This window comes from Thunnus albacares, chromosome 15 (genome assembly GCF_914725855.1).
Source record: "Thunnus albacares chromosome 15, fThuAlb1.1, whole genome shotgun sequence".
Classification (NCBI taxonomy): Eukaryota; Metazoa; Chordata; class Actinopteri; order Scombriformes; family Scombridae; genus Thunnus; species Thunnus albacares.
This window is the reverse complement of record NC_058120.1, coordinates 26,555,976-26,681,596: the sequence shown is the minus strand read 5'-3', so window position 1 is coordinate 26,681,596 and position 125,621 is coordinate 26,555,976. Positions and strand designations below refer to the sequence as shown.

General features: G+C 38.9%; 4 protein-coding genes, 2 long non-coding RNA genes and 1 pseudogene across 10 annotated transcripts in view; all 7 read right to left on the bottom strand.

Annotated features, from left to right (window-relative positions):
* Positions 1 to 7,559: 7,559 nt before the first annotated feature.
* sgpp1b (sphingosine-1-phosphate phosphatase 1b) lies at positions 7,560 to 37,823 on the bottom strand. The gene is made up of 3 exons (XM_044374416.1): positions 36,523 to 37,823; positions 22,305 to 22,394; positions 7,560 to 11,251 (listed from the first exon to the last, which is right to left on the bottom strand). The coding sequence occupies exons 1-3, from the start codon at positions 37,381 to 37,383 to the stop codon at positions 10,700 to 10,702; spliced, it is 1,503 nt and encodes a 500-aa protein (XP_044230351.1). The 5' UTR covers positions 37,384 to 37,823; the 3' UTR covers positions 7,560 to 10,699.
* Positions 37,824 to 39,386: 1,563 nt separating this feature from the next.
* LOC122997988 lies at positions 39,387 to 54,058 on the bottom strand. The gene is made up of 5 exons (XR_006407293.1): positions 51,889 to 54,058; positions 46,852 to 47,313; positions 44,987 to 45,083; positions 43,400 to 43,518; positions 39,387 to 40,601 (listed from the first exon to the last, which is right to left on the bottom strand). It is a non-coding gene; the product is annotated as an uncharacterized LOC122997988 (long non-coding RNA).
* On the bottom strand, positions 48,873 to 49,232 carry LOC122997990. Its single transcript, XR_006407295.1, has 2 exons — positions 49,192 to 49,232; positions 48,873 to 49,132 (listed from the first exon to the last, which is right to left on the bottom strand). It is a non-coding gene; the product is annotated as an uncharacterized LOC122997990 (long non-coding RNA).
* A 2,175-nt stretch (positions 54,059 to 56,233) lies between the features above and the next one.
* syt16 (synaptotagmin XVI) lies at positions 56,234 to 97,722 on the bottom strand. Of its 5 annotated transcripts, XM_044374412.1 has the most exons (9): positions 91,346 to 91,432; positions 87,682 to 87,754; positions 87,397 to 87,531; positions 77,331 to 77,504; positions 68,204 to 68,428; positions 63,365 to 63,606; positions 58,013 to 58,474; positions 57,706 to 57,895; positions 56,234 to 57,242 (listed from the first exon to the last, which is right to left on the bottom strand). In XM_044374412.1, the coding sequence occupies exons 3-9, from the start codon at positions 87,434 to 87,436 to the stop codon at positions 56,929 to 56,931; spliced, it is 1,647 nt and encodes a 548-aa protein (XP_044230347.1). In that variant the 5' UTR covers positions 87,437 to 87,531; positions 87,682 to 87,754; positions 91,346 to 91,432; the 3' UTR covers positions 56,234 to 56,928. The 5 variants fall into 5 exon arrangements, with proteins under 5 accessions (XP_044230347.1, XP_044230346.1, XP_044230348.1 ...); XM_044374411.1 differs by having other exon boundaries at positions 87,397 to 87,754; XM_044374413.1 differs by lacking the exons at positions 87,397 to 87,531; positions 87,682 to 87,754; positions 91,346 to 91,432 and adding an exon at positions 97,346 to 97,722.
* A 1,334-nt stretch (positions 97,723 to 99,056) lies between these two features.
* On the bottom strand, positions 99,057 to 107,248 carry snapc1b (small nuclear RNA activating complex, polypeptide 1b). The gene is made up of 10 exons (XM_044376033.1): positions 106,970 to 107,248; positions 105,480 to 105,636; positions 105,198 to 105,338; positions 104,106 to 104,210; positions 103,837 to 103,992; positions 103,681 to 103,734; positions 103,471 to 103,533; positions 101,782 to 101,920; positions 100,162 to 100,233; positions 99,057 to 99,384 (listed from the first exon to the last, which is right to left on the bottom strand). The coding sequence occupies exons 1-10, from the start codon at positions 107,098 to 107,100 to the stop codon at positions 99,350 to 99,352; spliced, it is 1,053 nt and encodes a 350-aa protein (XP_044231968.1). The 5' UTR covers positions 107,101 to 107,248; the 3' UTR covers positions 99,057 to 99,349.
* A 1,913-nt stretch (positions 107,249 to 109,161) lies between these two features.
* On the bottom strand, positions 109,162 to 110,390 carry LOC122998244 (annotated as a pseudogene).
* A 6,518-nt stretch (positions 110,391 to 116,908) lies between these two features.
* LOC122998243 overlaps positions 116,909 to 125,621 on the bottom strand; it is a 171,533-nt gene continuing 162,820 nt past the window's right edge. The window contains exons 41-43 of the mRNA XM_044375019.1: positions 120,356 to 120,415; positions 118,861 to 118,947; positions 116,909 to 118,010 (exon numbers count right to left, since the gene is read on the bottom strand). Of these exons, the coding sequence (XP_044230954.1) occupies positions 117,911 to 118,010; positions 118,861 to 118,947; positions 120,356 to 120,415 (247 nt within the window). The 3' untranslated portion in view covers positions 116,909 to 117,910. The remainder of the gene's footprint in view (positions 118,011 to 118,860; positions 118,948 to 120,355; positions 120,416 to 125,621) is intronic.

Sequence of the window (125,621 nt, the reverse complement as noted above, 5' to 3'; positions counted from 1 at the left end):
GTGAAGCAATTTACATGTATTAATCGCTTTTTATTGCCAGTGAGTGAACGGATCGTAACGTAACTTAAAAAAATGAGACCTTCCCCGACTCTCTCAGCTGCCTTTTGCAACCTGTGGACTGATTTCTCTCCGGTGCCAACAGGATGCAACACTAGCTAACGTTAGCTTAGAAATGGCGTCCGCAAACATCAACAAACGAGTGGCAACCAGCACAACACAGTCAAGTAAGCTAACATTACTGCAAAGCATGTGGAATATATTGTGATATTGTGGTTTTAGCTGGTTAATTTAATTTAATTTATGAAATTTACATTTAGAACCTTTATAAACAAATAAAAAGAATCTCAAAATCAATTCTATATTCCAGTGGTAACCAGTGGAGGGAGGCCAGTACGGGGGTGATGTGGTCTCTCTGTGTTCGGTGCCAGTGAGGAGACTCACCGCTGCAGACGAGACAGGGAGGACTGTCTGACTCCCACATAAAGGGAGTTGCAGTAATCCAGACGTGAAGTGATAAAAGAGTGTGAAACTGTTTCTCCAGATCGCCAAAAGAAAGAAAAAGATTTTATTTTTGCCTTATGTGAAAAAAGCTACTGCTGATGACTCAAATGTTAAAGCAGGGTCAAAGACGACACATAGATTTCTTACATGTGTGTTGAGATTTGAGGACAGAGACCCCAGAGAGTTGGTAATATAACAGGGGACATTTTCAGGACTTCTGTTTTGCTTCTTTCATTTAACATCCTCAAGACAACTTAAAAGAGACTGAAGATTTTGAGCATAGTTTCAGTGGGAAATACAGTTGTGTGTCGTCCGTATAGCAGTGATACAGGATGTTGAATTGTAATAGTTATTACCCTAAATGGTGAAACTTTCCCCCCTATTTAGCATTTAGAAGTTACATAACTTTAATGCTTAAAACAGGGGAAAGTTTTACTGCCAAAAATTTTAGGCATTTTAGATGTTTAGATTCTTATCCATCGTAGCATCAGGGAGGCGTCTGCTAGTCCCAAATGTATTCTGCAGCATGACAACGAGCCCAAACATCCAGCCAGAGTCAGAAAAAACTATCTTCAGCAACAAGAAGAACAAGGAGTCCAACATCTTGGAGTCAGTCTGGGATTAAAATGAAGAGACAGAAGCAACAGAAGAAGAACTGTGGCAACGTCTCCGAGATGCAGGAACAACCGACCTGCCGAGAACCTGAAACACTGAGGAGAACTGCTGCTGTTTTAAAGGCAAAGCTGCTCACAGAAAATATTGATTTACTTTAGATTTCTGCTGTTTAATCAACTTTGTATCAAGTTAACTGATAAATAAAAACTATTCATGGCATCATGTCTTTACTTTTACTGCTTAAAAGTTTTGCACAGTACTGTAAGCGTATAAGAACACAACTGAGGATAGATTTATGGAAGAGTATTGATGTCAGATAAGTACATCAAACTTTTTTTTCCCAATGTTGTGTCTACATGCAATACGGTGACAATTCAAATATAGCTGTTTGGTATATAAACATACATACATAGTGAATCTACAATATACAAAATATTCAAATAAAATGTAATTGCACATAATTATAAATATTCCGACCTGGTGCCGGTGTTTACTGAGCAAGTGATTGATAAATGAAATATTCATGAATTCTCTCCACACAGTGTAAACAATCATAGAACACAGTCATATATCTAGTAAATGGTTTATAACACACTATAATGTAGCTGTAAGCAGACATATGTGTTTATTAATGTATTTGTCAACAACTGTAACGCCTCCTGTGGACATACTGCTGTATGGTAGTAAAACACAGTTGTAATAATATAAAAGAAGTCATAATTGTTGCCAAATATTCAACATTAATACAATGGTTCACACACTTTTTTGGACCCTTCATAAGATTTTTTTTGGTCATGTGTCACAAACCGGCTCAGAGTCAGTGACAAATAAGGGAATCACACATGAATAAAGCTTCTAAAAATGAGATTTATTGTCAACTTAATGTTAGATATAATAATGTCAGTCATGAAGGAAGCGTATGGATGAGTGAAGTATGCGATGTGTGCAAGCAAAACAAAACAAAACCAAAGTCTAACCCATCTGGCTGGTGGAGGCCCGAAAGGAAGAGGGAGAAAGAGGTTAATAAAGAAGACATTTAAATAGTCTGCAGGTCTAAACTACCCAGGTGCAGGTAATTCCCTGATGTCCTCTCCAACCCGCCTGCTGGCTCCTGAGCAACGAAAGCAAAGCAACCTCTTAAGCAAAAGGCAGAGAGACGGACATCACACATGTAACCCCTCCTGACAAAACATGCAAGCCACAAAGTGTGTTGTGTGTCTGTATTCTTCTACGTGTATTTGTTAAATGCTCAAAAGGAGAAGTTCATCTAAACAAACCTCACATAATTCATATCACAACGAAATGAGTCCCTGTAAGCCTTTAAGAACCAGTGGAGGATTTAGTGGCATCTAGTGGTGAAGTTGTAGACTGCAGCCAACTGAATACCCCTCCCCTCACCAGAACTGCCAAACACTGGCTGTTTGATTTGTCTGCTCTGGGCTACTGTAGAATCATGGTGGTCCATCCCTCTGTAGATATAAAGGTGATTATACACTAATTAAAACATACTTTCTGCCAAGTCCTTTCTGCTAGATTTCACTAAATTCTACAGACTGCACCTTTAAAAAAAAAAAGGCAGTTCATTATTTAATTTTGTCATAATTTTATTTCAGTAAATTTCACACAAACAATCAGACAAAATACAGCCTCATTTTGAATCATAGATCAAATCCAACAATAAAATCTGCAGATATAAAAAAATACTGTGAAACTGCATAAATGGTCCTCTGACGTTTCACACCTGTCAGATCAGGACACGACGGAACAACTGAAACTGGTTTAAAAGTTGAAAAAAAAAAAGGGAAACATGAAGGATTTTTATCTCAAAATGAGAAATCTGACACGTCTGCTGAAAAGCAGCTGAACTGATTTTCCTGAAATAGATTTGTGGCATTTTGGAATAAAATCCTTCAGTTTGACAAAACAAATGAATCAATGGTGGATTTTTCTTTTCTTTTCTTTTTTTTTTTGGACAAAGACACAAAACTCAGTGACTCATTTACACATTTTTTTTCTCATGCAGACAGTCAGTGAATGCAGGTTAAGATCAAATACTTTTGAATTCAGTTCACATTCACATAGAAACGACTCAATGACTCACTCGTTGCTAATTTAAGAGGCAGTAATTAAAGAGCAACAGTGTGAGGAACCGAAAAAAATCTGCTCAACAGGCAGGTTTGAATTTATAAAATGTAATTATCAACCAGGAGAAAAACATTTATGCAGAAACAAAGTGCAAAAGGCAACATGACAGGAAAGAAAAAAATAAAAACAAATGTCAGGACCACAGTTTTCACACAAAAGATGAAATCTTCACCTTCCTGAACGACAATAAAGGCACTAAAGGGAGCAGAGTTCAGCTAACAGAGCTACAGCTACACAGTTCAAACACTTTAATATTTGGTCATTGTAAGAAAGAATTTATTTAAAAAGTCATTTCTCTGAGATCCAGTATTACAAGAAGAAAGAAAATGCCTCACAAGACACAAACACGTCCATGTTTTTTTCCATTTAGCACAAAGCCGGTTCCTCAGCAGCCAAACTGTGACTTTTCCAACAAAACATCATTTAAGTATCTTACTAATAAAACTAATAAACTCCCTGATGGTTCATAGATCATGAGCATGAGAAAGGACGTAGTGGTGTTACGAACATGTAGGTAATACAAGCGCTTTAACAAACGTGGTGTTTTCTAAGCGCTGAGTGGTTTAACAGATGTTGGGTTTATAACAACAGAGTTTTGGGATTCTACAAAACAGATCAAATTTAGAATTACAACAAATGAAATTTTTGATTTTTACAAATTTGGGGATTCTACAAAACAACAAAATTCTACCAAATAACAACCCACCAAATGAAAGAAAACTGGGATTGTAGCATAAAATGTTTTGATTTTGACACATTTTATATATCAACCAAATAACTAAATGAAATTTAGGTTTATCACACATTTTGGAATTATATCAAATGACAAAATTTTTGTTTTTTTAAACTAATTTTACTGGTTCTAACAAATAATTTAAACTTGGGATTGTATAACAATCTTTTGAATTCTACTAAATAACATTTTGGAATCTAACAAACAACATTTTAACACAACATCTTTAACAATTTTTTTTGATTCTGTCCAATGACAAAATTTGGGATTATTACATGAAATGCAGGTGTATCACAATTTTTGGAATTATAAAATACCAAATGACAAATTGTAATGGGATTGTAATAAACAATCTTAGTAAATTAAGATTATGACAACATTTGGAGATTCTAAAACTTCATTGGTATAAACATTGGTATAAAAACTTTTTAAAAAAAGGATGCTGTACAAAATTTTTGAATTACAACAAATTTTGGGATATGGGAGCTCTATAACTATCAGGGAGTGTATCTTAAATTTATGTCACAGGTTTTTCCGTGTTACTGTTGCCAAATTTAATTAATTATGACTATTGTAATAAACTATTTAATTGCTGCTGTGCACATCTGCATTATACATTATAAACTTAATTGTGACTTTTAACTGAACAAACACACACAATGCTTTGAGCCGGCTTCAACCAAACAGACACAGGTTACCACAGTTTTGCTCAGTTCAGTCTAAAACACAAACACACACTGGTGAACTTGAACGTGAGTAGTGGTGGTGATCTTGTGGAAACAGTCCTCTTCACAATAGAAACATAATCATCATCATCATCATCACCGTCAGGAAGTTTGGTTTAATCTCATTTATCAATCTCATTTCCCAAATCTCTCCTCCATCTGCGGAGGAAACATCCTCCTGCCGGGATATAAATACCAGAGCCGGCACATGTTTAACCGCTTACAGCTTCTCCCTGAATAGATCACTGCAGTCCTCACTTCATCTGATCAGTTTAGATGAAGGTAAAAAAAAAGTGTTTTGTGCCGGAGACTGGACAGCAAGGTCAAATATCACAAGACATGAAAAGGTTTTGGATGTGAGGAAGTGGAACTGGAAGTACTTCCTAAAAATCTAGTGATATTTTAGACTGTTTACACAAACATGAACCAACCACAGGATTTACAGAAGTTGTGTTTTTGTTGATCAAACAAACAAACAAAAAAAAAAACAAGCGAAAAGGGACAAACTTCCCTTTTCGCCGGTGCAGAGAGGAAACCACATTCAGACAAAAAAACTCCAAAAACAAACACTTCAACATACAGAAATATGTTCGTGCACGAGGCAAGGCCACAGGATGTGAAAACGAGCCGGGCGTCCTCCTTCCAACTGACCAATCGCAGCCTGACAAACGCCCAGGTGACGCTGATCGATCAGCCAATAAAACTCGAGTTCAAGTCGTTTTTTTTTCTTTACGATTTAAAACACCGAAACAACTGAATTATTAATGAGTTGATTGACAGAAAACAGATTGTAGAGAGTAACTACACAGTGATGTCACAGCGTCCTTGGACGCCGCCGCCGCAGCAGCAGGTGACAGAAACAAGATTATCAGGAGGGTTCAGTTACGTTTTTAAATGAGGATTTGCTGCCATTTTCTCTTTTACATCAATGCAAATTGAGATTCTTTGGACAGTTTAAGTTGTTATTGCGGTTTTTTTTCATCTCACCACCACAATCATCTTTTTTCTCCTTTAGTGCAGTTTTCTTGTCTCGTGTTATTTGTGCAAATTAAGAAACTAATAAAAAGTAGTTGGTCGGACAAAACTGTAATCAACAGATTACTCAAGAATAAAAACACTGCTAGTTGCAGTTCTAAATTAAATATAGAAAACAAGCTATGTGGCATGAATCATTTCATCCTCTTGCGACATTGGCAGGACTTAATTACGTTATTCATTAATCTGCTGATTATTTTATTTGATTAATTCGATTAGTTATTCAGTTCCCACAACTTGAGATGTTTTCAAATGTCTTGTTTTATCCGACCAACAGTTCAGAAATTCAGTTTACTGTCTCGTATGTCAAAGAAAAGCAGCAAATCTTCACATTTGAGGAGCTGAAACCTGTGAATGTTTAATATTTTGACATTGACTGATCGATTAATTGACTAATCGTTACAGCTCTAGTGGGAATCCTTCAAATCCTTTAGCCACGTTTAGCATTTTACCGACTCAATCAACTTTTCTTTGCAGTTTTTCAAAACTTTGCACCAACTAACCTGCAAAAAAACATTTATGTGACTGCAGGTAAATTACACATTAATCTCCGCTCTGGTCTTCAATTAGACTTTAACTGTTCTTCTGGAAGAAAAATACAAAATCTGACCTCAACTTCACCTTCCTGCCCGGCTCGGGGGAGGGAGGAGGAGGAGGAGGAGGAGGGGGTGCAGTGCATTCTGGGAACAGTGCATTCATATTAGGACAGTACCGTACACAACAACAACAAAAACAACATCATACAAGTCACCTTGTAACACACAGCTTCCTGCTTGAACCTGCCTGCAAATTAAGACTAAAGAAAAGTTTTTGTTTTCTTGGGACTTGATGAAACGTCGCCAGCAGGGGGCAGCAGCAGCAGCAGCAGCACCTGGACGTGCCCACGAGCAAGGCACTTCACCCACAACTGCCGCAGTGCATAATAAAGCAGGGAACATCTGTCTGTGTGTGTGAATGAAAACATCAGGTCCAGATGTTCAGTCATTATTGCCTTTGAGGAAAGTGATTTAACACTCTCGGAGCAGCTGGACAGCGAAATGCTCGACACCAAAACGAAATGAAAACATCCCTCTGATAATATTCTGCTGAAATTCAACTTATTTTTACTTATACATATTTATATATTTTTTATATTTAAAAAAAAAAAAAAGAAAGAGACAAGCTAGAAATCTTAACAAAAGGTTCACTTACGAGCTTTTTCCAGGGCTTTCAACAACAGTTAGACCAATATATTTATTAGTCTTGAGATGATTAGTTGATTGACAGAAAATTAAATTGGCAACTATATTATTAATCAATTCATAATTTCCGTCTTTTTTAAGCAAAAATATCAAACATTTTCTGGTTTCCAGTTTCTCAAATATGAGGATTTGCTGGTTTTTCTTTGTCGTACATGATATTAAATTGAATATATTTCTGTTTTGGCTAAAACAAGCGAGTTGAAGAGGTTAACCGATTAACTGAGAAAATAACTGGCTATCGTGTTAGTTGCAGCCCGAGCTGATATACAGTATATGTCACTAGTAGCTTATAGGATACATCGGTATTTCAGTACGTGTCGCTTTATAAACAAGAAGGAACCGAAGAGCAGAAATGCCGAAAATGTTTGAAACTGTTAATAAACAATGACGCCGTTACATAGTTCGTCCACTAGAGAGCGCTGACAGGTGTTTCGCTCATCTTGGTCACAATTCTTTAAAAAGAAAATGTTTTTTAAGGGATTCTTATGAAGAGTGTTTGTACGCTTTATATTAATGTAAAAAAATATTAATATCAGCTAATATATTTTTATTGGATTTTTTAAAAAAAACTCTCCAGTATCAGTCAGTCTGTACTTTCAAATGCGTCTCATGATTTTCATCTATGCAGTTTGCTTACGTAACATCCTGCAAAAAGCTAAACGAGCCTTTTTTTTCCACCAAACCTGTTCTGTTCTGAACTCACTTTCACACTCAAATTTCTCTTTGACTCAACTCTCTTAAAAAGGAAAATTCAGGTACTTTCCAGCCTTCAACAGCTGATCCAGATGAGTTTGATCACTGACAAAAGTTTGAAATGATTCCTGTAAAATTTCAGTGTATTTGTAAAGCTTCAGGAGGCGGAACGGCCTCGGTTACGAGAGGAAGAAATAAGTATTTTTTTTTGAGCTTTTGTCTGTTACTAACGTGTCACTGAGCACGGCTCCGGCAGTGAAGACTGATGAACTCATGAGTGGAAATCCTGCTCAGGTTTTAAGATAAAAAACCCTCAAAACGACTGACAGGAAACATCATACGTGCTGGAAAAAACACATCACTGTGACGATGACGATGATGGTTTTCCTCGTGTTCCTTTACGGTTACAGCTGGAGCAGTGAACTAAATGCAACGTTTGATGCCCATTTTTTTTGTTTAAAGTGACGTTTTCATGACTCTCTGATGGTCTTTGAACCTTAAAGAAATCCTACAATTTGCAGAAACTGTTTGCTTTTTTTAAAAAATCAAACAGCAGCTGCGTTATCATCTAAGAAAACCAGAGAACTCTTGGTCACTTCTGAAGAAATATATATAAAGCAGGCACAGGAGAAAAAAAAACTATCAATAAAAGTCTGATTGGTCCTTACAGGTATTGATCAGTGAGTTTACACTGGAGGAGGGTTTATGTATCATACTGTGACTCGGCGGTAGCGTGGGAGGACGACAGCAGGAGTCGAAGTCCACACGGACGCTGACGGGGGCCCAACTATGAATGAAAGCAGACGTTTCCTGAGGTCAAACTGTGGTTTAAACACCTGATAAAAATGTTTGTTTTATAGGACTCGTTAATCTTGACAAATTACACCCAGACCTGTTCTGTAACAGAACAGAAACTCTTACATAAATAAAACGAGCTCTAAATATAGATTCGGTTTATAAAAACAGATAATAATAATGTTGCAGTACTTTACTAGAGTGAACTGAGTTCATACTGGCAGATGAATAACAGACACTTGTGTTTGATTATAATCCATTGATAACTTGGTGAATTAATGAATCAATATTGAATTTAAATTATGCACCTTAAACTCAAGTTAAAATATAAAATAAAATAAAAAAATCAGGAATTATGATGATTAATGATTATATTTCAAGTCATTTTTAGATTTTTAGGTGCTACAATAAAACTTAAGCTTTCTGGCAAATTGAATGATTTTTGATTGTTTTTCTCTGAGTCATCAGTTATAAAGAATTAATAAAGTTATAACAGCTTTTTAAAAATGTATCAATTTCGTAATTGATTGTAATTAAACACACTAAAAGTCTATAATTATTCCTGTTGATTTGTCATCAATACTGTTTCAGCTTTTTGCAAGCTTTTATAAATGACATAAAACTCATTAATGAAATTTATCTTTTGCTCAAACGTCTGGTTATTATTGATTTAAGCAGCTGGAGCTACAATATCTGACTGTTCTGCATTTACTTAACAAGAAAAAAAACTTCTGCGCTGCCTGTTTAAGAAAGCTACAAAATGATATAATTTGAAAAATATTTGTTTATCTTTTTGTTTTTTGCCTGAGTCTGCGTCATCTTCCTCCCTCCCGTCGTCTCGACCGTCAGCGATCCACGCGTCTTCCCTCCTGAGAGCAGCGTTATCTGCGCCACTTCCTCCCCTCCTGGCACGAGGAGATAAAAAAGCCCCTCTGCACAGGAAGTGGACGCATGCCATCGAGAGCATCTCCATGTTCGCAAACAGGAAGTCAGATTTACAGTGTTGCAAAAAAAAAAAAAAAAAAAAAGCTGAGCCAAGCCAACAGATTCCTGTCATCCTGACACTCTTTTATATATAAAAAAAAATATTAAAAACCTCTCTGTACACTTCCCAAACAAAGTGACGCTTCCTTCCTTCCTTCTGGATCATATGTGCCGGGTCATTGTTGCTTTTCCTCCCATCGGCTCACAGGGAGAACGATCAATCTCAGAGCGGAGAGAACAGACGATACATTTGTTGGAATAAAGAGAGACAGAGCGGGGAGAGAGCCCTTGAGGAAAATACTGTACATGTGCGATCAAACACCTCGAGAAAAGGATCTGATTTCTGTCTATTTCAGTTACGCAGGTAACTTTAAACACAGGGGTGTCCGCTGCACAGGGAGGGGAGGGGGGGGTCAAAGGCTGAAGTCCACTAGGACAGGAATAAGGTATATTATAAGGATCTTATTGCCTTGAGAGGAAGATAAAATATTAAAAAGCTTCCAGATAAAGAACCACACAAAATTTAAACAACTGACGCATCAGTTTTAAAGAGTTTTTTTTCAAGTACAAAACCTCCTCTGAGTGCAAACGCTGAAATGTTGCCTTTAGATGCTGCAGAAATGTCCAAATCTGTACTTGTGTGGTTCTTTGCCTGAACTCTTAATAATAATAATCATAATAATAATAATAATAACACTAATAATATTGAAAATACTAAGACACAGGTAATCTATCAGTAGCGATCAGTGGCGTTTCTAATCTTTCAGAGGCCACTTTTTAAAAGTTTTTTTTTTTTTTTGCAATTAAGCTGGTAGACGAGGAGGAGGAGGAGGAGGAGGAGGAGGAGTGGATGTTCAGCTGTCGCAGTGTCTTCTGGGAGATCAGGAGGAGCAGGTTCGTTTGATTTTTAAATAAATCTAAAGAACAGAACAGAGAGATATCACCTCTGCCGCGGGTAGAAGTGATCAGCCGAGGCCGTCGGGAGACGCTCGGCTGCTCCTGGTTTCTCTCTTCCTGAACGCCGAAGCGAGCCGACAGATGACGAAACTGAAAAACATCCAGATCTGCGTTTAGGCTTTAATTCACCTTTTTGTCAGTCCCGACCCAGCGACCTCTGGCTAGGAAAAGGGGTTCTGGACTGAAAAGGAAAACTGATCTGATAACAGCGTTAGGTGAAAACTCGGGAGGGTCACTTCACTGGTTTTCTAGCTGGCGACTGAACAGGCAGCCAATCAGGAGAGCTGCATGTAGCTGAAGAGCAGAGGGACCAGGAAGAGGACGTTGAAGCCCACCGTCCCGTACACGATGTAGCGGTAGGGCAGCTCCACCTCCATGTGCTGCCTGGCCTTCCTCACGTCCCCGCCGGGCAACCTGACCAGCCGGCACACCAGCGGGATGGTGACGGCCTTCATCAGCGCCCGCGTGGCCACCAGCACCAGCACGCCCAGGAGGAAACGCAGCATGGCCGCGCCCATCAGGCCGGCGCTGAGGGCGGGCATGGAGAGCGGGAGCTGGTCCGGCGAGGGGTCGGGCATCACGCCCAGGTAGTGGTTGACGTGGGAGGCCAGGGCGACGCCGGCGCCCGTCCCCAGGATCTGAGCGGTGTCGCCCCGCGAGGTGCTCCAGGTGTCCAGGGTGAAGGAGAAGAGGCCCAGGCCCAGGTGGAGGGAGATGATGATGAGCGGGGCGTAGCGGCACGTCAGGTTGAAGCCGTCGATCAGGTCCAAGGCCGGCAGGAAGAAGAGCAGGATCAGGACGCTGTACAGGACGCCGGCCATGACGTCCTGGAGGACAAACAGACACACACAAGGTTACAGGATTCAACTGACACGATCATCCGGACTGAAACACACACAGACGAGCGTCTATATTTAGTGTTTAGTGTCACACTTTCTCAAAGGAAGACAAACATCGCTGGCGTCCTGACAGTGACGGTTCAGGTGTTTTCATTTCTCACAATCATTCTTCCTGACAGACTGTTATTACCACAGAAAACACCAAACTCTGACACTAAAACCACGGCTCATAATACGATCATCAGGCTTTGTGAGTTTGCTTTATGATGGTCCTGAAAGATGATATTTTTGTTGTCTTGTATGTACAAAATAATAACTTCTATCCGGAGTTTGTTTTTTCTTTTCTTTTGTCTTTCATTTTTTCTCACACTCAAGTGGTTTTATCTGTTTTTTAAAACCTAATGATTTTATGATTTGTCTGTTTTATTTTGCTGCCTTTGTGAAGCACGTTGTAATGTGGATTCTGAAATGTGCTTTGTAAATTAAGATTATTATTATAATCTGAGATCTTGTGTGCAAAAGATAACTTGGATGATCTTGTGTGAGCGAGATACTGACTGAGCATGAACTGTGTCTGTGTTGTATCGACTGACTGCAACTAACATTTATCTTCATTATCAATTCATCTTATAACAAAACATGTCAATTTCTTTAAGTAGAAGAAATGTTTCTGGTTTTGTTTGAGCAACAGTTCAAAACCTGAAAATGTTGAGTTTACAATGATGTAAACAAAGAGCAGGAACTAGTGAATGATTACTTTTCTGCTGATCGACTATTAGATTAGTGCTTTCGGTATATTCGGTATATGTAACTAACTGATGTCACCTGGCTGTATGCTGAATTTACCCTGGAAGGACAATAAATAAGACTGATTGATTGATTGATTGATTGATATCCTGCGTAAACGTGGACGCTGACAGACACAACGAATCAGCTGATTCTGTCATTTAATTTCATTCAGTCAAGTTCAAAGACAATTAAACTTTATTTAAACATATCAATGAGACACAAGTTCTTCATGTTTGTTTGTTATTTCCTGCTGATGGATAAAAGGAAGCTGAAACAGGAAATCAGCGAGTTCAACACGGCGGTGGACAAAGGTCATCACGGCCGTTTATTTATTGACCCCAGTAACAAACTGACAGTCGGCTTCCTGCGTTCATTTCTACTGTGAACTTTTCAGATTCGTTCCTTAACCTGCTGAGTTCTTACTTCCGAACTGATGAGTCAGAGATGTTCTGCACTTTTTGCATCTTGTCAGCGTCTTTGTTATTTTTAGCAACAAGTTTTTTGCAAGAAGCAAATGTTTCTGTGCTTTTATTACTCACATTAATATTATTGTGCAATTATCAAACCAAATCTCCACTAGAAAGAACTCATTTGAGGCCACAACTAACCATTATCTTCTTTATCTATTAACCTGCTGATTATTTTCTTGATTAAATTAATCGTTTTGTCTGTAAAAATCGTGGCGTCTTCACGTCTTTTTTTTTTTTATACAATCAAAAGTCAAAAATCTGAAGATATTCAGTTTACTGTCATGTGTGACAAAGAAAAGCTTAAAATCCTCAAATTTGAGAAGCTGCGACCAGTAAATATTTAGCATTTATGCTTAAAAAAATGACTAAAGTGATGAGACGATTATCAATTAATTTTCTGTCAACCAACAACTTGCAGCTCAAGTATTTATGATTTAAAACTGATAAAAATCAAAAGGCACAAGGATAAAATTTTCTATATTTTCATATTGGGAACGGATCTACTAGCAAGTATTGTGTGCGTATCAAAGCCTGATATATCTTCTTCTTCTGTGCCGTAGACCTGCCGATGTTGTTAATGTTCCTTCATTACGAAGATTACTGCACATGCTCAGTAGCGTCTGTCTTACACAGAACTTCTCTCCGGAGACTGAAAACGTGATGCTGTTATTAGTTTTTGGAGCCGTCTCTAAACAAACTAACATGAGCGAACTCTCCACTGCAGCGGTGTGACTCAGTGATGTGTTTTTAATAGTTTTTGGACAATACAGAGGAATAAGATATAAGATATCAGGCTTTAATACACACACAATACTTGTTAGAAGATTGTTGGTTTGGATCCAAACATGAGATTTGTTTACAATAAGAACTGGGACTACTTTCTACTGAATATAGTTGTGCACTGCAAAGCCTCTCTGTAGGGGAAGTTGTTATCATGTGTGTGTGTGTGTGAACACAGTTGGGTGGGGACAATAAAAGCCTGTAAATCGACCTTCAATAGTTCCTCTTCATGCTGAGTTTGGGAGCGTGAAGTGTTTACTTTGTTTGACAGCGGGTGTCTAATCACTGTTTACTTTCCCTGGAAATCAATGACTGTTCCTGTAAGATTACACCCGACTCAGTCCACCAGTCCAACGCTGGGACCAGTCAGCTCTGCCTGACAGGTTAGTCCACTTGGACGTCCTTATCAGCAGGAAACCCGAGGTCCTGTTACAGTTTAAACATCTATTTGGCTGCTTAAATACATGTTGTGGTGTGAATGAGCGTTGGTTGGATCGTTGGTTGTGCACGTCCTCAGAAATTAATACTGCACGTCCGCAAGATTTGGACAATACGCAGATGAACAGTAGGGGCAGTTTAGGGGCGGTGTGGGGATGTGATGGGGTCAGAGGTCAAAGCAGCGACAGCGATGGCGGAAAGTTTGGAAGACAAGTTAACAGACCAAGTCAGCAATTACTCACATCTGTCTGATGTGTCATTAAAGTAGTAACAAAGTGTTTATTCTTTACATCAGGCTTCTTCTTCTTTGCATTTTTTTTGGCGTATTTTACATCATGCAAATCCAGAAGTTCTATTCATATCCTTAGTTTGCTGGTGCGCCCTCTAGTGGATTCCTCCAGTAACACACAAATATGTAGGCGAGTATGTTGAACAAGCAGCCGGTCGTCTATGCTGACGCGTGGTTAAAAAGCGTAAAGGCGACTCAGCAGCAGCTCTCACAAGGTCATTGATTGATCACCTTACTGCTGGCGTCGTCTTAATGACACACACGGAGGATGAAACCTTTAAGCTGTCTGTAATTTTCTCCTCGACTGACACGAGTGGAGGGAGCTCTGAAACAACCAGCCGCCTGATCTAAAAATGTCCAGAGAAGAAGACGAGGAGGCGGCACAGCGCCCTGAAGACACCAGACGAGACATTTAGCGCCTCGTGATTACAATGAAGTGAAGAATTTATCCACTTCAGGAAGCTTCAACAGCACCACAAACTACAGCCTCCAAAATGACTCTCCAAGAAAGAAAACCTGCCAGCTGAGCGGACGTCAGGCTGGGTGGCCGACTGTAAGTGGAAGCAGAACCACTAATGACCCCGTATGTGACCCGATGTGACTCCTGCCTGCTGTTCGTCTGGAATCCTTAATGACTTAATGGATCCAGCTATCGCGTCCATCAGGCCAGTGTACGAGGTCCATTTGTGCAGCAGTCGTGGACATTTGGAAAGCAAGTGAACGAAGTTGTTTTCTCTCTCAGTGCTGCTGAGCGTCATTAACTGAGGCAGTAAACCCTCGAGGGCCAAACCACAAACTACTGTAGCTGGACGGTAGCTCTCAGATGTAGTCAAGTCTGGAGCTGCAAAAATTAGTTGATTAATCGATTCGTCAAATGAAGCTATTTTGATAACTGATTTATAATTTCAGTCATTTTTCAAGAGAAAATGCCAAATTGTTCTTTTGATTCCAGATTCTCAAATATGATGATCTGCTGTTCGTCATATTTGACAGTAAACTGTATATCTGATGGTTTTGGACTGTTAGTCAGACAAAACAAGCAAATTGAAGACAATTAATCAAGAAAATAACCGTCAAGTCAAATCAATTCTAATTGATTCAGTTGTAATGGTGAGAGGAGGTTGTTCGGTTGTTTGGCTGCACTTTGAAGCTACTTGAAACCCTTCCGATCCTATTCTTCATATATATATTATCAATCTAGCTATAATTTTATCATGCTGATTTTCCATATTGTCATTTTGCTTTCTGGTCTACATCTATTGCATCTGACCATCCTGGAAGAAGGATCCTCTTCCATTCTTTTTTCTTGTTGAGTTTTTCCTTATCCTAAGAGAGGGTATTGAGGTATATAAATAAAATTAGACCTGATTGGATTATCAGGGCGGCAGCTAACAAAATGTCATAAAACAGCAAAAAATCTGAAGTTCCCAGAGCCAAAGTTGATGTCCTCAAATTGCTTATTTTGTCCAAAACATGAAGATTTTCAGTTTTTTTTTATCATAGAAAAAAACCAAACAAACAAATAAAAACCTGAATCCACACATTTGAGAAAAATCAACTAACTGTTTCAGCTTTATTATCTATTTATGTCTCAACCAGACGGCCTTAAAATCTTTTTAACATACAACACCCTCTGTGTAGAACTGTATGGAGGTAACGCAGCGTCGTGTTTACAGTTTTAGTTAGTCGATTAGTCGTTTGACAGAAAATGAATCAGCAGAACTATTTTGAAGGGCTGTCCAGCTGTCAGATGTGAGGATTTAATGATTTTCTGTCATACATGATGGTAAACGCAATATCTTTGGGTTTTGTACTGTTGGTTGGACAAATAAACTCTGGGAAAGTATAAGGGTAATTTTCACTATTTTCTGATATTTTACAAACAAAATGATTAATTGATTAATCAAGAAAATAATCGTCAGATTAATCGACAAGGAAAATAGCTACCTGTATTGAAGCGCTATTCAACAAACCGCCACAGGAGAACCAGCGTTTAGAACATAGCTACTTCCCATTTGGACAAATTATTTAACTATGTAAGAAGCAAAAACACCGAAATCTGAGTGAAAGTGTTCAGTTAGCCGTCTGATAAAAGGTTTGCAGATGTCAACAACGTCGTAAGAAGCACAACAGCTTTTTGTCTCCGAGCTCTTTCCTGCAGAACAAAAGAGGAGGAAGTAGTTTCATTGGGCGTGATGATTTCCAGAACACATTAAGTGCCCGGCGGGCCCGGTAGAGCAGACCGCTAATGGCTCACCATGTGTTCAGCTCCACTCCCTGAAAACACAACATGGTCCCATATGGCTGGAACCTCAGAACACACATCAGACTCTGTTATCAGGTGGAAACGAGCTCCGTGCATGCAGACAAACACACACACACACACACACAGACTGTTCCATCTTTATAACCTCGGCGCTGAGGTTGCGACGTAAATGTTGTGTTTCTGAGGTCATCGTTTTAGTTCATGTGGTGGTGAAATAAAACACGAAGCTGCAGCGTGTTTGTGTGTGTGTGTGGTGATTTATGCTCTTAAAGCCCAACACATGAAACACTCCTCCATCCCTCTAGACTTCCATTTAAATTCTTGCCAAGATCCTAAATTTTCCAAAGATACCAAATATGTCTGAGTTGCGGGGATTTGTGTCGAACAACGTGCAGGACATCAGGATTTTTCCCAGTTGATGTAATGATGCTGCCACAATAAATAGCATGTATGGTCTGAAATATTGCCCTTGTATAAGTATGGAATAGTTTGACTGAAGCATTGGAAGAAGCAGATACACATGTGTAGTGTGGAAAAATATTATGTGTAACTTTGAGCTCAGTGGGAAATTTGAGGGAATGCTGGAGTTTAAAAGATGACCAAGACAGATAAACTGACAAGCACTGGTTACCAGTTGCGAGTAAATTGAAAACACAGGCAATGGTTGTCACGTTATTGGTCTGCAATTAAAAAGGTTTCTATGGTTACAGACATTATTTACATCCACTGTGAGTGCCAAGAAAAACGAACGTGAGGAAGAGCAGAGAGTTTTTCAGCTGTGGATGACATGCGGGTGAAACAGGAAGAGGAAGAGGAAAAGGATTCGAGGAGCACAACGTGTAACAGGAAGAAAAAGTACATTGTGGAAAGGAAACATGTGGATAAATGGTTTCTTCTGTTAGTAAACAAGACAAACAATGCACTCAAGCGTGTTATATATTTTACCGATGGGTCGAGTATGATATCCTCCAGACCAGAAGTTGAGGTGCACTTCACCAATTTAACAAGTGAAAGTCAATGTATCAGTTGAATAAAGTCACTGGAGTTATCTTAGTCTAGGCTTGGAGACAACTTTTTTTTTTTTTTGGGCAGAAAGCCTGTGTTACAAACTGAAAATATTTACTTTTGCCAGAAATCGTTATGTGGTATTTGCAACCTTCAAAACATTCAGCAGTATCAGGAAGGGCACCTGCTGTGTAAAGTGAGTAAACGGGGTTTTCCCTGCCTATCTAACTCAAAGGCGGGCCGTCTATGTATTACTGGCTGCCGCCTTTGTCGGAAATTCCAGCGTGTGATGTTGACGAAATGAAAAAGCGTAGCGCAGCACTCGGACAGCCTACAGCGCACACACTCAAGTTACCTTGTAGTTCATCTTCCAAACAGGCAGCAGTTGTAATCATCTTTTGATTTAATGACTAAATAATTACTTTTGCAAGATGAACATGAGGTATTTTGTGAACTTTCTACGCTGTCACTCAGACACGTTAGTGGAGCAGAGCAGAGATCAGCTGACCAACACACACTGCAGCACAAACGACTTAAACCGACTCTGGAGGTGAAGAAAATAACTCGGTGCTCGGTCTGTTTCACCTCAGAAACCCTGCTCAGCGTGTTGGACAGCGATGTCTTTACCCGGAGTTAACGGTGCAGCAGCAGAGAGGCTGCTCTCTACTGCTGGAGACTTGACGTTAATAACAACACAGCGGAGCACCCCGCCTCCCCCTCAGTTTGTTATTTCTATACAGGTTATTTCTATAATTGATTCATTAGTTAATGCAGTTAGCTTTTTAAAACATTTATCTTACCTGCCAGCTATGTTTATATTGTATTTCAGTGGACTAAGGACCCCAGCGAATGGTTTGGCACATAATATACTGAAAATAGAGCCCCGTCTTCTATCAGTTACAGTTCAATAAAATAACTGATTTGTTGCTCTTGAGGTAACACAGAAACATGGAGGCTATCTTAGCTACAGTTTCAAGTGTTTTTCTTCTGAGAATATACTTCTTATCATTATTACATATTAAAAATACCAGGAAGCTCTTGCTGTTCTTATCTTGAGAAAACAGCGTCTGGTTAAATGTCAGCACAAATCAGACGTGCCTCAAGCTGCTCAGCTCCAAACGGATGACTCAGGCCTGCCTCCTATAATTTGCACACTGTGAATTGTAAATGTGATTAACTGCTGAATTAATCATCTTAAAAACTCTTTCTAGGTCAGAGTTAGTATAAAATGTCTTGTTTTTTTTTTTTTTTGAGGAGAGAACAGGGATATATATTTTTTTTAGAGAGCTCTGGTGAGATGCAGAGTGATGTGGGCCGGCAGATGTTAATGTGGTTACTGAGGTGGAAGTCTTAAACACGACACAACCTGTGGGCAGCCGCAGAAAGCCCTTCAAGAAAGTCTATGATGTGGAATTAACTTCTAAAGTTTGTCTGGGAGGACAGCCAGCGTGCTGCAACGCCCGCTGGTCTGACACCCACTTACTCACACCATCGTCCACCGATCCCTCTGATACAGCCATGAGACGGTTGCCCTGGCGACAGACAACCCAGCCCCAACAGTGCACTGAGGCTGACATCATTTACCAGTGAGTGAAAATACCCTATATGAGCTTAATGTGACCAACTCATGCACAGAAGAACCCACACAAACATCTGTGATCACTGTCTGAAATATTTGCCAGAAGATATTTTCTCTTAAAATAACCGATGGGCAAAAATATCTAATTTGTCTCATTCCAGGATATTGAACCAGGGTCCACGTCCCTCTAGAGGTCTGAGGAGCTACTGCAGAGAGTCTGGAGCAATTAGTATTAGTAGAATTTGTAGCTTTTATTCCAAAAGTTTCATCACATTTTCATGACACAATTACCGTGGCCAAAAATATCACAATGTTAATCAAACTTCTCGGAATTACTCCTATTAGGGTTTGGTTTTTGGGTAAGTCATGCCGAGCAGTTGAGCCATGTCGGCTTCTTGCCAGGCAAGATTAAAGAAGTTGTTTATCTTGATGACATGTTGGAGGTGTCCTGGTTTGCTTGCTGTGGCTGTTTCTGTGTATACTATTCCTCCCTGCAGTACTTACAACTGATCTGCTGACCAAATATCTCTAAATAGCTCCATATCTTGTTGTGTAGACCTGTTTTATTGAAGAATAGCACCGCTAACGAAACTCTGCTAATTTGGTGATAAACACATTTCATTTCCTATAACTTCTGTACAATAAAACCATTAGTTTGTCAGTTGGAAGCATTTAATATGAAGCAGCAATAGCAGGAAATATTGGGTTTACATCAGAAGTAACTTAACACAGCTCTGATATGACTGAAAGAAATCAGGAAGCAGTAAAATAAGAAGATAAGCTACAAAAGCATTGAAAGATGAACACAAACTTAAAAAAAAACATCACTTTCTCTCTGGTCTCCAGCGCAGACACACAAGTTCAGTCTGGCATTACAATTAGTACTGTTTGATTAGGGATTTTTATGCTTTTTTGCACTGAAGTATTTTGTTTAATCAAAATCTACTTCTATAAAACGTTTAGCCTTTTCTTACTTCTCTGGAGTGACAATGGAGTGGACTCGAGGAGCACAAAGTGTACAAGGAATCAAAAGTACATTGTAGGACGGAAACATGTGGCTAAATGGTTGTTTCTTCTAGTAAACTGACAACAATGCACTCAAGTGTATTACATATTTTACTGATGGGTCGAGTATGAGATCTTTTGTTTTTATTTGCTTTTACATGTTTCGAAATAAAGTTTATCAAATGAAATCAAAGTGTTCACTGCTGCTGGAAATCTATACATGGCATTTGCAGTCTACAAAACATACAGCAGTATCAGAAAGCACATCAGTACTAAGGACGCACTGATCCAACTTTTTCAGTCCTGATACCAATACCTGGGCTTTGGATATCAACTGAGTATTGATCTGATACCAGTATTTAATTAATAAGCTGTATGTCTCACTGTGTGGAAGAGACTGGGATCATTCTTTTATGTGTAGACAAAAACCAGGTTTGATTTAAACATTGCTTTCCTAATTTTATAAAACAAGATGTAACAAATAAATACTTTTACTGAATTGTTACTGATTAAAATAATGGCATCCGATACCAGATCGGCCAATTGTCACCATTACCTGATCCAGCTATTTGAGTCAGTATCGGACCAATATTTGATATCCGCATCGGTACATCTCTAACCAATACCTCTATGGAGTGAAAACCACACCCGCCCAGTGGTGTTAGATTATGTTTTTCATGACTGTACCTGTATTGTACAGCAGTGATCTCATCTAGCCAAAGCCCTGCTGTCAGCAAAACAATCTGCTAACGTGAGAGCAGCAGAGAACAGGAGCAGGTTTTTGCAGGCACGAATAAATACAGCTACACTATGGATGCTTAGATGCTACCTACATCTGCACGGTGTAGACGGATACAGGCCCGAGCACGTTTCAGACTAGCCGTGTAGTTCAGGAAGAGGCTCTGTTCAAACAGAGCTGGAGAAGTGAAACCTAACTGAATGCTAAAAACATGACTGCTGAGACACTGTGACCCTTGGAAAACAGCAAAACATCTCGCAAGACTAGTTCCTTTAGACTTTAATTAAAAAACAAATTAGTTCCTTCATCATCTTTGTGTGTTTAACAAGACATTATTGATGTTTCAGCGTGAGTGAACTTCAGATTAAAATGCCTGGAGTGAAACATTTTCTCAGATAACAAAATCATGTCAGGGAGCTGCTGATGTAGCCTTGGCACACTGCACAGAAACATGGCAGTGTGAAGAGGTTCATCGATAATAACAAAAAACACCTGATGGCTGTAGATAAGTACCAGACGCCTGACAGATACTGGTAAACTTTAGAAGCAGTACGTTGGTTGGTTTTCTCTTCATCTCTGCCCTCTGAAGCGGGAAAACTATTGTTTGGAGGTTTAAGTTCAGATTCCACCTCCTGCTTAAGTTAATGAGTGGAGAAGTTTCCTGTTTCACACCCTGTCTGCTGACTGTACCACACAAATAACACTTGAGTTTAGGATATTTAAGGTCAACTCGACAATGTAAGGACACTTCTAGTTGGATAAACCTCATCTGTTTTGCCTTCAACGCAGACTGCAACTGAACTGCAGGAAAAATAACTGTTGCAATCAGCTCCTGTAAGGGGTTTGCTCAGGGTTTCCTTATCCTCCTTACCTAAATCCTTATTTAGGAGAAGCAGCAAAGAGAACTTTTGGTGATTTTTTCACTATTTGTGCTCAAAGAATGACTGAAACCATTATTCAATTATCAACAGTTGACGATTATTTTTTTGTAGACTGACTACTCAATTAGTCGTTTCAGCTTTCTCGCACACACACACACGCACACTAAGCCATATTACTTGATTAAATTCATTAGCGCTGCTAATGGTGATGAACACGTTTCATTTACTGTAGATTCTTCACAATAAAAATCCCCCCTTGTGTAGTCATTTAAAAGCTTTTAATGCGAAGCAGTAAAGCAGGAAATGTTGGGTTTGCATCAGCGGTAACTTAACACGACTGATACAGCTGCGCCTCAGCAGGCTTTCTGAAAGGTGGCCAATCAGAACAGAGCGGCCTCATCGGGGTGGGGGCCTTAAAGAGACAGGAGCTGAACTGAGGGGCTGCATAAAGGGCCAGTATAATAAGGAGTTTTTAACTGTAAATCATGCAAAGCTGCTCCAATGGAGTCCCAGAATAAAAAAATATAGACCTGGAAATGAGCATAATAGGTCCTCTTTAATAAATATGATAAGTTGTTACTGTGTGATGTATTTCTGAGGTTACACAGGTGATTTGTGTCGCTGACACCAGAAACTGATGCCGTCCCCTTTCTGCAGTTGAAATAACTGCTGTTCGGATACTGTTTCCTTCAGTTCAGCTATCATGTTCAAACAGAGATGATGACACCACACTGGCGCTGCAGGTGACAGGGCTGGCATACTCTCTCTCTCTGTGTGTGTGTGTGTGTGTGTTGACTTACCAGGACCGAGTGCATGCCCATGTAGATTCGGCTAACACAGACCAGCAGGCACCAGCAGAGAGCCAGGCTGAAGCCCAGTGTGACCGGGTACTGTTGAGGTGAACGGAGACATTTTTAAACACAAGATCACACACATCAAGTGTTTAACAGCATTATAACAAATGTACGTATCATCACTGCAACTCTGTTTCATTAATGAATACTAAAACCGTGCAATATGGATTAATCTATCCATTCATGTTTATCAGTTACTGATTTTAATGTTAGTTATACAACTAAAACTAAATACACAATTGTTAAGAGCCCCATGGGATGTTTTCAACTTTTGTATTTAAGAAGCTGTAACCAGTAAATATTTGATGTTTAAAATTTTAACTAACAATTACTCAAAAATTATCAAAATTATCATTAATTTTCTGTAGGGCTGCAACTAACGATTATTTTCACAATCAATTTATCTGAAAATTATTTTCTTGATTAATCGTTCTGTCTGCAAAATTTTAGCAAATATAAAAAAAAATGGCCTTTATAATTTCCCACAGCCCAAGTTGACGTGTTTAAATGTTTGACCAACAGTGCAAAACCCAAAGATATTCAGTTTACATATAACATATGGTGAAGAAAAGCATCAAATTCTCACATTTCAGAAACTGGAATCAGGGAATATTTGGTATTTTTGCTTTCAAAGTACTTCAATTATCAAGATACTTGCCCATTAACACAGCTCTAATTTTCTGTTAATCATCTAATTGACTGACGAGCTTTTAGCTTCAGCAATTCTTAAAAGAAACCTGATTTTGATGTTGCTCTCAGCAGCACCCTCTAATTTCCCAATTTCATCCGGGTTTTGAAACTCAACTGTGTTGACAGAAACTTATTTCCCAAAAGAATCCAAATGAAAGGTATCCTGTGGGGTTTTTGACCACTAGTAGCTCTACAGAGCAATGTTTTTATGAAAGGGGCCCCGTTTTGTTTGTTCTTGTGCATGTACATCAAGACTTGTTACATATTCCTGCCAATGGTTTCATGCAATTCCACCAGTCTGTGGCTGTAACACGCAGAGGAATGCAGAAATATGCCAGAAAAGGCAGTAAAGAAGAAGACAGCTAGTAATCATGGATGTAAACATGTACTAAAGGTTTCAAATCAAATGTAAATGTTTTATTACGATGGAAATGCATTCAGCATGTTTTGATGAGTAACACTGAATGTAAATAGAAACTTTGAACAAGAAAGCACAGACGACCTTTAAAGGTACAGTACAAAGTGTTTTAAAACATCAAGGCTGCATTCATTTAAATGCATAAAGTCTACTGGGCTTTGTGTGTCTCCCATTGGCTTTCGATCTGCACTAAGCGACCATGTTTCATTTACATAACAGTATTTGTTAATGAGTCTCTGCATCAAAGCAAACATATCAAATTCCTGCATGTTTAGTGTTCTGACCTGGAGATCTAAATGATTAAAATGAATGTGTGCGCTGAAGTTAACCTTTAACTACGCTTTGTTCAGTGTGCAGTCGGTAAGCAGCCTTGATAAAATGTTGCTGTTATGTCATGGATATGATAATCTGCTAATGTGTACCGGACACATAGCACCTCATAAATATTTCAGCAATTCTGCTGTTCCTTATCAGATGTACTTGGACTGTAGCGAAGAGACGCAGGAGGAACAGGCCGGGTTCACGCTGCAGCTTAATGTTTCCAAAGTCAGATTCTTTTCCCTTCATGTGACTCAGATTATTAGTTTTCTAATCGGTGTAAAATGCAAAAAGCTGCAATGAGTTACAGTTCTGCAGTTTTGATCTGGGTCACATGAATATGAGCCTGAAAGACGTGTAACTGAATGTTCACCTTAGTCAACAAAGAACAGTAGATCTTCTATCATTAAGCTGTCAGCAGCTCGATGTCAACATGATAAACAAAGAGATGCAACAAAGGCAAGAAAATCAAAAGGGAGGAAACACAAAAAGCAAAAAACAAACAAACAGAGGCAACACACAGACCACTTAAAGGCCTGACTCAACTTAGAGACTCTGGTTCGACTACGCTGAGAAAATGCAGCATCTTGACGCTGGTTTCACATTAAATGTGCAAACATGTGCGCAGTTTGCATGAGGTAGAGCATATAGGATGTCGTTATGCTGATCCTCTCCCTCTGAAGACCCGGTAGGATCAAAGAGTAGAAGAATGTAACTTTCACAATTAAGAGATGCATAAAATTTACATTTATATCTGCAGTAAATATCACAGTGCTGCCACCCAAATGTTGATGCATCAATGCATCAGTCAAAAAGCCTCCGTGTTGAGTCAAATCACTGTATGCAATAACACAGAAAATAAAAGAACAATAACACAGAACAATAAAAGGCAGAGTAACGCAGGGTGGCAGCGTGACAAGATATAAACTTTTACAATCTTGTCTCAAAATGACCCAGAACAGAGCGACTCTGTTTCTTGCTGATGTTCTCAGCTCTGGTGTTAAATATTAGCAAAGTCGACTAAACTACTTTTGACCCAGAAGCTTGTAACAACCTCCTCTTCTGCTGACGGCGCCGTCTGCAGCGGGGCAGGAGAGACGCTCCGTGGTGCGTTAGGATTTTATTACTGAACTAATACCAGCATGAACACTTTTTTATTTCCCTGACTGTGTGGAAATCTGACATTTTCACATCCCAGATGATGAACAACAGCATTAAAACATGACTCTTACAGGTTGGAACTGAACACTGCCTGAGACAGAATGTGGCTGGTTTGAGTTAAACACCTTCCCCACAAAGGCACAGATTTTAGGACATTGCGTACTAATGTTAGTATGAACTATCCAGATATGAGCAGCAGGTCTGTGGTGTGAAAGCAGCCAGAAAGATGAGTAGAAAGAAAGAAGATGAGTGACAGCGGAGGAGACGGGAGAAGAGTGAGCTGCTGAGGTTTGCACACTTGCTAAAAGCCCTTTGTTCTCTTCATCGTGGCTCCTGTGTGTTGAGATGGCTCAGATTTCCTCTCACAGACCAGAATTACATTACAACCATCAGTGCACCTCCAGCCTTCGGTGGGAGGAAATTACGCATCAGAGCGGTTTAACGGCGCCGGATGGATTCTAATTAAACAGAAATAAGAAACTCTTTCATGGAGCGGCCTCATGTCACTGTGATTTTTAGTTAATTACTTCTGTGGCGACGGTTAAGATACGTGTTGTCTTGTTTACCATAAACAGATTTCACAGTTTAACTACTTATCTCAACACTGAAATATTATTACATATTACATATATTAGTTGATCGACAGAAAACTGATCACCAGCTATTTTATTATGAAAATATCTGACAGATCTGACAGGTAAAAATGTAACTTATCGTTCATTCTGACATGATAACTGTCAACTTTAATATCTTAGTGTGAGAATTTTGTCACAGCATGAGCAGAAACACTGAATTATTGTCCAAAGTACATCATTTGCTGTATAGTAATCGCACAATGATCACCAGCACAGAATGACACAGCACCTCCAAAATAAAATGAGAACAAGAGGATTTGTTCTCATTGTTTTATTATAGTAAAAAACAAACAAACACTACAACGTCTATAAAAATCAAAATTGAATCCCCCAATTTAAGTGAAGCTTAGGCTCACTCCATCATGAAGTAATAACTCTCACAGTACACATGAGGTTTCAGTAAATGAACACAAACGCATCATAAAAGCTGTTTTTGTGCATCGTGCCGACAGTAGCTGCTGGACTGCAGCCTCTCAGGGTGAATATAGTCCTGGAACGCAGAGAGATAACCTTTGTTACAAACATCTGCTTATCTGCCACGCTAGGTGTTGTTGAAGTAGACTAACTAACCACCGCTTAAGTCTACCAGCATTTATATCCTTTTATTGGTGCTTGTTGTAGCTGCGTCTATGTATTTTAAAGCGGTGTCTTCTGTTAACTGCTCTCGAATAGCGGTGTGGTTCTAGGAATGGTACACCGCTGGTTTGTCCACCGCTTTGATCCGTGCTGAAATATCACAACAGCGGTCGGAGGATTGCTATGAATGTTTAGACGGACATTTATGGTTCACAGGATCATAAATAATAGCACCTTAATAACTAACGTTGGTGCCACCATGAGGATTACATCTGTGGTTCTGACATAAATGTCTCAACAGCTGTTGGATGGATTACTGTGAAATTCGGTTCACACAGAATTCGTCCCGCTAGGGATGAACTGTAATAATCATCATCAGTACCAAATACCTGCAAAACTAACGACATTCCTATCGTCCCTAAGCTGTACTGACATTGTAAACATTACACCTGCTAATCAACAGCTAGTTAATACTGTCATTAGGTGCATGTTAGCATGCTGACATTAGCGTTCAGTTTAAAGCACCGCTGTGCCAAAGCACAGCCTGACAGAGCTGCTAGCATGGCTGTGTCTGCAGTCGTTCCTCCTGATTGCTGTTTAAACCGACAAAATAAGCTGATTTAAAGCAGCAGTTGGTATATGAGAGTTGCAGACACTCAAAATAATTGAGCGTTTAGTCAGCAGGTAGAAGCTGCAACAGTTGATCACAAGCTGTTGCATCAAATATGTGCGCGTCTGGTTTCAGGAGACTCTCTTACAGGTGTCTCTCTAACCACTAAGTATCACTTAAAAGGTGTCAATTATAAACTCAACAATGAGGTCAGTGCAGAGGGAGGTGCCGGTTGGGGAAACAGGCGTCTTTATGTGTGTGGATTAGCTGTGCAGCCAGGTCAGGCGCTGCAGCTCAACATGCAGAGGTCAGCGCTGTGTTTGGGAAAGACTAGCTGAGAATGGGGAGGGGGAGAGGAAAGAGGAGGAGGGACTGAGGAAACCGTTCTGTAGAGATGTTGTCCAAACACAGGGCATGTGTCACTCAGTCCCACACGGCCGTGTTTGCGAGCTGGCGTTGGCCTCGCGTCTCTGACCGCAGTGGTGCTGCAGCGGTCGCCTTATGCAAAGTTTTATGGACGTGGTGTTTTTTTTTGTGTGGCTTGTGGTTCTCTGCACACTGCTTATTGACTGTTAACCTCTGTACCAGCTTAGCTCTGCACTCCCTTCATGTTATATGCTGTACATACCGTACATACACACACACACAAACCACACAGATCCCAGGGTGCGCTGTGTTTGACTTGCAACGCTGCCAAGATGTAAACTTGTCCAGTTTAAGGCGAAGAACAAACCAAACTGTGAATATTTTTCTTCTGTTGGAAGTTTATAATACCACAGCAAAGATCTAATTACTTCACAATCGCTGTGACGGCATGTTTCATTTGGAAACTGCAGCTTCACACATTTTCAGCTGCAAACCCCAACAAAAGAAATCAGTTTTCAGTTCTTTTTTTTAATGTGAACTTCAATACTGATAAATCCTGTAATGGTGACATTTGAAAACTGCACAAATCACATGAAGGCTGCAGCTAACAATAACTCTTATTATATTAAATAATCTGGCGACTCGTTTCTCACATGTTTGGTCCATAAAACAAAGCAAAAAAGTTTCCCAGAGCCCAAGATGCATCTTCAAATGCTGTTTTGTCCGAACAACGGTTTAAAACCCAAAGATACTCAATGTGAAGTTCTATAATATTAGATTTTTGCTTGAAAAATGGCAATTAAATGATCAAAATAGCTATAATCATATAGACAAAAAGAAAGGAACAATACAGACATATTTTTCTGGAGTTTTTGTCTCTCTGAGGTTTGAATTTGTCTCTGTGTGCTGAGCAGCAGCCTGTTACAACAGTTGGACATAAGTCTGATTGTAAATTTCAGTGTAAAGTCCAACACTTACTACTCTGTAACACGTTACTTTCATGCTAAACACGCCATTTTATTCAGTGCAGCGTTTAGGTAACATGTGAGAAAATATGATACAACATCGATATGTTACCTCATGTTGAACTTTGACCTCATTCACTAAGGTGAGGATGGCTGTGACACATAAAAATGGTCATAAATAATAAAAAACATTAACAAAAGTCTCCAGAGAACGAGGAAACATTAAAAAAAAAAAAAAAAGGCCATGTGGTGCCAAATACGGCAAATCTCATCGCCAATATACTCAGCAAAAAGTCTCACTCGGGCCTCTTTGTCCTTTAACTCTTAATAAAAACTCATAAAACTTCCTTCTTTTGAATGCAACAGAGGAGATTTCTGCCTGATATTCATCAACGATTTGAATGAAAACACACAATGCAACACTCACGACGGGGATTGAAGTTGGGGAAACGCTACGCTGTTAAACTCATTCATGGCTCAGGAAAGAGCTGGAGGTGTTCCCACCTTACAGCTCCTGCTCAGGGGAGGAAGTCTCACACAAAACCAGTCTTCAGTCTATTTTCTTTTTCCACCTCTCGTCCTCTCCTCTTATCTTCCTCCTCCCCCTCGCCTCTGAGCACTTCTCTTCTCTCTCTCATCTCATTTCTGCATCTCTTTCCATCTCATCTCTAACTGTGTCTTATCTACTTCTCATCTATCTAGTCTAATCTTGTCCCTACTTCCTCCCTCCCTCCCCTTCTTGAACTGCTCTTTTCTGTCCCCCCTCCCTTACTTCACTCTTACGAGTATCTTCCATAGCGAGACATCTGGCACCAGTTACCGTCTGAGCTGGAGGAGGGCGGTGGGATGGGAGGAGGTCCGTCGTCTGACTTCATCCCATCCCGACATTCCTGCTTTGCTCAGACAAGTCGGCCCTCGTTCGACAGGAAAACCTCACAGCGAGGCTACGGCGAGCAGCGAGGGATCCAGGAGAAAAAAAAAAGCATTAATAATTAACAACTAAAGAAATTAGGTTAAATGCTTTATGCTCCCTTGAAACAAAGATCTGCTGCTTCAACCAGTGTTTCAAAAGGCTTTCTGCCAAAGCACATGAACCGATATAGAGTAAAGCTCTGAATGAATCACCAGTCAGACAAAGGGATGGAGAAAATTACACAGAAAAGACTCAGATAAGACTGTAATGATGCAACGTGACGACCAAAACTGGTGTGCAGGGAGAAAAAAAAAAAAAAAAAAAAAAAGAGGCTTGTTCTGTGTGATTTGGAAGAATCTGTCTAATATATCTAATCAATAACTTTCACGTGTGTCCAGTGCAGCAGAACAACAGTGACTTAAAGTTGGAAGCTACAACAGGGAACATTTTGTTCATTTAGAAAGTTAAAGAGGCTATAAATCAATATTATAATAATACATGAAATGACTGTGAATAAGTGTGTACAGTAATGTGGCTCTTATTGATGAACTCGCAGAGAATTATCAGTGACTCTGCAGATTTACGGAGCTTTATAGCAGAGCTGTAGTCAACCAAAGAAAATCTATGATTATGTATGACTCAAATCGGGGGGGGGGGGGGGGGGGGGGGGGTGTTACGGGACAGAGTGCACAGTGAACTCACATTTCTCCGTTTTGCCGTTAGGCTAACCTATTGTTGCTAACTTTGGGCTAATGAGCTAACCCCATTCACTTTTCCAGCACTTGGGGAAACAACAGACCTGACTTTTTAGCATTTGTTAACTGTTACACTTTAGTCTGTACTGTACATTTACTGCCAGACTGAAAACTTACTGCTAACCTTTTCCTCTGCTCCGCTCACATTCACCAACACTTTCCTGCCGCTCTTTCCCGCTCGCTACGCAAACATACTAAGCACTGCCCTATTCCTCAACGGAGTTACGCTACCGATGTTTAGCGTTGTTTTTGGCATAAAAAAATCTTTTGGTCTGGCGGGGGTTCGTTGATATCATTACACGAGAAACGCTGATTCAGTAGATATTCAGTCTGTTCAGTTAACACTCAGTAAACGTTGAGTTCAGTTAAACCCAGCAGTCTGCATTAGGTTGGGCGAGTTCAAAGCTGTGAAAACAACGGGGGTGTTTTGAATACACCCCCGTTGTTTTTACAGGTGATTTGTTAGTCTGTCCCTCCCGCCGCAGGAAACAATGGATTAATCCTGGAAAGTTATTGATGTAGCACTTTTCTCCTTATGAAAGTAACACGGAGATTATTCGACCGATGAGAATTTAGTCGGACGAGAGCATATCGACCAACTAATCGACCAGGAGACTACAGCCCTACTTTATAGCGAGTTTCAGCTCATTGTTTATATGTCCGGCTGCAACTTTACTGTTCTGGTTCACTCTCAGTGCTACGCTACCTGCTCAGCACCAAATGGCAAACAGACACAGTTAGCTGTAGACTAGCTGGTGAACATAGTGGAGCGTTTAGCAGCTAAAGAGCCAGATATTTCCCTCAGGAGTTGGCAAAAACAGAGCTAAGAGGGAATTAACGCAGGTTTAACATGATGACATGATGTAATTCAGAACTCGAGCCTTCAAAAAAGTGCAACATGCTGGCCACATCAAGTCGTTTGATGCCTGTAACACACACAGTAGATGAACCGTAAAGATATGAAGAAATAACTGAGATAAGGCTCCCACCATCGACAAGATTCTGCTAATGTGTGTTGCCCTTCAGTTCTTGCACTATAATCCTCCTACTTTCTCCTGTTAAACACGTTTCACTCGTTAAGTGAAAGTGTAGTAAAAGTTTAAGTAATCAAGTTAAGTAATTTAAAGCTCAGTCTGGCAAAGTTAAAGGATGACATCTGAAACTAAAATAAATATGACAACATAATGTTCAGAAAGAGAGACAAAGGTCAATGTTTTATCTGGGAGTCCCACACTAGCAGTCGCTATTTTAAGACCTTGAAAAAAAAGAAAATGTTTAAAGTGTTAATCTGGCCATGAAGAGACTCAAAAAACCCAGCAATGGGTTTACGCTCTCCATGTGTCATCAGGCTGAAGTAGAGAAAGACATTTTTTGCACAGAAAGGAGAAAGGAGAAAGGAGAGAGAAACACTGAATTAGTCTTATCTTGGAGTCACACACTCGTAGGTCGGGGGGTCGGCTCTCTTATCTCCTGCTCTGGCAGACAGATAAGGGGGGGGGGGGCTGTAACATGTTGTAAATCAATCCCACCTCTGCTCTCGCCTGCCGTGATTCAAGCGGCACGATACCGGGATCCCACGCATTTTCTATTTCATGTCCTTTTTTTCTCCCCCACCCACGTGGTGTCACACACACTGAGGAACTTTTTTTTTTTTTGGGAGGGCTGGAAATGATGGGATTGCAGAATCACAGCTACAGCGGCGTTTATGGTCTCTGCTTAACAACAAGTGGTAATCAGTGCAGCACTTGTAACTACAGATAAATGCTGCTGCGCTGCAATCAGAGACAAACACTTAGTGTAGTGGAAGCACTCTGCATATTTTTAAGCATACTGGATTTTTCACCAGTGTGGATGTGCAAAATACAGTTAGAATATAAAGCTGCAATCATTATCTGAGCAAAAATGATCCAACTAATTATTTTGGATCATTCTTTAAGGAAAGAAATACTGGTTCCAGCTTCTTAAATGTGCAACAGAGGATAATAGCACGGCAGGGAGTATAAATCTTCTCTCAAAATCACCTAACTGCAATTGGATCAGGGATGAAATGGAAAAGGAGGGCAGAGCTGCGCGATGCATGCCTGTTTCTTCGCTCCGGTGCTGAACGCCAGCAAGTGCAGCGAAACTACTCCTGAACCTGGATCTCGCCGCTCCGGCTAACGGTGCTTTCAGGGGCCAAGCAGGAAAGGCTGCTCCGCAAGATTTTAATCACTTAAATATGACCAGAATGTTTTTTCTTTATGTGACCGTGTGGGAATCTGAGGCCTGATGTGTTACATTTCTGATGTTTAAAAGCGATGATGATGATGGTCTACAGGCTCCTGCGATGAAAACTGAACTTCTTCGTTTGTTTCATTAGCAGGTGTGAAGGCCGGTGGAGCAGGCAGCATGTTGATATATGTGTTTATTGCTTTTTGTCATGTACAATATTTTAATGCTTCCTTTCATGTGACATACAGCTATGTTTTTGGGGGATATTATTTAATATATCTTACATATTACTGTCTCTACTGACTGATGTACTTGTGTTCATCGTCTACTGCTCGGCTTGTTAATCATTTTGCGACGTGAACTTCCTGAAGCTTGTAAATCACGTCTCTCTGGCGGTGAGAAACAGACAATGGAGGTGGACTACACAGACTTTCTCTTGGCTTTTACAGACCGGACACAATGGAGTGTTGTTCCTCCTGAGTGAAAGGGAGGAGACAAAGAAAAGAGCAACAGAGAAGGGCTTGTCAAAACAAAATTCCTGCATGTATGTTATTCTAATGATACGGGACACTTCAGTCGGTTTCATGAACTATAACAAAGCTGGAAACAGAAGCTATAATATGACCCGCCATGAAGAGACGCTTCAATGACCAAAGCTGAGAACAGGAAGAACGTTTTTAGCCACATATGTTAGCCACATATGTTAGCATACTAAACTACTATTAGGGATGTCAACGGTTAACCGTTAATCCGTTAACCAGTGAGAATATTTTTGACTGGTGACGCGTGTCGGTCTATAGTTTCATTTGCATACATACACAGTCTGCTAACAGGTTCGCTAGCTAGCAGTCTGAGGTAAAACATGAAGCGCGCTAAACGAAGCTCAGAGTGGAACCGTTGTGATGCTAGTCTTCAGTTTAGTAGTAACAGTATGCTGTACCACATTTAGAACGAGCATCAGGCTGCCATGTCCGAGGATTGGCTCGCAGTCGCAGCCAGAGATAATGTCACTGTTAGCCGGGGCGAGAAAGCGTGACGCGCGCCGGTCTGAGGCCGAATGATTGAGACTGATATGCGACCAATAAGAGCTAGTTCAGTACCACGAGCCCGAGTACGTTACGCCATGGAGAGCTACTGTGACTAAACGCATTGAAAACACTTGTAAATCTGAGCCTGACATGATTATTTTCAGTATCAAATACGACACTTTTCTTGGTCAATAAATAACTGTTTAGTCTATAAAATGCCCAAAACCCAAATTGTTGTTTTGTCTGACCAAAAGTCCAAAACCCAAAGATCTAGAGATACAACAATTAGTCCACTGACAGAAAATTAATGGCCAACTTTCAGTCAGTTCATAAGAAAAAAATAGGAAAGTTCTGATTCCAGCTTCTTCAATGTGAATATTTTCTGGTTTCTTTAGTTCTCTATGATAATAACCTGGATATCTTTGGTTTGTGGACAAAACAATGTATTTGAGGACGTCACTTTGGACTTTGGGAAACGGGCGATCAACATTTTTCACATTTTATAGACCAAACAACCAATCAACTAAAGGACCAGTGTGTAAGATTTCAGGGGATCTATTGGCAGAAACTGAATATAATATTCATAAGTATGTTTAATTAGTGTAAAATCACCTGAAAATAAGAACGGTTGTGTTTTCCCTAGTATGTACCTTAGAATGAGCCTGTAATAGCTACATAGGGAGCAGGTCTTCTTCCACGTAGCCCACCATGTTTCTATGGTAGCCCAGAACAGACAAACTAAACACTGGCTCTAGAGGGGACCTTTCAGTTTCACGGCCACCGTAGGTTCTCCTACATGCTTGAAAAGGGAGGAGCGAGGCGAGGGGTATTCATCTGGTTGCAATCTGCAACCTCACTGCCAGATGCCACTAAATCCTACAGACTGGTCCTTTAATCAAGAAAATAAATCGTCAGATCAATTGATAATGAAAATAATCTTTAGTTGCAGCCTCACAAAGTTCAGTTTACTATCATAGAAGACCACGAAAACCTGCCAATATTTACATTTGAGAAGCTACCAGACGAAAATTGGCTTTTTTTCTCTCTTTTTACAACAAATTGATGATCAAAATTGTTGCTGAATTGTACAATGAATTTTTTTTCCATCTAATCATTTTATTTTCTAGCGTATTGTGAGCATTACAGCTTCACAGTGGAACCAGTTGTGTTGAATCCAGCTTGATTTCGCTCTACTACAAGCAGTAAAGAGGTCAAAAATGAGCTCGTACAGCTGTGCAGCTGCTCCGGCTGCTGTCATTGTATCCACTGAGCCAACCGCTCATTAATTGTTAATGACGCCGCTTCAGACAACTGACTTCAGAGGGCAAAGTCTCAGTGATCCTGTATGGAGAGCTGGGACATGTTTGTTATTGTAGTGGCGGCGGTTAGACAGTCTGTTCTGTAAACTAAAAGGATCGCAGGTTAAGACCTAAAAAACAGCCGTAGTCTCAATGTCACAGTGTCCTCGAGCAAGGCAGCGAATGCCAGCTGAGCGGAGGTAACAGTGTGGGAAAAATGAACAGCGAGTCTGGAAAAATTCCTCAATCAGCAGGCAGATAATAAAGCCTGTGCAGGTTTATGTGTAACAGGAACCTGCAGTATATAAATGATTTATAGGTTGCAATTTCCGCTAATTGATTATCAAAACAGCTGCACATTATTCTTCTGATGACCCACTAATTGATTAACTGTCTTATTGTTTTGGCTCTAATTTTCTGTTAGTGTCTATTTTTCAACTGTAAAAAGTCTCACCACTTATAGATGTTGGTCTCAATTCCTTCATAAATAAAATTTATGAGATTGTATCAATTTATCTGTTGATTTTTGCATCAAAGCAAAAAAAAAAAAACAAGCATCAAATCGTCAAATTTGAGAAGCTGAAACCAGCTAATTTATGCTATTTTTGCTTTAAAAGTTACTAAAACAGTTATTTGATTATCAAAATAGTTGTGTGATTAATTTTCTATCAATCAAGTAATCGACTAATTGTTGCAGCTCAAATGTTTATGTTAAGAACTAAAGCTCAACGAGTAATTGGAAATAAAATAATCATTTTAGTCATTTTTTAAGTAAAATATGCCAAAAAGTCTTTGGTTTTGGTTGGTCGGACTAAATAAACGGACATTTTTCACTATTAACTGACATTTAACAGAGAAAACAACAGAACAAAATAACTGGCAGATTAATTGAAAATAATTGTTCGTTGCAGCCTTGTTGAGAATCAGATATTTATATTAGCTTCAAGGCTCCAGTATCACATATTTGAGTTTTCGACGGTGTGCAGTCACAGCCGGCAGCAGGTGTAGGCTACACGTTGCCCTCCAGGATGCTGTAACGGTGCATAAAAATCATGTGGAGTGAAGACAAGAGTTGTTTGTTTTGATTTTACCCGCTCGCTAGCATTTCTCAGGAAACAGGAAATCTCCCGAGTGAGATTTCACACAACTGCTTACTGTTTACTATTCTGCAGTTAACCTTGACAATTTCACTGCTGCCATGGAGCTAGGAAACAGGCAAATACAGGCAAATGTTATGACACACCACGAGGGGAAGCTTCTCAGTTTGCTTCGTGGAAATCGGGCGGTAGAAGCTCCTGCTTACTTCTTCTTCTCTCCTGCAATTCAGTTTTATAAACACTTTGACAGCTTGTTGGTACGTTAAGATGGATTTACTGTTTGTCCCACCGGCTGTAGGTAATGAGAGAAGATGAGGGAGAAGAAGACGGCTTCAAATTTATGGTATTTTTGCTTTAAAAATGACTAAAACGACTATACAATTATCAAAATAGTTGCTTATTAATTTTCTGTCAATCAACTAATCGACTAATTGTTGCAGCTCAGATGTTTATGTTAAGAATTAGAGCATCAACAAGTAGTCAATTAACTAGTTAGTCGATCAACAAAAAAATCATTTTTAGTCATTTTTTTAAAGCAAATATGCCAAAAGATTTGCTGGTTTCAGCAGCTCAGATGTGATGATTTTGACATTCATTATAATAAATTGATTATCTTTGGTTTTGGATTGTTGGTCGGACATAATAAGGCATTTAAAAACTTTACTGTGGGAAACTATAACTGGCATTTTTCACTTTTAAATGTTTAAATGTTTAGTGTTTTATAATTTTATGGTTTAATTATTATATGCCTCATTTATTTATCATTATTATTTATTTATTTTAATCTATTTAATTGTATTAACATGTTACTGTTTTCTTGTAATCTATTAATTTTATGTAGTATTTCATAATTTTATTTTTTGACTATGTTTTTGCTTGTATTATCTTAACCACCCATCTTTTATTGTTCTTATTCAATTAACTTTAATTAGTTTGGTGTGCATTGGTCTCTAAATCTAAAGGTGGTTAATTGGTTGTTTCATAGACAAAACGATTAATCGATTAATCGACTAAGTGATCAGGAGGAAGTAGCTCCTGCTTACTTCTTCTGTCCTGCATTTCAGGTTGTTTTTTTTTTAACACTTTGACAGCTTGTTGGTGTGTTAGGATGGCTTTACTTTACCTCCCACCGGCCGTAGGTCATGAAGAACAGGGAGAAGGGGATGGCAGTGCCCGACATGGCGTGTGTGGACGGCATGCTGTACTCCGAGTTGTAAAACACCTCCACTTTGACTACCGGCGGGGAAGCGGGCCGGGACCACCCGATCACATCCTTGGTGCACTGCCCCAGGTACATGACCCAGACCCAGACCATGACCAGCCGCCTGCCCACGAAGGCGTCCACGTTCCACATGAGGAAGGGGAAGAAGGTGATGTAGAACAACTCGTTGCCCAGCTCGGTTCCGAAAGTGAACATGTAGTACAAGAGCCGGTTGTCGATCAGGAACTCCTGCCCGGTTTCACCCGTGAGAGAGTTTTTCCGGAGGGGTTTCACTGTGCTGCTCTTCTCCCTTTCCCCATCTTCGGTTGCCCCTGAAAGGTTCGCACCGGCCCCGCTGCGACCGTCCTGACCCGCGGCGAGGCTCCGACCGTTACTACCCACACCAACGGTTTCTCCCCCGGCTGACGCTGCGGTTACAACCGCTCCATTCTGGGGAGGGTTTTCACTTTCCTCCCGGTGCTTTTTCGTCACATCAGCATCGGTTATCCTCTTTCTAACCCCCATTACTGCTGTTTGTACTTTCTCCCCTTCCCCAGCTCCTCTAATGGCCGTGTCTTCACTCTCATTTCCCCCGGCGCGGTGGTGATGGCAAGCCCCGTTGTTGTGCGAGTGAGTCCGGTCCTCTTCCTTGCTGCTACCGCTGGTGGCACAAACGGTTCTCGAAAATGTCCCGCTTACCCCACAAATGCGCTGAAAGCGGGCGACAAGGTGGGGGTCTTGAAGATAGTAGTACAGCTCTGTGAAACGGTTAGTTTGCTCCATGTTTAACCGGTTTAAACACCAACCACGCAGCCGAAAGAAGGAGCGCGGACTCCGCTACTTTTCCTGCAAAACAGTGGATAATGAACGCTAGCTCTCCGGCTAACGTTAGCTACCAAGCCCGTGCATCCTGGCAGAGTGAACCCCGAACCGTTTTTAAACTATAACAAATTATGACGGTAAGTTGTATTTATCCAAAAAAGTGGAATTACTGTTTACAGTCAGACGAGCTGGGGAGGGCTGTTGTTCGGCCGGGTCCGGGTGCGTTCAGGGTCCGGCTGTAACTGACAGATCGGCGGAGCGGTCAGGGGAGCGCGCCTTCCCCGGTGCCTTCTGGGGCTGTCGGAAATTTCACAATTATACGACTAATCCCCAATTTTGGTCAGGTTCACACGAGGACATTGTATTTAAATTTCCTTCCCGTTTCAGTTTATTTTCTTTAGTGGTTACAAGTACCAATACAGCAATGTAAAAATAAGTATTAAAGTAAAGTAGTGGTTTGGCCTCTGACTGATATATTATTATATGTGACATCATGTGATTATTAATACTGAAGCATCAGTGTTAGAGCAGCATGTTACTGTTGTAGCTGTTGGAGGTGGAGCTAGTTTCAACTACTTTATATACAGTTAGCTAGTTTAGTCCAGTGGTTCCCAACCTTTCAGTTTTTGGACCTTTTCTCTAATCTTTGATTTTTGCTGAAATATTGGATCATTTGAACATTTATTGAAATGACAGCATGTGAGAAGTTTAAAATCACTATTTGGTGGAGCTGTTAACAACTCATAGACATGTGAAATGTGACCCCGACTACACACTGCTTTTTGTAAGACGTCAAAAGCCAAAAAGGTTGGAAACCACTGGTTTCATCTTAAGCAATGTGTTGTATATTAAAAGCTTATTATATTATCCATTGTGTCAAATCATCTTCTGAAAAGTAACTAAAGCTGTTAAATAAATGTAGTGGAGTATAAAGTACAATATTTCCCTCTGAAATATAGTGGAGTGGAAGTATAAAGTGGCATCAAATGGAAATACTCAAGTAAAGTACAAGTATCTCAAAATTGTACTTACTTACTTACTTACGTACTTTCCAGCACTGCCAGTTTATAATATTGTTCCCAGAAGGGACGGTTGTTCGGTGGGGGCACTTGATTGACCTATGAATGCATTTACGACTTGAGTCTGTAAATTTAGAGTTTGGTAGTAGTACTTGAACGTAACACAAGTTCCGGCGCGCACGCAAAACGTACTCAGGATGTCATAGTGTGACGTGACCGCGCTTAGTTTGTCGCCTATTATTATGTGGCAGATAGATAGATGGATAGATAGATAGATAGATAGATAGAGTTGTTCTAGGTTTTGTCAGAAGTGTAAATGCATCTTATTATGACCACAAGTACTGCTACATAAAGATGCATAAAAACCCATAAAAACATTGTCACCTTACTTACATACTTTATTTGATAATCAATCACCTGAAAAAAAGTTGAATTGCCCTTTGTCAAAATAGTTAAATATTGAATATGCATTTTCATCAAAATATAATTTTTTTTGTCATAAAATATTGAACTTCTCTGTAATAGTTGCCTTCAGTTTTTTTTTTTTTTTTTAGTGATTGTTATCAAGATGCACATTTTCAAACCCAGTAAAACTCCTGAACAGAGACTGAACACTCAAAACACAGAAAGAGACAAGCTTCCACTTAAACAAGGATGAATTAAATCACTGTTGCCAAATTAGTGTTGTAGAGCACACATTGTGCCATGTTAAATAATGAAATATCTTCTGACTATTTAGTAAAACTCAATTCCCTGTGAAAACTTGCTGCTGTTTTGAGCAGGACTGATAGTAGGACAACAAATTATTTGGTAGCAGGAAAGAATCCACTGTGACCTCTAAAAGCTGAAGAGAATGAAAAAAAAGATGGCATTTTCCACTTTTGGAAACAAAAAAGTATGACTCCATTCATCATACTGAAAGGGGGAAACAACACAGACAAATAATTTATCTTTTCCATTCACCTTCATTTTCATTGTAAGATTTCAATACATCAGCCAAAATGCTTCAAAGTAAATTCTTTCACCAGCAGAGGGCAGCAACGTGTTGCAAAAATAAAAGAATAACTACAGCACATTGAATGAATACAGGACATCAAATGCAGAGAGGGAAAGAAACAGTCTTCCCACAGGCAGTAAACGCATCTCGGAAAGAGATAGCATGATAATTCACACAGTCCAGGGAATGTTACACAGAATATTTCATAAATCACACCGTAGCATAAAAGATAACAGAAGCATATCAGCGCATATTCTCCACGCAAGCCAAGGTGCATCAAAAGTAGCCTGCAGTCTGTAATCCCTGAATACGCTCATGCTTCACATGAGCAACAATAACAATAAAAATCAATAACACAACAATAACTGCCTGCTCGGGGTCTCTTACATTTGCACGTATAGTAAAACGGCAGTGATGCTGCGATAGAGTTTACTCGTGACCTTTGACATCAGTGTCAGAGACCCTATTGATCCTGAGGCAGGAAAAGAATCAAGGTCTATCAGCTTCTTAAATCCACCCCTGCCTCTTAGCAAGCTGGCGAGAGGTGGCGACATCTTGTCGACGTACAAAACAGAACCCATGACACATTTCCCTCAAAGGTTTTTTGGTGGAAAACCGAGGGTAAACAGCTGCAGCTTTCCTCCCTGGTGATTTTGAACAAACCACATGGCTGTAGCGTGAACTGACATTGCAGTCCCCAGCTTTTAACGGAGGCAAGGTCTGGAGAGTCAGCCGTTGTCATCCAGGTTGTACAGAAGGACCTGGTGATTGGGGGCGAGGCCCGGGCAGGTGCCCAGGCTGTACAGGCAGCCAGCAGATGGGTAACAGGGCACCAGACGGTAATGCTGCAGCTCCTCCAGGCCGAATGCTGGAGAGCAGCAGTCCGTCACCAGCACCTTCACCCTCTTCCTGTCTGAGTACATCAGCCTCTGCTGCCCCCTCTCTCCTATGACCCCCTCCTCTTCTTCCTCCTCGTCTTCTACCTCGTCTTCTTCCTCTTCCTCCTCCTCAGCCTCCAGCTCCTCCTCCTCATGGTGGATCTTCCTCAGCAAGTTGTTGATGAGGACGGAGCGCCTCAGGTAAGCCTCGGGGTCCTCCAGGAACCTCAGCTTCTCCAGGGACAGCTTCAGGATGCAGCTCCGGTCCTCCTGCAGTATCAGGTGCTGCAGAATAAAAACACAAAGGCAGAGGATTAGTTTGTGCTTTTTTCCGTTTTTAGACATGCAGTGGACACTTTTAACATAAGCAATATATAAAGACAATAACAGAATAATCTTATGTAAAATATTTTACATATTTTTTAAAATATTGTGATTCACATAAATTTCTCATGTGGACATAAAAAATCAACAAAGTGGTGAAATTGCTTTGTTAAATGACTCTGGACACAAATGAGCCAGATTTTGCAAAAATGTTTTTAAAAAACAACAACAGCTTTTTAGGATGTAAAGAATGTGTTTCTCCATCAAGAAACAGGTTTTACAATTATATTTTTATGTTTTTAAACGTTCTACACAATCTGTAGGCACACTCATATCCTTAATGACCATCTGTTGTGGAAATGTTGTCATAGCCACATAACCAAGAATCATTTTTGTCATCTGTTAAATTATTTCCACAGGGGAAAGACTAAAAGTCTCAGGTGTGGCAACAACCAGAGACGCCTTAAACTCCAATAATGCAGATTCATTCTCAACTGAATGAACCTGTCAAAGTTCATTCAGCTGTTCATTCATTCTCTGCCTGCTTTTGCCATTTTCTTTAACTCTCTTATCATTACAGATTGTGCCACTCCCACCTGTCCGGCATTAACCCCAGCAAGTTCCCGCCTTCCCAGTCACCTGACTCCCCCACGCCCATGTGCTCACCTGATTCCCCGTTATTCCCTCATTGGCTCCCATGCATTTATACTAGTCCATTTCCACTTACCCTCTGTCAGATTGTATAATGTACCATGCCAGCATTGCTTTCTAGCCTTTGTTCCTATTTTTGCATCCTGCCTGTTTTTGGACTTTGCCTTTTGCCTGCTCTCTTTGCATTGTCACCTGGTTCTACTGCCCCCCGCCTTTCCACCCTACCTGCTTTGCCCGCTCTACCTTTTGAATAAAGGTGAATTGCTTGAACTTTTACATGGTGTCTCTGAGTTTTGCATTTTGAGTCCAGTGTGTACCTGAGCCATGACAGTACCTTCTGTATTATGAAAACATTTATAATTTTCAACACCACTATTTCAGTTTTAAAGGTTCAGGATGTTACCATTGTTATAAAATTAACACTTTTGACACAGTTGAAGTCTTGCTGAAGTCTTTTCCTGCTTGACTTAACTTCTTTGTTAGCACAGAGGTAACAGCGTGGCTAATGTTTGCCACCTAACTGTCTACATTAGTAACTGTTCAGCCAACTTACAGTGAAAGCAGCTTGTGTTAGCTACTGACATGCTAACATGACAAAAAACAAGTGGATTGTAATAGTAGCTAACATGTTTGCTAACTTAGCTAGTTTGCAACTCTTAGTCAGGTTGTCAACATTAGCCTGTCTGTTAAAACTGATAGACTGACACATCTTGTTTAAAACAAAAGAGACCACAAACATGTTTAATTTGTATTTTATCTATATTTTATGAGCTAGAGCAGCGGTGGCTTAAAGGTTTGAGGAGCAGCTTGTGAGGGTTACAGATTCAATATGTGGACTGGTAGGATAATAACCCTAAACCACAATTGCAAAGCCACCATTGCTGGCAGTAATTACAATCCAATATTAACACTAATAACAATGGATTAACTAACTTAAAAGGAGCCATACACTGTTTTTGTATCTGGTTTCACTTAATGAACAACTACAAATATGTAAAGCAATTTGAAAAATTTCCAAATAGCCTATATTGTAGCATATGGCTGGTTGGGGTAACAATCTTGGAGCAATGTGGGAACCCTTCAAAGTCAGGATAACTGGAGGTTTTTCCTTTCTTACCGTTCTACCATCATTACAAGAATACATTGAAGTGGCCAACAGATCAGAGTGGGAATGTACTGGGAAAATAAGTAATTGTCAGTTTTCAATAGACCAGAATTCAATATTTGGGCGTTTTTTGCTACATGCCAACTCCAAAACTGTACTCTTTATTTGCCTCTGAAACAGCATTTAGACTACATGTCCACCTTCAACTGTGAGGAAGTCACAGAAAAACAACTAAGTGGACTTTGAGTCTTGAGTTTAGACCATTAGACACTCAAACTCTCAAATTAAACCAGATTAATCAGACTTTTTGGGGGTTTAACAATACATTTACACTCCTTGATATCAATAGAGGTCCTAATAGCACCTCTACATCCAAAACTTTCAACCACCATTCCCAACAAGTTATCTACACAACAAAAAGGTAAAAAAAAGCAGGCCATAAGTTGTCTGTTTAAGATGCCTCAAACAGATACAGTTGTTCCTCAACCATCACTATAATTCATTTGTGAATTGGATTTGATTGTGAAGTAAATTCTGCCATGAAAGTAGAGGTATCATCTGCATAGAAGTGTAGAAAGAGTGGAGTAATTTGTTTTAAATACTGTATATTACACTCTACAGGACTGTTTGCAGAGTGACAGAAGTTGAAGGACATGAGGAAGGACAATATATAAAGAGTGAAATGAATGTAAAAACACTGATGGAAGAAGACAAAGAACATGATCAAATGAAGCATAAAGACAAAATAGGAAAAATGACTGCATACAGAGAAATGAGGGAGAGCAGAGACCAGAAGATTTGTGATTGAATGGCAGAAACATTTGGAGAATGTGAAAACCTATATGCTCAACAATGAAGAGATCAATAAATGCTTCACATGGGTCAGGGTTTCTCACCAGAAAGTAAATCAAATTACAGTAGGCTACACTTTGTTTGCCAAAGGTTGGCCCTGAACATTGAAAAGGAAAATGTGGACAATAAAAATAAAAGAACAGGGTCATACTTTTTGAAAATATCCTTGTAGGCCTCCGTGCAAATCCTCCTCCTCCGCATATTTCCTCTTGAAGTAAGCAACTTTCGACGTTGTTGAATGGTTTGGTCTCTCTCACAAGGACGGGGCTACTGGATGGCAAAAAAACAGACATTACATGAAAAATCAAGTAGAAGGGAGGCTGGAAAAAATGTTTAAATATTAAAACACCACTCTCCCTACAAGGTTTTGTGGCTCTATAACAATAGATACACATACACATAAACATTTTAGGCATTTGAACCTAGCAGCAACTACCACAACTTGCGTCTGAAGTACCTTAAAGGTCCAATGTATGACCCATTAGATGCCAGCAAACAACTATTTGCTATGTGAAGATATAGTAGAGTAATGGTGACCTGAGCAGAGAATGAAGTCACACCCTCTCTGTGTGTTATAATCCGAGCCTCTCTGTTCTTTGTTTTGATAGCCGGTCTGGCTACACATGCATGTTAGTGCATGTGAGCATGGCAGTCAGGTTACAAACTGTCTCAAATTACAGCTAAACAGTACATTAAAATATGTCTCTGAAAACATCTGAGGCGAGAAATAGTCAATTCAGTAACAGACTCTTGATTCATCAGCACTGCCTTTAACAGTGTGATCTGAGTTTTGTGAGTTGTATTTAAAGATGGCGCTTTCTTTTTTCCCCCAACTTTATTGATTTGTTTTAGTCTGAGATGCCAATGCTATAGTGCGACATCTTCTGGGGCTGAATGTTGTATATTGCACCTTTAAAGTGCCACCGACGGCCGCTAGATGCTCCAGCTGACTCCCATTCAAAAAGCTTCAACTTCACTCTAGAAATACTAAGTCAATCATTTTTTTCATCAAGTCATTCTGGTCTCAATCTCTAATTTCAGACATTGTAATAAACGTGCCGGCAGTCATTTTGGAAATTATTGCTCTGTTAATAAGATTTGACGACTTATAGTAGCTTCGATGTCTGCCATGTGGGCGTTGATTGACAGCTGTGATTGACAGTTGGCTCACCCGCTGCTCTCCCTGGCTCTGGGACTCACACTGGATAAGATTATTGTCGCAATACTTCATAAAATGTAATGTATTTAATTATGATACCTGCTCTGTTAGCACAATTTAGTTAAAGTAGCTAATGTTGGCCCAAGTGTGCAGCGCTCGGTGTTCCTAGTAAGCTAACGTTAACTTTGGTCTGAGGTAGCGGGCGTGTTAGTCCATTCTCAGTATTTGTGCACTGGAGGCTTCATGTTTCCACATCACACTTGTGTAAGTTGCATACTGGACTACCACTGGCTCCAAACTAGTGGTGATGTCACAAATCCTGCTTGTAGGTCCACGTGTTAAATTCAGATTTAAGCACAGAGAAACTTTCCTCCTTCAGCAGATGAATGTGAAAACAAACATTCATCATTCTGCACAGAGAAGAGAACAAACATCCAACTGAAGGAACAAGAAGAAAAACACATTTCTGCGTGGAGGAGGACTTTAAACTTTTATTTAAAGACACATTAAATGGCGACACCTGTGAAGTCAGCGTGGTGACCGTCTGTAAATGTGTTAACAGACAGCAGCTGTGATTACCTGCTGCTGATGGTCCACAGCCGGCGTTCAGCTCTCTGACCGGAGTTTGAATCAGTGCGTCTGAGCTGATCCGAGCCTCCACATCGCCCTCAGACTCCTGCAGAGAAAACAGGCCAAAAGACGAGTGAGGAGGAAGAAGAGGAGGAGGAGGAAGAGGAGGAGGAAGGTGGAGAGACAGGAATAAAGCGTCTGAGCATAAAAACTGAAACTATACAAACCCTGCTGAGACAGGATCTGACTGATATCTGTCAATGTTGCTTTGTCTGAATTTGATCTTTGATTCTCTGCATCCAAAACACATCTCTACTTGCAACCTGAGTATGTTTCTTGACCATTGAATAATACTGACGTTCAATAAACACTCAAAAAAACTATGAGTCATCAAGTTTTTGAAATTCCACTTGACTTTTAAGGAAATTTTGAGGTATATAAAATCAGATACAGAGTTTTAAAAGTGAAAGATTTCAGTGTATGTTCTGCAAATTTCAATATAAAGTATTGAAAAGGATTTTAATTTTAATAAAAATGATAAAAAAAACTACTAGGCTAAAAATCAGATTTTTTACCCGTCTATCCCACATTCAAGAGTGTTTCTCAGTGTGTTATTTTAGTGGGGAATTCAGGTGTCAGATGATGGTATAAATGCAGCTTTTAGAGGCTTTTCTGAATGCTGTGTAGCATAAAAGTGTCCAGATATAAATATACTGATTATCACCAGCAAGTGTCAGCCACCACCTTCAAATCAGCACTTAGAACCTGTGATGATGATGAAAGATGTTAACAGCTAATTCAGGAAAAAGGCAGAAGTAGTGGTTAATAAGAAAGTGAAAGGATCACCTCATAGCTTGATCAATTCAGTGGTTTTTTACTTTTAACTAATGTTTATAGGCACTGACAAATGTATAATGTCTTTATTTTGCTCCCTCAGTATTGCTGTATATGTCATATCTTTGCAAAATGTATTTAAATATCTGTCTTCTGAAGCTTATTTGAATTTAAGAAAGAGCGAGATAGATAAGAAGGTGGCAGTGATATATGTGTGTGAGTGTTATTGAATGTGTGTGCGTGTGTGTGTGTGTGTGTGTGTGTGTGTGTGTGTGTGTGTGTGTGAGGGGGTTGTTCTTTGAAATGCCATATATCGATCATAATAAACACAGAGTGGGAAGCTTTATCGCTGCAAAACATTCACGCCGGCTCCCGTGAAGCTTCTGGTGTGACTCACACACAGTTCTTCAACTGCTGCAGCCCCGAATATTTCATCTGTGGGAGAAGAGTGATGCACGATGATGGATGCATGAGCGGAGAGAGGCTGCGTGGGAAGTGTGTGTGTGTGTGTGTGTGTGTGTCATTCAACACTTGCTTCTCTGTTTCCTTTTGCAGCAAATATTTTCACTAAAAGCAGAAGTACGTGTGTATGTATGAGGTTATATTTTTATACCTTTAAAGCACTTTTAGCTTTATAACAAGATTCAAGTGAAATGTGTTAGAAACTTTAAGAGGTAAGAGACTTGATTTAAGTAGACTTTTTATTTTCATATATTTCTATGTGTTTATAGGTTAAGATGAGTGTTTTTAAAGACTATACGGAGAGTTAGGTATCTGTATATTTTTGTTTTTGTCCATTTTTGTATTATATTTTTGTATATTCAAATTTAAATTGACTTTAATTGATATTTGTATTACGTTAAATGCTGTTCTGATTCATTTCTTTACCTTATGTTGAGCACTTTGAATTACCTCTGTGTTTAAAAGGTGCATTAGCTTACAAAAACAAACTAAATGCCCATTTTGGAGACGAGTATCTGCTTTTTAAAATGCAAAACTACCACAAATCAGTCGGTTAAATGCCCATTAAAGCTTCTTACCTTTAAATAATCGTGTCCAGCAGTTCACAGTAAATCCCACTTAAAGCCTTTCTGTCTGTTGATGTCCTCCTGTCCGTGATACCTTCCCGCTCCTCGGCGCGACATCTACCGTCCTCACACCGATTCAGCGACGCTCCAGCTCGGCCTGAAGTCTGAGCCTCGGTCGGTTTCCCCGCAGACAGGCAGGCGGACAGACGGGCAGACAGCTCCGGCTCCTCCGGGGGTGAGACGCTCGCTGCTCTCCAGCGCTCCTAAAATATCCCGTTCACACCGACATCAGACAACACACACACCACTCTGCGCGCGCCCTCATTGGTCCTCGCGGAGGCAGATGTTTCCTGTTGCTAGGAGACTGAATAAGCGCGATGATGAAGCGCCAGCATCCATCCTCATCTCCCCCCATCCAACGCTGCTCTGGTTTGTTTCCTTTTCCCAACACAGTGACAGGCTGAGACAACTTTTCTGCCACCAAAAGTACAAAATTATATATTTTTATTTCTGTCACATGTTGTTTTGAGAAACTTAAATAAATATAAGAAGTTAAATAATCCAGTTTTTATGGAACTGGCTACTTTAATAACTCATTCATTAATTGTTTAGCAGTCAGAAAGCACTGTTCATTGCTTGCTTTTTGTTTTTACTAATTTTTATGTTATTTTAGCTTTATTAAGTTATTTTTATACTGACTTTTGCTTCTTTAATCCATTACCTGATGATGTAGATGCAGTTTGCTTGTGTTACTTTGAGAGATCTGGAATCTGTGCATTTACATTGTTAAATTCAAATTATTTTTTGGTTTACTGACAGCATTGTGGTGTATTTATAAAAACACAACATTATCCATCTTTGTCATGGATAAAATGATAAAGTCTTTCCATCGTTCAAAGTCCACAAACCTTTGAGAGATGGACATATCAGATCTGACAATAAGAAATATTGGAAAATGGAAACTAGAATGTCAAATCAGACTGTATGAACAATCAATACATTTCTTTCAATAAACAAACAAAATAAAAAGTATCACAGACCTTAAAAAAGGGAGTGGGGTAATCACATCACTCAATTAGAAAACATATGAAGATATCCACATTTTATCAGAGAATACTATCAATAAGAGATATTGTTTAACCTTTATGTTAAAGAGAAGAGGATTTGACTCTTTATGTTTGTTGTTCCCTCCGTGACAACACGCAGAAAGGAATCCTAACCCGTCTCAGACCTTCATCTATTAATATTTAAGTTTCAAACTCTCACTCTGGTGTTATAACTACTTTTATATTCTTCATAATAATCTAATGATTACCTTCATTTTGAAGATTTTGAACAGAAAAGCAGAAAAAGTGTGTAAGTAAAATGAATTAATTTTGGGTGAAACAAGATAAAAACAGAGCAAGTGTTAAATACTTTTTAATTTTTGTTAATTTTAACACTGCCCATTATGTAATGTATCATGCTAAAAATTAAATAGGTACAAATATTAGTAATATTATTAGTAAAGTGATATATAAGGGATTAAAAATGTCATTAGGAGTGATAAGAAGACTGTTTCTGGCTATTAAATACAGTCAAGACTTCCTGGTGAGGTTGTACAAATAGATTATAGTGATACTCTATACAGTATATAACCATATTCATTCATTAAGGTTACTGTGAATGAATCATTAAATGTCAGGGACATTTAACTGTTAAAAGACACCACACATACAACAACACCATAGACTAATAACAACAACACAATAACAAGCTGAAAATCCACATTTATCAGCTAAAACTAAAACTAAAGCATCTGTTGCCAAAGATTAGACTAAACTCTCCCGAAACTACGAGATACTTTAATCTCTAATCCACTCTGCGAGCGTTTTGGCTGAAGACTTCAAACTGGAAAGCTCTACCACCAATCACAGAGGGATGAACTGTGTTGTTGTTGTTGTTGTTGTTATTAATTATGCTAACAACAGCCTTGTTCTCAGAATTAAGACATTTGTTCAGGAAGAGAGAAAAGGACCCAAGAAAACAGATGGCGGACAGACGTTCCCACAGCAGGGATCTTCTGGGTTTTATTGGCAACGACAAAACTTGGTACAAAAAGTGATTTCTGGGTGCCACAAGGGCTCAGCATGCACGGACCGGACCAGGGCTGCAGGACGATAGTCAGCGTCAGTATCTGCGACTCAAGTCAAGCTATGATGTTTTGTTTCAGGCTGACAGGAAGGTTCCACTTTGAGTCAATGATGATCTCATAAAAGGGTCTTCCAGTTAAATTCATTAAAATAAAACAACCCTTTAATAATATTTGATTCTAAAAGGAGAATTAAAATATCAGAAAACACACAAACCAACTGTCAATAGAGTTGTCAATATGTTTTTATATGTATGTTTGAAGACAATATTTAAAGGAATAATTTGACATTTTGGGAAACATGTTCATTTGCTTTCAGGTTTTTTAGGAGGCAATTAGCTTAGCTTAGCTTAGCATAAAGACTGGAAGCAGGGGGGAAACAGCTAGCCTGGCTCTGTCCAAAGTTAAAAAATACAGTGACAAACACCTTTTAAAGCTCACCAGTTAACATGTTGCATCTTGTTTGTAAAAATGACAATTTGTAGTTTTAGGGGGAGTGCACATGCTGGACGGGCAAAGAAGATATTGTTTGTGAAGAAATTGTTCAAACAAACTCCCCTTAAAAAACAATAATTGTCTTTTTTTCCTTTCCTTTTTTTTGTACAGATTACACAAATAAAACTCTGAGGAGAACCAAGCTTGCTGTTTCCCCTTCCTTACAGTCTTTATGCTAAACTAAGCTAACAGCCTCCTGACTCTACCATATTAGTAAAAAGTAAAAGTTAAGCTAACTTTGCCGAGAGCTGGGATGACATTTCTGCTGAGTCCATATAAAGCCAATTAATGGGAAATTATTTTTTTTAAAATACATTTAAATTATATATTTAATAATAAATTGTATCCCCAAATTACAAATAATACCTATTGTGTAATTAATATACTCAATTCTGTAACCTAGATTTGATAATGTCACTGTAAAAAAGAAAAAAAATCACTTTTCAGAAGTTTAGAAAAATATGTGTAGTTTTATATTTGGTGTCTGAATTGGTGACTTTGTTTTAGATTTTGACCACCTTGAATCTGGACTGACTTAGACCCGTACTCCAGCCCTGGTCCACGCAGGCGTTGACATTAGGAAACCAGCTTTGACTTCCATACATGCAATCCTACAGCAGCATTCACAAGAAGGCTTCATGCAAATTTGGATCATGTTTCTGTTATGGTGGATATGTTTCAACTCCCGTAGAGGAAGAACAAAAGTTACAGGCACTTCATCAGAGTTTTACAACTGTATTACATCTGCAGCACAATCTGATTGTCTCACATCTGTAATACAACCTGGAATCTAGAACTGAGCATGCAGATGTGGAAATACCATAGAAATCCTGGGAAATACTTAAAACTTAGAACATTTACTATTTTAAAAAATATAGAATAGATATGATAGATTCTGTACAGCGACTCAACATGCATAAAATATATCAGTCTGTGCAGTATATATAGTTCATATCACTATTCACGCTCACATGTATGAAGCCTGTAGAAAAGGAGTGCTGATGTCACATGATTCATCTGCCAAATGTTATTAAGTGCAGGTCAAACGTTTAGATGAATTCTTGGCAAAAAATACCAATCAATAAATACTGTTACTGTGGACAAAAAAGTGTTTTAGTACAAGTTCTTTATTTAAAAGTAGATTTTTTAAATTAACATTTCTGTCTAGGGCTTTTATTATTTTATACGGAGCCCAAAAGGGGCCATGAAGAAAAAACAAATCAAATCAATGCTCTTGATTTAGTGATTCATGCTGTCAATTTAATAATTAGTGTTCTCGATTAAATTATTTGTACTCTCAATTTAGTAATTGATGCTCTTGATCGAATAATTCATGCTGTCAATTAAATTATTAGTGCTCTCGATTAAATTATTCGTGCTCTTGATTCAAGTATTCATGCTCTCGATTTAATAATTTGTGCTTTTGATTCAATAATTCGTGCTTGTGATTTAATAACTCGTGCCCTTGATTTCATTTTTCGTGCTCTTGATTAAATTATTCATGCTCTAAATTTAATTTTTTGTGCTCTTGATGCAATTATTCGTGCTCTTGATTCAATTTTTCGTGCTCTAGATTTAATTTTTCGTGCTCTCAATTTAATTTCTTGTGCTCTCGATTTGTGGATGTCATTCAGTTCATAAAAACAGAGCTTCAGGGTTGTATATATTTGTTATTTTTTTCTCCATGGCCCCTCTCGGGCTCTGTAAACACCAGGATTTAAATAACTTCTTGACAAAAATACCTATCAATAAATACTGTTATTGTGGGAAAAAATGTTCTTGTGCCTTAAAGTCTATTTTTATTAATGAAAATGTCTGTCTGGGGCTACCGTATATTTGTGTTATTTCACTAAAGCAAGAGGAAAATTCAACTTTTATGAAGCAATGAATTTAAGGCATCAGTGCAGACATTTTGACAGTGGCTGCTAACATCTCTAAACCCTTACATTTTTTAATTTGTATTAACTGTATTTTATTGAATTAATTGTAAACCTCAATGGCCGTAGCAAAACAGACAGTTTCTGGAACTTTTTTATCTGCGACCTGTGATCCTTTAGTCTTTTTAGCATCATTACACTGTGCTGAGTTAACTTTATATCATATATGTAGCCATCAAATGCATATTTAACATGCTTTTACAGTTAAACATTAATTAGCTAGCTACCTACAGGTGTTAGTTACTGTCTAAAAGTGTCTACTTCTGCCTGACCAACTGTTTAAAAAAATTCGACAAATTTCAAATGTTACATCTGCCACTGTTATTATTATAAACTGTTCAGCTCTACAACGGAAAGCTTGATAGACAAAGCAACAGTAATTAAGGGGGCATGGGCTTAACAAACAGTCAGTTGCTGTTTTATTTTGGGTTAAATATCAAGAAACAAACATTTTTACCAATAAGTGCTGCAGTGAGATACATTCACCTTATAATAAGCGTGTGAAGTCTGAGGTGCCGCTGTTCCAAAAGTGTTTTTCCTGATTCCGTTCAAAAATTCCCGTTTCAAAAATTTCTGTAAACAATCTGAACATAGAAACTCAGGACTCTCCTGGATAATGTAACGATTCAATAGATTTATATTATGACCACCGGTTTCAATTATTTTAACTTTGTTTCTGAGAAAACACGTTTTGTCCGTGATTTTGATGGATGACTAAGAATAATACCCATGAGCCTCGGCCGCCGTTGCCATGGAGAAAAAGCCAATCAGAGGTGTGAATCAGAGCGTAATGAGTTCAAAATGCTTCGTCGCTGAAGCCGTAAACAAACTTTGGCGCCATAGTTGCTGAATTCACTCAAAAGTGAATCAGAAATGAAAAGTCTCAACACCGTAATCTTTAGCTTCTGCTCGCTGTTAGCGGCGCACGTGACCGAATTTTATGCAAAGTGATTGGCTGTTTCTGAAATGTTTGGCTTTTTATTTAACACGGTTGTTGCATCTTTTGTAATGATGATTTAAACGGGAGATTTTCATGCTAATCAGAGCTACAGAAGAGCTCAAACTGTGAGTCACGTGACGTTGTATATTGGATAAATGAATGGGGGCTAAGCTCTGGTCTTTGGAGAGAGTTAATATACAAAATTAATAATATTAACAATTAAATAAAAATAAAGATGATCCAGGAAACCCCAGATGTATCAGCAGATTTTTACAAAACATCAAGCTAGTCTCAGCACTCCTTCATCGGCGCTTAATTTATACCTGAAGTAGTCGTCATCACATATCTGCAGTTTAAACATGATACAACACTTAACATCTTGTCAAGTTTTCTGCTTTTTAACAGATACAGAATGAATCCATTCAGTTGTGCCCTTCAAGAAATATCAAGTATCAAGAAAACCTAAGTTTCAGTCTTCAGTAATAAAAGCTTCCCCTGAATCACTTAAGACATAATAAATCATTTCAGTCAGGTCTCAGCGAGCAAAGAGAAGTGGTTCTGATGTAGTTCAAATGCTCAAACATGTTTTCATCTGTGACCTTTTGTTTGACTAATCAAAGAAAACTAACACAAATGTCTGACTCAAACTAAAAAAGTCTGAGGGTTGGTGGAAACTATTCAAAAAACAGTTAAACATTAAATTAAACTTGATTCACTGTTTTTTTCTTCATGGACAATAAATAGAATGACATCTTGAACATATATGTGCTTGAAGTGTTATATTTTCTTGAAAAATAGTTAATTTTACTGAGACAAATCTGTACGTACATCCAAAAATAGTTGTGTATTTTTTTGTGCTCATTGTTGTATTTCACCTTCTCTGCTGTACCTACCGGTAGGTACAACTTTGATAAATTATACTGTTTGGCAAAGCTTTGTACAAATTTACACAACTTCATTATTTATTCTCTTAAGGTTTCCAGTGATGTCAGGTTGAATTTTTTGGGGGGAAAGTGTTTAAAATGATGCATGAGACATCTAGAATATGTCCCTTTGATGGAAAGATGCAGTCACAAAAAAATATTGGCTTCTTGGGTGTAAATATTTCATTCAACATAACATCATATCGCTTCACTGACATGCTGAAACAAGAGAAAATGGTTTGTAGATTATCCAGAACACAGACAGTCCTCAACAGAAAAATACAGCCTTGATGATTTGTTCACACAACTAAAACAACCTATAATTTCATATGCTGAAGATAAGATGTGGCTGAAAGCTCTGGAAACACTGAGTAAGTGGACTTTGTGATGGGAACTTTTTGATCAAATGAGCTTTAATTAAGTTTTCCTGACAAGATTCCTCTTGTGGTCATGTGAATAATGGACTTTAGGAACCAAAGTTTGCATCATGTCTCCCATCAATAGTCAATATTGGTTAATTTTTAACCTCAGATGAGCAGATTTAATGGTCTAAAGCTAAATTATGCTTGTTTGATGTCCAGTTTGAGGAGGGTTATGGCGCCTCGTTAATTGCCCAAACGATCTAGCTGCTGGATGATCAGACGATGGTCGACTGTCTTACAATCTGAATAGTTCGAAGACGCATTATAATCTCTAATGAGCTTGTTTTAATGTTACTGGAGGAGTGTTTTACATGCTGTGGCCTTGACTATGCTGTGATTTACATAATGTAACGCTGCCTCTCTCTCTTTTTTTCAACGTTTTTGAGGGCATCTTTTGGGAATAAAACTACACTGGGATTGTCAATCGGGGCTCCGTGTTTTCATTCAATATGAGCAACATCTGTAGAGATCTCTGTGTTTCCATCCTGTGTTGTTATTATGATTCGAAGCCTGAAAACCTTCATGGATGGAAAATATTTTTTGGTTTTTAACTGACTCTTTAAGACACATTAGGAATTTGAATTTGTTTTGCTTGTCTTTCCAAAAGTAATATTATCCCAATGAAACCTTACACTGTTGAGTCATTTTTGAGTCATTTTCTTGCAGGTACAGGTCTTATGGGCAGGTGCGTCGGATCACGAGCTCTAACTGTGAAAACACCACAAAAATCCTGCAAACTGTCGACCAATTGTGCTCACTTTATTAACGATGTTTCAGTCCTCAGACCTTCATCGTCATTATGAGCCAAACATCATAATGTGAGTAAGACCACAACTAACGATTACTTTCATTATCGATTAATCTGTTGAAACTCTAAGATGACGTCCTAAAATGTCTTGTTTTGTCCACAACAGAAAGATATTCAGTTTACTGTCACAAAGGACTAAAGAAACCAGAAAATATTCACACTGGAGAAGCTGGAACCAGATCATTTGGACTTTTTTTGGACTCAAAACAGTTGGTGAAGTTGGCAACCAATCGTTGCAGCTCTAAAGTGAGTACAAGAGATCGACTGTGTGTGAAGTTTTTTGTTGCTTTCTGAGTCATTTTCTTACATTTTCAAACAGAGCTGCAGTTCAAGGTTTCTTAACAGGCTTTGTTGTCACCTGCCCAAAGGAAACTCTGATTAACACATCTCTGCTCTCGGTGTGTGAACCCCTGAGGGGGTTTTTGAAGGTACAGTATCTGTCTACACAAACAAATATAATCCCCCCCCTGCGGGCTGAACCGCTGCCTTATGACTCGATGATGCTCAGACGGGAAGAGGATGAGCATTAACAGCGGCATTACCGTCATCTCGCTGCACGATCCTACAGCTGTAACTACAGTACCAATTACCACAGAGATAGAGAGAGAGAGAGAGAGACTGTGGGAGAAAAAAAAGAAACACACACACTTGCAGGGTAATTCGTTGCATGTTATTAACAGCTGCAGTGAGATATTTAAAGCCTCTTTTCAGCTCAGCGTTGATGGGTGATGAAATGAGCTTTGCCCTGTGAAGGAGAGCGAACCGAAGCCAAATAACACCATTCAGTGAGGATGAGGCAGAGGAGGAGGAGGAGGGGGAAGATGCTCTCATCCCAAAGGGGTTTGAGAGTCTCCAGCTGTTTGTCTTCCTGCCTGTAGTAGCACGTGTGTGTGTGTGTCAGGAGAATATGAATGAGGGCTGAATATGAATGAGACGCCTTCCTCCTCCACTGCAATCATAAAATATCTTCTGCTCTCATGTGTGTTTCTTTGACATGATCCTTCATTAACGGGAACGCTGACTTCACCCTTCATCGTCCTTCCATTAGTGAGAGAATTAACTGATGGAAACTTTACATTGACTTTTTCCATCATTTGCACTTGATGACATGTAAAGATTCACTTGATTTTGATGAACTGAACCGTCTTGTGTGTAGTTTTATTTGCATCTGTTCTGATTTGCTCTGCTGGAAAGTACATTTTGAGGTGCTTGTATTTTATGCTACCTTATACTTCCACTCCACTATATTTCAGAGTGAAATAATACACTGTATTGTTGAAGATTAAACCAGTGGTTCACAAACTTTTTGGCTTGTTGGCGTCTTTCTCATGTTTCATGATGTCTTTGAGCTGTTTGCAGTTCCGCCAAAGAGACATTTCCCCCCCTCACATGGTTTCAAATACATAACTGTTTGAGGCCCAAAGAGGTAAAACTCATGCAAAGATGAAAGAAAAGTTCTGAAATATGTATCTAACTTATGTAGCAGAACCGTCTATCGTCTCTCGACCCTTCAGATTTATCTTATGACTCTCACATAGTTCAAACTATCTCCACCTCCAACAGCTGCAACATTAAAATGCTGCTCATGCATTGACTCATTGGTATTAATAATGTACTTGGTTAAATGTATTTAATATATCAGTCTGATTTTCTGCAGTACTTTAACTTTAGTACTTTAAGTGAATTTAGCTGCTAATACTTCTGTACTTATCTTTTACTTGTAATGAAGTATTTTAACATTGTGATACTTTTATTTAATTGAAGGATGTGAGTGCTTCTTCTATCATTGTTGATTTGCCAGCCAGTAAAAGAACAGCAGGACTTTGAAATAACAAGCGCCTTCTGTCACACACACACACACACACACACACACACACACACACACACACACACACACACACACACCTGTGATTTGCGTGTACTTTCTAACACAGCATTTCACTAGAAAGAAAAAAACCTGCAGTCTTCTCGTCCTACAACTGAGCTGCTTTAACAAAAATCGGAGGACATTGAATGAAGGACAAATTCTCCGCTCCTCTCGAAGGCCGTTGTATATTCTACAAAGCTTTTCTTTTTTATTGAGAAGGACGAGAGCATTTCTGCAGGAAACCTTCAAGTTTACACGACAGAAATAAGAAATTAATAATCTTCATCTGCTTCCACTTCTGTCGGCCTCCGAGAGCAGATCGTTTTATTCTTCACCAGCCAGGTCTGATGTTTATGTGGGTTCATCCAGATGTGACATCAGGGGGAGCGTGTGCTTAGAGAAGTCAGAATCCTTCGTCTTTGAAACTTTGTGCATCGCCTTCCTGTCCGCGAATCAAATCAAGGCTGTCGTTGCTTTCATCAGTACTTTCCGACCTTCTAACTAAAGAAGAAACTCTCCTCCGCTTCAAAAAGAAAAAAAAACTAAATCCTGGCAGGCAGGTAGCGTTACGCCTCCAGCAGGACGTGCCAGCGGCAGACCTGCTGTCCTCGACTCTCCTTCATGTCCTGCCAGTGGAGCTGCTCCTCCTCGCCGCTGCTGTTCTGACCCAGAGCGATCCAGCCAATCATCTCTTTGCGCTTCATGCTGCGCCGGTTGTAGATGGAGACCAGCAGCGTGACGTCCGACAGCTGGAACAGCGCCACCTGGAAGACGAAGGTCTCCTTGTACACGGGGTTGGGCTGGCCGCGACGCACCGACGTCTTGCACCGCGAGATCTCCTGACCGACCGAGTTCAGCAGCGACAGACGTCCGTAGGTGTCTGGAGAGAGAGGATGAAGAGGAAGAAGAAGGAAGGAAATACACAAATGTCAATGCCATGCCTTTTAAGTTTCTTTACTTATTTTCCTGTTGTGTTGCCAATCGAGTATAAACTTGTTTTCCCCTGTTATTAGCTAGATTTTCACCCAAATTTAACCAAATTTCCAGAAAATCAGCGAAAGAAAATTCAAATTAATGCACATTTCCAAATTTTGCAAATATTTAGAGTTGGATCTTTAAGATAAACAGTTGGTGGCGCTATGATTCGGTGCCGTTACACTGTTGCAGAAGAAGAGGACACAGCGAGATGATGTCATTAAAAGGGCGGCGGTCAAAGCTCAAACGATGGAAAACCATGTGGAGAACGTGACGGAAATATGACATTTCTGACACTTCTGTCTGTTATATCTGAGTGTATATAAACACGGTGTTATGTGTCTTTGGGTGCGAGGCTCACTGCAGACCTGGTGGCCGGTTGATAGCCAGGTTTCTGAAGTGGCTGCCCTTGATGAGCTCCACAGACATGCGTCCTGTGGTGGCGTTGTAGGACAGTCCCACCAGCAGCTCGGGGACGCCGCCGTGGGTCAGAGACTGAGTGGAGGAGGCGCTGTCGCTCTGAGACACGGCAGACAGGCTCAGCTGGGAGCCCAAACTCTGTAAACACAGAAACATCAGGAATCAGGAACAGCAGCGTCATGGTGTGCATTGCTGCTACTTTCAATTTGTCATTTCACTTCACATCCAAACTTTTTCTGACTGCATCAAACTGACCTTGAGGTTACTGCGAGGCTCCAGAACCAGCGTCGTCTCCATCGTCCCTCCGTTCGGGTCGAGCCCACCTAAACGCAGCATCTTCTCCCCCATCATGCGCTCGCGGGACATCCTGCCTCCGAGAGCGTACAGCCGGAACCTGATGGCCGATATCTGCAGGTCAGACGGCTCAAGGCGCGAGAAGCGAAAGGTCTCGTTGAAGTGCGGCAGCGAACCTTTCTGCACCGAGGTCTTGTGACGTTGCTTCTTGGAGGGAAGCAGGACCATGTGCACCTGCCAGGAGTCCATCCCGCTGCGCGCCTTGTCGGGAATGTCCCGAGCCGCGACCACAGAGACCAGCAGCTTCTCTGAGTCCGGACGGTACTCCAGAGAGAGAACCAGGTCACCGCATTTGGAGATGGGGGGTCGAGGGGAAGAGCTTATCGGCTGAGACGCGACGTCACCGTGGGGAGGTTGCTCTTGCTGAGAAGGAAGGAAAACAAAAAAAAAGTTTATTTATTTAAAAAGCTATAAACTACAGAAGAAATGAGACATTATACAGACTTTTCTGTTTGACACTACCTTTTATTGAAATAAATCTGGGACTATTTATTCATATTTCACACTGTACTTAAGTTGGGCTGTAATTTTTTTAATATTGTCTGTCTTGTCCAAAAGCATTTTATGCCTTATGTAAAGTACTTTGTTTTGAAAGATGCAATACAAATACAAATGCCTTACCACTGTAAATAGATTTTTGGCTCTTGTCCCACACATTAACTGGAGATACCAACCTAAAATATGCTCTTTAAGGGTTTATCTTGTAAAAATATGTTAATCATGATGCATGCATGTATGAAGAGTCAAGAGACAGAAACTGAGAAATCCTGTCATGAAGGAGAAATAAACCCCCCCCCTTCCTTATGCCTCCTCCTCCTCCTCCTCCTCCTCCTCGCTCTGCAGCCTCCTATACAGTCAGCAAAGACAACATTGATTGTGTCGAGTGTTGACGGAGCGGGCCTGAGTGTCGGCGTTCACATGGCAACGGCGGAGGAGATAAGATAATCACCGAGCTCCTGCTGAGTCTATTGAACGTGCGGGTCAGGAAGTCCACACAAGAAGAAGAAGAAAACACAAAGACAGACCCTCACCTAATACACACTGAGGATACTGTGGATGTTTACTACAACTTTATATCTTTATAAGTTAGGAGGCAGTAGAAGAAGTAATCATTACTTCTAGTAAAAAAAGATCGTAGAGGCAGCAGTAGCAGTAGTAGTAGCTGTAGTAGTTGTAGTAGAGGTACTTGTATGAGTGGTAAAAGTGACACTTGTACTTGTACTGGTAATGGTAGCAGTGCTAGCAGTGATATTATTAAGTGTTGTAATGACAGTAATAGTGATGGTAGCTGTCAAGTCAAACTGGGGTTTCCATAAAGAAAAAAAAAAGGAAAGTGTCGGGACTAGAGGGGGAAGAAATTACATGAATAGATAATAAGGAAAATAATGAAAAATCCACAGACATTCAAAAGCAGGCTGGACAGTACCTTTCTGCAGAGCACTGCCCGGAGCATTAAAAGTGTAACACGCAGCGTTGCATGGAAGAGGGGCAGAGCAGTCCGGAAGAGAAAAAATGGCACGCTAAAAACACAAAGCTAGAAGATGCTATCAAAGGTCTCAACGGTGTTGTGATGAACAGAAAGACTGTGTGGGGCTGATATGTCTGAAAAGTCCGGAGAGGCAGCCGGTAAGATGCAGAACTTTAAAGTGACTCGAGAGAGTTTCCCTGTCGGTGACCACTGCTGCTGCTGCAGAGCTAAACTGGACTCATGCTAGTTTAATAGTATGGGAATAATTTAACTGTTCAGTGTCCAAAAAGAGAGTGTTTAGTGTTTGTTGGTTGAAAATCTATTTGTGAACCTGTTAATGCTGGAAACAAGGATGATAAAAAGCATTAATTTCTGTTTGTTAAACGCATTTGAAGTATTAAGGTTGCTTAAAGGGCTGCATAATTTGATATTATTTTAAATGAATATACGTATAAAGTACTTTGTGCTAAACACTTATGTTGAAATGCAGTGAAATGCATGCAGGACCTGATATTGAGCCAAGAGTGAGTCAGCATTGGGCTTTAATTTTATCCACATTTAGTGTGAGACAATGTTTTTACAGGTGCGTATATATTGTTATATATTTTCTTTTCTGTTTGGTTTCTAAATTCAGGTTTTTCACCTGATGCAATGACAAGCTAAATTGCTGAGCCTACCAAAATAAAAGGAGGAAAAAGAAGCAGCCGTTTGGTCATTGAGTAGATACATCAATCCCTTTCAAGTGGGGGAGCCGCACAGAAACTAAGAACATAACTTGACAGTAGCAGCAGTTGTCAAAGTCCAACTGAAATCATATCTAATCATCCCTCTTTTCAGTCAAACGTAATGTTCAACATGATTTTTAAATGAAATTTTATGTATTATTAAAATGAAGAAAAAAGGTCTTTGGAAAAATATCAGAAATGCTCCTTTTTGTCTCAGCAGGCTTGGGGGTTGGGGTAGTTTATTTGTGATCATTTCCCCATTATGTCATTTTATTAAACTTTATTACTGTAGGAGAAAATGTCACCCAAAAGTGAATTAAGACATCAGATCATTTAGGGGACATATTCTTCTTTTGGTGATTATCTGTTATTTATATCCTGTTATGATGTCAGATATTAAACATGGTTCAAAGTTCCAAAACTTGAGGTGAACGTATGTAGAAATGCTGCCTTTAAGTCAAAAGTCAGGGCTTCAACCTGCTCTGAATGCTTCGTTTGCATTGTTTTTTCTACCTTCTTGTCACACCTGCCCATAAACGACCGTCCATTCTTTAGCCTTGGTTGCTAAGGTGGTTGCTAAGGTGTTTCCATGTGTTGTTCATGTTGTCCACTCTCATCTTTCACATCTGATTCAGCTCCATCATGTACGGATGGATTTGAGAAGTCTACGTTTTGAGTAAAGAATTATAAAAAGCTACTATAGTTTGTTTGCGTAGCCTCCAGAGCCGGAGAAAGCTTCCTGAAGCTGACCAATCAGAACAGAGTGGGCTCATCAGGAGGCGGGCCTTAAAGAGACAGGAGTTAAAACGGCCTGTTTCAGACAGAGGCTGAACTGAGGGGCTGCATAAAGGGCAATATAAGATAAATAAGGAGTTTTTAACTGGAAATCATGCAAAGATATTCTAGTAGAGCCCCAGAATATAAATATAGAGCTAGAAATTTGCAGAATATGTCCTCTTTAAAGAAGAACCAAAGTGTCAGTAACATCTAAGCTTAGCGAATAAGAATGTTCTGTAATCAATCCAATATTTTATCAGCTTGTGGAAACTTGATCTGTCACCAAAATCAACAAACTGTAAGAGGAACAGAGCTAAAGAAACTCAGGAAGGATTAGTAGTACATAACCTACTGGTTATTATCCATTTATGTTCTTGTAACATTTACTGTGAATCTATCATGTGTCAATTTGTGTAGTATTAACTCTACAGCAGCATTATTAAGACTGTTATATAACTGTATAAATAAACTGCTACAACATGGCACTCCCTCTCTGCTGATCCACTGATCCAACCTCATTTGTTATTTATGAAGCGTTTCTAGATATCAGTGTGTGTGTGTGTGTGTGTGTGTGTGTGTGTGTGTGTGAGAGAGAGAGAGAGAGAGAGTGTGTGTGTGTGTAGGAGGTGTGTACTGCACAGATTGCTCCCAATTTCAAAGTGTGATTTGGTGACTGAGAAGTTGTTAGATTCTACATTTTGCAGTCTCCTACGTGCACAAACACAACACAATACACACACACATATATACACACACACAAACATACAAACACATAAACACACACATATATACAATGATTATTATTCATGAGCTTCTGTTTGTAAGCCAACAGAGCGTGGAGAGCTGAAGGAAATATATCAACTATTTATACGAAACCTCAAGGCCTCAGAGCGCCGTGTTTGTTTTTTTTCCTCCAAAATGAACCTGAGAGGATAACATGGCAGCGTGATAATCCTCTCACAGCTGAATGATGATACCTCAGCCAAGCATGATGGGTAACAGCAGGGCTGCGGTCAGCTCACTGACCCTGTTAAGTAATCCTCAATGCCTGCCTTGTTTTTTTTTTTTTTGTTTTTGTTTTGGCTGATTATTGTGACCAGAAAAGTGTGAAATGTTATGATTTTTAAAGTTTTTTTGAAGGATTTGTCATGAAGTCAAGTCTCATTTTTTGTCTACTGGTTTTCAACACAGGGAACATATCTGTATATAAATGGATAGAGGAGAGTGTCAGTGCTCTAAGAATATCAAATTCTGGGCATTAATGATGTCATAAAAATATTGATAGTGCAACATGAAAAAAAAAAGTTTTTGATCATTGTGATAATCATGCTCTCTGGTTTTGGAGCTACAGATCCCATAATGCTTTAGGGACATAAACAAGAAATATAACAATATTGATTCAGTGAGTTAACTGCTTGGGTGTATTAGGAGAGCTGATACGGCGCCACCGCTCTGCCAGTTATTCCCAGTGGCCACTCGCAGTATTCCCCACAGACCAGCATTATAAAAGAGACATCTGTAAAACTGCTGACTGACACGTCGAACTGCAAACAATTATAAGTTTTTATGTTATGAATTTATAATCCATGAAGGTTTTATATCTGTAAAACCTTGAAAAAGCAATTTAAAATCAGTGACGTCATCCCAATGTAAAGTCAATGAGCCAGCGAATATTCAGTGGACCACACAACACAGAAGCAAATCGGAAGCTATAAAACTTTTTTGGCTTATGCGTCGATTTAATAGATGAATAGATCTCTGAGTCTGGTATCTAGTTCTTATAATTTTAGCTGTTAGCTGTGGGCTTCAACTTTTATATTTTTACAAATTGGCACCATTAAAAGTATGCCGAAATAGTTATTAGCAGTTTCTGTTTGCAATGTACCCAATAATGTACAGACGTCTATCGCTGGATTACTGAAGAGAACCTAAAAACGTGCCGACTCTCAGGGGAGTTCTGGAGTTTTGAGGATTTGGTCTTAAATTTTTTGACACTGTCAGAATTTTTCTGCAGGCCACCAAAGCTCCAAATGGGTCTTCAGTGGACCTGTCTCACAGTGCGATCTAGCAACACAGTTTTGGATTGACGACCAAAGCGTATCTGTTTTCTTGTGATGAACAGGTAAGATAATGATGGATCTTTTTCAGGTCAGGTACAAGTTTTAACACTCAGAGGTTTACTTTGATTATCACAAACACAAAATCTAAGATCCCTGCAGAAACACTTAAGTGTCTGCTACACTAAATAATACATAAAATATCTGAAATGTCAGGCTGCAGTACCTCAGGGCTCCAGGCGGAGGAGCTGTCTGTCTGGTCATTTTTGTCTACAGCCGTCTCCACGTCCTCGCTGCCATCTGCGGCCTGCCGGCTTATACTGAGTGTGGGACTGTCCTTGGCGCCTGATGGGGGCGCCTCGACTCCTGCGGGTTTGTCCGGAGAGTTTGCAGACGCCCCCTCATCCTCTGCTGCTGCTGCTGCAGACAGCGGGTCCAGGAAACGCTGCTGCTTCTGTGCCTCCATGTCTGCAGAAGGGAGGCAACAGAGTAGGAAAGTCAGCATTACACCCCCTGCTGGCCGGTTTTAAATCTGCGGGTGTGAGGACAGAGTGTAGTTCTGAGTAGATGTGCAGGAATGTGGTTCAGTTTACAGCTTCGCTAGCTTGTTGCAGAAGTGCCAAAAACTGCAGTTCCTTGAATGGCCACTTGAGGCTTCAAAAGCGAGTCAGTCTCCATAGACCCCCATGTTCAAATGCCCAACTTTACAGCAGAAATAAACATGTTTACAGCCTGGTATAAAAAATGGTTTTGGTCTTTATAACTAATTTCATGACAACTGTATTGGGGGGTGAATTTTTTTATAACTCATTTTATTAAGTCATAAAGTTATGCATACTTAAGGATGTGGCTGTGACATGTCGCTAGCCGCTAGGTGGCTTGTTTCAGCATCCAGGCTTCATCCGGCCTGTCTCAGCTCCACCTCTTTGCCCATTTTGGATTAGCCGGAAATTTGGCGGAGTCAGGCACTGCCAAGATGGCGACTGCTGGAGCCGCCCACTTTGAGCTTCAGAACCACTCTTAAGAAACCAGTGGGTGACATCACGGTGGCTACGTTCATATTTTTTCTATATGTAGTCTATTGTGTTACATATCACAACCTCTTGACTTTGTACAGAAGCTCTTTGAGAAATTTGCAGTGTAGCACAAAGTCATGAGTAGGGCTGCAACTGATGTCGCATAATCGATTAATTGATTAGTTGTTTGGTCTACAAAATGTTCCAATATGGTGAAAAATGTTGGTCACTGTTTCTCAAAGCCCAAGGTGACTTCCTCAAATGTCTTGTTTTGTCCTGACCAACAGTCCAAAACCCAAAAATATTCTGTTTACTGTCAAAGAGGACAAAAGAAACCAGAAAATATTCACATTTGAGAAGCTGGAAACAGAGAATTAAGACATTTTCTCTTAAAAATATTATTCAAAACAATCAAAATAGTGAATGATTAATCCTCTGTCAATGACCTAATCAATTAATCGACTAATCGGCTCTAGTGAAGAGGTTGTGATATGTAGCACAACAAGCTAGTGAAGCTCTGTAAATGGAACCACGTTCATGCACATGCTCAGTAGCGTCTGCCTCACACAGAACTACTCTCCAGAGACTGAAAACGTGATGCTGTTATTAGTCTTCGGCGCCGTTTCTAAACAAACTAACGTGACCAAACTGCTCATGACGAAGGAACATGTCACCCAGTGCAGCGGTGTGACTCACTGACGTGTTTTTAATAGTTTCTGGAACAACAACGGAGGTCTACGGCACAGAGGAATAAGATATATCAGGCTTTGGATACACACACAATACTTGTTAGTAGATCAGTTCATTGTTGGTTTGACTCTGCACTTGAGATTTGTTGACAATCTCTGACTGATCCTTTGAATGAAATAAATAACTCACATATCATTTTACCATGTTGAAGGGTGGAAACAGACAAATACTTACAAGCTGACCTGGCTGTACATGATGTGACAAGTCGTTCTGGTTGCCTCTCTCTGGTATAGCATCTAATTTAGTCTTAGAGGTCTAAAAGAAGCCCCCTAAACCTTGTTTAGGACTGCTGTGTGTTAACAGAGGCGATATTGTGTAATCTGTTAAACCTTGGCCTTTTCCTGAGACAGAAACACTTGGAGAACAAGCCGTACCTCAGACCAATCAATAGCAATTATCTCCTATTCACCGTCATTAATGTTGGTCTTACTGTTATATCAATGGCTGCATTGAGTGCTCGCCATGGCAACAGGCTGAGGTGAGTCATCAGCCTGTGTGTGTGTGTGTGTGTGTGTGTGTGTGTCACCTTGTTCATTTGTGGGTTATGTCACTGCACCGCTCACATGTTGGTTAAAGATGGAAAATAAATACCAGGCAAGTCACGGAGACAGAACAACCCCTCCGACCAAACAATGTCACCGCCCACCAACCGACCAGCTGCTCACCAAACCAAAGAGGTGCGTTCAAGTCCATACAAACATTTGTGTTTGCTCACCGTGATGAACGTGAATGTGATGTTAATCGGTTAACAAGTTAAGTGGTGTAAAAACAAGCTCTGAGGCTTTGCTGCACACCTGCACACCACACAGATTTACTTTTTTTTTTCTGTTTCACTTATAAACATTTCACCTATTCATCATGTGACCAATAAATCACCATATATGTATATAAAACATCACAATCAATCACTTCTTCAAAATGATCATATGCAAAATACACAATAATAAAGAGAAATGTCCATTTAACTAGAACATCTTTTCACAATATCCTCCAGAAAATGTACTTTTTCATCTCAAGCCATCGATCAGTAAAGTTAAATATTCATCTTCCTCTTTCTGTAGTATAATCTGTTATTGAGGGTTTCATTAGTCTTTCTGGAGAAGTGAAGCTGTGTTTTTAAGATAAATGAGAATTTAATAGCTTAAATATCAGAGTGTTGTTGTTGTTTTAGAGGCTGCCAAAGGGTTAGTCTTGTTATTCTTCCTCTGTAGTGATAAATCAGTGTGACAAATGTTTTACTCTTTTTATTTATCCACATTTATACATGTAAGTGTGTGTGTGTGAAGCAGAGGAGAATTTGCTTTTGCCTTTGTTGGGTGGGAAAATGTCACTTCAGGCTCAAATGATAATCCAGATTATGTTTTGCTGGATGTTGGAATTATCATTAACCACAATTTTTTTAGGAAAGAACATTTGAAGAGCCACAAAACTTAAACTTTGTCAATGTTTGTTTAAAACTCAACTGCAGACATTTCCTGAATTTCAAAGTCTATTCAAAATAAAAAGCTTTTCTGGTAAAACAACAATTACGATGTGAAAAAATAAATCTGCTTGATTAACATAGAATCAAGTTGATCCAACAGAATTACATTACAGTAGTTGGAAACATCAATCTCACAAAAAAAAAGCAGAGTAAAAAATGAGCTCTGTGTGCTGCTGAAGTCATTCTTCAAACACCAGAAAACAACTGTGTACAAACAAGTGTCTTAATTAAAGCTGCTGTCTGTCCACAGCCACAGCGGTCCAATCACACTGAGCCTCTCTGAGCTCTTTACAGCCTCTAATCTGCAGTAAAAACATTATTTGGGGCCTTTTGGCTCACTGATGCTGCGATGGATTAGTGGAGGGATCTTTCAGATTTTCTGTTTGATGGATTTTAGGCTTCCAGTTTGACAACGATAAACTGATGCAACTGACAATCACTTCTCCCTTATATAAGATTACAGACAGTTACTCTGTACTCACAAGCTTAGTCAAGACCTGTTGGAAGCAGCAAACAGCAGAAATACATGAATATAGTGGAACATTTAGCAGCTAAAGAGACAGATGTTTCCCTCAGGATTCGGTAAAGAGCAGAAACAAGAGCTAAAAGAGACTTCAAATGAATCATAATGTTGCTCCGTAACTGCTGGATGTGGAAATAAGCAACTGTTTGTTCAACAAGTTCAACGTTATCAACGTAATAAATATGTTAATTTTGTTTTTTGCAGCTTGTTTCTGCTGAGCCAAAGTGGTAAAAAAAAAATCAGTTACTGCAGGTTTAAGCATCTAAGCTGTCACTCTTTGCTCTCTAGCAGTCAAAAACCACTTTATACAGCTTAACATTTTAGAATTGTTTTACGTTTTCATATGTAAATACAATAACTCATTCAATCAAACGTTCCCTTCAAACACATTGTGCACTTCTTTTTGCCTTGTTTCTATCAATTGGCCAATCAATGCTTATGCTATAATGTTGGAGTTAGTGGGTAATATTGATAAAATCTTGAATGTTGAAACTCACAGGAATGTCTTTTTTTGTCTTGTCTAAAAATATGTACCTGCATTAACTGATTTTTGGCGACTTGTTTTCAGCAGAAACAACACTGACATGTCATCACCTTTTAAATTGATATGTTAAACTTGTTAGCAAACAGTTGCTTATTTCCACATCCAGCAGTTACAGAGCAACATTATCATTCATTTGGAGTCGTGTTTCTGTCCACCTGGTGAATATAAGTCCAATATTCACTCTCTTTTAGCTCTGTTTTTGTTCTCCACCAACTCCTGAGGGAAATATCTGGCTCTTTAGCTGCTAAATGCTCCGCTATGTTCACCAGCTAGTCTACAGCTAACTGTGTCTGTTTGTTGTTTGGTGCTGAGCAGGTAGTGTACAGCGGCTTTTTACAGCTTTTTCTCTGAAAACAGCTGCCTGCTTTGGCTGAAAATGACGCTATGAGAGCGCTGAGAGTGAACAAAAACAGTAAAGTTGCAGCCGGACAGATAAACAATGAGATGAAACTCGCTTTAAAGCTCCGTAAAGCCAAGAGGAGCTGCAGAGTCCCTGATAATTCTCTGTAGGTTCATCACTACAAGTCACGACCAACACATTACACACTGTTGGCTCATACATTGTTATTATGAAAATATCAATTATAGCTGATTTAAATACTTGACATATCTAAGAACCTCCTCAAATTGATGCAAAATGCAATTAATACATTAATGGGATGGTTTCATACATACTGTCATATCACCCCATCCTACTCTAATGTGCGCTGAGGAAAACAGTGCAAAAAGTAAAAAGTTTGACAGCACACCTTCACAGTCTGACGGCTCAGTGCTGCCCTCCTCCTGGTCCGACAGTCGGGTGAATTTGTGGCGTCGGCTCAACGCCAGCTGAGTCGTCTGAGACTGCTGTTCACTGCCGTTAGCCGCCGCTTTACGGAAACTCTGCGAGCGTGACACGGAGATCTCAAACTGCTTCAGGACCTCGTCCTCGCTGTCAGAGGAGCTGGTGCCACCATCGTCACCATAACTGTTCACTGGGCGGAGACAAACACAGGGAAACAGAGGGATTGACGAAGAGGAAAAGCTGGAGGAGTTCAGGAGAGGAGAAGAGAGGAGAGGAGAGGACATCCAGATGGAAGGAAAACATTAAAAACACTTGAGTGAATTGTCAACTGGCAGATCCAGCTGCATTACTTTGGTCCTTAAATACCTCAAATTTCTTTACAATTTGCACCTGGACATACTGTTGGATGTTGGATGATGTTCAATGGGTGTTCTCAACCCAACTAAACATCGATAAGAGATTTTAGTAAGACAACTTTTTCACCACAGTCATCAAAACACCAAATATCTTTTGGAGGAATGGTATTCATCTCTCTGGTAGAATAACATCTGTAGTTGTGGTAAATACTGAGGAAATCACAAGGAACTTTTTACTAAAAAAGCTGCAACTTTGGAAGATAAGTTGATTTGACTAACTTAGATGGATAAAGCTTCATTTGATCTTCAGTTTTGTGTGGGAGCGTCATTCCATTTACAGAGCTTCGCTAGCTTTTTGTGCTACGTATTACAACCTCTTGACTTTGTACTGAAGTTCTTTGCGATGTACAATATAGAACAAAGTCAAGAGGTTGTGATATGTAGCACAACAAGCTAGTGAAGCTGTAAACAGAACTGCGTTCCCACACATGCTCAGTGGTGTCTGCCTTACACAGAACTACTCTCCGGAGACTGAAAATGTCATTGCTGTTATTAGTCTCTGGAGCTCTTTCTACAAAAACTAACAGGACCAAACTCTTCATGATGAAGGAACATGTGACCCAGTACAGCGGTGTGGCTCATTGACGTGTTTTTAAAGGGGACATATTACGCTATGCTAAACATAGTTCCAGAGCTTGAAGTTAACGTATGTAGAAATGCTCCCTGAAAGTCAAAAGTCAGGGTTTCAACCTGCTCTGAACGCTTTATTTACGATTTTTTTCTGCCTCGCAGACAAGCTGACGTCTGCTTGTCACACATGCCCAGAAACCGCCATCCGTTCAGTAGCCTTGGTTGCTAAGGTTGTTGCTAAGGTTTTTCCATGTGTTGTTTGTGTTTTCCACTGTCATATCTCGAATCGGATTTAAGCTCGAAAATGTACGTTGACATTTGGAGTAAAGAACAAGAAAAACTAGTGAAATCCTGCTACTATAGTTTGTTTCATGGTTTGTTGACATATGACGAGCTGGCCAATCAGGACAAAGTGAGCTCATCAGGGGGCGGGGCCTTAAAGAGACAGGAGCTAAAACGGCCTGTTTCAGACAGAGGCTGAACTGAGGGGCTGCATAAAGGACCAGTAGAAGATAAATAAGGAGTTTTTAACTGTACATCATGCAAAGATATTCCAGTAGAGTCCCAGATTAAAAATAAAGACCTGGAAATGTGCAGAATATGTTCCCCTTTAATACTCTTTGGACAACAACAGAGGTCTACGGCACAGAGGAATAAGATATATCAGGCTTTGATATGCACAGCAATATTTGTAATTAGGATTAAATCCTTGTTGGTTTGGTCAGCCTTATCCTTTAAATCACATGCAGAAAGCTTTGCTCATTAAATGCATTCTGAGGTTTTTTGTCCTGGAACATAATCTAGACTAAAAAACACATTTTGAAAACCAAAGCTGTCAGCAGCTGACTGAGGAATCAGGACTCACTAGTGGAGATCAACAACACCATCCACCTCCTCGCAGGTACAGTGTATTAAAGTCATTTTGTGCTGCGTGGGAGTAAAATTACCCCTCGTTTATGGGATGTAAATGCTTATAAAATAAGCAAGAAGACATATAAAGCCGTGCACTCCTCTTCTCTCACACAGCCTGAGAGAAGGAAAGAGCGTCAGCTGGGTGGAGGGTCACTCCACTCACATCATAATTTCACCATAATTGGCTAGCAACAGCTGAATGAGTGACGCTGCAGTGGAGCGATCAGCCCCTCCTCTCTAAAGTGCAGGTCACTGGCTCTACCTGAACGATCACCATGGTTACCTGCCGAACACGAAGCTGTTCTGAGTGGGCGATTGGTCTGTTAACGTTTGTCTTCTAAAGCTCTTTACAGGCGGAAGCTTCCATAGTGGAGAAATGTGGCTCAATGAATAAATTGACTGCATTTATACAGAGCTTTTATGTAAACTGCTTTACAACGTGCCTTTAAATCACCCACTCACATGGCTGGATTAACCTCCTATAGTAAAAATTTGTTAAAGGGGATATATTCTGCACATTTCCGGGTCTATATTTATATTCTGGTTCTCTACTGGAATATCTTTGCATGATTTACAGCTAAAAACTCCTTATTTATCTTATAGTGACCCTTTATGCAGCCCCTCAGTTCAGCCTTTGTATGAAACAGGCCGTTTTAGCTCCTGTCTCTTTAAGGCCCCGCCTCCTGATGAGCCCACTCTGTTCTGATTGGTCAGCTTCAGGAAGCTTGCTCCGGCTCCGGAGGCTACGTAAACAAACTATTGTAGCAGGATTTTGCTACAACACATGGAAAAACCTTAGCTGCAAAGGCAACAGAACAGACATTTGTGGGCATGTGCAAACAACCTGATGTCATCAAGAGGAGGAAGTAGAGGTAGCTTTGCAAATGAAGCGTTCAGAGCAGGTTGAAGCCCTGACGTTTGACTTGCAGGGAGCATTTCTACATACAAGTTTTGTTTAACATCCAACATCGTCACAGTATATGAATAACAGAAAATCATGAAAACCATGTTTCCAGTTTTGGATGATAGTAAACTGTTTCTGTTTTTGACTATTTGCCAGACAAAATAAGTCATCTGAACATATTAACTCAGGCTTCAGGGAATAATGATCGCCTTTTTTTTGTTGTTGTTGACATTTTAAACACTAAAACAAAACTTAACAACAATTGAATTCAATATAATCTACATCAACAATTCAGGACTTCTTCAAGACCAGGGCCCCAAGATGAAAGATGGAGGATCTGTCCGAGTTGATATCGTACTTCAGTGGTGCAAATTTCTATGACAAATTTTCAGTTTATCAAATTATGTAAACCTTAAATGATATGGAGTAAACATGCACATGCACACACATATGCAGGTGTAGAATAAGCAGTTGTCAAACCATAATGGAAAAGAATACTTTTTCATAAGTAAAAGACGTGAATTTAAACATTTATAAAGCAAAAATATTATCAGTAGAAATGTATTTGAACTGATGAATGCACATGCAGCATGAGCTCATCGACACAGACAGTGTTTACGCCATAAATTGCACCTGTTCAACTACGGGATTAGATTTGTTTCATGATAACTGAATGACTGAAAGAAAGAATTAAAAAAAAAATGTAATTGAAAGTGAATAAAAATAATTTGAAACCAAAAAATGACCTCAAAGGCAAAACTTTCAGTAAAACTATACAAGATTTTTACATTTGATTACAATATTCTCAAATTTTCTTTCACTAATTAGGATTTAATTTCTTAATTTTTCAGTTTTGTACCACTTCCCGACCATTGATCTGTTCCTCCAAAAGTAATTGGCCAATTGGGACGCAGCCCTGTAACACCTGCCTACACAAGAGCTTTGTGTCAGAACTGAAAGATTTAGCTGCAAAACTATAAAAAGTGACAGCAAAAGAGAAAGGAAAAAAGAAAAGTGGAGAATATTGTAATCAAATGTTTCACTCTTGTATAGCTTTAATAAAACTTTTGCCTTTGAGTTAATTTTTTGGTTTCAAATTATTTTTTATTCACTTTCAATTACATTTTTTTGTCTGATTCAATAATGAAACAAATGTAATCTCATATTCATTTATAATCCTGTACATTATATGGAAAAGCATCATGAGTGTACAGTATATTGGCTCATTAAAAACATCACATCCTGACAGGAAGTACAACCAGGGCTCCTTTAGTGAAAGTAGCAGTACAAGAACAGAAAAAATATAGATGTTTAAAGCCCCATTGTGACATTTTTTGTTACGTAAGTACACAGGTTAAACAAGTGATGGATTACATACTCCTTACTCATGAAATATCCCTTTAAAACTGCTCGTATAATGCTGAAAATGTAGTGTTATTTAGCTAAAAGAATGACATTTAGCTTAGTTCCTGACAAATTAACATTTTGGACACATAAGATCTCCAAACATAACAGTGTAAATGTATGTTTTGTCCTTATTTGTTATATTTTGTGTACAGAAAGTCAAATTCATTAAAAGTGGCGCATCAGCTTTTCATTGTTTCTTGCAGAAATGAAACTATTTTAAGGTTTAAAACTACATTGACTGATATTATAGATGAAAGCAGCTCCTACCTCGCTCTTTGAAGCTCCAGAGGATTTTGAGTTGTGAAAGTTAAAGAGAGAGACTCCAACCAGGATGTGTTGTTTGTTCAGGAAACCGACTGGAAATACCTACAACAGAGCCGCAGCTGCTCCACCTGCTGCAGGTGAGAAACCAGCTCAGTGTTTGCTCATTGTTTGACTAGTGGGGCAGGAAGAATCCGGTCTCCAGCTTGATCCAACCCACCAGCGTATTTAAAGTAAAATACTGAAAAAAAATCTGTTCATTCCAGCTGACCAGTATGTGTCATCTGAGCTTCATTCCAGTTTCAAAGCTACAAAACTTGTTTAAATACAAAAGCTTTTCTTTGCAGGTTTCGAAATTAAAGTGACACATTTAACTACTAACTGGTAGTTAAATGTTTAGTCCAAGAACAGCAACTGAGGTCTGCTTAAACCTGCAGCAACTGATTTTTTTGAGCCAACATTCATTTGGAGTTGTGTTTCTGTCCACCTGGTGAATGTAAGTCCAATATTCACTCTCTTTTAGCTCTGTTTCTGCTCTCTACCAACTCCTGAGGGAAATATCTGGCTCTTTAGCTGCTAAATGCTCCACTATGTTCACCAGCTAGTCTACAGCTAACTGTGTCTGTTTGCCGTTTGGTGCTGAGCAGGTAGTGTACAGCGGCTTTTTACAGCTTTTTCTCTGAAAACAGCTGCCTGCTGTGGCAGAAAACGACACTATGAGAGCGCTGAGAGTGAACCAGAACAGTAAAGTTGCAGCCGGACAGATAAACAATGAGCTGAAACTCACTATAAAGCTCCGTAAAGCCGATGGGAGCTGTAGAGTTGCTGATAATTCTCTGTAGGTTCATCACTACGAGCCACAACCAACACATTACACACTGTCAGCTCATGTGGTTTTATTTTGTCCACCTCATTAACATACATGAGGACAGAATATTAGGAACACTTTTCAATATAATGCACTCCAGTACACCACCACCACCCCACTATACCTCAATAATAAAGTAGAATTATCACCTTTCTGACAACGTCAACAAAAACTGAAAATGTAAAAAGTTCGTAAATGTTGAATTTATGGCAGAGCTTTTGCATTGGTTACATTAGATTGCACAGGTGTTCCTAATAAAGTGCTCAGTGAGAGTACATTTGAAAATACTAAAACCCAGACCTGAAGCTTCACATAGAAAACTGCCCACCTGGTCATGTGTCCGGTTGGGTTCAGGTCAGGATGCTGAACTTTATAATAAACATGCAAAAACACTGTATGATGCTTTAAAGACACATTGAAATGAAAAATACATTTACATATACATTATTCATTTATCTCTTGTTACATGATAAACATGTGTCCATTAGCATCCGCCCACCCACTTTGGCGGGTGGCAGTCTGTGCTGTGAACTGTTTTGTCATGAACTGGAGCAGCGCTGCGGAGGATCGATCCAAGAAAAACTGCTGTCAGCTCGACTCCCAGCAAGCATTGCTTTTCCTACAGCCACTTAGAGGGCTGATAAATGCAGATAAATGCCTGCCCCTGTCTCCCTGCCCGCTGCAGTTACCAGAACATGCACACACACACACACACACACACACACACACACACACACACACCAAACACACACACACACACACACACACAGAGCTAGCAAGAGGAAAAAATAGGAGTGTAGGATTCTGTCATTTTGAATCAGGAAACAATTGAATTGATTAGACAAAAATAATTTGTTCTCTACTGCAGAGATTTTCTTCTTCTTTGTATTATTTACTGTTGTTGTTAATAAATATTTAAATAGACAAAGTTTTTCTCTTGCTAGGTTTTTTCATTTCAGTTTTTATCTTTTCAATCTTAATCTTCTACACCCCTGCATCACTTTTATTCTATGCAATAAGAAGCCACTCTTAGTATGTCTTTGCGGTTGCATGTTTTCATACAAAAGGAGCTTTACACACAACCTTATCAGAGCTGAGTATGTGATGACTGTAGTGTTATACAATCTATTTGAAGAACGAGATTTACAACCCTTTAAATGTAAATGACCACTGTAAACACCCAAAGCACACAATCGTCAACTTTAATGAAATAAAACTTTCCCAACAACAAAATTGCGGCTTGTGACATCGGAAAACCACTGGCTACAGTTAATGTTTTAACTGTCTTTTCCTGTAAAATATGTTGACGACTCATCTTGAACTTGTGGGCGGTTACCTAAATGTATCCAATCAAATGCGATTTAGTTATGACAAGCTAACCCAGCCCGTCATATAAAACCACACTCAACTGTTAGCTCGTGTGTAGCTAGAAGAGCAGGATGGTGTGTGTTTAGATTCCAGTTGGCGAAAACTTTGTTTACATTAGATTTGATAGATAGAAGCTAAAGATGCTCTAACATTTAGTTAGCCTTCGGTGACCTTTACTCTGGGCGTTAGCGGTGTTTGACAAGTGGGAGAGGACAGACGGACTGAACAGAGAGAACAAAAACTACAAACCGACTTGTCTCATTCTCTCTGTTCCTCTCCGAATGTGCTCTTTCTCCCTCACTGCTGAACTTTTCTCCAAGGTTTTATAATGTTAATATTTTTTTCATGTGAGCTGCAGCAGAGCTTTGTGGCGGTATGTGACTGACTCACTCGACTCTTTCTCTCACAGACACACACTCGCCCACAGAAACCGCTGCACAAATACAAACCTGCCCACGCGCTCGCTCGCTCTCTCTCTCTGTTCCTGATGAGTTTAATTGGAGTCTTACAGCAAAGGAGTCACGTACTCTCTCTCTGAGGTGATTCAGGTTATATAATCAATGAACCTTGACTAGAAAGCTGCGGCGCTCATTCGGCCAGCGTTCATCTTTAAGAAATATCAAGACAGACTTGTCTTACAGGTTTTCAGTGGTAGACTCTTGGATTTAGTTCAACATTTTGGGAAATAGTCTGACTATCTTTCTTTCTGAGAGTGAGATGTTCAGATGGACGTCAATCTGGAGTCTGGATGTGTTTAGCTTAGTGTAAAGACTGGAAACAGGGAAACAGCCACAAACAAACAGAAATCTAAAAACATCAATATGTGGTTTAAGAAGGAGTTGTGGTGGAATTAGTGTTTCAACTAACGATTGTTTTCATCATCAAACAATCTGCAGATTATTTTCTCGATTAATCAATTAATCATTTGATATAAATCAGATGATTAATCCCTCACTTGGAAATGTTTGGCATTTTTGCTAGAAAACCTCATGACAAATGAGCAAACTCTGTCTGCTGAAGAAGATCATGTGACAGGATAAGAAACACCAGAAGAACTCCAACTCCAACTCAAACAAAACAACGCAGAGGGCTTGGCAAAAAAACTGCAGCGGTCACCTAGCAAAATAGTTGCACCTGGTTCGACTTTTGCAACAATGTGACGAAGGCGCTGCATCGGCCAACCACATACATGGAAGCTCATGATTAGTTTGTGACGTCAACGCCGTGTATCTGCTGTTAACCACGAGATCGTTGAGACGAAAGATAAAACAGTTGCCACCACAATAACTTTCGTGAGTTATAAAATCCTGATTTTACAAACCGCTGTTCTGTGTTTTGACATCCGATAAGCTTGTATGTCATCGTCTTGCTGGTACCTTAAACAAACACACCTCCACCAGCACATCCCCTTGCATTGTTTTAATGCAGGGCTGTTTTCGGTCTGAATGCAGTCTTAGTTGATCCATTCAACCACCTCGACCTCCCCCCTAAGGAGTGGGTTTGCTGCCAACGAGGTTGCGCTAGATTCATACCTTTTGTCTTTGTCTCCCTGAAATAACGTATAAGACTTAATTGCAACAGCAAATATGTTTAGAAGGAAACGTAATGTTGCCTGAATGACGTTTTCTGTCGACATAATGAGAAAATGTTGTTACTTGACAGATCTGGTAACTCGTGAAAATACTGATACTGAACGTTTCAGCATAAACGTTCAGTGACAACGCATTTCTTTTTTTTTTCCCACCATAATATCAGATCTTGTGGTACAATATCCACTCAGGGTGACTACGGTGAGGCAATATTAAACGATGGGGTGGCTGTGACTCAGGAGGTAGAGCGGGCCGTCCACTAATCAGATCGGCGGTTCGATCTCCGGCTCCTCCAGTCCGCATGGAAGTGTCCTTGAGCAAGATACTGAACCCCAAATTGTTCCTGCAGGCTGTACCATCAGTGTTTGTGTGTGTGTAGATAGGAAGCGCGTTGAACGGGTGAATGTTGGCATGTAGTGTGAAGCACTTTGAGTGGTTGATAAGTCTAGAAATTAGAAACATTTAAACTTTTTATGGTTGTGTTTAGACACTGGCTGCACTTTGTTAAGGTTAGAGAAAGATGATGGTCTTGGTTTAATACAGAAAAAAGTTGTCATATTATTAACATTAAACCAAAACCACGATCTTTCACTAACCTTAACCGACTTCAGTGCAATATATAAATGTTAATAAAAAAACATTACCTGTGAAATTATGTTCACAACGTAACATGACTGGGAAAACAATTTAGTAGTATACAAACAGAATTTCTAGCAGACAGAGTTGATATTAGGAGTCCTTGTCAGGTTAATGTGTAAACATACTGTGAGTACAATCTCCCTCTGTCGGTCACTCACCGAGCCCCTGGCGGATTCCCGCTCGTCCTTTCCTGCGGCGACTGTGCGGCTCCAGACAGGGCAGTCCGCCAACACGTGAAAAACACAGCTTCTTGTTGATGAAGAGGAAGAGGACAGCCAGCGCCACGATGAAGACGCCCACCGCTGACAGGAAGCCGATGGCCTCTGGGGTGACTGGCAGGAGGAGGGAGAGGGAGAGAGGACACACAATGACACACTGATCAGACCACACAAACAGACAGCCTGGATACACACACACACACACACACACACACACACACACACACGGTACGCATGGTACATGTGATACACACAGACAGAACGAGTGATACTTTAGTATTTGTGCGACCCTCAGTGCCTTGCTCAAGAGCAGAGTCAGTGTCAGAACAGCTGCTGGAAAAACAGTCTTCCCACAAAGTTTGCTGGGCTGAACCAGCAAGTCGATGCCTTTCTCAAGAGTACTCAACGGGTAGTTTTATAAATGAAATTCTCTTCTTTGTTTACTGTTCACAAATACTTTTTTCTTTTAACGTGATATCATATTTCTATGAAACATGTGGGTCACATATTTGCCTGTCTGTGTCTCTCAGCTACAAGCCCATTGGTACCTGTGTAAAATATTTGTTGAGGACTACTTTGAGCAGCGGATTAATACACATTTGGTGTTCTAGTGAGTATTTCTGGCAGCAGGATTGTGTGTGTGGGACTGAGTGACAATAAACTACATTTTGTGTTCATAGTGATGAAGGAACATGTCACCCTGTGCAGCGGTGTGGCTCATTTACATGTTTTTAATAGTTTTTGGGCAACAACGGAGGTCTATGATAGGCTACAGAGAAAAAAGATATATCAGGAACTAAGAAAAGAAGAAGTAAGCAAATCAATCAGAATTCCACTGACATTTGTAGTGATGTAAATAAATAAAAATCCAGCCTTGGAATATAACCTTACTCAGTATGTCGTATTGTTCACTTCATGTTAACGCAAGGATGGTAATAAAAAAGAAAAGATCCGTATCGGCCTGAATATAAGAGGATATCTTCTTCTGGATATTACATTTGAAAAAGTGGGGGTTGTCACAACATCAGATCTTCTTTTTGAATGAAGAGAGTACCACTGCTAACACCAGCTCCTACACAGAATGTTGCATTATGGGTTGTTTTTAGTATTAATGTTGCTAGGCTAGCAAGTTTCTTCCAATATGTTTATAGTGAGTCTGTGGGGAAAAAGTGAAGAAGTGTTTTGTCAGCTCACTTAAACCTACAGGAGTTTCTGAGGGCTCTGGTAATGTGTTTTTCTGCCATGTAGGACATAAATAAAGTGAAAATGAATCTGAAGTGTCTTTTGACGTCTTTACTGCATAAATGAACTGCTGTCATAAATGATGAAGAGCTCACAAAGACTTAAAGTCTGCAAGTATTTTTCCAAAACAGGTGTTGGAAAAGTTGGGGGGTCGTCTTACAATCAGAGTTGGTTTATACAGAGATTCAATAAAAATCCCATTGACATGTATGACTCTGCTAATGAGTAAAAATACAGCCTTGGAACAGAACCTTTGACAACAGTATGTCGTGCAGCTCGCTTTATATATCGTTTCCCGTAAGTCACAAAGGTTTGCGGGCTAAACGTCACAGCTTTGAAGTCTCTTGTACTGAATGGAATTTCTGAATATACTTAAAAATGACCTTGCAAGTCTCTTATTATTTTTGCTCAACTGCCTTGCACACAAAGTCCTAAAAAATGCGATTAAGTCTTTCTGCATTTTACTGAAAAAAATACAATGATCTTGAATCGTCCTCAGGGTTGAAAGATTAAAATTATTTGACGATATTGCCCAAAACCTCAGACAAATATATAAAAGAAAAGGGAGAAGAGGAAAGAGGCTAAAAAGTCTAAAACTGAATGAAAACAGAGAAGAAAATAACCACAGAACAAAAGAGAAAATGCAGCAGAAATGTGGAGAAATGAAAAGAGAGATGAAGTGATAGGTGTATGACTCTGCTCTCCATTAACGCGGCTGAGACTCCTTCAAAACGAAGATGAACAGAAATGCATAAAGGGGGGGGGGGGGGGGGTCGTCGTCTCCCGTTTCCACGGTAACAATTCAGAGTGGAGAACTGAATCAACGGCAGCAAACAGAGATGAGTAGACATCCTGCTGAGAGCCGACGCCATAGAAAGGACTCTGCGTAGGTGTGTGTGTGTGTGTGGATGTGGATGTTATACTATTACTTATTTTATAGGCCACCTTTTTGTTTTTCACACCGTCTCGAAGCTCCCACGCTTTCCAGATGTACCGTATTAATCTACACTGAAAACGTCCACTCACATCGCCAACCAACAGCGTGTCCGTGTGGTGTGTTTGGTGGTAAAATAATGAGCAACAACAGCAGCCGGATCCTTAAGTGAAGACGCTGTTTTGCTTAAACTGTAACATCTGTAATATTTTAATCCTGTATTTGTATCAGTAAAAGTCAAACCCCCAACAGAACTGCAGAAAAAGTTGCACTAGTTGTTCATAACTTCAAACTTAGCAAAGTTATGTTTGTTAAGAGGAGATCACACAAACTATTTCTAACATAGAGATTTGTTAATAGAGCTGCAACAAATACTTGTTGCTGTTTCAACTTCTCAAACGTAATTATTTAAGGGGAACATATTCTGCACGTTTCCAGGTCTATATTTATATTCTGGCGCTCTACTGGAATATTTCTGCATGATTTCCAGTTAAAAACTCCTTATTTATCTTATACCGGCCCTTTATGCAGCCCCTCAGTTCAGCCTCTATCTGAAACAGGCCGTTTTAGCTCCTGTCTCTTTAAGGCCCGCCTCCTGATGAGCCCACTCTGTTCTGATTGGTCAGCTCCCAGGTAGCTGCGTTTCAGACGACTTCCGGCGGCTTGGGAGGCTACGTCAACAAACCATGAAACAAACTATAGTAGTAGGATTAAGGCTAACTACTTTTTCTCGTTCTTTACTTGCAACTTCTTAAATACATCTGTAGATGTTGGAGCTCAAATCTGATCCGAAATATGAGAGAGGACAACATGAACAACGCATGAAAAAACCTTAGCAACACCCTTAGCAACCAAGGCTACTGGCCATTTATGGGCATGTGCGACTGGGTAGTAAAAAAATGTCACAAACGTGTTCAGAGCAGGTAATTTTTCACTTTTTCTTTGGTCTACATCTTATAGACCAAACAATTAATTGAGAAAATAATCTACTGAATAACCAATAATGAAAATCTTTAGTTGCAGTCCTATTTGTTAATACTGAATATTTACACTTACTAACAGCACAACTGTCAAAACTAGCTGCTCACTGTATGACCTATAACAGGCAATATGGAATATGGTCATTTTATCTGAACAAAATGCTGTTTATTAATGATAAAACTTTGGAAGATTTTAAATTACACTTCACAAAAATAACCTGCTATTCTGCAAATTACAAAATGTTAGACAAAATTACCAAATAATAGTCGGTCAGTTTTGCGTAATTGGATAATTCCTCCTCATGCTAAACTGCATGAATAATACTTACTCTGCAATACATATTTGTACAATTTACACCATACAAATACAAAAAATATCGCTAATATCAATATATAAGCAAATATTGCTCATGTATCGCTTAACTGGCCTCCTAAAGCTGTTATTTTAGAAAGTTAAGTTAGCTTGTGATGCTATTTCCTGTTTACATGCAGTAGTTGATTGCTTTTGAGTAAATGGCGCCACAGATGTAGTTTTAAGAGCTTTTCAGAGCTCTTGCTATAAAAGTCTGATTGCAGTTTCAGAAGCTTTTCTTTGTTGATAAGACAAGTAGTCTGAATACTGGGAACCTGAAAGATATTAAAACTCAACACAAAGTGCTACCTGCGAACCTCAAACCAAGCTACACTGACTTTTTAATGGGAGAAGTTTTCTTTTTAAAGCACACTGCTCTACAAGTTGAGCTGCTGTTCACTCCCACATCTAGAAGAGACATCTATAAGACGCTGCAGTGCTAACACACGACAGATGCAGCACAGGAACACTTCTGCGCTGGTTATAACACTGTCCAAGTTTCACTTTAAAAAAAACCCATCCCCACCACCTACTCCTTCCTCACCTACATGCTTATGATGACAGTGACAGAGAGGATGCGGCTGTCTCGTCTGGAGGTGGAGATCATCTTTGTTTTGTTGATGTTCTTTTTTATCAGTTTTTTGCTGCAGCATGACTCGAGAGATGGCAAAGACGGCAATGCCAATGTCTGTTTTTTTTACTGAGAGTGAAAAATCTTTTTTTTCCTTTTTGAATATTCATTTAACAACAAAAGTTGTCAGCCCAGTTTTTCTCCTTCTTTTTCTTTAATTTCCACAAGTCGGGAGATGTAACTGAGAGAAGCAGGTACGCAGATGCAGTGTCCAGATACATTATTTAGTTGTTCTCTGTGGTTTTATGACTCCATTACATTAACATAACATTTATTTATTTATTTAGGGGGGAACCCAATCTACTATTTCAAATGTTAAGGATAAACTTCCACAAAATACTAGTTTGGATGAAAGTCCAGATTTGATTTGGGAAAAGTGTTAGCATGACACCTTTACAATATTCCTGCTGTATTTTACCTTATTTTAATTTATATGTTCATATGGTTATTTCAATACATTTTAAGTACAGTGCATAGGGAAAGAAAAACAGAAAATGATCTTCAAGAAAACACATTAGAAGTTGGACACAACAAAGTACTGGGGTCTTAAACTTGTCTAAATTAAGAGCATAACAGCAAAATGAAGGTAAAAATGTTTTATCTGGTGCTATAATGCATTTAAGAACTAGGAGCTGGTTGAAATAAAATTCAAAAAGCCTGTGGATGAGACTTAAATTAATTTAAAAAAAAAAGGAGAGAAAACTCTCCTGCTGAAATGAGCACAGTGCGACAGTAAATGTTTGGACGGTGTGTTCGGGTGCTGCAGTAAAGTGGAGTTTCCCTCTCAGCTGCTCTGACAGTCAGACACAGAGCTCAGTGTTGGAGACTCAGAGACTCCCACTGTCTGCACCCAGATGGACAGGAAGAAACCCCGGGTCAAAGTCTGGCTTCACACCTGCTACACACACACACACACACACACACACACACACAGGACTCATGGTCGCATCAACACACACACACACACATCATTATACACAAACTACCAAAATCTAAGTAGGGCTGCAACTCATGATTATTTGTTTATTCTCACATTCATACATTGCTTATACAAAAAAATACATTTAAAAAGTGAAAACTGCACGTCAAAGCACAAGGTGACATCTTCAAATTGCTTGTTTTGTTGACCTTATGTATTTTTACTCTTTTTAACAAAATTATGTTTGCATGTGTTTGTCTTTGTGTTTGTGAATGAACTGTATATGTGTACTTTGTTTGCAAACTCACTTGCCTCAAATAGCCCCTTGAGGCATATTAATACTCGCTAAAGTTTGATATATTTAGAGGTACGAAACTGGATATATCGAGGTAACACAACACTCAAAGCTTCCACGCTCAATGCAATTTATCATTTTATAGATGCAAAAATGATCATATCCAACTCTACAGCTGTCAGTGATGAGGAAAAATGACAATAATAAATCAGTGTCCGAAATCTCAATTTGCTGCTCGCTATAGAGAAAACTGCTGATTGACACATTCTGTAACTATTCACTTCACAGTTTATGGGACTGTTGTGACTCAAGTGGACTAATATAGCCAGCTGTCATCTATGTTATTTTTTAACTTAAGATAATCTTTTTGTGTACGCTGCAATAACAAGATTTTCACAAAGTAGACACAAAAAAATTGACCAAAATGTCCATGAAAACATCTCAAACCACTGCAGCATAATTCAGTTCTTGTCTGTCCATATGTATGCTCAACGTTTCACTAAAATATGGCTGATTGAAATGTTTCAGGTGAAGTTTTGGAACATTAAAGACTGAGAACAAATGACATAGAAGCCATGTATTTATGTCAGTTAAGGATGATTCCTAATGTTTGTAATTTGTCCTAATGATGATGATGATTGAATTTAGAGATTGAGACCATAATGACTCTTTGAAAACAATGATTGACTTAGTGTTTCTAGAGAGAAGTTCAGGCTTTTTGAATGAGAGTCAGCTGAAGCATCTAGCGGTCATCAGTGGCACTTTAAGGTAATGATGAGCTGATCTCTGTTAGCTTGGTGCTACGTTTCCCGGCCCAAATTCCGCCTTTCCATTATCATGTGTAGTTTTTTTTTATTGTCTTAAATGTTGTGGACTACACTGTAAAGTTCTCAAAGAAATTCAGTACAAAGTCAAGACTTTGTGATATGTAGCACAACAAGCTAGTGAAGCTCTGTAAACAGAACTGCGTTCCTACACATGCTCAGTGATGTCTGCGTTACACAGAACTACTCTCCGGAAAATGAAAACATAAAATGTTATTAGTCTTTGGAGCTGTTTCTAAACAAAGTAATGTGACCAAACTCTTCATGATGGAGGAACATGTCACCCAGTGCAGCAGTTTCGCTCATTGATGTGTTTTAATAGTTAGTTTTTGGACAAAAACGGTGGTAGGGGACCTATTATGCTCATTTCAAGCTCTATATTTTTATTCTGGGAGTCCAGTAGAGTAGCTTTGCATGATTCACAGCCCAAAAAACTCCTTATTTATCTTATACTGACCCTTCATGCAGCCCCTCAGTTCAGCCTCTGCTCTCTGACAGACAGTCGTAGCTCCTGTCTCTTTAAGGCCCGCCTCCCAATGAACCCACTCTGTTCTGATTGGTCAGCTTTCCGGAAGCCTGCCAAGGGCCAGCCGTATCAGAGTTGTGTGAAGTTACTGCTGATGCAAACCCAACATTTCCAGCTTAACTGCTTCATATTAAAAGCTTTTAAATTACTAAATAACAGCAGATGTTTATTATGAAGATTTAACAGGAAATGAAACGTGTTCCTCATCGAATTAGCAGAGCTTCATTAGCAGCACAAAAAACAATCAACACAACAACATATGGAGAAATTTGGAGCTCCTTGTTCAGTGGATCAGTTAGAAATAACGCAGGGAGGAACAGTACAAGCAGAAACAGCCTCAGTGAGGGTGATGTTTGATGAAGAGCTGCAGATGACCAGCACACCTCCAACAGGTAAACTACTTATTTTACTTTGCCCTGCTGTGTAATGGAAAAACACTCACAGCGTGCCAGCTCGACTTGAGTCACGGCTTGGCATGACTACCCCCCAAAACAATGGAAAAACACCATAATGTTAGCAGAGCAGTGAACTGGTGCGCAGTGCATGGAGCAGATGACCATATAAACGTAGAAAAAGTAGAAAAAAACGTTGGAAACTGAGTGTTCAGAGCAGTCTGAAGCCGGTGCTTTTTGCTCACAGGAATTACATCTACTACCTCATTATTTGACACTTTGGCCACATTTAATATGAACATCTGACATTGTAACATTATATGTATAACTGAAAATAACGGAAAAGCATAATAGAACCCCTTTAACAATAAGAAGATCACCAGCTTTATCCTTTAATAGAATGGTGTCCTCATCATGGAAAACTTGCAAATATTCACATTTGAGAAGCTTCTAGCAATGAATTTTTGGTATTTTTGCATTTAAAAAAATGACTTAAACAATTAATCAGTTATCAGAAAGGCTACCAATTAATTTCCTGTCAACTGACTAATTGATTAATGATCTAATCATGTGTACAGCGCTACTTAATAGGGGCTCAATAGGAAGTTAAACCGGTCTGATAACATTGTTTTAGAAAAGCTTTCCCTCCCACAGTACACAAGACCAGCATTTTCAGATTTTTCTGTGGGAGTTAAAAAACATCTGAATCTGTGTGGATAGAAGACCAAAACATGGTGTTACTCACATACTACAGAGGAATAATCCTCCTGGATCCAGCAGGCTTCAGAGTTAATTAATCTTAAGACTGAGGACAGAGCATTCAGATGTGTGTTATAATAATAATAATAATCTGTAGGCAAATGGCCAGGACACACACACACACCCTGAAACTAATTACCCACATTAATGAGTGACCTTACAACGACCTAAGAGAGACAGCAGGCGCTTTTTTAAAATTCATTGCTAAAAAAGAAGAAAGAAAAAACTACAAAGCGCTTTGTTCGTCTTCTTCAGGATCTCTCATATATCTCGTTAATGAGCGGTAACAACGAGGCTCTCGCCGCCGCAGCGCTGTCTCTCTTTCTTTTTTTCTTTTTTTTTATCCTAATCTAACGCTCACATCAAAGTGCTCTCTTCTCTCCTCGGGAGCTACGCACTTCAAAGCCGGGGTGGAAAAGTCAGCAGCTGCATAGTAATCAGGGGATAAGGATTTAGTATTCACACACACAGACACACACAAACAAGCTTTCACAACCGTATCTGTCACAGATTAGCGGTTGTGAAATTTTTATCAGCGTTGGTTCGATCTCTCCATCTCATTAGCCTGATCTGATGCTTCTCATTGACTTCTGGGTCGCATCGGCGCCCTAATCCTTGTTTGTACATTAATTCATTAGGTGTTGCAGTCAGTACATTTGCACGTTCGACAAACTGTTTCATCAATACTCAACATTTGTGCTATTTTTAGCTCTAACTGATTCCCTGCTGATGCTGTAATGCAATTCGCCTTCCCCAGAGATTATTTTAAATTTATCTTAATCGGATATAATCTGATGGAAATATTGTTGAGAGAGAGATGAGAGAGAAAAAGAAAAAGTGATGAAACTTCTATTTAGGTTTCTGCGATTCTTGTTATTCTTATTCAAGCAGCAGTGACCACGTCTTGAGGCTGAAGTAGCTTAAAGCGCCACCAACGGCTAACGGATGCTCCAACTGACTCCCATTCAAAAAGCCTCAACTTCTCTCTAGAAATACAAAGTAAATCTTTTTTTTTCAATGAGCCATTTTAGTCTCAATCTCTAAATTCAGGCCCTCTAATAAGTGTGCTCGTGGTCATTTTGGAAATTATTGTTCTGTTAAGATTTGACTTCTAGTAGCTTTGATGTCTGCCTTGTGGGCGTTGATTGACAGCTGTGATTGACAGTTGGCTCACCTCATTCACACTATTGTCACAATATTTCACTAAGTTTAATGCTACTTGATTACGATACTTGCCCTGTTAGCACAATTTAGCTAAAGTAGCTTAGTGTCCAAGTGTGCACCACTCAGTCATCCCAGTAAGCTAACGTTAGCTTGAATCTGAGGTAGCGGGTGTTTCCGGTGCGTGAAAGGCAACACTCCTTATTTGAAAAGGTCCTGGCTCCTAACGCAACTCTGGGCTTCAAACCGGCTCCAATGCATACCAACAGGTGACGTCACACCTCGCTACGTCCATCTTTATTTACAGGCTGTGTTGTCGGCAGATCACTTAGCAGTTCCCTGTCAGTCAGCATGAGAAAAACAGCCTCCGTTTGTTATTGGAGCACAGTAAAGACGTCTGTAAAAACTGGACAAAATGATATTGAAAAGTTTAGATTATAACCTTTATTTTAATACCATATGATGACTATATGTCCAACATACACCTGCTTTTACAGACAGATTTATTATCAAAAGTGCCCAAACAGTGAGATCCTTTTATATAAATAAAAGTGTTATAGCAGGTTTACAAGTGAGGCGCCAGCGCAGTGACAGCCCAGATTCATCTGTTATGGGGTGAAAACAAGCTCAGCTCAATTTAAGTGTAAAAAGCATAAAAAAATAAATTCTGTAAATGTATTTATATAAATCATGATCCAACAAACTGTAAGCAATGAAATATAGAATTTAAAAACAAGAAAACAGAAACTTGCAACCAAATCTGTAGTCATGTAATAATTTTTCCTCTAATTATTGTATAAAATAGCTGATTTCCATTCTTGGATCATTCGTTTGCTTTTATATTGTTTTCCTCCTTTGCTCTCAGTTCTCAGTTTTGTTTTCGGTAGAACGACTTCTGCTGCTGTTCCCCGCAAACAACCAAAACAGCACAACGGAGCCGCAATTGTGTAACTTAACTGGGTCTCTAACAACAAACAGAAAACAGGCTTACCTATGGGTTTATCACTGTGAATGTGACGATGAGCTGCCATCTCAGTAGTTTTTCTAACGTTGTAACATGCAGAACTGTTATGTTTTAGCCCCAGATTGTCTTTTTCCTAACCGAAGCGAACGTTTCTCCAGAAAACTGTAAGTAAACACTGACTTCATATATTCAATATAGCTTCTAGCCTGTTTCTTTAAACAAACTGTAAAATAAGAGCCTGCAGGAAGCAAACAGGCTGTACAGGTATATATGTTAGAGGAGACTCTCAAAGTCTCCACGGACAGATACGACCTGCAGGGAGACGATCATGTGATCATCATTTCTGGAACCAGGGGCATCCAAAATATCTCCTCACAATAAGTCTCTGTGGAAATGATGGCATGGATTAGACTCTTCAAATGTTTTGCATCTCTAGTTTTATTGCCACAGACAGGATAAGTGGCTTAATTAAGGCTGAGTATAGCTAATTGTTTGTATGGTGATGCTGCCTTCACTTCTGGCAGACACATTAAATCTACACTGAAATTAGTATATCTAAGTATATCCAAGCTCAAACAAACACAAAAACATTGGATTAGCACTGGATCCATCTTTAGTTGTTCATTCCAGCTAAACAAATATATGAAATAAGTCAATATTCTATGTGACAGATATTATTTTTACTGCTATGTTTGATTTTTTTTTTTTTTTTATTGCCAAATGTTCCTGTTGAAGGCTCAGGGTCCAGGGCTACTGCTGTAAACACTCCTCAGACCTGCATCCCCACTGATCTCCGTTACAGACTCTCCTGCTCTCCAGAGCCGTCATGTGACGTTCACTGACCTCACCGCACTACACGCAAACAGCCGAGCTGTTGTTGTTGTCGGGACGGGAGGTCGAATCCACCCAGAAACATCAGCACACCATGTTTTCAGTTTGACTCAAGGTTAGGTCACCGCAAGGTGCGTTTGCTTAAACCACACACACACACACACACCTGAAAATCATAGTTTCCCTGGAAACAGCCCAGTGGTTCTATTAAGGTATAATGAGTGTGCCTTTTCCCACCCACATAAGAAGGTCTCGTGTTACCATGGCGCCGTCTGTCTGTTCGTCCTGATTGGACAGGATGACGAGAGCATCTCAGGGTTTAGATAAAGAGATGATGATTAAGAAGAGGAAAAAAAAAAACAACAACTCAGAAGGTGGAGAGAAGATTAAAGTATAAAACGAGGCACAAACGCTGCTGGTGTTCAAACTCCACTTATTCTTTACTGGATGTGAGTTGTATTCACTTATAGTTTTATATACCTTTTTTTAGTGTTTACTTGTACAGTAAGTCAAGTATAATATCTTCCTGATGCACTAAATCATCTTTAGGATGTTTTTAATGGGACTTTTGTTGGTTTTCCTCCTTGGTGCGATTCGTTTAGGCAGATCTGAACACAGTGGTCTTGATCTGCTCACTAACGAATTCTGGAGCCGTTCGTTTGTGGCAGGAATGTGACCTGACCTCCATCTGACCAACTACAAGGCTGCAAGTTTGAGCTAAATGGCTCCCGTAGCCAGGAGCGCTGCACAAAGTTCATGAACAAACCTTTAAGGCATATTTCAACAATACGATTCTCTTCAAATGTGCTTTCAATGGAAGTGATGGAGGCTAAAATCCACAGTGTGTCCACACAGTCATTTAAAAGCAGATGTGAAGCTTATATGAGGCTTCAGCAGTCTGAGTTAGTCATATCAAGTGGATATCTGACACATTTAGTATTTTTAGCATTCAAAGTGCAGCTCTAACATTTCATCAAAAGTCATTGCAAACAGATTTGTCTTCAATTTAGATTTAAAAGTACTCAGCATTGTCTCTAGTCTGAGAGCTTCAGGAAGTTTGTTCCAGATTTGAGAAGCATAAGCTAAAAGCAGCTTGATTAATATGAATATGACGGATAAATGATTTATTATTCCTATTTTATGTGTTTTATACTTTATCTCATCTTGCTCAGAAGGAGATTTTAGATTCTTTACTGTTAATTAAATGCAACAAAAAGCATCAAACTATCAGCTTTCAGGGTTTGATTTTACCAAAACACAATCAGTACCATTAAAGGAGGAAACACTATTATAATCATCAGTCCTATGAAGACCACTACCTATCAATCAATCCATAGAAATATTGATCAGTGTGAGTCTGGCGGCAGCGGTTTTCAGATCCATCACCAGAAACCAAAGCTTGATAACACTGATGATAAAGCACCATCTGCTGGTTACAGGCTGCATTACAACTTACAACATGAGATCACGACTCCAGCTGCTAAAACACCTGCTGTGACATCACTGAAGGAGGCGAGATGAAGGAAGGAAGTATGAACGCATACAGAAGCAAGTGCAGCTGCAGCAGATTGAAACACTGTGTGATCCAGAGCGAACACTGGATTCACTCTTTAAATTTCATTATCACAGGTCCTAAAATGGATCACAGGCCTACTGGGCACAAGTTGAACAAGTAATAAACTGATAGAAATCTAAAAATGAAAGATATCTCACTGGGGTTTCAGGATGCAAGGAGCAGAAATAAAACTGCAGGACTGTAAATTGCCAGAAAGTAAACTCCTCCCTGGATAATAGCAGGTAAAAATACACAATCAGAAGAAAAAACTGAGCTCAATCTTCATGAGTGTTTGTTAATAAATGAGCAATGACAGAAAATCCTCATTTAAATCTTTCCAGGAATAAGACCTCCCTTTATTAATGGATGACCTGCATTGAATTACTATATAGGATTCTGTACATTTATTACAGGTATTCTGGTTCTGATTCAGGTATTCTGGACATGAATATGTATATTTTTCCTTGCAATTTCTTCTTGTACATGTGAATCATTTCGGAATATTAATTACTGTTTGGCCCATTTTTAGATTGCCTGTAGTGCTTCTACCTTAAAGACTACAGGCTATTATTACTGGTGTAGTGGAGGCGTTTACTGACCTGCATGCATTAAATGCATATCGTGAAAGGTTGCTGACGTCCTCCGATTGCCGTCTTTATATGAATGGTGCTGTGTGTTTGTATGAATTTTGCCTGATGAAGGTCTGTGAACTAAAATGTGCACCTTGCTGAGGTTTATGTTTAATGTGTTAAAACTCAATAAATAAATAAATAAAATAAGGTGTTGTTAAAGTGAGCTAAAGCGATGGACAGTGAGTGAGAACAGTCAGGAACCCAAGTGTGCATTAAAGCTGTTTTTCTTGCTGTAATCATTCCTCCCTTCATAATGCACTTACAATGGAAGTGATGGGGGACAAAATCCAGAGTCCTCCTTCTGTGCAAAACATATATTTAAAAGTTTATCTTGAAGCTAATATGAAGCTTCAGCGTCCAAATGAGTCAAATCAAGTAGATATCTTTCAACGTTACAGTCTTTTTAGTGCCAAAGTTCCTCTTTTTGTTACTATACTTCCACCTGCAGCTCAACAGGGAAACACTGTCCGAGGAAACACAAAGAGGGAATTTGATGCTAAAAAGACTGTAAATGTGTCAGATATCCACTTGATATGACTAACTCAGACTGCTGAAGCCTCATATAAGCTTCACATCAACTTTTAAATGATGTGTGGACACACTGTGGATTTTGGCCTCCATCACTTCCATTGAAAGCACATTTGAAGGATCTTTTAATATCCAGTATGAACAGGAGGAATGATTACAGCGAGGAAAATCTCTTTCACTGTTACTATGGACACCTGACTGTTGTTTTAAGACACACTTGAAAAACTATGAACCTGTCCTTTAAGAATTTTTGATTCATGTGGTGTACAATGTATTAAAAATTTATTATATCACATTTTGAAGTACTTCCCAGCAGCATATAACTATTATTCCTAAGGATATAATTAGTTAAATGAACACAGCCTGGACCTGGAAAAGTGGCAGAAAATGAATAGATGGATATAAGTTTTTGCTAAAAATCAGCACTTACCCATTATGAGTGAATGAGTTTCCTACTACTGTAGCTGCACTAGTGACAGCGTTTGCTGCAGGTTTGATGGTGTTGACTGAAACTTCACAAAAAAAAAAGGATTAAAAAGCTTCTTCCTGCAGCACAATCCACTGACGAAACAATCCCACGTTTAGTTTAAAGATGTAGAACGTCTCCCGACACCCCGCAATCAGACACGAAAACATTTTATAACTAACATTACTGTCTACGGCAGGTAAGAGGAAATACTTTTTTAATACTTTCTAAGGCCTTCGTTATTTAGGAAAGTGAATTCCCTCGTCTTTCCTTTTCCTTTCTACTCTTCTTTCTGCCCTCTTCCCCCCGTTTCCCCCCCTTGAATAAAAGTTCCCACTTGTTCAAGAGAACAAACTTCATCGCTTTCCCTAAACTCTCTCCTTCATCCCTCCTTCTCCTCTCAATGAAATCTGATTCCTCTGAGCTGCTCTGCATCCTGTGTGAACCGTCAATCATCACGGCTTTCCTGCCTCCCACTGGGCGAGGCGGACGTCCTTTCCTGAATACCAGAAGAGACACAACAACATGGAGGAAGGTGGTGAAAGTCAAGTGCAACGTTTTGACGAAAAAAGGCCGGAACTGAAAATTCAGGAAAAGCAGAGTGATGTCAGGAAGTGTGTTTTTGATCGTTTGCAGGTCAGGAGAAGTTAAAACGGGACTAAATTTGAGCTTGATGGTCCATTTCTGACCTTGGAAACAGCAGTTAACAAACTCCGAACGTACAGTCCACTTGTTCCAGAGCTTTCCACAATATCACACAGTCTTCATGTTGTCATGGAACTTCAGATGTTCATGATGAAGACTGTGTGATATGGTCTGAAGTTGTTACTATCTTCATGCTTATTCTGTTTATTTCAACTTTTTTTTCCCTTTTCCGCTTCCAACTCAATCAGCTGACTCACACTTTTCACTTCAACCAATCAGATTTTGCCACAACCTCCGTGAACCAATCATCTCACTGCTGTCAAACTTTTAAGACTGTTTCTCTCTCTGCTTCTGTCAGCTGTCATTTCAGTTTTCATCAGAACCAGCTGTCCAATGACAGGCTGCATAAAGGGCCATTATAAGATTTAATAAGATGAGTTTTTAACTGTAAATCATGCAGATATTCCAGTAGAGCCCCAGAATATAAATACAGACCTGGAAATGTGAACGATACGTCCTCTTTAAGAGGACTGCTGCCAATATTTGGCTTAAAGTGAGTGACGTCATCCCAATGTAAAGTCTATAGGCTGAGCGGGAACACGGGAGAAACACTAATGAGAGCAACTTCCATTCAAGTGAATGGGTGCACTCTTGTAGCCCAGTATCCAGTTCCTCTCATACATCCATGGGAGCCACTAGTCAACTACAGCGTAGTTACAGCATAACCTCAGAGCTTGCAGACGTAGCCGCTGCAGGTACGACGTAACAATGAAGCTTCAAGCTCAACTTTTAAAGGACCAGTGTGTAAGTTTAGGGGGGCTAATATAATATAATGGCTCTGAGACCATAGCAAATAAGGGAAACAGGAGAGGGATTAACTGAAAGACAAGAATTTTATTTAACAAAGATTGATTTAAATTAACAAATGTAACAAATGGGACTGACAGGAAAAAAACATGCTGCCAGGTTAACTAAGAAAACACCAAATATACGATACAGAAAATCAAAAGAACTACAACATAACACAACGTGGTGCCAGAGAGGAGGGAGCCGCCAGACTACCAGGACGAGGCGGGTTTTGTGCAACCTGGAGACAGTGTCCAGCTGCCTCCAAGTCCAACCAAGAACCAGCAAAACTAAAGACAATACAACACAGCAACACACACAAGTCCTGGCAGAGGCCCTGGAGCTGTCACAATAATCATAAGTATGTTTAAATTAGTGTATAATCACCTGAAAATAAGAATCGTTGTGTTTTCGTTACCTTACAATGAGCCCTTTAGCCTGCCATGTTTCTACAGTAGCCCAGAATGGACAAACCAGCTCTAGAGACGGCCTTTCTGGTTTTTTGCAACTTTCGCAGCCACTGTAGGTTTTTCTTCTACAAATTTGGAAGGGGAGGGGAAGGTGAGTTGATTGCAACCTGCAACCTCACCACTAGATGCCACTAAATCCTTCAAACATGGATGAGAAGTTCTGACACCGCATACCGTGATTTTACTCAACCAAAGGGGATATTTAGACCTCTGAGAAAATCAGTCAGCATGTAGAGCAAAGTAAAAGTGACTGCGATGAGACCGGTTTCCCATCAGGCTGGATGGAAGGCAGCGCGGTCTCGTCATTAGGCCCCAGCGTTCAAATAAACAGGAAAAAAAACACGGATGTCAAGGCGGTTTCAATTTCCTGATACAGCTAATCTCACACACACAAAGCAGCAGCATTAAATATTACTCATGAGTCCCGACGGAGACCCTTTCTCCTCTCTCAGCCAGTTATCTGGCAGTCTGAGATCACAGCGGGGAGGGAGAGAGCCATGAATTAGACATCGAAGCAGTCTGTAACTAGGCCATGATAACCAGAAACAGCATCACACGCACACGGCTGACTGCTTCTTACTGTTTAACGGAGCACAACTAGGAGTTCTTTGATGCTGTTTAGTTGAGTTTCTCTCCCTTTGACAGCACTCGTCACAACCCAGAGATCAGAGCAGGTTAAGAGCAGGTTAAGAGGTTACGTCCACATGTGGTTGACGTTATATCCAACAGGGTATGAAATTTGTCCTGTGGGGCTCGTGGGTATGTTCGTTCCCCATTTAGTTCTCATGGTTTCAATTATTTCTGCCCCATAGTGGTGAGACCTAAAGGCCTGGTCGCACCAGTAAAAAAATGTTTGTGGTGAAATCAGTTCATTTTGTTCGCAGGAGGGAAAGTAAATCTTTGAAATAAACTTTAGTGAACTTGACTTTGATGATCTTAGCAAAAGAAAATGGCATATTTTAAGCAAATTTCCAAAATATCTGCAAAAGAAAATTCCACTGTGCAAATATTTGGAGTTGGATCATCGAGATAAACGGTTGAAGGAGCTATTTTTCCAGTCGGTGCCATTAAACCGTCGCAGAAGAAGAGGACACAACGAGATGACGTCATTAAAAGAGCGACAGTCTCAAACGCTCAAACGATGGAAAATCGTGAGGAAAACATGATGGAAACATGACATTTCTGTTTGTTTCATGTATTAATCTGAGGAACGTTACAGTCTCGTCATCGCTCCACACAGATCTGATGTTTTCAGCTCTTCAGTGGAAGCTTTAGTGACGTTTAAGTCACATGATTGATGTATAATAAAACTGAGTAGTCGTATGTAACTCCACAAAACCTCGGCGGGAAAGGTGCTCGATAGAAAAATCAATTAAACTGTGATACATGAAGTACTCTCCTACTAAATTAAAGCTCCCTTTACTTTTATCTATGACCAGAAATCCTGATTTTGCCAGAGGAACGGTCGAAACCTCGCAAATAAAATGAAAGGGAGCTTTGGCTTAGTGTGCGGCTTCTTGCATCGCAGTAACATGCTACATGTATGTCAGGATTTATTCATTAAGTCTGTTTCCATTGAACTTTTTTTTTTAATTGATTTTCACAGATTTTTCCACTTCAGCTTCAAAGTTTTCTGCGATAATTCAGGGATTTTTTCAAATTGTAAGCGTTTCCACTCAGGTTTTTTAATCTGCAAATTGAGTATGTGAATAAAAACATGAGGGCGGTGATATGTGAGCCGTCTACTCCCTCCACTTAACTCTACATAAAGAATAATAAGGATCATTTTTTCAGGAAGACAGATGAAAGAAATGCCGAATGAGAGACTGTATTGATTTACAGAAGCTAATGGAACGGAGGCTACACAGGAAGTGACGTCATGACTTTGGCTCTCAAAATATCTGCTGTGAAAAATGTCTCCAATAAATGTAAATACTGCTGGTATTTGTATCTGGCATTTTCTTTTGTATTTACATATACAAAAAAAAAGAAAACGGCCCTGCTGACCTTTTAGGGAACGAAGAGATGCCAAACATGTGCTTTTATTTAACCCTCTACTGTCTGAGAAAAATTTCTCCACAACAGAAATAATATGCAAACACACTAATATCTCGCTGCTGCAGCCTCTGCACCTGATTTCCGATCAGCCTTCTTTTATGACCTTTTGCTTGTTTGCCTTCAACCTTTGGACTTGTTTGCCTTTGCCGATCACCTGCCTGCTGCCGGATGCGCTCTCCCTTAAGACTGAGAAAACCTCGTCTTACTCCCGCCTGACCTGCCTGATGAGTTTCAGTTCACACCTCGGATGTCAAAACCGCCACACGAGTGGTGACAAACAAACAAACAAACAAACAAATCAGTACCGCACGTTTTAAAACGTTAAAAAACTTTACGTGTTCAAAAATGTGACATCACTCAAACTGTCTCTCCTGATTGGATGCTACAGCTGAACTGTTCTCCCCTACAGCATGTATGTGACCTTATATAATGTCCTATATGTACTGTATCACGTGTGCCTTTTACATCATTGTCATTTATCTCGCTTTTTTTTTTTTTTTTGCACAAATGATAAATCAATAATAAATATAAAAGAAAATATTACAGGCTACAGCACAACTACAGGTTCATCCTCACTAGGCTGATTAAAGTCATGGAAGACGTACTCAGACTATTTAAGTAAAAGTGCAAATAAAATATATAAATTATCGAAGATTTTTTTTACTTAAGTTAAAACAAAAATACTTGGACTCTAACTACAGATGCATTAATACATAAACAGCATTTTTAAGATGGGGTTAATTTAATTATTTTATACTTTACATGCTGTTAAACAAGGCATCCAGGGGCCCAAAAGACTCAAGGTTTACTGCTTATAAACTGCTTGTATGTAGTTTAAATGCAGTGAATCTCCTGGTTGCTGCAAAGTGACTCATAACTACATCAGTCAGATAAATGTAGAGCTGCAACGATTATTCCACTGACAGAAAATCAACTGTTTTGATAATTGGATAACTGTTTAACTACTTTTTCAAGCAAAAATGCAAAAACATTCGCTTGCTCAAAGCTCTCAAATGTGCTCTCAAACTGTGGTACTATTAAAAATATTACTATAAATTTTATATTTTGGGGGTTTGATGATGTCACCGGATGTTGTGATGGATGTCTTTCACTGTTTTCTGATGTTTTATTGACCAAATGATCAATCTATCAATTCGTTATGATAAATGTCAAATTAATCAGTAATAAAAATGATTGTTAGTTGCAGCTTTAGATAAATGTAATGGAATGTGAGAAAAACACAGTATGAAGTGGAAATACTCAAACTACAGAGGGTTACCTGAGTATGAGTACTTAATTACTTTCCATGAATGGTTAAATAATGTTTATTTTTTATGCAAACAAATTTTTACAAAGCACAGCTGATACCACAGCAAAACTGCAAGCCCCTTCAGCAACATGACGGGAATATTACATCTTAATAATACCATTAAAATGAAAAAAGATGCAGTGTAAAATACCATAAACTCACTTGCTACCGAAGGTTCTCTTTAGGCCTGTATTACAGAGGCACATAAAACATCTTCAAATATCCTGGTATTATAATGACTGTGATGAATTAATGAATAATTAAAGTCTTTAAAAGCACAATATTGTATAACATATACAAAAATATGCAGCCATGAAGTGGCTGTGATGAGGCAACTCTTCAGAGAGAACCACAAAAACACTCTGAAGCTTGCAGGAATAAAGAAGCAATATCATAATTATGTGTTCATGTGGCGATTGATAAAGGCCCTAAAATAGCAATTATATGGCTAAAAGGCAGAATGACAACATTACTGGGCAAAAAGAGGATAAACTGGCCTACACATCCTGTCGCTCTCAGTCAGCCAAACCCCAGAAAGAAACCAGGAGGAGAGAAAACAGCACCAATCTCCAGCACCGACATCGACAAAAATCCACATTTGAGGCGGCCACACGGTGAAGAGACACTCGTACTTACTGTCCGAGGCCATGGCTGCGGCTGTTTCCCTCAGACTGTCAGCGGAACCGAGTGTGTGACCGGCGGATCAGCGGCAGCAGCATCCCCGCCGCTCTTCATCCTCCAGACCCGCAAATCTGCAGCCACACAGCGGTGAACGGTGACGCCTTCAGGAACTGTAGGAGGTTTCCACACTCTATAGGGGTTATAACGACTGCGTTTGCTAAATGTGGTTGTTTAAATCTCCAAATTATGGAATTGTTCCTTATAATTACATCACAACATCTCGATATCATTTGCTTAAATTGATCTGAAATAGAAGGGATTTGGAGAACATGTGTTTAACGCAAATATTTGATGGTCTTTGAACTTATCATTCATCAACCGTAGTAGCTAACCATAGATATATATGGTATATATTTAAAAAATTACAAAGAATTTTATGCCATAGAAATATTTAATTTAAAAGATAAAATATGTTAAATTTGCAGTTAATCACAGCTAAAAACATAACCAAACATTCGAAGCAAGAGAGCCAAATCCAGTTAAAGCTTGCAGCTGCTTAGTCACGGCTAGCCTTGGCTAAAGCTAAATTTACTTGCTTTCCCCGCTCTAAATGTTTCCTTTAATTTCAATAAACACAAATAATTTTATGAACTAAAATCTTGTTTATTTAGTTTGTTATCCCATACATAAATATAAGTTAATAAGGTAGTTGCTAAATCTGGTTAACGGGTTAATAGAAACTGTTAAACTAGTCCTGCTGGTTTGTGCTAACCTAGTTTAGCAGAGAAGCGGTTAACTGCCAACTCTAGTTTTACATCATATATTTAACTGTATTAAAGTATGAATACATTCATTATATTGATGTAAAGGTAAATATTAACAATAAAATTAGTAGATGGAAAGCTAAAAGTACTGTTTTTAGGTGTTATCGAATACCGTTATGTCAGTGTATGTATGTCAAAACTAACAGTTGTTGCCAAGGACGAGAAAAAAACAAACAAATGCAACTTAAAACAAAAAAAGCATGATATTACATCAGGACAATTAAATATTGTTTTAAAGCTAGTGCGTTTGCTCATGTACTGTAATTGTTCAGTTTTGAGATACATGTATTTTACTTGAGTACTTCCATGTACTTACATGTTGCTTCAACAATACTGATCGAATAATGTACTAAATCCATTCTGTAAATTGAATACTTTTTACTTTGGTTGCTGATACTAGTGTACTTTGGCTTAAGTAACATTTTAAAAGACTTTCATATTTTATACGATGATATTTCTACTTTCACATACATAATCTGAATACCTCTTCCCACATTGAATATTTAGTGTATACAACATGTCCACCAATTATTTAATCCGAATCAAATGTAACACAAGAAAGAGACAAACAAAAATAACCTCTGTAAAAAAAAGCGCTTTTTTTTTTCTTTTATATAAAACAGACAGAAACTTGATAAAATATTTAAACACTGGAGACAAACATGAAGGCCGAGCTGCAGCACAGAATCCAGTTTTAACATTTCAGAGAAGGAAAAGAAAAGTTTGTTCCCTGATAAACTATTTTTCAACAAACCATAATCAGACAGGCGCAAAAACATCATCTCAGACTGAACTCAAGTATCAGCGCCTCCCCTCAGCAGGCACCACCGTTTTAAACTGTCCATTAAAGCCATTAACGCCACCCAGGCTGACGAATTGTGTGTGTGTGTGTGTGTGTGTGTGTGTGTGATCCTTCTTGTTGATCAGTTATATATTGTACTGTGTGCGCAATTGATGGGTGAATAATTATTCTTCAACAGCCTAGTTTCTATGTCTCAATTCCATCTATTATGATGTTCAACTCATTAAAAAATGAAAATAAAAACATTTTAAAATGTAAAAACATTCACATTTTCTATGATACAACATATAAAAACATAAAAGATAATCAAAAAACAGCATTTTAAAACAAACTTCAGTGAAAGCTGAACAGCAGCTCCAGTCATGATGAAGGTCGACTGCTGCGTTGTCTTCATCACCACTTGAATCTTTTGTACTGTTTTGGTTTTTCTGAAGGGAAAAAAAAGAAAAGAAAAGAAGCCGGTAATTCAAAGTGTGAACATTTCAAAAGAGAGAAATAAACATTACTGACTGTCTTAATGTTTTATAATAAGATTATTTTGGGATCTACAGTAAAATACGGCTGATGATGAGTTAGAATTAGGAGGAAAATTCATCCTGGTGAATGTTTTTTAAACCAAAGAAGCGGCGTGAGTCTCTGCATTTGAATGTAGAGCTGCAGCTAACGATTGTTTTCATTATCGATTGATAACCTACCAATTATTTTTAAAATTAATCGATGAATTGATTGGTGGAAATTGTGGAAAATGCCGCCCACAGTAAACATTCAGTTTATTATCACATAAGAAAGAAAGCAGCAAATTAAAAGGATGAAACTATCTGTCATTTTTAACTCGAACAATGATATGAAAATAGCTGCCAATTTATGTGTCTGTTGATCGACTAATCGATTAATTGACTGATTGTTTCAGCTCTGGTTGGATGGCGATGTCAGTCTGTTGGTCCAAAGTGAACATAACGTAGCATGTTAGCATGCTAACAGACCCCAAACTCAGGGAAATAGAGCAGAGAACAGTGCACAGACTACAGCAGTAAGGGAGTTTTCTTTGTTTGAATGGAGGGTCTGAGGATAGAGAGGATGATGTATTACTGTACAGACTGTAAAGCTGCCTGAGGCAAATGTGTGATGTTAAGCTTTATAAATGAAACTGACTTGACTTGACGTAAATGTAAAAAGAGTATGAAATCTGTGATGACGTGTTGTACCTTCAGGAACAGAGTCCAGTGTGGTGAGACAGTTGATCTGAGTGGACGTCATGGCTTCTTTCCACAGGTCACCTGATAAAGAGACTCAATCAGTCAGTAAAGATCATTTCACACAAGCTACAGAGGAAAATCCACTAATCCTTATCTACTGTAGGTGAGACGTGGGAGAGTTTTTATTCTTCATTTAGAAAATTCATCACAATTATCATCACAACTGCTTTTACAATCGTCATATTAACTCCTGCGGTGATGGAAGAAGTATTCAGATCCTTTACTGCAGTAAAAGTACCAATACAACAAAGTAAAAATACTCCATTACAAGTTAAAGTCCTGCATGAAAAATCATACTACAGTAAAAGTACATAAGTATTATGAGCTTGATGTAGTTAAAGTATTGCAGTAAAAGTACATAAGTATTATGAGCTTGATGTAGTTAAAGTATTGCAGTAAAAGTAGTGGTTTGGTCCCTCTGACTGATATATTATTATATATGACATAATTAGATTATTAATAGTGAAGCATCAGTGTTAGAGCAGCGTGTTACTGTTGTAGCTGCTGGAGGTGGAGCTAGTTTACACTACTTTATATACAGTTAGCTAGTTTAGCCCAGTGGTTCCCAACCTAGGGGTCGGGCCCCTCCAAAGGGTCAGCAGATAAATCTGAGGGGTCGTGAGATGATTAATGGGAGAGGAAAGAAGAAAAAACAAAGTTCTGATACACAAATCTGTTTTCACTTTTTTTGGACTTTTGCTCTAATCTTTGATTTTTTGGTGAAATATTGGATCATTTGAACATTTATTGAAATGAAAGCATGTGAGAAGTTTAGAGGGAAAAATCACTATTTGGTGGAGCTGTTAACAACTCATAGACATGTGAAATGTGACCCCGACTACACACTGCTTTTTATAAGACGTCAAAAGCCAAAAAGGTTGGAAACCACTGGTTTCATCTTTAACAATGTGTTGTATTTTAAAAGCTTGTTATATTATCCATTGTGTCAAATCTTCATCTGAAAAGTAACTAAAGCTGTCAAATAAATGTAGTGGAGTAGAAAGTACAATATTTCCCTCTGAAATGTAGTGGAGTGGAAGTATAAAGTAGCATCACATGGAAATACTAGAGTAAAGTACAAATACCTCAGCCACAAGGCTCTGTACTAGGACCACTGCTCTTCTCATTACACCTGCTCCCACTTGGCAACATCCTTAGTGAATTGCGGGTTAATTTCCATTTTTTTACGCAGATGACACTCAGATTTATATTCCCAGCCTACTAGAAGATCCTGATCATCTCCCCAGGCTATTAATCTACTGTTAGATCTTGGCTGACTGAGAACTTTCCACACCTAAACAAAGACAAACCGAAATTTTGATTGCTGGGCTAAAAAAACCCCACCAAATACATCAAATATATCCTTCAGCCTTGATGACTGAACCATTCTTCCTAAAAGCAGGAACCAGTTGGTTTACAGACCAAAACACATTCTGGTCTAATTTTCTTCCACTGTGAGTATAATAAGTATATGTATTTTGTAATATTTTCTGATATTCCATCCGTAGTACTTAGTTTCTGTTTTTGTGCGTTTTATGTATTAAAAGTCAGGTTGTAGGAGGAATTTACCTGTGATGAACACACTTTCATTGGTTCTGGCTTTGAGTGACGGTCTGCTCGTCCTGGAGTGACTTAACGTGAGCGCGGGACCGGCCTCGCTGCTGGTGAAATCCACCTCGACCTGACGATGACGCCGGGACTTGGAGGCCTGAGAGCACAAACACAAAATACATTTTAGTGTTTTGCATCCTGATGATCTGACAGGAAATACATTTCATATAATTCCCCCCCAAAAGGGTTTTTGTTTTAATTTATTGCCAATATACATTTTTTTAAAAGATTAAAAACAAGACATTTAATTATATAACTGAAGTTGTGCAGCTGCAGCTCTCTGATAACAGTAATTTTTGAACCCTTCTGCACGTTTTTAAGTTCCTTTATTTATAATATGAGCTTATGTTATGTGTCACCCAGACATGTCATGTGTTGATTTTTTCAGGACTATTCAGAAATGTCATCATTCGGCATGTGAGTTCTACTATACATGCTCTAGGAGACTTTTTGTGAAAAAAAACTCTACCAAAAACAGTTTTTCAATCCAGCCCACAAATCTCCATATCTGAATGAATATAGGGGACTGTCAGGGTTTCAGGGACATAAGAACCATGTTGATGAGACATTCTGAGCCTTAATAATGTCAAAAAAATGTATTGAAACGAATATTTTCATTGATTTGATCGCTCTGATTATTAGTTTAGTGACATTATTCTGATTGATATCAAGTTTCTTGTTGTTCTTTTTTTTAACACGATGGTGAATCATCTCCACAGATTTACACTGCGTCCTCTTACAAACAGGCATTGATGTAGCTGTAAAAACTTTTACTAGAGAAAAAGTCAGAAATTTGAAGAATTATTAACCAAGATCTGGCGTCTTTTTTCTCTAATATCAAAGCTGATTTACTGAAGCTCGTTCTTAACAGATCGCAGAGAAACATCATCTTTGTAAAGGGTAGTTTCCACCGATTTTTACAGTGTGTGTTTGAATCTTGGTGTAGTCGTGGACTCAGACCTGAATTTAAATAGCCACATTAAGACAATTACAACATCAGCCTACTATCACCTGAAGAATATATCAAGGATTAAAGGACTTATGTCTCAGCAGGATTTGGAAAACTACTGTAACAGTGTCTTCACAGGTCTCCCTAAAAAAATCGATCAGACAGCTGCAGCTGATTCAGACGCTGCTGCTCGAGTCCTCACTAAGACTAAGAAAGTGGATCACATGAGTCCAGTTCTCAGATCTTTACACTGGCTTCCTGTCTGTCAAAGAACTGACTTTAAGACATTGCTGTTGGTTTATAAAGCACTGAATGGTTTAGAGCCAAAATACATTTCTGATCTGCTGCTACGTTATGAACCATCCAGACCTCTCAGATGGTCTGGATCAGGTCTGGATCAGGTCTGCTTTCTGTCCCCAGAGTAAAAACTAAACATGGAGAAGCAGCGTTCAGTTTTTATGCTCCACATATCTGGAACAAACTCCCAGAAAACTGTAGATCTTCTGCGACTCTCAGTTCTTTTAAATCGCAGCTGAAGACTTTTCTGTTTGCCACTGCCACTGATTTTTTTTTACAGTATGTGTTTGATGTCTGTGTGTTCTGGTTCGACAGTTGTGATTTTTGAGATTAAGGGGTATGAACTTTGATGCAAAGTGCGTTGAAGGTGTCCATTAGAAGCTGTCATGTGAAACACAAACCTCTGCCGCGTTTCCGTACGCCTTCGACTTGATGGAGGCGACGAGCTCGGCTCTTCTGGAGCACTGAGGGCAGAAAAACAGGCCGCCGGTCAACAGCGTCACTCTCTGGACACGCTTATTATAACAACTTTTACAAAAGGTACAAAGAAAAGCCAAAGTATTTAACATCCTGCAGGAGACGCCGGTGATGCCTTAAACATTTCAACTCACCTCCTGCTGAGAAGACGTTCCCTCGCCGCTGTCTTCATCGTCATCGGTCTCATCCTAACAAGACAAGACACATCATCTTACTAAGGAAACAGATAAAATAAAACCTGTTTCATTTGGTTAAAAGGGAACATAAAAAGACCTGCAGAGACGTCTCACCTTCCTCTGCTGCCACTTGTAGAAATCCACCACGGTGCCGCGTAGCTGAGGGACGAGGTCTTTCCTGATCAGGTTGACAGATGAAGGCGCCTGTTCTGACGATGAAGCGACAGAAACCTTCATCTTCTCGTAGAGATCGTGAATGTTGGACAGTTCCTGCAAGAAGACAAATCACAGCACAACTTTACACTTTGAAATTTTTGGAGTTGGAGTTAGGAGGAGGAAGAGGAGGAGAAAAAGGAGGAGGAGGAGGAGGAGTCTCTGCTCACCTCCAGCAGCTCCGTGTTGATCAGCTCCTGTGGACGAGACGTTCGCTCCATGAACTCCTCACACAATGGCGACCCCTCGATCTTCCTCTTTTTCTTAAACACAAGCTGGCAGGAGAGGAAGAGGAGGAGGAGGAGGAGGAGGAAGAGGAAGCACAACGAGCAGAAGGAGGACTGTGAATTTGCATGATTGTAGATTATGGAAGATAAAACATGGCGAAATAAAAACAACATAAAACAAAAAAATAAAGTGAACTGGAAACGCATTAACACCTGTCATCTAGCATTTATTATCAGTTTATGAACTGTTAATAAATGTTTATAACACATTATAATTTAATAATTTAATAAGTGTTTGCTGCTGTATAAACAGATAATAAATAACAACACACAGTTGTAATAATATTAAATATGTGTGAAGTTATGATTTATGACAAATACTGTACATTAACACATAAAAATGTCCTTTTAAATGACTGTTTATAACTACATTATAGAGTGTTATAAATAATTTATTAAATGTTTATGTAAATGCTAAATAGATGTTTTAATATTACTGTATATATTTCTTTTTCATGTATACATTTGTTGTGTCAATGAAATGAAAAAAATATAAATTAAAAGGACAATAAGTGGTCTAAACTTTAAAATATAAAATACAAGATGTATGCTTGGTTCAATTTTTTACTGTGAATTTTAGTTTCTTATTTTTTTAATTTTTTGAATATTAGACATTTAAATTTTCAATCCGAATTTCCAAAACCTAAAAATAAAAACAGCTTTGAGGATTTCATACCTCATAAATTCAGATGGATGGTGTACAGCAAAACACTTCAATAGTGTAAATCTATTATTTAAATTTCATATATCATATTTGTCAGCTGCTTATTATTACAGCTATTGTTTGCTTCCATATTTTTAGGAACATTCATGGTTGTTTTTTGTCTACAAGTGTAAACATGTAGAATGAAGGAATACTGTGGGAGTTTTAGTTTACATTTAAGACTCTGTAATAATTAAAGAAAACATTTGACAGGGTTGAACATTAATTAAATGAATATAGGAATGTGGCTTTATGAGCGGCCGGCGGCTCACCAGAGTGGGCATGGCGGTGAAGTGGAACGCTTTGTGGAACATCATCTGTCGGAGGATGAAGGTGACGTCAAAGTGCTGAGCGTTCACAGCGTCCTTCTCAAACTTCTTCACGTCCTCCCAGTCCTTCAGCGACAGACGGATCTGTAGCCAGAGACGAAAGAAGAGCTTTATCATCAGATTTCATTCATTTAACAAGCGACTGACCCTTTAACACGCAGTCCAACTCTGCATCCCTGTTCTGTGTGTTTTAAAGAAGGCTTGTGAGTGCAGTGTGTTGCTGACCTGCTCCGAGGGCGACGCAGTCTGGCAGTGAAACAGGCTGTACAGCAGATAAAGTCCTCCAACTCTGATCTGGAAGCTGAACGGAGGCAGGAAGTACCTGTAGGCCGTGTCCAGAACCAGACGACTGAACATTCGCTTCTCATGCTTCATAGTGCCGCTGCAACATGACAACAACATGAGATGCTTGATGTTAAATTATGACAATGTATCTAAAAAAAACTAGTTCTTTTTAAATTCAGCCATTAGAGGAACTTTAAAAAAAGTCATTGAGCTTTTTTCTCAAGAGCTTCTCACACATACATTACTACTTATAATTCTGTTTGTAATTATGCTAATGCTTCCCTTCAAGCAAATATTACCTTGTGACATTTCCTGGGTTACAACTTTTTTTTTTCTAACAAAGATTAATCTTTTGTTTATTTTCGCAATCAATCAATTAGTTGTTTGGTCTTTAAATTGTCAGAAAATGGTGAAAAATGTTGGTCAATATTTCACAAAGGCCAAGATGCAACCAAAATGTCTTCTTTAGTCCCGACCAATGGTAAACAAACAAAATATATTCAGCTTACAACCTTATAAGACTAAAGAAACCAGAACATATTCACATTTAACAAACTGGAACCAGAGAGTTTAAAAAATGACTCACAGTGATTAATCAGTTCCCAAAATTGTTGGTAAGATTATCAAAATTTTTATATACTGGTATTGGCTCCGAAAATCCAGTATTAGTTGGGCCCTAGTTGGAAGAAGCAGTCAAATCCTTAAGTTAAGTGAAAGTGTCAACACCACAATGTAAAAATACTTCATTATAAGTAAGAATTCTGCTTTCAAAATCCTACTTAAGTAAAAGTATAGAAGTATTACCAGCTAAATTTACTTAAAGTACAAAAGTAAAAGTACTACTTTTTACTACAATTTAGAATTGAGAAATTGTAGTACTTTTACTTTAGGACTTTAAGTAGGATTTTAAATGCAGGATTTTTACTGTAATTAAGTATTTCTGCATTACTTAAGTAGCCTAAAACAGTGGTTCTCAAAGTGAGGTCCGGGGACTCCCAGGGGTCCCCGAGGGGGTCCCCAGCAAAATTTCACTATAATTCCGTCCATAAGTAGCACAGTAAGTGGTTAAAGGGCTATTGTGGTCGCGTGCGTGTCATACACTTTCTGTTATAAAACATCTAAAAGCATAAATGTTATCAGATGGGGGTTAAGGGTCTAATTTGCGTCAGTTAAGGGTTCTTGACGTAGAAAAGTTAGAAAACCACTGGCCTAAAGGATCTGAGTACTTCTTCCAACACTGCAGGTCACAGAATGTGATGGGTCACCACATACGGTGTAACACCGGTACAATGACACATAACACAGTGACTGCATGTAAAGACAGTAGCTTATTATGATAAATGACGAATAATGAGATTCATTAGGACTTTTAACAGAAAACTAATAACATTTTGGTCGACAAACAAGTGGCGTTTTGAGTGGAAACCTACTAGAATATCTGTTCGAACTTCATTTCTCTCCAGATGTCGGAGAACAGCTGGAAGCGGACAGACTCGGTCGTCTGGAAGCGGCTCAGCAACTCCTCACAGTCTGACTTCACCTGTTTCCTGCAGAAATCCATCTCACAGCTGGACGGTACAGCTGCTGACAGCTACACTCACACACATTTAACTTGAAAACGGCTCTTCATTGGAGCTACGGTCGGACATGTAAACAAGCGACTCCGCTGCGACTGTCGAGGGTTTATTACGTCATTAGCCAGCGCTGACGATACGTTCAATGACCGTTGTAAACTACTGCATCACAGACTTTTATTAGGTGGTACTTATGTCAATTATAGATTTTCCAAAATGTTCCTTTTAGCACTTTGATAAATCCTTCATTATTTCAGCCAAATATTTTATTCAAAACATAAAATTCTTGAAGAAGTTGCCATTGTATATTATATTTAAACAAACAGATCCAAACATGTATCTTCAAACACTGTCACATTTAAAAAAACTGTTAAAAAAAAAAAAAAAAAAAAAAAAAAAAAGAAATTAACCAAAACTATTAATTTACGCAAATTTTTCAGTATTATGCTTGATTAGGTAAACATTGTGTGTGCGTGTATTTTCCAGTTTTTTAGGCTTGTATAACAAAGACTTTATCAACTAAATGCACAAAGAAAATCTTGTTTGTTAAAAGCAACAAGTGATAGAAAACTCTGCTCTTTTCTCTGTGACAAAGCTGCTTTAGTGAAGAAAGCTGAAAGTACAGAGACTGACTGACAAACGTTTGTTTGCTCTGAACATGAACTCTGTACTTTGTGGTGTTTCAGGAGGAAAACTGCCTCAAATAAACTCTCATTTTAGTTTCACATTTTCTCCAGAAACTTTGAATGAGATCCTGAGATGAAGACAGAAGAAAATACTTTGCTCACTGTTGACAAAAAAATCTTTATTGATTATTTAAAGCTTCAGATTGTTCACACATCCAATCAGTAAAGTCTGTTAAATGACTCTTGTTCAATGATTTCATGTACAGATTCACTTCATCCACACAATCAGTTAGTTTAACCCAGAATGTCAGCTATGTACAAGAACATAATAATTGATTATTATCATGATAATTACAGTTTGATTGTACATTTCTTTATGAATTTACAAAGTGATGAGAACAACATATCTATGATGAAGGAAGTTCTGCTGTTTTCTCTGTTTAAGACGTTGAAGTGGAAGAGAAACAACAGAACACAAGTACATCAATACAAACATGAAACTAACATCTAACAAAGAAAAGTTTATATTTTCATCTGAAGAAACGTCAGTGAAGGTTAAAAACATCATCATGAGCAGTGATAGCTTCCATGGATAAAAACACACAGCAAAAACTGACATTTAAAGAAACTGAAAACATCAACAGAACAACAAATGAAAAGAAAAAAAAGTGTTGATAATCCCAGTTTGATTGACAGCTGATCTCTGTGCAGTTCAGAAACACCACAGCAACGAGCTCTCAGAAACAATGGAGACAAAAACATGAAGAATTACAACAGAATCTGACACATGAAGTCTGAAATGACTTCTGTCTATTTGAGTTTACACAACTCAGCTATGTCTCCATCATTATGAAGATAAAGTCCAGCATAGAGAGGCTGAGTGAATGTGGTCTGGACTCTGTGGAGGAGAGTCATGGTTTTGGAGATGCTGAAGAAGGACAGAATACCTGCACTGTGATCCAGGTACACTCCTACTCTGGAGGAACAAGGAACTGAGATGGGAGTTGAGATACGGTTGAACCAAAATGTAGAACTGTTAGTGTCACAATATAACATCCAAGATTTGTCATTGAATCCAAATGCACATTTCTTCGAGACTCCTGCTCTGCTGATATTCTTGTATGCGACTGCTACATAAACTCCTCCCCTTCTCCTCTTCACCTCCCAGTAACAACGTCCAGTCAGACTCTCTCTACTCAGGACCTGACCCCAATTAGTGAATCTGTCTGGGTGACCAGAATAAGACTGTTCTTGCCTCGTTCGTTCTGCTTTTCTGTTCCCCTCAGATAATAACAGATATGTGTTCGCTGTGTTTGGATCCAGTGTGATATTACATGAATATTTTAAGAACTCAGCTCTGGTCTTGGGTTCTGGTTCTGACAGTAAAACGTCCACTTCAGTCACTGTCAGTGAGATGTTTGTCCTTTTCTCCCTCAGGATGTCCTGTAGTTGATCTCTGAGCTCTGACACAGCTGCTGTCACATCCTCAAAGTAGCTCAGAGGACGGATGTTGATGCTGGATGAGCCTGTAGATGCACTAAGTTGTGACAGTGAGGGGTAGTTGTGTAGAAACTGGTTGTGATCCTCTGTGTGTGAGAGCTGCTTCAGTTCAGCGTCTTTCCTCTTCAGCTCAGTGATCTCCTGCTCCAGCTTCTCCTGAAGCTCTTTGACTCGACTCACTTCAGTTTCCTGCTGGGATCTGATCTGCTGCTTCACATCAGAGCTTCTTTTCTGGATGAGACGGATCAGCTCAGTGAAGATCTTCTCACTGTCCTCCACTGCTTTATCAGCAGAGCGACTGACGGCCTCCACCTCCTGTTGAAGCAGCTTCACATCTTTCTCTCTGTCCTGGATTCTCTGCTGGATTTGTTGTTGACTCACCTCGAGCTCTCTCTGCCTCTCAGTCCTTTCTGCTGCAGCTGAGACTGTGTCGTGGCCTTTATGTTCATCCACAGAGCAGAGATAACAGATACTCTGCTGATCAGTACGGCAGAACATCTTCATCACCTCATCATGACGAGAGCAGATGTTCTCCTGGAGCTTCTCTGAGGGGTCGACCAGCTTGTGTTTTTTAAATTTAGTAGATTCAAAGTGAGGCTGAAGGTGATTCTCACAGTAAGAGACATGACACATTAGACAGGACTTGAGGGCTTTCAGCTTCCTTCCAGTGCAGAAATCACAGGCCACATCTTCAGGTCCAGCATAGCAGTGATCAGCAGGAGCAAGTTGGAGTCCAGTCTTCTTCAGCTGCTCAACTAAAGCTGCAAACATGGTGTTTTTCATCAGGACAGGCCTCGGTGTGAAGGTCTGTCTGCACTGAGGGCAGCTGTAGATCTTCCTCTGATCCTCTCCATCCCAGAAGCTTTTAATACAGTTCATGCAGTAGCTGTGTCCACAGGGAATAGTCACCGGATCCTTCAGTAGATCCAGACAGATCGAACAGCTGATTGTTTCTCGGTCCAGCTGATCTCCTTTCTGCGCCATTTCAGCTCTCAGTGGCAACGACTGTCTGAGTTTCACTTCCTGAGAATTTGAACAAGTTTGAGCTCTGATCTGAACAACATGTGTTTCTGCAGTGAATGCAGCCTGACATGTTGGTTAGACCCATCTTCAAACTGTAGATCTGAAGGGGAGGGAACAAGGAAATATGAGCACAGAGTGGAGCTTGTTGTGTTTGAATGAACAGGGAGGAGTTATCAGGACGAGGAGCAGCATTGTGAATTAAAACTGTGTTTCCTCATTTACAGTGAAGTCTCAGTTAAAACCTGCTCACTATTTGAAAACATTTTTGCATTGCTGTAAAATACTTGTTGGCATGTCAGGGTTTGGTGATGCCTCCATATTTCTCTAACTCTTCCTTAAAATCAGACCAATTTCTATTTATTGGTAATAAACAGCTGACTGACAAAAGAGAATTATTAAATTAAAATGTGATAGTGCAGTAAAAGTACCAATGTAAAAATACTCCATTACAATTAAAGGTCCTGCATGAAAAATCATACTACAGTTAAAGTACATAAGTATTATGAGCTTGATGTAGTTAAATTATTGCAGTAAAAGTAGTGGTTTGGTCCCTCTGACTGATATATTATTATATATGACATCATTAGATTATTAATAGTGAAGCATCAGTGTTAGAGCAGCATGTTACTGTTGTAGCTGCTGGAGGTGGAGCTAGTTTCAACTACTTTATATACAGTTAGCTAGTTTAGTCCAGTGGTTCCCAACCTAGGGGTCGGGCCCCTCCAAAGGGTCAGCAGATAAATCTGAGGGGTCATGAGATGATTAATGGGAGAGGAAAGAAGAAAAAAGAAAATGTTCTGACACACAAATCTGTTTTCAGTTTTTGGACTTTTTCTCTAATCTTTGATTTTTGCTGAAATATTGGATCATTCGAACATTTATTGAAATGAAAGCATGTGAGAAGTTTAGAGGGAAAAATCACTATTTGGTGGAGCTGTTAACAACTCATAGACATGTGAAATGTGACCCCGACTACACACTGCTTTTTGTAAGACGTCATAAGCCAAAAAGGTTGGAAACCACTGGTTTCATCTTTAACAATGTGTTGTATTTTAAAAACTTGTTATATTATCAATTGTGTCAAATCTTCATCTGAAAAGTAACTAAAGCTGTCAAATAAATGTAGTAGTAGATATACAGTAGAAATAATAGTTGAAAGTACAATATTTCCCTCTGAAATGTATAGTATAGTAAATGAAGTATAAAGTAGCATCAAATGGAAATACTCAAGTAAAGTACAAGTACCTTACAATTGTACTCAAACACAGTCCTTGAGTACTTAGTTAATTTCCAGCACTGGTCAGTAGTTTGAATATCTGGGAGCTGTGAGTGATGGACTGTCACGATTTGTGGAGCAGGTGGACCCAAATGCAGAGACTTGGGAGGCACAAGGAACTGAAGAATATATTTATTCACCAAAACAGGAACAGGATACAGAAGTGCAGGCAGGAAACTAAATTAAACAAATGATCCAACAAAAACTGAACAGAAAACCAGGACTAAAAAAACTAAATGAACTAACGAGGAGATGAGGTGCGGGTGGGGAGATGGGTGGAGAAACTGCGGAGAGGGGATTGAGGTCATGAAACAGGAGAACAGACAGGACATCGGGAAGCAGGAAGGCAGCACTCAGGTGGGTGGTCTGGGGGCTGAACAGGGGTGGAGCACGACAGTTCAGGTGGGAGGCCCAGGGCCAGACAGAGGCAGAGTAAGAAGCCCCAGGCAAACAGCCCACGGGACAGGGGCACAGCAAAAAGTCTTAGACAAGCAGCCTGGGGCCAGGACCAAGGGAAAGCTAAAGACCTAGGACAGGCAACCACAGGGCAGAGGCAATGGCTGAAGCTACTCTGAAGGATGACCAGGAGGCAGGACAAATGGGTGGAGTCGCTCAGAAGGGCGACTTGGGGTGTATGACAGATGGTCGGTGTCACTTGGGAGGGTGATCAGACATGGGGAGCCACTCTGGAGATTGGGCAGGGTGCCAGCGACAAAGGCAGAACCCCTCTGGAAGTCAGGCAGTGTGCCGGCGGCAAAGGCGGAACCCCTTTGGAGACTGATCTGGAGGTTGGGGATGAAGGCTAAGCCCCTCAGGAGGTCAACAGCGAAGGCAGGACCCCTCGGAAAGTTGACAGCAAAGGCTGGTCCCCTCGGGAAATCAATGGCAAAGGCTGGGCCCCTTGGGAGGTCGGGCAGTGTGCCGGCGGCAAAGGCAGAACCCCTCTAGGGATTGGGCAGAGGGCCGGCGGTGAAGGCGGAAGACCTATAGGGGTCAGGCAGAGGGCTGGCGGTGAAGGTGGAACCCCTCTGGAGGCTGATCTGGAGGTTGGTGATAAAGGCTAAGCCCCTCAGGAGGTTGACAGCGAAGGCTGGACCCCTTGGGAAGTCAACAGCAAAGGCTGGTCCCCTTGGGTCATTGGCTGGTGCACTGGGTAGTGGAGACATGGGGAGCTGAGCCACTGGGGGTGTAGCCATTAATGTATGAGGTTAACTTTAAGTAAACATTATTTAACAGTAATTACAAGCAGCTCTCCAATATATTTTGAGGCTTTTCCCATAAATGTATTGGGTATACATTAGATAAACATTATGTGACAGTAATTGCAAGCAACTCCCCGATATATCTACAGACATTTCACATGAATATATGGAGTTCTTAATGTACAAAAACCAGGAGGTCTATGTAAAAGTATCTTTATATCAACTTTGACACTGAATAAATATATAAATTTTTCTACTGACATTTTATAATATTGTGCAATCCATTCAATACAGATCCCCATTTAAGATGTATGAGATTTCAAGATGTTTAATAACCAGAATATATCATAAAATTACCTTTTACTGCTTGCTTTACAAAGTAGTTCTGTAGACATTGCCCAAGCTTAGTATACAAGTACATTTTATGTTTCAGATATGAAAGTTTACCATGGAATAAAGCTTATTTGGGTATTAAAAAATTACTACAAAATTAGTTTCACATTCATTGTATATGAAGCAGCTCCACTACAATTTGTTGACAATTTATGTCAACATAAAACTAAAGAACATCATACAGGTTGATTAACTTTATGAATTTACTTAACACATTAATTAACTATTTGTACAAAAATAAATAATCTGATCTAACATGTTTTCCAGGATCTAGGGTTCATAATTTTGTATTTTATGCTGTATTAATGTGTGTGGATATGTTGTATGACTTCTGCCATTCTGCCACCAGGTTGTGCCTTTGGGTAAGGTGAGAATTTTGAAGCAGAAGTGTTAGAAGAAGAGGAACTTCCTCCAGTTGCAGTCGTTAGCACAAAGCTAGTGGGTCTTAACAGCAGCAAAAATATGCTGATGGACTGTAAGCCACACGTACTGCTTTCTTGTGGTTGTAAAGTGCGCAGATAAAAAAAACTGCGAGTTATACTACAGCCTGAGTCCCTGTCTGCAACACATTACTACTTTGGTATATTTACTCACCAAATGAAAAATCTACCTGCATTTGGCACTTGCACAACGAAACATAGTATTCTATCTGATGATTACTTTTTTCTGCTGTGGATTGTGTAGACTAATACAGCCATTAATTTAGAACACTGGAATTGTTCAAACATCAAGCATCATCAAGGAAAAATATCATCTTGTTTGCCTGATCTTGAAGGATTGCATTTGTCACACAGTTGATTTAAGAGAAAGAGACCATTCTGCTGTGGTTAAGTTACATTGACTTTGAACTAGTGAGGGACTGCGAACAGAACAGTGAAGCTCTGTCATGAAAAGCTGTCAATTCATAAGCTGTCTTGTCTGAATCAGAAACGGTCTGGTAATATTAAGCGTGAGAGAATATCAGCACAGGTATGGGAAAATGCTTTCAACAAGCTTTGAGCTCAGTCCTGTCTTGCATTGTTTTCTAGGTCTTGCTAGACACTGTCTTCAAAGCCTGGGTTGCACACACTTCACTAGAAGCCACCCTTTCATGTCTCAAAATGTTAGCTGTTCATGCTCAATATCTACAATAATGCAAACAGGTGATGCAGCTAAATAAAAACTGTCAAGTCTTTTCGAGTCATCTGCCTCAAGTCAAAGTCAAGTCGAGTCTTATAAGTGTTAGTCAACCATGTCGCGAGTCCTCAAATTTGCGACTCGCGTCAAGTCATGCGACGTGAGTCCCCAACCTCTGACAAATATTTATTGAACTTTCCTTAGCCATGGAAATAGGTGAATCTGCATGCTAAAAAAAGCCTCAAGTTCATAGGACAGATTGAAAGCCACCCACTTCCTTTCAGAATTCCAACAATGGCTATGATCCTCTGCAATGAGCCTCAGCAAGCCTTGTCCTAAGAATACAAAAGCAGAAAATATGTATCATGCTCTTAAAAGTACCTGCACACCAACAGGTGTACCGCCCCCAGAACTCAAACGATATCATTGGTCGACATCATCTCCCCACAGCCTAATTCATCCAATGATTGTACAACATTCATTTGAATCTGCTCACATCTTCTTGATCTGTCTGAAGCACAGAGACTATAGAGACAATAGACACATTTTCTATGTTTACATTTGTATGTTTTTTCAACTATTTTAATGTCTTACATCCCATCACCCATATTATCAAAGCTCAAGCCTCACTTGAACTGTTGAGTCCTAGCATCAAATCCCAGTCTTTCACACATCTCTCACCTATTGCTAAAAGAAAAAAAAAGTAAGCCATTGTAAAGCTTTACTCATATTGAGGTCCCTCTTTATTCACCTTATAGTATCTCTGCTTTTTGCTCTTTGTTCCCTTTGACCTGTAGAAATGAGGGCCTTGAATTTCGTTGAACATAGACTGACTGTGACTCACTTTGGGTCTTAATGTTTAGAGAAGAAAAACTAGATCTAAAAATGACACCGTCACAAGGAAAAAATTGCATGGATGCTACATATGCAATTTCAAGTTGTGGTCTAAAACAAATGCATTGGGAGACAGCTTCCAATATTTTTAAGGTGGATTTACAACCTTTATTATAGCTACCTTCAGAATTTGAAATGAAATTACTTATCTTTTTTAAAATAAGCATGTGTTGCACATGTCAATATGTATGATAACAAAAAACACTGTCATGGCAGCATCTCACAAAAAAACCCAAATTAAGTCGTCAGCCCTCACAAATAAGTGTATATCACTTTTTTAATGATGCACAGCAGCAAAAAAGGGTTTCAGCCCTAGGCTTTCCTCAGCATTAGGATGGAACATAGGATACAACAAACATACATTTTTGTCACCATTTGATTTGATATGTAGCCCCAACACCAATATGTTGTGCATCAAGACCTAAATACAATAGCTCTCTTTAGCCTCAAGCACCCCATAAGTGGCAGGTTCTGAAGAATGATGGCAGTGTACACACAATATATAAGAAATATCCCTCTGAAGAAGAGTGTCAGACGGATATGTTGGATAGTTGCTTGTAATTACTGTCAAATACTATTTATATACAGTAAATCTCATACATTCATTGGAAAAGTCTGTAGATCTATTGGATAGTTGCTTGTAATTACTTTCAGATAATGTTTATATAAGGTAATGATTATTAAAATTATGTTTTTGTAAGTCATTTTCGCATGATCCTATTTTTTGTACATGAGACCGTAGTTGAACTTTTCGGCTTGAATGAGAAACATTATGCTTGGCGATGAGCAAACACTGCATTCCAGCATAAGAACCTTATTCCATCTGTGAAACATGGTGATGGTAGTATCAAGAACCAGGACCAGTATCTCTGGACCAGGACGGCTTGCAATCATTGAAGGAGCTATGAGTTCTAAGTTGTACCAGCACATGTCAAGGTATCTGTCTGTGAACTGAAGCTCAACATAAAGTGTGTCATGCAGTAAGACAACAACCCTAAACAAACAAGTTATTCTACCAAAGAATAGTTAGAGCAGAAGAAAGATAATGTTTTGGAATGGCCGAGTCAAAGTCCCACCCTTAATCCTATAGAAAAGCTGTGGAAGGACCTGAAGCAGCCAGTTAATGCCAAGAAGTCCACCAACATCCCTGAGTTGAGACTGTTCTGTAAGGAGGAATGGGCTAAAATTCCTCCAAGCTGATGTGCAGGGCTTATAAATGATTACCAGAAACATTTGGTTGAAAAGGGAGGTCACACCAGTTACTGAAAGCAAGGTTTCACATACTTTTGCCTCATACAAATATGTAATATTGGATAATTTTCCTCAATAAATAAATGGATAAGTTTAATGTTTTTGTCTCATTTGTTTAATTGGGTTCTCTTTATCTAGTTTTAGGACGTGTAAATATCTGATCACGTTTTAGGTCATATTTATGCAGAAATACAGAAAATTCTGAAGGGTTCATAAACTTTCAATCAGCACTGTATGACTGTCCCACATTTTAAACCACATTGTCTAAATTGGGACAAAAAAAAATTGATTGGAATTTAAAAAATATGAAAGATGTTTTCATCATATTATAGCATATTTTGTTATCTTAAAACAAGCATGTTTACATGAAAGTAAAATTTACTCAAGAAGTTGCAGAATGGTTTGATGAATAAAGTAGCTTAAACACACATTTTAATGCCAGTCGACGTTCATCCTGTGTTTGTCTCTTCATGGAGGAATCACTTTTTCCAAATGACACAAACAACAAAACATATGTATAAACACTTGATTTTATTCTCAGCAGAATAATCCAACAAGGGGTGTAGTTTATCATTTTCAGCATAATAAATGAAGCAGTGGGATAAAAAGGACAGTAGTCAGGGACAGTAATCCATAAAGTGCAGGTACAAACACTGGCTGAGTCATGACTTGGTGACGTTACACAAAGTGCAAACTTACAACACAAACTCATCATTACATTTTAACAGAGGACAGACTGTAAAGGCTGCACAGTCAATCACAGTGTGATCATAGCTGGTTCTTAGCTTAATTAAGTTTTAGTGTAATGCTTTTTGTATCTAATTAACAAACAATTACTCATATTGGCACCAGTAATCTCACAATATTCAAAGCTGCATTCAGTGGCAGCTAGCAATAACGGACTGAAACTATTATATTAAATGAAATAACCAGAAATCCTTTAATATCAGTTACCTGCAGAAATCCAGAAATTCAAGTTATCCTTGTTTATTTTTGATAAAACTTAGAGAGAAGATTTTGGCAATATGTCATTGGGATGAGTTCCTGTCATCCAGCTGAGAAAAACAGGGAAGACAAACGGATGCAAGCAAACTTTTCACAATGAAAAATTGTTTTGAAGTCATTGATACTTGTTAATCTTAGCTAAATATAGCATATAGTGTTAGCAACTCAAATACAACTTTACATTTATATAGGCACAGAGCACAGACCCCAAAGCATCAGAGCTGCTTCAAAGAGGAGATATATATCAATACATAAGTGAGAGTACAGAATACCATAAAGGCGAGCTTATCAGTTTTACTGTAAGGCAAAAAGACACTCAGTCAAGCTGGCAGTGATAAATTTTTACCCACATCACCTATACTTAACAAGTTTCAGTTTTGGGTAAAGTAGGCACCATGTTTAAACAAGGAAGAAGAATATATGAATTAAAGAAGAGGATATCTCTGATTCTGCTCAGTAGGAGAGGAGGAGTTGAAGCATCTGCAGGTTGGATAGTTGTAGTTGGACTGGTCTAGACAGCCTCTGGCAGGTGTGTTGACTTTGTTTCTATCTCAGAACTACTTCCAACAACAAGCTCTTGGGTGGTGGGGGGGGCTGTCTTTTCCTTTTCCCTAATAAAAACACAGAACATAATTTGAACATCACACCATTTCAAAATGCTGAGTCAGTATGTCACATCTTATCTCTGCACAGTGATCTTTTACTTTCAGACAGATTATATTCAACATATTTTTCATATTTGTATTCATTTTATAAATAAATCTCAGTTTTTGGTGATTGCCAGATATCTTCTGCCCATTTTTGTACACATTTACCTTTTACATTATATTTTAACAACTCTTGGTAAATCAAATATTGTATTATTGTAAACTCACAATACTAGCCTTCCATCTAACATGAATCCAGCCCCACATCTCAATTAACATGGTGCAAATATATGAATTCCCAAAGAATATCTGATCGTCATTTGAATAAATCTTTTTTTCTTGAATCTTTTATAACCTCATATTCCTGAAGCATAATCCAAAATACAACAAAAAAAATCTATAAACTTTTACATATTTCTATAACCTGAAGTTGATCATCACCAAAACTAAACTGAGCACTGCTTTCTCTGCCTGATTCTTGAAGATGTAAAACTTGTTTTTCTTTCTGATGGAATAGAATTAATATGAAATTGACTGAAATGGAAACAAAATTCTGCTACATCAACATTTGGTGCATCAGAAAAATCAAATAATGGAGGAGAATTTAGTATCACTGACAAGTGATGTAGTGATGATGAAGATGCTTATAAATTGATTATGAATTAAATCAATAACAGATTTATTCTTGATTCTGTGGCCACTGAATGATTTCTCTCCTCTTCTCACACAGAGTTATAATTATGTTGACAGATTCATCAATATATTGCAAAAAGTGTGTTAAAGAATCAATATGTGAGTTACAGGTTTGACTCACCAACTGTCTGAAGACAAGACTGAATAACGATCAGCTGCTGCATCCTTCTTTGAATCTGAGGAAGAAGAATCACGAAAGTCCGGCCGCCTGCAAATAATAACCATTGTTATGTTATAATGTATAAATATATAAATATAGATGAAATTATAGGAAATCGGCTGAAATGGAAACAAAATTCTGCTTCGTCAATGTCTGATATACGTCAGAGAAATCATATAATGGAGGAGAATCTAGTATCACACTGACAAGTTCAGTTGTTTCTTGTCATCAAAATGTTTTATTTTAAAAACATTACTATTGTTTTTCAGACAAGTACAATTATACAAATACACCAAGCTGATGTCCACATAATTTAATGTCTTCACTATTTTTTTCATGGAAGCTGCACTGGCAGGAAACAGTCAGTCAGAGAGCCACTTCTATCACAAAACAACAAAATCCACCTGAACCATTAAATAAATCTACCCACTAATTTGTCATCCAACACATACAATATGTAATGCAGCCGATACAATCTGAATTAAAAACATGCAGAACTTAATACTGGGATGAGCAGAGGATAGGATACGTGGAAAACTAAGATAAAAAAGTTAGATTACATTCAGACAGCTTTCATTTTATTAGCCTTACCAGCGTGCTGTGTTTGTGTAAAACATGCTGGTGGTGGATGGGACACTGTGGGCAAAGCAGATGAAAATGTCACTTTTCTACATGTTGATTCTCATTGAACAGGTGGTTTGATAAAGTACTTACACTGCTCTATTAGATGAACATTCATGATCCCCAGAGGATAAATCCTACTGACTTTGTTGATCCTCTGACTGTTCTTTGAGCGTCACCATGAGGTTGACAGATTTAATTCACAGTTAAATGTCTAAACTGGATGAATTGTCATGAAATTTGGTTCAGATATTCAGGATCATCTCAGGATGAATTGTAACAACTTTGGTTATTTCTTCACTTTTCATCTACTGTCATCAGGTAAAATATTAATTTGTCCAGTACTTTGGTACTAATTAGCAAATGTTAGACTAAGATGGTGAAGATTATAAATATTCATCATCTTACTAATATTATATTGTTTCCTGTTTTCCACCAACAATCCATGTTTGCTTCTTTTAAGTAAGTTATTGATGTTTTTGTCACATTAACCCAAGTAGTGTTTTTAACCCAAACTGCAATGTGACAACTAATTATAAATGGTAAATGACTTCATGTTTTTATCCAAAGTGCTTTATAATTTACTGCTCATTCACTCAGCAGCAAGCTGCCATTCAAGGTTCTGGTCTATTATCAAAGTTACATCCAAACATTTCAACAATGCACACAGTTGGTAAAGGGAAGGTCTGGTTTTATAACTTGTTCCACACAGAAACAAAAGATTTACTATAAACTGCACACAGTTGGTACCAAGATTTAAACTGTGAGTTATGTGTGTGTGTGTTTACAAAATATTTATGAATGCAGTAACATTTTACTGTTAGTAAAGTCTTACTTCTTTTTGAAGTCAATATCGTGCTGATATGAACGTGTCCTCTCTTTCGAGGACACACAGCTGTACAAAAGAAAAGTCACCAGAGTGAGAAATTAGAACATTTGCCATCTAGTCACAGCAACTGTTGGATAAACAGAAACTTTGAAGTAGATATCAAAAAAGATCACTAGAAATTGATTCTCAAAAACTGTGTGAATGATTGTATATACGGGTTAAAGGTTTGACTCACCGCCTGTCTGAAGACCAAAATGAATCCTTCTCTGAATCTGAGGAGAGAGATTCCAGAGAGCCCAGCCTGCAGCAAGTAATAATCATAGTTATGACACTTCTTCATAAGTATGAAAATAAACATTACAATCAACAACAACTTCATTTCAAATATGAAAAGTGTGTGAAATAATCCAAAGGAGGTTATGGATTTAATGTGTGACTGTATATGATTTCAATCAAAAGGATCCTTAAATGATTTTTTCTGGAGAAAATAAGCAACAGAGAAGCAAAGCTGGTCCAGGTCTATATTTATCAAACATCTCAGAGAAGGAAATCACTACCAACTGGACAAAAATTCTCACACTGATGCAAATTTGGTTCCACTTTTAGGACAAAGAGCTCAAAACATTTGATCAACTTTCATAACTGAGGAAATCACTTCTATCTGTACTGATATTTAGGAGATCAGAGGTGTTGTAAGGAGTTGGCAGGAGGTGGCGTTCAGACAGAGACATAAGAACACATGGAAGGAGATATATGATATATTCAGATTGTCTTCAATAGTTAGTTAATATGTATGTGGCTGTAAAAACAACCTCAAATAAACAAGACAATTAAAATGGTTCCATGTAAAAATTAATATGAACCAACAACATTTTCTTCCACAGACTCAATGTAGACTTCAGTTATTGTGATGATGATACACAAGTTTATGTCTCCATAAGGTCTGGACCCGTATTTATCAAACTTCAGAACGCTGTAAAGAAACAACTGAGGAGTAAAACAACTGTTTGCTGAGTCTGAACAATAAGACACATTTATCAAGAGACAACTTAAAGCAAAGTGTAAAAGTAACATTTACAGTAAGAGCAACTCTCAAGTGATCACATGAAGGAATAACCAATCAGAGATATGGATTGATGATATGGATCTGCCATATTGTACATACTTTAAATAATTCTTACAGTTTATTCAGTGGTATGTTATTCTGCAAGAACATATATAATTATAAATTCAATTTATTTGTGGGAAATATTTAAACCTCCAGGAATAATGAATGTGAAATGAACAACAATCTAATATATTTATAATGTATAAATATAAAAAAAAGAATGGCATTAATTGCAAATTGGCTGAAATGGAAACAAAATTTTGCTTCGTCAACGTCTGATATATGTCAGAGAAATCATATAATGGAGGAGAATCTAGTATCACACTGACAAGTGATGAAGTGATGATGAAGATGCTTATAAAGTGATTACAAATAAAATCAAATTTATTCTTGATTCTGTGGCCACTTGAATGATTTCTCTCCTCTTCTCACACAGAATTATAATTATGTTGACAGTTTCATCAATATATTGCATAAAGAATGTATATGTGAGTTACAGGTTTGACTCACCCACTGTCTAAAGACAAGACTGAATCACCATCAGCTGTTGCAACCTTCTTCTTTGAATCTGAGGAGGGATAATAACGAAAGTTCCGCCGCCTGCAAATAATAATCATTGTTATGTTATAATATATAAATATATAAATATAGATGAAATAATAGGAAATTGGCTGAAATGGAAACAAAATTCTGCTTCGTCAACGTCTGATATACGTCAGAGAGATCATATAATGGAGGAGAATCTAGTATCACACTGACAAGTTCAGATAATAAAGATGATTAGAAAGTGACTGCAAATAAAATCAATGTCAGATTTATTCTTGATTCTGTGTCCACTGAATGATTTTAATGATGTTGACAGATTCACCAGATGTTTTCTGATTGTTTGTTGATAAATGCTAAAAACAGGAAAAAGTGATGTAACATCCTGTCAAATGTTCAAAGACAAATAATAGACTAAAACTTCTCTATTTATAATGATGCTGCTTAACATATTATTCATCACAACCAATTATATTTTGTACAATCAGACAGAAAACGGAGGCTCAGCTCTGTTTTCTGTACTGCAGTCATCTAAGATCTACTCTGAACCAACTTAACAGACCTCTGCAGCTCTCTGACATTTAACAGCATTTTATATCAACACAAGTTTGATCAATAATTTTTATTCTCAAGTTTGTCAACTTTTATCTTTCGCTTAAGTCCAAATTTGAACTTTTAGCAGTTTGATAAATACAGGCTCTGTTGTTATTGATTTGTTTTGTCTTGCTGATATCAAGTGCTGGAATAAAACAGAAATTGTAATTATTATTATTATTATTATTACTATTATTATTATTATTAGTAGTAGTAGTAGTAGTATTATTAGTATTATTATTATTATTATAACATTTGTGGTCAGTTGATTTTACTGATTCAAGTGTCTGTCAGTGTGGATACAAGTGACAGAAAAGATAAATGTAAATATGATCAGCTAACAAAACAAGCTGCTGAAACCAGAGATGTATTGAATGGAGGAACAGTTATTCCTTGTTTACACAGGTCACAGAGCAAAGCAGCACGTTAACCAACATAGATACTAATATTATAAAGTAACAGAATGGTGACTTACGGTGGCTCAAATGACTTCATCCTGCGTCTGTGCACACTGACTACCAGAGAGTCTGGTTTCTGCTGCTTCACTGAGCTGTAAACACAACACACATACACACACACACACACACACACACACACACACACACACACACACACACACATCTTTGACTCTGACTAAAGATGGTGGAGTAATGTTGCTGCTGATTTGTGACTCAGGAGCAAACAGGAGAAATCTCACAGAGAAAAAGTCATTTTAAACAGTCAGAGATCCTCATCTCACCTCTGAGCTTTGGTCTGGTTGTCATGTTGCCCACACAGAGGGGTTTCAGAGGGATGGACCCCCTCCTCTGTCTCCTCACACTCATTCATTGTGTGCGTTCACCTGCACACAAACACACCCAACTAATATAAGTAAAATGGCAAACAGAAACCCAATTCATGAGTTCATGAATGTTGGTGTTAATGAGTTGTAATTATCAGCCCACCTTCCCTACAGAAATAAATCTTGTCTGATTGTGTCTATGAAGTTCACTGACACCATGAATGTACTTCGGTTTGTGTCCATTTTGTGTTCTCATGTCAGACTCTGCACTGCCTGATGTGACCACTAGATGTCCTGAGTTCATTTGTCTTTACCAGCAGTAATAACTTCATTAACACACCAACAGGATCAATCAGAATCTGTGTTTTTTTCTACACATTTGACAGATCAGCTGTCAGTCAGACACAACTTCTCTCCATTTCCTCACTAGTCACTGAGTACATGAGGGCTGAGAGCAATAAATCAAATAACATGTTGTGCACACTGATCTGACAGTGAGTGTGAATCAAAAGATAACGTCAACTGAAACATTTGCAAATGTAAGAATTTTCTACATGTATTCATCATCACCTGGGACATTAAGTATAACTCTGCAACCCAGGCAAGTCAGGAGCAGCCTGTTAACAGTTCATAATAGACTAATCCAAATAACAAAGACTCTTGTATAACATATTAAAATCAAACATGGTACAAATTATTGTGCTGATTTTATTTCAAGAAGCAATATTAACTTCAAAGTAATGCTGTGTAACATGGCCTATAAAAAATATTGCAATATTTTTATATTATATTGCGATAAACAATATATATCTTGATATTTTGAAATCTCCTCTAAACTACTGTAAACTACTAAAATACTAAACTACTAAATGAACTGCTGTTACAATAAAGTTAAATAAAGATAAATAAAGTACTGTTATAATAGATACATCGAGTATATTTGATATATCACCCACCCCTAATTTGAACATTTATAAAAATGAAACCATGTGAGAAGTTTAGAGGTAAAAATCACTATTTGGTGGAGTTGTTAACAACTCATAGACATGTGAAATATGACCCCGACTACACACTGCTTTATGTAAGACGTCAAAAGCCAAAAAGGTTGTGTCAAATTATGTCAAATCTTCATCTGAAAAGTAACTAAAGCTGCCAAATAAATGTAGTTTAGTAGTTTAGTCCCATCTTCATTAGACTTAAGGGTTTTCTTATGTTTTTTCACACTGCTGTCAGGTCTATTTTCTGCGCTTAATTACAGTCAAATTTGTGTATTGGGTTTTTCGAAGTTGCGGGTGACCTACACTCACCACTGTACCTGAACGCCTCCTGAGGAGACACACGGGGAAACTATGTTGAGTCTTGACGTTTTGCTGTCATTCATGTTCGCGCTAACTTCTCTGTCCTCTCCTCTGCTCTATTTGTTGGTGTTTGTGTTTATCTTACTTTGTGACGTATATTAAAATTTGTCAAATTCCTGTAAATTTACTTACTGGCTGAAACAGCCCCTCCTCTCAACCAGCAGCAGAGGGAGGAAGAGGACAGGATGAAGATACTGACTGATGTCTGCGCTCTTCATTCTTTCTAAACTTCACTCAGTATTTTAATATCATGGATATTTTCTATTATATTGACATTTTTTATTTCTTCCAAGTGAGATATTATTGAATTTATAAAGTGACTTTGCTGATGGAAACATGACTGTTGCTGTTGCAAGAAACGACATTTCGTCATGTTTAAAACATCTAATCTATTCTAATCTTGTTCTGAATTTTTATTTTTTTAACAATAATTGAAACCCCCTCAATGGTTTAGTAATGAAAAAGAACCGATAAGAGAATTGATAAACACTCGTATTTCTTTCTTCTGGAGTTTCGTTTATTCCACCAATGCAGTCAGCAAAGCAACATAACACATCATTATAACTACCATCTCTACTGCTATCAGATCATTTTAACACTCGCAGACACAAACGTGATGAAAACTGTTGTTACGTTGTCTTTAGATGATGAAAATAATCTGAATCAAGCTGATGAAACAAACATATAACTCACAGCAGGACGTTTTTAAGGTTTGTTGATTCAGAATCTCAACTTTCTGTTTTCATCTTTAACCTGAAGTGATCTTTAAGGAAATCTGATAACAGAACAACAGCTCTGAACTTTAGAACAAAAGTCAACAGATATATTAACAGACTTTATAAATCTTTAGTCTGATGGGTGCGTTTTATTCCAACAAGGAAATAAAAA

What these genes read in the sequence shown, in the direction of transcription:
- sgpp1b (XM_044374416.1), bottom strand. Translation starts at nt 37,383, where the DNA reads ATGGAGCAAACTAACCGTTTCACAGAGCTGTACTACTATCTTCAAGAC. An exon ending in TGACCTACGGCCGGTGGGAG is followed by an intron (nt 22,395 to 36,522) that starts GTAAAGTAAAGC and finishes TCACCTCAACAG; the next exon opens with TACCCGGTCACACTGGGCTT. An exon ending in TGGGCATGCACTCGGTCCTG is followed by an intron (nt 11,252 to 22,304) that starts GTAAGTCAACAC and finishes TTTGTCCTCCAG; the next exon opens with GACGTCATGGCCGGCGTCCT.
- syt16 (XM_044374410.1), bottom strand. Translation starts at nt 81,319, where the DNA reads ATGTCTCTTCTAGATGTGGGAGTGAACAGCAGCTCAACTTGTAGAGCA. An exon ending in AAAACTTCTCCCATTAAAAA is followed by an intron (nt 77,505 to 81,236) that starts GTCAGTGTAGCT and finishes TCCTCCTGCCAG; the next exon opens with TCACCCCAGAGGCCATCGGC. An exon ending in TGAGCCGTCAGACTGTGAAG is followed by an intron (nt 63,607 to 68,203) that starts GTGTGCTGTCAA and finishes TCCCTTCTGCAG; the next exon opens with ACATGGAGGCACAGAAGCAG.
- snapc1b (XM_044376033.1), bottom strand. Translation starts at nt 107,100, where the DNA reads ATGGATTTCTGCAGGAAACAGGTGAAGTCAGACTGTGAGGAGTTGCTG. An exon ending in AAGTTCGAACAGATATTCTA is followed by an intron (nt 105,637 to 106,969) that starts GTAGGTTTCCAC and finishes GTCATGTTGCAG; the next exon opens with CGGCACTATGAAGCATGAGA. An exon ending in TCAACACGGAGCTGCTGGAG is followed by an intron (nt 103,993 to 104,105) that starts GTGAGCAGAGAC and finishes GTCTTCTTGCAG; the next exon opens with GAACTGTCCAACATTCACGA.